Genomic DNA, 119,215 nt, shown 5'->3' with positions numbered 1-119,215 from the left:
ACGCACACATGCACGCACGCACCCTCTGCGGTAGTTGAAAGAAAGAGGTGCCAATAAAAAAAAATCAAAGGGAAGACATACAATTTACCACTGAAGGGAAGGAGGAGTGACATTAACCTGTTTGAACGAATGATAAAGTTAAATTGTAAAAAGACCTGGGACTAAAATAACAAATAAAATACAAAATACCAAGGCTGTTGCCAAATTGCATTTTATGATTTAGTAGGCTATAACTTTAAGACATTACATTTCAATTGACTTGAAGTGCTATTATGACCATCACTTCTTCATGCTAAAACATGACAGTTTGATGGTCCCCTGGCCCGCCATCTCCTTAATAAAAAGAATAAGTCCCAAGTTCTTGATGTTTATTAGAATAGTTATGGCTATTTGGGGTTTGTGTGTGTATATAAAAAAAAGTTTAAAAATGGACCGCAGGTGGGTGTCTATGATTTATAGCTACACAAGAACATGTGTTGATAAGCCTAATCAATGGAATGATTCATTATACCCTTGGCTATATTACAGCCTATAGAGACTTTTTCTTTTTTTTTTACTTAGGCCTATTGAAGTTAATCACCATATTTTGTAAAATATAAAATAAAACGAGTCGTTAGATGCACCTGGCTGCCTTAGATATTCCATTTATTATTGAAGTAGGCTTATACAAAAAATAATTTGTATTCTCTTATATCTTCATTAAGTTATATACTTTTTTTTATTGATACGTTTTCTTCATGAAGTTTTAAGTAGGCCTACAGCACATGCATAATATATAAATAATAATCAAGTTTTCAATCAATCAATCAATCAATCAATCAATGTGTTATAAATGCCACAGTCGACTCAGAATGATTGTTGTCCAGGGCACAATCTATCATCAAATTATTAGGATTTTTAAACTTGTATGTTATCTTGTCGGATTCTAAGGGACGTGTATTTCAATGATGTCGTTCTCAAAGTCAAGAAAACCACATGTTCATTAATTGATTCATCGCCCTCTCATGGTCTATTAATCAACAGTGTTTAAATGCAGACCGTTTGCCATGTTTTATTTAGATCTATGCGATGATGATGACGGTTTGAATTAGACCAGAGGAGTTTACTTAACAAGCGCAGTCAGATCTAAAGTCCCGATAAACATGGTCGAATGCCATGGCGTGCTATTGTACCTGTTGACTCTTCAAGTTGGGTTAAAGATTGACCACGTTGCGTGAGAGCGAAGTGATCGAGACCTCGCCTCCCTCATGATGCAGCTCTTTGAAGAAGATGGAGGAGGGGAGAGGCGGGGGGGGGGGGTCCAGGGCAGATGAGTTCATTACCTTGGCTTTTGGGGGGACCGTTCGTTATGCGTGCTATGCTTTCAGTGGTGGAAAAAATACTCACATGTTTTATTTAAGTAAAAGTATCAATGTAGAAATACTCTTTTACATGAAAAGTCCGAGATTCAAAATTAAGAGTAAAAGTATCAAAATGTACTTAAAGTAAAAAAAAAAAAAAAAAGTAAAAGTACTCATTATGCAGAATGTCCTATATTTCACAAGTTTTCAAATACATAAAATGAATAAAAATCTTTAGAAAATAGCAGATCTACAAGCTCACAATGCCTGCATCGTGGCTGTTTTCAAATGGCCGAAATGTATATGGCTGAAGAAGGTATATCTAGGCTATGTTTTGTTATAATAACCAAAATCTACAAAGCAACTAGTGACTAAAGTTTTAGAGTAAAAAGTAGCTATTTGCCTCTGAAATGTAGTGGAGTAGTAAAAGTATTGGAAATTGGAAATACTCTAGTTAAGTAAAAATACCTCACTTAAGTACAGTACTTGAGTAAATATACTTAGTTACCACTGAACATGCGTGACACGCTTTGTAACGAGAAGCTGCTCAATCAAGCGGACACACAGGGCTTTACTTTCCAGCTGAATTACAATGTAAACAAGCTGTTATCAAGACACAATCATGGAGATAATGACGCTTTGATCATTGCACTTGTACCAGTGTAATGATGTAATGATGATGTATAGCCTAATGATATCTCTAAGGCAGTGGTTCTAAAAAAAATTTCAAGTCAAGGGCCCCCCAGTTTGGTCTGTATTTGGCCGCGGACCCCCATCGCTTTAAAAAAATTAATATTCAAAGATTTGCACACATTTTCAAGAACCATATGTTATACAAAGTATAACATATGGTTAAAGTGGTTAAAATGATTGTAGGCTACTAACACATTTTGCTGGGGACCCCCTGGTAGGCTACCCCCTGGAGGTCTCCGGACCCCACTTTGAGAACCAGTGTGAGTGTGTGTGTGTGTGTGTGTGTGTGTGTGTGTGTGTGTGTGTGTGTGTGTGTGTGTGTGTGTGTGTGTGTGTGTGTGTGTGTGTGTGTGCGCACGCGCGCCTGCCTGCCTGCGTGCGTGCGTGCGTGCGTGCGTGCTTGCGTGTGTGTGTGTGTGTGTGTGTGTGTGTGTGTGTGTGTGTGTGTGTGTGTGTGTGTGTGTGTGTGTGTGTGTGTGTGTGTGTGTGTGTGTGTGTGTGTGTGTGTGTGTGTATGTGTAAGCCTATAGCTATGTATGTAGGGGATTTTACGCACGGCATTTTACGCACGAAAAGCACCATTCAATCCAGACAGCTAGGATACAGCTATAATACATTTGTGCTATAATTCATAATGCCTTTTGACGTGTCTATCATATAAAACGTAGCCAAGTCACCACAAGTAGGCTACAGTACAGTGACATGACAAAAACATATAGTAAAACCTTTGGCAAATCCACTCTGAAAAAAATGTAGGCCTATAACAAAATGTTAAACTATGTAGGCTATAGGCTATTCATTGGTAGACTATAGCTTCAGTAGTGTTATCCATGTCCATAACAGTAATCAGACTTGGGGTCTGAGCGATCATTTTGAATATTTTTTCACTTATATAGAACACATAGCCATGCATATTTGGCTCTCTCACCCATGAAGGATAAGTTAACGGATAATGAGTTAATTTTCAGGTAATGGAGATCCGGAATAAACCAAACTAACGTCTCAAAAGCCGCTCAAGGCTGAAGGCTCCCCTCCAGCGGTGCTGTGAGCGTGAGGAGTCTCCCGACCATGCGGTTATAGGGATCTTATTGTTTTATAAACCTAAGTGACATGTTGTCATGCAAGGGGCCCAAATCTGCAAAGAAACAGCTGAGGGCTGCTTTTAGTTAACTATATATGGGCTAGTGTATCTCACTATGGAGGCCAACAGTGTGATGTATATCACGCCAAGGTTGTAATAAGGTATATATGATCCAGAATTCTGCTAAAGTTGTGCAAAAGGCCGGTCATTATAAGCAATTAGCCTATTTGGTGTAACCTTTGTGTGTAGCCTATAGCCTGGCTGCCTATTAACCTAATTAATTTCACTTCTCGGACCGCCAAGAGATAGGCTATTAGAATTTATGAGGATAAAACAGGATATTTATATTCAAAATAATAAAACGTACCCAGCAATATTATTATGCATAGCCAATCAATTAATGCAATTAATGCACTGGCCATTGCTGCTTGTTAACGTGCATCGAATGATGATAGAATCATTGTCAGTCAGTAGTCAGATTCTTTTTTCCTGATCTGCATAGACGCCAAACCCAAACCTAAAGCTTTTTTATATTTTTTCACACACAGGATGGATGTGACATGTCCAAAACATACTGTTTACTTGATGAAATGATTATGAATATGACACTTGATTAAAAAAAAAAATGCAATAGCAACGCAAACTCCAGTTAAAGTTATGGCGTTTTCAACCAGCTCAGGTGATTGACAGCACATGTATTTGTTTATTTTGTGTATATAAATGTGCACCATTCAGTAGGCTAACAATGCCCAGTCGCTCTCTGTAGGCCAGTGGTTCCCAAACCTTTTAGCTCGGGACCTAAAAGAGAAATATTACATTTGCCCAATACCCAAACTAGTGAAAATAGCAGATCTACAAGCTCACAACAAGTGAGCTACTTATTAAACATAAAAAAATGTATCGAATTTCTTAGATTTGGGCGGGGTATTTATTTACCAAATTATTTTGAAAAATGGCTGAATTTGTTTTTAATTCATGAAAAGTTTAGATATTTTTGTGGGAAAAATAGAAAATATTTTTGAAATAATTAAAAACAAAATGGAAAAATAATGGGGATATTTACTGGCGACCCATAAAAATGGACCCGTGACCCACAAATGGGTCCCGACCCACTGTAGACTATTCATCCGAGTGGTCGGACGACTCTCCCGGACTCCTCGCCCTCGGTGCCCGCTCCACCGCTCGGGGCGCCGCGGAGCGCCTCAGCGGCGGCTCAGAGCGCTGCAGCTCGTGCAGTTCGCGTGAGAAAGTGTTGCTCCGCCACAGAGGGGTGGGCTAGCAGGGCTCTGAGGGCTGGCCACGGTCTTCACAGAGGGGTGGGCTCCGTTGGGCTCGGTCTTCGGGACAATCCTAAATCTGCTTGGTCAGTCACGCGAAGGCAACGGCTTCTGGAAAGACACAAGGGTCTTAAACTCGCAGAACAAAGAGAAGTGCAGGACGTGAGACCTTTTTTCTCTCGTTGGGCACGGTCCGCACGGAGGTGCATATTTTGCGCGCTATAGCTTCGGTAAATGCGAGGATCTCGAGCTTTTGAGTCATGCAATCTGCCACTCAGGCATCCTGAGTCCTGCGGGCATGCAAACCAACGGCTGAGCCTGGGTCGGCTGATGGTGAAAAAATCCACCCAATAAAGTAACAGTGATAATAATGCCACCCATGGAAGTGCTTGCGTGTTGAATGCAAAACAATTGTATTAAATCTTGAGCCTGTGAATGTGAACTTAACATGCAATCTTCGTTTGGACAACACTCATGCACGGACAGGGTCTTTATTCAGTAAACAGAAATTTCCACACATAAAGGTCTCAGTAAGTGGTTTAAGGAAACATTGGCTTTAAGTCTCAGTCTCACCACCACCAAATGCAACCCATCCAACAAACACACTTTTTAGTATTATAGTATTATATGTGATTGCTTTTGATGCAATATGGGTCTTTTTCTTCTCGCTCTTTTTTTAGGTATTAAAAAGGTCTTAAAAGTCCTTATAATTGTCACTTGGGGACCCCCACTTATAGGCATGTCTCTTATATTCAGATTATCCTCATGGCATCGCTGCTTTGCTGGATGGAAGTTGGAACAACTGAGAAAAGCAGGAAAGATAACTTAGATAAGCGAGGCGATGACATACACTGTGCGTGTATACATGAGCTGAATACAAAGTCATGGCATTGCAATTAGGTCTGTGGGCATGTGTGTGGTATATATGAGAATACTAGGCCAACAGTGTGCCCCTATGTATGGAATGCATGCTCTGTTGTCCAGCAGTATGCCTTGCACGGTCCCTTTGTGCAAGGCATACGTGACAAATGATGTCCTCCTCACCAATGGCACAAAATAAGTACATTCCTGATTATTGATTGTAGCTACAACGTGAGATTCTGAATGTGAAGCTTAAGAGCGTCGATGATTTCAAGGAGTTGTGAACAGGTTGAGGTGATGCCAGGTTAGTAGGCTACATCCTCCAAGCAATTTGATCAGCCTTGACATCAGAGGGGGGAGCAGCTTTCACAGAAAAAGGGTGACATTAACCACATGAAACCCTGTTGTCCAACATTTCGCGAGAACAGACAATCTACAAGCTCACAACGCGTCGCAATGCAACACATTTTGAGCTTGTAGATCTGCTATGTATAAATAAATGTAGAGCGAAAACAGGAGGAGGCCTAGTATAGAGCCCTGGGGAACTCCGGTAAGTAGGGTTTAAAGTGGTTAAACACTTAAGCCAGTGTTTCCCAAACATTGGCTCATGGACCTGTTTTTCTTTCTTTTTTTCCAACTCCCCTTTTCTCCCCAATTTAGTCATTATGCCAATTAAATCTAGCCTGGCATTGCCAGACTTAATCACATGGGATGGAGGAACTTGTGAGTGATACCACGTGATCAGTCTGGCAATGCCAGGCTAAATGACTTCCTCCCCACACACTGCTGTTGCATCCTATACATGGCTCACCTGCCACTGAGGAGCCCCCATCGGGAGGACGTAGAGCCTCCGTCCTACTCCTCCCGCCCCAACACTCCCTGCTGACAGGTGCCACCCAGCCTGTAGATGTATGTGCAGTGACAAATATCACCCTCCCCGTCCGGCTTCCCTGACCTGAACACGGGCCAATTGCGTTCGCATAGGCGCTCAACAAAGCCAGATGCACTACGATGGATATGAAGCCCCAGACTCCTTGGTGGTGGGCAGGTAGTTTACCACAGTACTGCACCACCCGAGCGTCCATGGACCAGTTTTTTTCAGCCTTTCCTAGGACTTTCAGAAATAACATTAAAAACAAATAAAGCATTCTTTAAAAAATAGTGAAAATAGCAGATCTACAAGCAGATTGACAATTAAATAGAGCTTAAAGGGGTAATTCACCCCCCAAATTACTTTTTTCTATCGATTAGTCAAACCATGGAGACTTGAATTCATGGATATTTTTTTGTTTTTGTCGCATTCCTAAGCCAATAATTTGATGACCGGCAGTGGTTCCGGTAGGAGACACAAATAGTCTCCTTTGTGTCTCCTACCGGAACCGCTGCCTACCGGTCCACTGGTCATAAAATTATTGGCTTAGGAATGCGACAAAAACAAAAAAATATCCATGAATTCAAGTCTCCATGGGGTGACTAATTGATAGATTTTTTTTTCTTTTGGGTGAACTATTTAAGTGATTAATTCATACACTGTAATATGTTTAGCATCCTGGAGAGACTCCAAATGTCTCTTTTGGGTCTTGAGCTCAAAAAAGGGGTTGAGAACCATTGACTTTTTTATATCTTGTCGATTGATGGTGTCACTGGAAAATAGCCGATCTATAAGCCCCCACACCGTGCGCTACGCTAAATAATTGTGTCCACTGAGAGTGAGATAAAGGTGAGTCTAATGAGTGGAGCTGTCAGATTCTACGCACGCAAACTCTTATACACGTACCTGTATTTAGTACCTGTATACCTGCAAAAAGGTGTGTTTATGAGTCTGCACATATTCATTGCACACACCTACTGCCTACTTATTCAGCTTACCTTCCGTGTGCACACGAAACCCTTTGTTAATGTATCTGTGTGTGTACGTGTGTGTACGTGTGTGTGTGTGTGTGCGCGCGCGCGCGCGTGTGTGTGTGTGTGTGTGTGTGTGTGTGTGTGTGTGTGTGTGTGTGTGTGTGTGTGTGTGTGTGTGTGTGTGTGAGAGCGAGCGAGCGAGCGAGCGTGCATGTGTACACGCGTGCGCACTTGTGTGTGTTATGTTATGGTGCATGTTTGATTGTGTATTTACTGTGAGGTCTGTTTTCAAAACCTTCCATATAATAATAATAGTAATAGTAATAATAATACTATATAGGAGATTGATGCCTTGATCAGTTGGACAGCAGTTAACTGACTCCTGGGCTTGCGTGTGCACTTATCGGGCCAAGCATAATAGGATTAAGCTGGGCTACAGGTCATGACACCCAACATGAATGTTGCCTGTAAGCTCAGGCAATCATGTCCCATTCATTTGTGGCCAAAATACTACAGGGGAAAGTGAACAAGTATCTACCAAAGTCCGTTGAGAATTTTTGCCAATCTTCATTATGCTCTAAAATAGAGATTTATAGATTGTGTTCATGAATATATCAAGTTCTAGAGATCTACTTAAAGTACTTACTGTCAAAGTGAATCGTGTGTAGTATAGTGCCGACTCCGAGCAGTGCTGTGCACAACTGCACAGCCAATTCTACAGTGTCAAAGGGCTTTACAGACCCACATTACATTTAGAAAACAAGAACGGGCGAGGAGAAACTCCCAAGAACAAACTCTTGGTGTGAAAATAACAGGAACACACATTGAGAAGAATCACAAAAGAGGACAATTCTTCTTCCAGGGAAGACAGTCTTGCAATAGTGCCAAGTGGACAATATCCAAATGCAAGACAGACAAAAGAATACAGGAATATGTATTTTCTGACAAAGTTGCAGATACACATGCACAACATATTCTGGGTTTGATTTAGATTGAAAAGTGAAAGTGGCCCCTAAACTTTAGGGGACACTGTGGTCAGTGCATGCAATCATACGAGATATTCGCTTTTAAGTAATGAATGGTTATCATTAAAGATGGGTCTTTAATTCCTTCAGCCATCAAATAATTTTCTGTAGGCCTACTTTTAGCTTTTTAATGGATGAAATTTCAAAATGTACCCATCATTTTCCAACGCTAATAAAGCAAGCCTGATAAAAGTATCAAACTACCAGAGCACAGGAAATTACATCTACTCTGTTAAAAAGTTTCTGGGGGGCTCTGGTCACTAATAATAATAAACTCCTTGATTCTCACAGTCGGATGTTGGCAGGCCTGATTCATGTTAATGTGTATTTAAACCCTGAATACTTAAACCTTTAGCTCTGTACTTGGTCTGGTCTTCCCCCCCCCCCCCCCTCTATATACCAAACCTCTTAACCGAAAATACACTTTGGGAAGCCCTATCTACAAACCTATTTCAGCAGGCAAACAGGGCAGTTATACACCAATAAAAATAATAATAATAATAATAATACATAGACCTTGATCACAAAGCACCAGCCCAAAAAAACAACCACAGTTGAGAGCAGATTAATGTCAATAGCATAATATAAAACTGTGCTGTTTGATATTGTGTGACATTTGATCAGTTCTAAATGTAAAGTTAATCTGTAACTAAACACCTTTGAATATGGCTTGGCACTGCCTGCACTAAATTATGCCAAGTCAATCCTTTCTCATCCAATTGAGATTGGGACAATATCCAGTGCTGAAATAGGCTAAAATATCTCAAACTCAGTAATTATGCACCCCAATTTAATGTTGTTGTTGTTGTTGTTGTTGTCATTATTATTATCAGCCTACTATTTATACCTCCTAGCACTTGCCTGGCCAATAAGAGCCTACATTTTAATCACAATCAAAGAAGCAACACTCCATTTATCTGGTGGAATAAAGAGAAGCGTCCTATTAGCGTCCTTGGGTCTCTTGAAAGGCACTATATAAGTTAAAGTCATTGTTAAGTTATTATTAAGAATAAAGAGTGTTGTTGATAGTCTAGAACATGAACATCCAGACAGATAGGTGATTGACTGGCTATAGCCTCTATCTATATAGATAGGTACCCAGGGCATTGCATGCGGTCAACTGTGTGCTCTCTAGATAGCGTGAGAATCAGTAGATAATAGATAGTCGTCAGGACCTGCTGAGCAGTTGTTTCTTGTTATCTTTCAGCAACACGCAACCCCCCCCATTGACCAATGACCCACTGGGTCGTTCATCCCTTCAGGAGGCCGCGATGGAGAGAATGCCACACTCGCCATGGGAGAGTGCCTTTGGAAGCATAGCTTAATATGTCAAGTTGGTATCAGGAAGAGAGGGCACTAAGGAAGACCATTAAATTGGCTGCTTTTTCCAAAATATTAAAAAATTAAAATGTTGTAAATGTTTTTAAGTAAAGTAAAGTATACATGATTAGAACATAATTTTGGGGCATAAACAAGTTGAAGGATAAAATTAAGTCTGCTGATGATGTAGGCCTACTTTACTAGTTTAGACAAAAAAAAAAAAAATTAGAAAAAAAGAATCAAAAACCTTGTGGACAAAATAGCCAATTTTACATCGAGGTGCCCACTCTTCCTTAGTGCCCACTCTTCTTGTATCCGTCAAGTTCACCATAAACAAGTTTGGTTTAAATAGCCTAGTTAACAGACGGATGCTGATGATGATGTCCCTCATTATAAAAAGCTTTCAGGCATTGCAAAAACAAAAACAAACACACAATGTGGAAAGACAGAGGGGTTGAGGGATGAATGGTTGGGGGCCAATTGTATCACCTTCCTCTCATGACCAGGTCAGGCGTGAATACCAGATTAGTAACTGACCTAACGGCCTACCCCCCCCCCCCCCCACACACACAAACACAGAGTCACAGACACACACGCAGTCACGCTCACAGACACGCAAAAGTCCTATAATGCAAGCCGCTTGCCCTCTGCATGCAATAACAATAGTTGCGTGCGGAAACATCTCGGTCATCCATCTTTCTGTCACTTTTCTCTCTCTCTCTCTCTCTCTCTCTCTCTCTCTCTCTCTCTCTCTCTCTGTGTGTCTGTCTGTCTCTCTCTATGTCTGTCTGTCTCTCTATGTCTGACTGTCTCTCTATATGTCTGTCTCTCTCTCTATGTCTGTCTCTCTCAATTCAATTCAATTCAATTCAAAGGAGCTTTATTGGCATGAGAAAACGTACGTTTACATTGCCACAGCAAAAGTGGAACAAAACAATCAAAACAAAACAAAACAATCATGTGAAGCGCCTGTTTACAGTAAGATACATTGAAATATGGACATAAGGTTGACACGCAAAACAAGGCATGCGTGAAACAAATTAACCTTGCTGCCCCCTCTTCCACTCGCTTTCATTCTCCAGTGTCAGTGTGTAGGCAGTGGTGGAAAGTAACTAAGTATACTTACTAAAGTACTGTACTTAAGTACAATTTTGAGGTATTCTTTTCTTTCTTTTTCAGTATTTAAAATGTTCAATACTTTTACTTCTACCCCACTACATCTCAGAGGAAAATATTGTACTTTTACTCCACTACAGTTATATTACATCTTTAGTTACTAGATACTTTGTAGATTTTGATTATTATTACAAAACATACATTAACCACTTCAGCCCTATATACATTTTGGCCATTTGAAAATAGCAGATCTAGGCTCACAATGCGTCGCATTATTGTGAGTTGTAGATTATACATTTTACTTTTTGAACATGTGAAATGGGACATTCTGCACAATGAGTACTTTTACTTATGGTACTTTAAGAATATTTTCGATACTTTTGTACCTTTACTCAAGTACATTTCTTTTGCCACTCACTATACTGAACTTGTACTTGTAACAGACTATTTCTACAACAGGGCGTTGATACTTTTACTTAAGTAAAAAAAATGTAGTACTTTTTCCACCACTGTGTGTAGGCTATACAGGCAGGCTGTGACCAGGACAGGACAGCCCATGTAGGGGTTAATAATCAGTGCTCAGCTTCAGCGGCCCCAGCATTGCGTGCAGACTGTGTTTGCTCAGGCCTGTGCCAAGGGTCGGTAGGTTGTGTACAGAGAGAGAGCCGAGGGAGGTATCGGTCACCCATTTTTATCAAAACAATCACTGCCCCTTCTCTTTTTTTAGGAAGCACGCTACGTTGTGTCAATACATGTTTGCACTGATTGCCCATATCGAAAATACATTGCACATAATAACCTATTGCTAGCCTACTGCCCATATATAATAATATAGCCAAGAAGAAATGGCCATAATTAGCCTACAGTAGGCCTATTTGAACATTGAAGGCTGGATATATTTTGGTCATAAAAAAAATAATTTATCTCATATACTAATGAAGGTTGCAGTAGCCTATCTAGTATCTACACAGACTTACAGAACCCATTAGCCTATATGTGTAGGCTACTGTATTATCAATGTATTTGCACTCATGAACCAACGTGACCAGTGTTGAACACCTGCACTATAGGACATTAACATTACTGCTGGCAACTTACAGCAGTCTATGCTGTTTCTGTTATTTTAACTTGTATTTCATTTTAATTAGCATACAGTATTCTGTAAGTTGAGCGCAACATATCATTCTCTTAATCAATTACTTATGATTTATGAATAATTATTAATTCATAAAGGCTACAATCAGTGTGGTTTTCTACACATCCTTCTACTCTTGATTCTCAAATTGTCTTTTCCACTGGCAATTATAGGCCCATATACAGACACTATACTTGACTGACTGAATGAATTGATTGAATGAATGCACTCATCACATTTCTCATTCTTTATTCACATTTTTCTACTTAAGAATTGTAGGCTATTTTTATGTCTTATTTCTAGACCACCCAAGTCAAATTTCTAGTATATGCATGAAGTCAATCAGCAAACTATCTGATTGTGATTTTGAAATGTATGTACCAACATGTCACATATTCAACCATTCAGTGTTAATGCCATAGTTTCTGAGGTTATACGTGTCTACAGAAACCTGTCCATACATCTTTTGTGGAAGCTGCAGTGATCCCCCATATTGTAGGTCAACCATCAACAACATTCTGCAAGCAACACTAATGAGCTATTCTGTCAGGGAAAGTGAACTAGTGAACTTCCTCCACAACCACTATTGACATGCCCTTGAGCAAGGCAATTAACTGCCAGGTTGCTGCAGTATGGAGCTGCAACAGTGACCAGCAGTTCAAGTCTGTGTGAGCAAACTGATGTTTCAGTTCTGTTTAGTTTATTTGTGCCATAACAAAACGATGCAGGAGGGGTTGCTGTATGCAGCCTCACCATAACTAGGGGGGAAATAAATCTATTCACAATATACCTGTAATATAAACATGCTCAAGTGTTTTGCAACGTGAGGCTGGGTGGTATTGAAAAGAAGCATGCATGGTCTGCATAAATGAAGCTCACAGTATATGGGATAATGTGCTTTGACAGCGCATTGTGTTGCTCATCCGTTGCAGGGGCTCTGGAGCCGTGCAACTCTGTGGTACGACGAAGAATAAGCCATGCTTCATGGGTTCCCTATCAACTGCATTTTGGAAGTGACAGACGAGTTTCTATGGGCAGGGATAGAATTGGCAAAATAATCCACACCAGTGGTTTTCAAGTCAGACTCCAGAACAACAGAATAATGTGTTGCCATGTACATATTTACTTTTTACTATGGAAAATAATGCTTTGACTGCAACTTTCTTTATTCTTTTTTTTAATTATTTTTCTTTATATGCCTTTGTTATTGATAGGACAACAGGCTGACAGGAAACGGGAAGGGATATGGGGAGTGCCGTCGGGATCGGGACTCGAACCTGCAACGTGCTGTCAGGCTACATTGTAGTCTAGGTGCCCGGACCGCTACGCCAGCTATCCGGGCCCTATTTTTCTATTTTGACTTGGACTTATTGAGACCTGGGGCAGGTGAATGAAGTCAACTGGTAGAATAGAAAGTTCAGAAGCAACAGTCTACATTGTCTTGCGTAGTACTTGAAGAAACACTGTGTATTTCCTCCATCATGCATTAGTGGTGTGATTGCGATTTACTGCTTTCCTGTTATGGCCTATAAAATTTCACAAAGCCCTGCGTGCCTCACAGTTTCTCTGCCTGGTTTGATATACCTTGAACCTGATCCAAAACCTTTTCCCATAAACACTTTAGTTTATGGTCCAGCGCTTCCGCACTTTAGCTGAGCCACGAGAGAGCAAAACAAAAGTGGAGTTTATAACTTTGACGGAACACCGTTTGTAAACAACTCCTGTCTATTCAACACATACACACTATTCAACCCCCCTTTCCAATTTGTTTTTCCCTTTCACCAACCCTAGTTTATGCAAGACAGACAGGTAGGGGTGTGAGAGAATCCAAACCCCAATGAAAGGCACACAGACATAAATAATTCCCTCGCGTGAGGAGGCAGTGCTGCTGCAGGTACACGTGTAGCACCAGGGCCATTGTGTGCCAAGCTTTATCTCCTTAATCAGGTCTCTTTGCCACTGGTTAATCATTTGTGCATGCCAGGGCTCAGACACATTGGATGCATTACACGCAGACAGACAAGACACAGGCACTGGGTGACGACATGACAGGCGATAATGCTGCTGACTGAGCCACTGGACACAGTGGTGTTGGTTACACAGCAATGCCCTCCCATCACAACACAAACAAACACATGCAAGCGCATGCACATACATCACAGAACACAGAATCACGTTTATTAAGAATTATTAAAAGAAATAACCGCAAATAACCACCAAAAAAAAAGCGCGCGCGCGAGGAGGGGGCGCGCACACGCGACTTCGCACCGGGCCCCGCATTTCTCCCAGACGGCTCTGCACGCAACTATGTATAGATCATGTTTAACTTTAATTCCAACCCCTAAACCTAAACTCCAATGTCTAATCTTAAACCTAACCCCAACCTGAATCTGTTTCTAATTGTAATGTGTGTCTCTTTTTTCAAATTTTCAACCATAAAACAACCATCATTCTTGTTGGGACTAGGAAAATGGTCCTCACGTGTCTATGTCTCATATTACTTGTGAGGTCATTTGGTCCTCACAAGTATAGTAATAACCCCCCCCCCCCCCCCCCCCCCCCACCCACACACACACACACACACACACACACACACACACACACACACACACACACACACACACACACACACACACACACACACACACACACACACACACACACACACACACACACACACACGCCCCTCTCTTATCTTCCATAGGGATTGGGTTTGATGGTGTACATAGTAAAGTGCCTCAACTGATCTGATATCTGATACCTCCGTTTTCCTTTCAACCTGCCTTTATGCAACACAGAGGGCGACACGCAGGCAAACAAGGCAGATAAAAGAGGAGGGTATAGAAAAAGACGTGTGTGAAGGATGGTCACAGATTGCTGAGTGCCGTGCTGGGATATATGTGATAAGAGACACAGTAATCCAATGGCCTGTGAGGCTGCAGGGGCCCTGCACACACACGCCACACACACACACACACACACACACACACACACACACACACACACACACACACACACACACACACACACACACACACACACACACACACACACACACACACACACACACACACACACACACACACACACACACACACACACACAGCCGGAGATTAAAGATATGGGTCGTGATAAAGAGCTACTACAAAGATGCAGGAGGTGTTTGGGATGTCTGTGGACTCTTTATTAGCAGGTCCTGTGTACTCAATTCATCGAAACATATGGCTGCTATGCCGTGCTGTGCCGTGCCTATGGAATACAGTGACATCCAGAGTCTCTGTCTAGATGTTGCTGATGCTCACGCGTTGCAAATCCCTTACGTGTGTGTTGCACTGTGCTGTTGTGTGCAAGAGACATCGGTTAGAGAGAGAGAGCGAGAGAGAGAGAGAGAGAGAGAGAGAGAGAGAGAGAGAGAGAGAGAGAGAGAGAGAGAGAGAGAGACTTGTGGCGTGAGAAAGGAGGGCCTTCCTTGTTAGTTGCCCATTGGGTGTAACCTGTCCTGAATAAACTCTGTTCCCCGCAGAGCAGCCCTGTTTCCCCCTCCATCCTCGTCCTGCTGCAGAAATCTCAAACACCACCATCACCATCACCTGCTCATCCTCACCCCTTGCTCTATCTCCCCTTAAATATTAAAGAGACATTATTGATCATTTATTGCCAAGTCAAGGTTGCTATAGGAATTTGACCTATACGATGACAGGGCAGTAAAATCCTCTGCTAGTTTATCCATTCGTAACTCCAATTTGACAAATGCAACCAAATGGAGCCTTATGGGTTCATTTGGTTACACTCTTTGAGTTAACACACCCATGTACATAACCCACACAACAAACACACAATACAGTATACATTATATGGCAGATCCGTGTGTATACATGTTGCAACAAACACAAATCAAAAGCTTGTACATTCCATGCTGCAACCTTCCCCCCGCCCAGCCTCGCTGTTTACAGAAACACAAGGAGGAAATGTTTGATTCTATAAACATTTGATTCATCCTGCTCGCTCCTCCTGTTCTGGCTCCGGCCCCACATCTCCGACAGCCGGCGGGCCTCCTGCACCCATATCAGAGCACGCTCATTCCAAACTGTGCTCCTCACCGGCATGCAGAGGAGAGTGGCAGCCTACCAAGCACCAAATGACTGCTTTGAAAAGTGTCAGCTGTGTTGTGTTGGTAATAATTGCAAAAAATAATGGTTAATTGAGGTTGAAAAATATAATGAGCATCCTTATGCTCATAAGGACGGATTCATTGCTGCCACAATTCCACAATGACAAAGGATCACACACACATGCACATGTGCGTGCATGCATGCATGCATGCGCACGCACGCACGCACGCACGCACGCACGCACGCACGCACGCACGCACACACACACACACACACACACACACACACACACACACACACACACACACACACACACACACACACACACACACACACACACACACACACACACACACACACACACACACACACACACACACACACACATTTTGGCCCTGCTGTTGCACATCAAAGCCAGTTACACATAAATGTGCCAGCAGATAATTTATCCTGGGTGTCAACAACTCATTCGCACTTGATCTCAAGCCAGTTCTCATCATCTAACTACCAATTAACATAAAGCCATAATTATAGCAAAATAAAGTAGCTACTGTTCTAGCCTCAGGTTATTTAAGCTTCACATTTTTTTTTCTTTCAGTAATTGTCTTTGATAGGCGTTGTGAGATAAATTATTAGAATTCAATTCTGATTATTCAAGTATTCTGGCACATAAAGTTAACTAAATCCTCAATCAACAGCTGAGATAGGCTCAATTCCAAATGATTAGAAACCTGAAAATGTGTTGGTGAAAGAAACTCTATGTCATTTTCTGTAGATTTTTGCAGTGTATGTGTTTTCTAGTTCTATAGTAATATTTAGAATAATCTCCATGTATGCTGAGGCATTTGTCACTGGGATATGATGATGCATTTAACCACATGAAAACTAACATCCCTATTTTTTACATATTTTTGTCATAGGTGAACATTTTGAGCTTGTCGATAGGCTATTTTCAGCGAAGAGATTTGGTACAGAGGGAAAAAAGGAGGGGACCTATTATAGACCCCGGTGGACCCCGGTGAACAAAGTTTAAATGGCTGAACAGCACAGGTTGTATAGGTACCCTGTGCACAGCACTTCTTTCCTCAGATGCAGGTTGACTAGTAATAATAATCTTTAACCATCAAAGCAATATGCCACTTAGTGGAAATCTTTCTAATGGCTACTGGAATGAACCTGATGAAGTCTAGCCAAATTAACTTGTTTGCTCTAGTATATTTAGGGCTAATTTTATCGCACGACCAACTGAACGGTATTTGATGGTAGCACATTTTGATGCAATATCAGAGACTGACAAGACGATCCTTAATCAGGTTAAGTTTTCAATGTACTGGGTGACATCCAAGTGGTGTAGAGGTAAAACAATCTCCCACCACAGAGACCCGGGTACGATTTTTGACAGGGGTGTGTCTGGCTTGGCCAGGCACCCCAACGAACACAGTTTACAAGACAAACAACAAATAACAAGAGTGTGTGACTGCGCACATGACAATATCAACCTTCCATCAGTTATTCTGTTCACAGCAGTGATTAAGGCAGGCAGCCAAAGAAGACAAGCGTGTGTAAGGTGTCTGGTAGACATCCAAGGACTGTGTGTTTTCTCTGCGGCAAGTGAGTAAATGTACAGGTATGCTTTTGTATACTGCATACCTAGTCTATATGAGTCATACGTGTATTTGAACAATTAAATAGAATGCCTGGTTGAGACTTGTAGATAACGCTTTAATATTACTGACACACGGTTAATGATAGAAGTGACAGACAGTGATAGCAACACAACCATCTCTGGCACTGCCAATTTGGTTAGCAGAGATGTGAGAGATAGCAGGCCGTCAGCACTCAGTGAGATAACATCTGCCTTGGATTTGAATGGAACAGCAGTGCGTGCGGCTATCTTGATTGTTTGGAAACCACTCACGGGATGTGAGGATTGTTAAAGTTACCTGTTGGTTTTATTGATAACATATTAACTTTATCCAGCTTTCATCTCACCAGATCACATTGGTATTGTGTGATCTGTAAGTGTTGGCAGCACCAAGAACAACATGATAGATGTGCAGCAAATTAAAGTGATTAAAAACAAACAAGACAGAATTGTCTGGTGAATTAAGATATCGGGGTCAAACCTTTATGGAACATAATGCATCAATGCAGGCATTCTAGGATCATACAATACTATACGATCATATAACATTAATGCAGAAATATCGTTATCATGATTTTGTGACCCTCAGGCACAAAATCTTTTCAAATGGTGCTTTGTGGCCAAACACATTTCAATTTGGCAGTCCTTGACATGAAAACGTTTGATAACCACTGCTTCAGGCCACCGCAGCCCCAAATATATAGTATTACGTCAATATCTATTATTATTACTGCATCCTCATGTATATTTACTGCTTTATCCTGTATTATTACTACAACAATACTGTATATTATTACTATATCATCATGCAAATTTACTGCTGTATCATATAATGTTACTACAACAACATATTATTACTACATCATCGCATAGTTTTACTACATCATCGTGTAACACCACTACAACGTAATGAAGGTTTCCTATTCCTTCCTGTGTGTTTGTCTTGTGAATCAGTAATAACAACTATAGCTGTAGGCTACTGTTCTTAACAAGGTTAAAAAGGTGCTGTGTGATATCGCATTACTGTGCAATTGAGTGGAGTCGTTGAACGCACGTCTTACTTTACTATGAGGCCCTACACTGTGTGACATGTACTTTAACAAGTAGCACAAAAACAACCTTCCAGACACTCCCACGCACACATGAATGAAAGGTTTTTGTGAATGACAACAGTTGCTAGACAAAGACATATCTCTCTCTCTCTCTCTCCCTCTCTTCTCTCTCTCTCTGTCTCTCTCTCATTCCCTCTTAAGACCCGGTTTAGCGAGGTGAGGCTGGGTGAAGAAGATGAGCTGTCTGTGGCAGCAGCAGTCAGGGTTAAGTCAAACTGTAGTGAGAAGAAGGGACAGGAAGGTACAGCTGGGAGTTGTGGTAACTCACACATGTCATGGTGTATGATGGTATGAAATGTTTTACTTAGATAGTGGTTGAACTATATAGCGGAGTCATCAAAACAGAGATACAATTGATGATGATGAAAGAACATAGAGAGAGATAATGACAAATTATCTGTATGTGCAGACGAAAAGGAAAAACCTGGGAGACTTGAAACAAACCGCCTTGTTCAAAGTCACATAACTTCACATTGGAAATCTGTGAAGCCTCAGGTTGGGGGAGATGTGAGAGGTTGTGGCCAGTACAGTATGACAGAGAGACAGGATGATCCACAGACTGAATCAAAAGAATTGCTGCATCTATTAAAAAAAGAAAATAGTGCTACCTTACATCACCTCTGTCTTTCTCATGTATGTGCGACCACGCGTGCGCGTGTGCGCGCACACAGACACATGCATGGCACGCACACATGTACGCTCACACGTTTGCACAACATTACCTGCTTTAGCTTGCCTCCAGTACACAAACCAGCTGTCATGAACAAGAATCCTAGAGAATCCTGGAGCAGCTTCTCACGCCAACCAGAGTTCCTGTCTATCACACACATAAACCTCAAAGGGCTGGAGAGCGCACGCAACAGAGGGAGAGACACATAGAATGCAGAGAGGGGGGTGGGGGTGGGCTGAGAGAAAGAGTGATAGGGAAAGAGATGGTTTTACAGAGAATCAAAGAGAAAAAAAATAAGAAACTTTGTGTTTACATCTGTGTGTTGTGAGTGTGTGTTGTGAGTGTGTGTGTGTGTGTGTGTGTGTGTGTGTGTGTGTGTGTGTGTGTGTGTGTGTGTGTGTGTGTGTGTGTGTGTGTGTGTGTGTGTGTGTGTGTGCGTGTGCATGCGTGTGTGAGTGTGTGTGTGCATGCGTGTGCATGCATGCCCACATGTGTTTGTGGGCATGCATGGATGCACGTTGTCTTATGTATTTATTTGTAGTTTTTTGACATTTTCACACGATCTTGCACTCTGATTCATTTCTGTTCCCTGAGTTGGTCTCATAGTAGAGTTGTGCCAAGACATATACAAGCAGACAGCATTGTCGCGGATGTTGACTGTGCATGACAAGGCACAGCGGTGGGATTGTCCTGATTTCTTAAGCACTTTGATGGATCGTCGTTTGACAAGTGGGGGTTTAAGGTCACCGGGTCATTGTCATACGTAATGAAACTTTTCAGTCACGCACGCACACACACACACACACACGCACACGCGCGCACGCACGCACGCACGCACGCACACACACACACACGTATGTATGTATGCTCCACAGAAGTGATGTTTGACTTGTGGGAAGTGTTGTGGTTCGGCTGGCCATAAAGTGTGTTGACCTAGATCGTGTAGTACAATCTGTGATGTTTGCAAGTACTTGCAAAAGCCACAGTCAATTGAATTGTGTGAGTGTAAGTGAGAATGCCTGTGTGTTTCTTTTAAATTGTGTTTGCTGCTGCATGTAATTACAGTATGTGTGTGTGTGTGTGTGTGTGTGTGTGTGTGTGTGTGTGTGTGTGTGTGTGTGTGTGTGTGTGTGTGTGTGTGTGTGTGTGTGTGTGTGTGTGTGTGTGTGTGCGCGTGTGCGTGCATGCGTGTGAGTGTGTGATTGAGGGGGTGTGTTTGCGTGTCTGACTCATTCTTATGCAACAGGGAAATGTGCACACAGAGAGGAATGTAATCTATATGATGAGAGATTTAATTCCAAGCCCTTTGAATCAACACACATGCTTTCACGAGCAGGGCAGGTGTTTGCATCGACACACATCCTTTCATGAGCAGGGCAGGTGTTTGCATCCACACACATCCTTTCATGAGCAGGGCAGGTGTTTGCATCCACACACATCCTTTCATGAGCAGGGCAGGTGTTTGCATCCACACACATCCTTTCATGAGCAGGGAAGGTGTTTGCATCCACACACAGCCTTTCACGAGCAGAGCAGGTTGTTTGTTGTGACTTTTGCCACAGTATAGGAGTGGTAGCTATAATCCTTCTGCATGGCTGTCAGACATATGTGTGCAAACGTGAGAGACAGAGAGAGTGAATGAATGAATGATTTTTTTTAAATTAAGACCCATCCCTTATGGGATAATAAGACACCAAAAATATAATTATACAAAGTTACATTCCCTATGTTGTACGTGCGTGCGTGCGTGCGTGCGTGCGTGCGTGCGTGCGTGCGTGCGTGTTTGTCACACTATACGCACATCCTCAAACATTTGTGGCAGTACTTAACCTCTCAGGCCCTATGTACCTTGTTGTACAACAAATACTGAAAATAACCGATGTACAAGCCCACAGCGCGTCACACGGAAGTTGTGATCTTATAGACCTGCTATTTTCGTTATTTTTCTAAATTAAAAAAAGGGAAAACATTTTGAATCACGGTGCAACATCTTGAAACAACATTTCTTCTGTTGTTGCAAAACCATTAAGAAGTGAGAACAGTGGCAGTTTGATGATGATGATGATGAGTGTATATTTACTCAGCAATTTGTTGTCCCGGAAGTTTAGAGGATCAAAATGCAGAGGAAGTGTCACTGTGGCCCCAGGGCGCGACGTAATCAAAGGCAGGCATGATGCAACGCCACCACAGGGCCTTTCATGCTGCCAGATTTCCATGATGGATTATAAATCAAAACCTCTTTTAACTGTCTTGAAAATATTTTTATAATGGGAAAGCCGTCCGCACCTGAGTCCCAACCTCTGGCAAGTCCCTACTACTGCCTCCAGCATGTCCACCTGGCCCCACAGAACACAAACACACGCACGCACACGCACGCACGCACGCGCGCACGCACACACGCACACACACACACACACACACACACACACACACACACACACACACACACACACACACACACACACACACACACACACACACACACACACACACACACACACACACACACACACACACACACCATTGCGTGCTGAAGCATAAATGAAACTTACACAGTTATTTCTTCCTCTGCAACTATAATGTTTATATTATATTTATGTTTATATAATTACAAAAGTGACCCTGCGATGCATGCCCGGTAAGAGGTTATTTGATTTACACATGTGTGCCGAAAATATCTGATCTACAGTAGAAGCTCACAACGCGATTTGAGCTTGTAGATCAGCTATTTTCAGCATGCCACGCTGCTCCTTTCGTACAAGTACAGAGGCCTAAACCAGGCATTTTGTCTGTTGCATGCATAGACTGTGAACAAAAATGGACAAAGGGAACGGTGACGTCACCCATTGGTTTCTACAGGCCTGTTTTGAAGCCTCTTTTTCTGCGAATTCAAATCCACCATCTTGGAACTTCCAGTCCCGAAGAGCAACCGGAAATGAATGCTATTGGCTGGAAGGGCAACGACTCGGGGGCGGGTCTTCACTCAGCCAGTAGAAGCTCTAGAAGCATACTCCATGGGTCTTCAACAGGGGGTCTGGGACCCCTAGGGAGTCCTCAGAGCTACTATAGGGGGTCCGCCAAATCTTTGTGTGAGAGGATTGTTTTTTTCACATTAACCACTTGAACCCTAGCATCCCTATTCTGAGGGGAACATTGGCCGAAAATAGCCGATCTACAAGCTCACAACGCCTCGCAGCACGAGGCGTTGTGAGCTTGTAGATCGGCTATTTTTGGCAAAGAGGTATACTGTAGGTGTAGAGGGAAAACATCTAAAACACAATTTTATACAATATAGAGGGGGTCCCTGCTTCATCTCTCTCAGCTAGGGGGTCCTTGGGCTGAAAACTTTGAAGACCCCTGCCCTATACTCTATCATCAATTTTTAACGCATTTTGTGGTAATTGAAAGAATACTTTAAAGTAGTGACAATGATTACTAAGGTAATAAAACCAAGTGTCAAATTCGGTCAAATTCCCCATTGTAATCAATGCCTTGGTAATTGTTCTGCAGCCAGCAGGGCGAGGGGGGGGGGGCATTAATGAAAACTGCAGGGAATTCTGCACTTCCTTAAATTGGCTTCATTTTAGAAACCGGATGCTTGGCACTGGCACGAGGAAACGTGTCAGCGCTGGTCTGACTGTGTCATGCGGTCAAGTTGTCATGTACAGCATGTACTGTAACAATGTAGCCATCATCAATCTATTTCTTCACAATGCGATTCATCATCGGTGTGATCCTGTTGTTCCGATTATGTCATAATAATAATCCGTGGCATGATGCTTAACGTTGGCAGCTCCATGCGTCTCGAGCATGGCTGTTCTCCACCACAACAAGCCCATTGGTTTACCTGGTGGTGGTTCTCAAGCATGCTCGATCGCTCATTCTGACATCCAGTTGTGGTTTGGCCCCGAAATATCAACAGTCCTTCAGTTTCACTCGACAGGTAATTGGACAGCAGGTATGAGATTTTGACTTGTCACTTTGATGCCCGCTGCACAAAGTGTGAACACATATTGACAGGACACGTTACAACTTGTGTTTGTTTTGAAGAATGTCAAGACTGCAGGAGCACACGCGTCACAAAAGCCCTTTTTTATATATATAGTGGAACTATTCAACAGTGTAAATGTTCCTATTGTTGCAATCTGGGAACCAAGAGTCACTATTGTTGTGGCTGGCAGCAGTGGCAGGAAAGCAAGTGAAGTTGGCTGTCATTGTGCAATTGAACACTTTGCACAAGAAAAGTGTCTTGTAAGGACACAATCAATTTGAAAGGTGCTGTATGTTTTTTTTTGTTAAAGCTCTATTCAGATTTGCAGGGCAGTGGTTCCCAAACAATGGGTCGGAACCCATTCTTGGGTCACATAACCATTTTTATGAGTTTTTTTTTTACGTTTCTAAAATATATTATAATAATTTCTAGAATTTTAATGTAAATATTTAAAAAATCCATAAATTAAATTAAACAAGCTCACAACATTGTTGTGAACTTAGATCGGCTATTTTCACAGTTTTTGAAAAAGGTCTTCATGCATCATGATGTTTTCTAAGTTCGGGTCCCGGGGAGACACCACATTTTCTTGAGCTGAAACGTTTGTTGAGTAACAGGGGTCTGTCCGTCTGTCCAGCACCTTAGTACACCAATTTATCAGCTTAAATTTTATCATGTTGAAGTTCACATTTTTGCTGCTCTCTCTGTTTTATCACATCCAATTTCACTTGTTTATCCTGTATATATGTATACTGTATGGGTTCTCTCAAACATTTGTTTTAACAACAAATTGTCACTTTATAGCACCTTTTATCAGCAGTGTTTAGGTGAAGGCAGAAGTCTGCATGCCAATCAGCTAGAGCAGTGGGCAATGTCACATTATAGGCTAATGTGATGACTTATATTTGTACAGTTTCCGAATAAAACAATCAGTCAGGATATTACTGTGTAGGAGGTTTAGTCTCAGTCTTGATCTAGGCCAGTGGTTCTCATACATCATCATGTTAAGGACCCCTAAATCAATATATATTTGGCCGCGGACTCCCATCTGAAAAGACTTGGGAGTACATCGGCTATTTTCAAATAGCTGAAAAACCCAGGGCCCCTGGGGATCCCCGGACCCCAAATTGAGAACTTGTGATCTATAGGCCACATGGATGGAAGTGGGGTGCATCTGTTAACGTGAATAATAATGCTCTATACACATACTCACAATGTCCTCAGTTCCATTACAACTGAGACTTGTGTTGCACATGTTCCCCTCTCTCTGTCACCGGCTGCCTGTCTAATATGCATATAAAGATGAAACTGCTTCAAAAAGAAACCAACCAACACAAAAAAAACGGCATTGGAGCACAAATGGAAACTGTGACATTTGAAATAATCAGTAACTAGCCAGTCTCATTCATCAAGTTCATAGGAACTTCAAAGGAACTATATAAGATATATCTTATCTTATCATCTTGTCTTATCTCAGAAACTCACGCAATGTTTCATTCATACAAGTTACTCTTACAAGTACTCTTTGCTTGTGACCCAGTGGTTGCGATGCTGTGGTAGTGGATTCATGTATTTCTTTATTCTTAGATTCTATTAGGATTATAGTGGCTCAGGGTAGGCCAGATGACATGGGGCTGCTGGTGCCTGGGTAGTTAAGGAGGGTTTAGGGATTATTAGGGGCTTTTTGACTCCTACTGTGGCCATCCGTGCAATAAACACATGCTCTCATGTTATTGAGTATGAAAGGCTTTGGATGAAAGCGACCTCCCCGACGGTACGTTTACGTTTTCACCTGTCACGGGTCGTTTGCATTAGCGGAGAAGAAGAAAAAAAGGTAAAGAAAAGAAAAAAGGCAAGTCATAAAGACGCCGCTGCCAGAGGCCAAGTCAGGAGGTCAGCAGGAGTGAAAAGATGAAGCATTTGTCCTCACGCAAGGCAACACGAGAGAGGGAGAGAGAGAGAGAGAGAGAGAGAGAGAGAGAGAGAGAGAGAGAGAGAGAGAGAGAGAGAGAGAGAGAGAGAGAGTGGAGCCAGACCGATATCTCGGTTTGGCCGATATCTCGGTCTCGGTTGTCGGTGTCTCGATTTTTATCGATGATATAGCATCCCTATTCTGAGCATGTCATTATCCGTAGGTGATTTCAAACATTTGCAAAAGTTGTCCAAAAGTTCTACACGTCTAATGACTTCATTAATCAAATGCAATCTACTAAATGTTTCATATTGATTAGAATTGATTTTGTACTTTTTGACAAATTATTGGTAAAATATATCCGCAATCAGTAGTCTTGGGCTCTCCAAAATCGGTATTGGCATCGGACCCAAAAAATCTGGCATCGGTCTGGGTAAGTGAGAGAGAGAGAGAAACGGCGACCTGCCTGTCCGGTTTTTCACACTCTTGGCTCTGCCGTGCATGCGAACAGCTTGTAAATGACAGAGGAAGCCGAGGTGTGGAGACAAAGTGCCCCGGGCCTAGGTAGTTTACACAGAGCCGCAGCATTAATCCACCATCAACCCTGCCATGCCAATAAAGCACAACCGCCCTGTGAAAATAGGTAATGGTGCTTTGGCAGCAACGTAGGTCTACATTTTAGATGACAGGATAGAGATGTAGGCTACTGTATTGCAGCTGTGTCATGCCTGCCAGCATGCAGGAGCTTATGTTGCGGCAAACACCTAATACTGTAGTGTAATGCATCATTTCTACATTAAAACAAAACATGAATGCTTTTTAACCACATTAACCCTGGTGTCCCTATTTTGGGCATGTCATTATAGCTGCAACGTCCCATTCCAGCTTTGCACTTTGCACATGTAGTCCATAAAGAGGCTGCAGCCGTACATGTGCTGCTAGCTTGTACCGCAAATGGGTTCGATATTTTACGTTAATTATTTGGAAGATTTTTGTTCAAAAAAATTGCCATCCAATCCATCGGATTGGGAGATACCACGCTTCTCGGCTTCAGGGAGGGCTACTCTGCTATCTTAACCCCCCTTTGACGACCCCTACCCCATAAGGTTATTCAGAGTGACACCATGGGACCAGAACACCTGTCCAGTTTTTCATACAGTAGTAAGTGCAAGTTCACAAAAGAAGATAAAACTGACTGTGATTGACTGTGAACCATGGCATCCTACTTTAGGCAAAGTTTCAAAGAATTTCAAAAAGAATGTCCAACATTTACAAATGTTTACATTTAAATGTTTTTTCCCCCGCAAAAACGAGCGGAAAATAGAAGCTCACAACGTGTCACAAGTTTTTAAATTGGCTATTTTCGCTAGTAACGTGACAAAGTATAGGGCTTGCCTTAAGTCATCAAAATATTAAGCCAATATTAAGCCATCCAGTTGTTATGTAAGGGATCAGCAGCATCTGAGGAGCCGTACGGTGCACATCTTGCAACCTGGCGCGGTGGCTGCTGTTGCTACACAGACAGACACCTGCAGGAGAACAGATAATACACGGCGTACCAGGGATCGGTGGCATGCTTTTGACACAGCTAATAAGGCCATTACTCATCAGCCGGGCTCAGATTCTCAGGCCTCTTAGCAGTTCTATTATCAACAGAGTGACAGAAGTCGGTCCACAATCGGAAGAGGGTGTGGCCGTGAGACAGGGAGGCTTGTGAAGGGGAACAGGCTTCAGAGAGTGAACTAGGGTGCTTCAGTCGCGGCCCCAGGCACGTAGCTCAGATTTAAGAATGAGTTAGCGTGTCAAGATAGCGTGTCTCGCTACAGACCACGCCCGCACCTGTCAGGTGTTGTGTGGCATGCCTGTGTGTTCCGTGCGGGAGCCTCCAGTCAGTGTGCGTGTTCCCGCCTCGCACTTGTGTGCGCACACACACGCAAGCGCACACATGTGTGCGTTCGCATGTTAGGCGAGATACTGGGGCAGCGCGCCTCCGTCGTATCCTCTCTTCTCACTCTTGTTGCACGCAGCTGCATACCCCGGTGATGATGGACACGTGATTTACTGAATACCTGGCTGCCTCGGCTTCAGAGCCCTAGAAACAACTAAATATTTACTGAGTCATGCAGGGGCTGAGCACATACATACACACATTCTGCGGAGCTGTCTCTCTTTGCTCTGCACTCAGGTCGAGGCTGTTTATGTAAACTGCACAGGGGTGGGTGTGGGGACATCTGTGTCACCTCCAAGGCATTTCTGCTTTCTATAGAAAGTTGACATGGGTAAAGAAACGGCTACCATGACACCCACTTACTAGAACCACTACAGTTAGCCTCCAGTCCAGACAAAACAGGTCAACGGACGAGGCCATTGCCCTCTCACACTCCACACTGCCCACTCTTCTACCTGGAACTGAGCAGCACACTAATGTGAGAACGCTGTTCATTGACTACATTCAACACCATTGTGCCATCCAAGATCCAAGCACGTCACCAAGCTCACAGATCTAGGACTCAAGTTAACACCACCTGGTGCAACTCGATCCTGGAATTCCTGACAAACAGACCCCCAGGTGGTGCAGATTGGCACTGGCACCTCCTCCACACTGATTCATATAGCATTGGCACCCCCCCAGGGCAGTTATTTGCTCAGCCCCCTCCTGTATTCCCTGTTCACTCACTGACTGTGTGGCCACAAACAGCTCAAACTCCATTCTAAGGTTTGCTGATGACACCACCGCCATTGGCCTGATTTACAGACAATGACGGCCCCCAGAGAGGAAGTGAGAGAAAGTGAGAGCCCTGACATTGTGGTGTCAGGATAACAGCCTCCATCTTAAAAACGTCAGCTAAACAAAGGACACGGTTGTGGACTACAGCAGGCTGCAGGGAGCACATGGCCCCATTCACATCAATGGGACTGCAGTGGAGTCACCTCGCATCACCAGACCTTCCACCACGGAGGAAAGCCTGGTATTCCTTCTAAACCGAGCCGCGTGATCCGGTTTAGAAAAGAAAAAGAAGAAATGGTGGTTCCGGTGGTTGGTTCCGGGTGGCGTCGCATTGTTTTTGTTCCCTATATAATGCGAATCAATTGGTTTATTCTCGCTAGTCACGCTACAAGTTAGAAAAAACGATTATTATACCAAAAGAAACGAAACGATTATAGCAATTTAAACCAATTTTAAACTAGGGGAATCATTTTGGAGGTGCACAGCACCGGTGGTTCCGGCAGTGGAGAGAGTGATGCCTTATATACTTAGTTGCGCCCTGGTATCCCGCACAGCTTGTGGATCAGCTATTGTCGGTGCAAGACACAACGTGTAAAGCGAGTATAAATCAGGCTTGAGCAGCTGTAGTGATTCTCAAACTGTGGGTCATGATTTGGGGAGGGGTCTCTCAAACCTACGTGTATACAGGGTATCTGCAAATTCCTAAAGTGACTATTCAAGAACTTTTAAGGCCTTTTTAATACCTCTAAAATAAAATAAAAGTAAGACCATTACTGTGTCAAAGGTAATCAACAAGCTATACTATAAAAATGGTCAAACATTGGCCAAATTCTCAAATATTACCTAAGAAATACGCAAACATTTTGGCAATATTCATCTGTGGAACAGAGTCAAACTAAATTGTATGGGCCGTATCTTGCACGCTGCCTTACCCCTTAATAAAATATGGCTAATAAGCAGTCTCAACTGCTACAATTCCAAGTGCTTGTCAGGGTGGAGGGTCCCCAGTTCAAATATGAGTGTTTTGGGGGGTCGCGGCCTGAAAAGTTTGAGAACCATTGCAGTAGATCAGTCCATAGGGCAGGAGGGACTTGGGGACGTTGGACTACACAAAGTATGACGTGTGGACTGGTAGCTGGAGAGGTGCCATTGAGCAAGGCACCAAACTGCTGCCGGGCGCTGCTCAGCGGCAGCTCATCTCTCCACATTGCATGTCTAATAAGCCCTGCGTGTGTATTTCGTGTGTGTGTGTGTGTGTGTGTGTGTGTGTGTGTGTGTGTGTGTGTGTGTGTGTGTGTGTGTGTGTGTGTGTGTGTAAAACTGAGGAGAAAAAAAGCATTACCCCAAGGGGATTAATAAAGGTAATCTTCTCAATATGGAACAAGCAGCAGATTGAAATTCAGTAACCAGAGAATTAAATGCGTGTGCGTGGGTGCTTGCGTGCGTGCGTGCGTGCGTGCGCACAAGTGTACAGTGATGTCAGTTTCAGCATGAGATGGGATGAGGGAAACATAAGCTGTTTACCAGAGCTACGTTCAGGGTGAGGAAAGCCCTTTTCTAGCCACTTGTAAACTGGCACGTAGCAGAACCCATATGAAAGCAAACCAGCACATGCTCAGCGGCTCACAAATGGACTGAAAATCACTGCCGTTCAACTGCAGCATGGTGGACAACAAAGGAAGAAATGCAGGCTGTTCCTGGAACTTACCCACAGCCCTCAGGTGAAGTCACCATAGAAATTACTTGTTTCCGAAGGGTTAATCAGCGACCTTGAATAGGTGTGCTTTAACAGATTTTAGGAGGCGAGGACTGAAGCCTGATTTCTTCTTCATCGTACGATGGTGTGTCGAACACCGAAAACAGCCGATCTGTGAGGTCACACCACGTCACAATACTGTCGTACAACGGAGCATAAGTTAAACATGAGTGGCTGACAAGTGTGATGGATTGAGTCGATTACTGTGGAAATTGATTAAACCCATTCCATATTGCACATGTAAACACCCCAAACTGCAGCTATCATTTCAACTAAGATATTGTTATATTGATGTAAGTGTTATTATAGGGCCAATAACATGTAAAGCTTTGATTAATGTTGTTTTATGGTACCATCTGCTTCTATGGTTAACTAGAGGTTAGATAGCTATGCCTACTTCACAATTGTGAAGAGTGACCAACGGAAACATTATAATCTTAATGATTTGTACACAGTGCTTTAATAGTGTTTTTTAACATCTAGTGTGCATATATATATATATATATACACACACACACACACACACACACACACACACACACACACACACACACACACACACACACACACACACACACACACACACACACACACACACACACACACGTATAGATTTACAGTTAAGAAATATCTTAGGAATAAATAAGTAAAATAGGAATTTAAATATGTTCTTGATAAAATTCGTAAAATTCTTCTTTAATAATTCAGACCCAGATTAAGATTACATGTCAAGGTGTGCGGTGGCTGTTTGAAGGTTTATGGAATACATAGCGCACTTTCCTGATTTACTGACAGCTGAGTCAGGATTCAAGATTTACTTTAATCCAAATAACTGTAAAAGGATACACAATGCAACAATACCGCACAATAAAACCCCATGGCAGTCAGTTGTTATCTGAGACAACTATCTAATGCCACAGGTGGCCCTGTGATTGATATCACTTCTACTATCAGCCAGTTAACAGCACCATCGGAGGGGTTGAGTTACCTCCGCTCAGGGGCATGGTGACAATAGCTGACGTAAAGGCCAGTCACCAGCAGTGTTTGTCACAGGCCAACCTGTTAAATGCCCTTAGTGCCTTGTCGGCGCATCCAGGTGCATGCCACATGGGTTCCTATCCAGCTGTCCTGTTTCCTGTGTCTCCATCTCTCAACTGAACTATGTAAGCGAAGCACACATGCCTTAATACATAACGATAATTGTGGTAATGGCGTGTCCTGAGATGAGCATGTCAAGTTATTTCTAAGTGAATACATGTGGTAGGCATGCTGTTTAATAAACGTCAATCTGCTTAAAAAACACACACACGGCAGATTATGGCAGAGATACCTGACTATACATGTACATAGACTACATACATACACGTGCAGAGAAATGCACTCACACACCATACAGAGGTCACTATTATTTGAAGTGACATCCTCTCAGAGTATCGTGCGGGAGATGTATTTTTGGACGACCACGGTTGTGTCAGTGAGGAAATTCCTTTCATATCTTCTGCTTACTAGAAAACATCTGGCACCGTTTTATCTGCTACATCTCCATTCTCATAGAGATGCAGCGAATACTTGAGCCTGGGTGGTGACAACACCCATCCTCACATCGTGGTAGAAGAAATGTTATTCTTTTTTTTTTTTTTTTACTTACTTAAAAGTCCTGCAATCAAAATGTAATTGAGGAAAAGTACAAAAGTATTGTCATCAAAATATACTTATACAGCACCAAAGTAAAAGTATACGGATTTTGCAGAATGGCCCTTTCACAAACATAGTAGAAGTCAGGTGAATCAGGAAATCAGGTGGAGCTGATTTTAATAACTTTATGTGCTACTTGATAGCTTAACCTACATCATAATACATCAAAATTGATCAGTTAATGTATGTCATGTATGAATAATCTAAATCGCATAGTATAGTGACTTCAACTGCCAAATAATGATAGTAGAGTAAAAAGTACAATATTTGCCTCTGAGATGCACGTACCTAACAAATTAAGTACTGTACTTGAGTAAAATTGTATTGTACTTAGTTATATACACTATTCAATGATAATGCTCCATGACATTTGACACAGCACACCAAAAACAAGGGTTACATAAGTGTGTGCTTATCAGTATCAGTTGCCTTAGCATAACTTGAATTTAACTAACTATTTGTATTTGCTCCATCATGCACCTTATATTTGACATTATGCAACATTGTGCATTGTTATTTTATTTCCTTTCACTTATTTCTTTCTCTATTCTCTATGCTTATGAATATGACTATGAGTATGTGTCAGGCCGACAGGCCAGGAGGAGATGATTACGTTTTCGCCCCTGTCCGTGTGTCCATGGCATGTAGTGTGCGCGGGTGTGTGTGTGTGTGTGTGTGTGTGTGTGTGTGTGTGTGTGTGTGTGTGTGTGTGTGTGTGTGTGTGTGTGTGTGTGTGTGTGCATGCATGCATGCATGCATGCATGCGTATATGTGTGACTGTGTGTATCCATCCTTCCATCTGTGTGCAGCTAATCTTGCACTGCACTGCTGGACTGAGTGGCGTCAAACTTTGCATGCACACTCCCAGTAGGCAAGGAAGACGCAAGCCATACCAGGCCGATTTCTGTTTTTATAACTTTAACTCTTGAACCATAATGTCGTACAATCAAATTCTCCCCTGGATTCCCTCCTGGATGCCTAACCTAAGATTTTTTATATTCCATTTCAGTTGGCTATGATTGCCTTCCAACGTTTGCAGAATATTTTTTCAAAATCATAAACACAGCATCCGATCTAAGCCAAATTTGAATCACACATTGAGGGGCCTCTAAAACAGGGGTCCCCAACCTGGGATGGGACCATCCGCAAATGATGATACAACTGATACCAAGGATTCGTCAGTGATGTCACTGTCATGCGGTTAGATTTTTTCGGATACTTTTTCTTCGCTGTGTGGAAAAGCCTGGTGACCTTCATAACCCTGAGAGTGTACAGTACTATTGGAACCAGACCATAAGTTACAGACCTGTAAGGGTCCATTTGGTTTCTAACTATCAATCGTTTAGCTCAATGGTTTTCAATCTTTTCAGGCCGTGATCCTGTGACCCCCCAAAATAATCCTATTTGAACTGGGGACCCCCCACCCCGACAAGCACTTGGAATTGTAGGTGTTGTTGAGGCATTCAATTTTGTTTGACTCGGTTCCACAGATAAATATTGTAAAAGCAATACTGTGAAAACAACAACGCCTCGCGTTGCAAAGCGTGTAGAGCTTGTAGATCTACTATTTTCACAATGTTTGCCTCTTTCTTACATAATTTGACAATTTGGCCAATGTTTGACAAGTTTTTATAGTAGGCCTATAGTCCCCCAAATCATATGGGGACCCCCCACAGGTTTAGCTGGGGACCGGACCCTCTGGAACCGCCTAAATGACCCCGGACCCCACTTTCAGAACCACCTCACCAGCCAGAACCACCAGAACCAGCATTTCAAACAGTTATATCATATAAAGACAGATATGATGGCAGGTAGCCTACTGTGTTGAATGGAATGGCCTGGTATGTAAACAACTTGAAGTGACTGCTGCAGGCAACCTAACTGTACTTTTTACAAATCTGATCTCTACCGCCCCCTACAGGCTACAGAGGACAGAGACAACACACAGGGTTGCATGAGAAGCAGTGAAGGAAATGAGATAATCCCCCCCCCCCTCTCTTTTCTTTCACTAACATGCTTCTTAAATTGTTTCATGTTGTCTTTCCTGATCCCGGTTGCCTGGCAACGTCTGTACTGCTGTCAGCGGTGGCCGCACGGCAGGGGGCGGAGCTGTTAGGTGAGAAGCCCTGTCAAGCACGCACGCACGTGCGCGCAGACACACACGCACATGCACACGCAAACACACACACACACACACACACACACACACACACACACACACACACACACACACACACACACACACACACACACACACACACACACACACACACACACACACACACACACACACACACACACACACACACACACACACACACACATACGCACGCACGCATGCATGCTAAATCTTGTATGCACAATGCACATGAACAAAACATAATGCATGGACGTGCTGCTGAACACAGCAGCCAGCAGCATAGGCCTACTGTAGGAGGACTGTTAGTCATCCATGTCGGATCAAAGACCACCAAGAAAGCAATAATGAGCCTAGGTATAAAATAGGGCTTAAATGGTTAATGTGTTTTATAATAATTCATATCTGCAAAGTAACTAATTAAGTAAAGTTTTCAAATAATTGCAGTGGAGTAAAAGTATAATATTTGCCTCTGAGATGTAGTGGAGTAGAAGTAAAAGTATAGACAATTGGCAATACACCACTGAAGTAAAAGTACCTCAAAATTGTACTTAAGTATAGTACTTGAGTGAATGTACTTAGTTACTTTACACCACTGGCGCTGGGCTGGGCTGCGAGTCCGGACAGGAGACCTGAGAGATCTGTAATTATCCCTACAGCTGTTTATTAACAGGCATTTGACCTCTGACCCGTGATACTTACACCTCTCATAATTACCCTCAGCCACGCTATGGTTTTACAGACACACCGCTCGTGTGTTTTAACGTTTTTTTGCACGTAAATGTCCCCAGTAATTTACTTCTTTTCCGCTAACTGGAATGTTAGAGTGTGAGTGAATAACTATGGATGGTAATTATATGAAGACAGAAGACATATTGGTGAGAAAAATTGCTTTTTACCTACATGTCTCCATCTGAAGTTAAGAGTTGATGAGCTTATTATTATGTAGAGTTCACTGCCCTCTGGTGGCAGTGGTGGAAAAAGTAGGCTACTCACATTTTTTACTTAAGTAAAAGTATCAATACTGCAACGTAGAAATACTCCGTTACAAGTAAAAGTCCGGTAATCAAAATGTACTTGAGTAAAAGTACAAACCAGGTTTTTGTACATAACAATTTATATGACCTCCCGGTTTAAATAATGAAGTGATAAAGAAAATCTCCATAATTAAGTGGCTGCAATCATACCCTGAGAAAAGAAGTATAGCCTAGCCTTTATTCCCTAACTGGCGTAAGCAACTGACCCCTCCTCACATGTCATTTGCATAGTTTCACCATAAGGAAGTTTAGATTTTTGAGTTTTGCATTTAATGATTTTTATTGTTTCTGATCTGCAGACATTGTTGTTTTTACTCGAGGGCTGAAATAGAGCTAGTTTCTGCATGTATACACATACGTAGTACCTGTACATAGGCAGCCTTATGTGTGCATAATACTCATAATACTCCCTGTTTACACTTGTCTTTTAATGCAACATTTGTCATCTGATCATGCCAGGACTGTCAGGTCTGTAGACTTAATGATTAGATCTTACTGCTATACCAGACCCCTTCACTAGATTGCCCGGCTCACAATGAGTTCAGAACTCACTTTGTTGATAGGTGTCCCCCAGGAATCTATACCCATTCCCCTTTTCCCTGTGCACCAATTTACAATTTAGGTATTTAGAAGAAGCTCTTATTGAGAGTGACACCAAATGTCTTTGCCGAAAATAGCCGATCTACAAGCTCACAGTGTGTCGTGTTGCGACTGATATGAAAGAAAAGAAAAGCTCTCTTACTCTTAAATTGCATTTATGCTAGAAGCACTGTGGAAATATCCCAGCACAAATCTGAACAGAAAGGTCACATTAAAGTCTTCTTCTTGTCATGTCCACTCACATTGAAGTGAACGCGGACACAAGTTTGCAAACACAGATTTAAACAGATTTATCCAGTATAAAATAGAAACTTTTTAAAAGCGTAATTATTCAGAACAGATGAAAAATAATGCTCCCTCTGTCGCTGGCTGTCTGTCAGCCACTCATGTTGTGAAACTGCCCAGAAGGAGTTTCAAATCACCAAATGAAACTCACGCTAATAAGGAATACGACACGGTATTTAAGAATGGATGATTGAAAATGCCTCAGAGTTGGCATGGCTCAAGGTGCTCAGGCTTTGGGGTTGTATAGACAGGTGCGGTGGGAAGCCTGGAGCCCACGGGTCCCCTTGTTCTTTTGTCTGTTCCAGGGGGGCCCTGGAGGCAGATTGTCAGCCGCAGCAGCAGAGCTTTCATGGACAGACGCAGGAACAGGAAGAGATGTAGACGATAAAGACATCCGTTTGAAGTGGTTGAGCACACAGAGACACGCGCGCGCGATGCGCTGCATCATCCCCCACACACACCCACCGTCCCACGTCCCTGCACGCAACATCCCTCATCCAGACCCATGGGCACATCAGGAAACGAGGTGGCGGGACCAGCGCTCGCTCGTATAGTAGTTGAGAATCTGTGCCTCTTGGTCTAATTCCCTGCCCTCTTCCTCTCACTTTCTCTCTTTCCTCTCTTTGTTTATCCTGACAATGGCAGCCTAGAGAGAGTTCAACAGGGTCTCCTCCTCGTCACACACCCCCCTCGTTCCAGTCAGAATGAAATTTTGGCATTTTTGAGGCAAACTGGTCACTGAGGACAAAAAGAGTGTTGTCTTTGCTCTGAACATGTGGATTAATTCTGTCTGGATCGAGTGACAGCCGCCACAGTTTGATTGACATTTGAGGGGGATAGTGAGGGTCAGGTATTGAGCTCGACATCCCCTTGTCCAGACCCCCAGTCCCCAAAGTCCGTCTCCCCGCTGGAGTAGGGCGGGTTATCCAGCGAGATGCCCCGCCTCTCCCCAAACACCTTCTCCTGCAGCTCGATGATGTCGTTACGGATGTCGGCCATCATGAGCAAGAGGAAGTCAAAGGAGCCGGGCGGTCCCTGGGGAGAGATGGGAAATGGAGTCATTATTAAGAAAGATCGCAGGGCGCGTCTGCCTCATTGTGCCAGACAATCAGTAAACCGTGTTTCCTTTAGGGCAGCATGCGTTTATTTAAAGCTGCATTCTATTGTTGGACCATGTCAGGGGACCAGCTTCTGGTGAATCCAGGTGAAAGTATTTTAGACTGCATTCCTATTGTTGGACCATGTCAGGGTCCAACAAGGTGAATCCAAGGGAAATTTATGATGCCTAATTTAAAAAAAAATCCATTTCAGTCATGAAAACGAGACAAGGAGAGAAGAATGTATAGTGGTCATCAGTCGGTCCAGACAATAACAGACTTACAGGATCACCTCTGGGACCAGGTGCTCCTCTGTCACCCTGTAGATAAAACATTGTCCAGTTAGTGACATTTATCACAAATATCACTTTTAAATGAATGAACAGAAACCGCTAGATATTGGAATCAAAACAGAACTTTTCTAAACTTACAAACCAAACTCATTATTATTTCAGAATATGTTTTATAATTATGTACTAAAGAAAACCTGACCATAGGGTCAGACACAGAACGGCACCACTTCAAACCCAAAGATACTTCAGGGGGTTAAATTACGTACACGGGCGCACGCACACACACACACACACACACACACACACACACACACACACACACACACACACACACACACACACACACACACACACACACACACACAGTAACTGAAAATATGAACTGTAATAATGACCTTCAGTCCGTCTCTTCCTGTTGACCCTTGTGGACCCTGAACAAATGACAGCAGTTTCATTAAGAATGCCATTCAGTTCATGAAAACCCCTGAGGAGATGATAGGTCAGTTCCATTTTAAATAGCACAGTAGAGAGCAACAGCTCAACAATACGTAAATAACACGCAACACATGACAATTTGTGTTTTATATATGTAACGGGTTGAGCCACCAATAGGCTCTATGCATAGCAGCCATATTGGAAAGAAATTGGGCCTCTTCCTTACCTCCTTCACAGGTGTTACCAATTATGCCAATTCATTAAGGTTGCGTTCCGTTCTGGTCAAACAGAGTCAGGTGGTGCTGATATTGTGCAACTGCATACTGGAAACACTCACCAGTGGGTCTCAAAGTGTGGTCCAGGTACCCTCATGGCTATGAGGTTATCGAGGTCCTTGAAATTAAAACGTTTGAGAACCACTGTGCTACACTAATTAATTCTTAATTAGTATAAGTGGTAAGACCTGTGAAGTAAGGAAGGGGCCCAATTTCTTTCCAATATGGCTGCTGTGCATACAACCATATCCCTCTCAGTTCAAGCTCTTAGCCAGACTAAAGTACATTTAAGGAGTGGGTATAGTGGTTTAGACCAAGGGGCAAGGCTTGGATATTTACGATGAGGCCAACACGGAAGCTTATGAATGGCCAGAGTGAGGCACTGTTTTACCCTGCGCCGACCTGCAGTGTCAGAATGAATTTATTTTAACGCAAGTGAATGGGTTTTTGACAAACTTTAGACTAGATTTTCTTACCGTAATAAAATTTGTCATAAATTCTATATGCTTCCAGTCGCTAGTTTAAAGTCTCCTTTCAATCATCATGATATGCGTTTTGCTAAATTATGGTCCCATTTATTCTAAAATTGACGATAAAGTAGGTTATGCTCCAGGAGGGGCGGGATGATTTGATTGACAACCTATACAACCAATAGCATTCATTCCCCGCCCCCGCTCTTGATTGACAAGCTACCCAACCAATAGCATTTTTGGGGGTTGTTTTCCGGTTCGCTGGTCACGTGTCTGGTCTCAACCAATAGCGTTTGAGTTCCGGCGTGGCCAACTGTATATATTAACGATGGAGGAATGCATGTTCCTGAACTATCGGCTTCATTTTCGTTCTGTAGAAAGCAGGGGAGTGGCATTGTCCATTCATTTATACAGTCTATGGTTTAGACTAGTGCTGTATTTCAAAGAAATAGGCTCAAAGTTGTGACCTCAAATGACACTGTTGTATGACCACTGTTACTCTTTTAAACATATTGGTCCCACTGGGGTTTGAACCCAGGACCTTTTGTGTGTATAAAGCAACATGTGTGTGTGTGAGAAGAACTACAACAACACTATTGCTTCTCACCACTGGTCCTCTGCGGCCCCTCTTGATGTGTGTCAGGTCTGGCTCAGGGCCCATTGGTCCCATATTTCCCCTCGGCCCCTGAGGACCTGGCAGACCACTCACTCCTGGCTGCCCCCTATCACCAGGTTCACCTGGGTGACCTGGAGGAGACAGGGATGGATGGATGGATGGATGGATGGACAGATGGATGGGTCGGTCGGTGGGTGGATGGGTGGGTGAGGTAGGTATAGGTATCTGATTATGCTTGTTTTTTATGACAGTATTTCTTTGCACTATTTATCTATTATTTGCTGTCTTTTATATAGGAGAAACATAATTTAGTTTATCTTCTGAAGCTGCTTGCATGGAAAACAAATGACAAATAAAGCAATCTTGAATCTTGAGGTAGGTAGGTTGGAAGATAATTTAGATCGATGTGTTCAAAATGTTACTTGAGTAAAAGTACAAAAGTATTGGCATCAAAATATACTTAAAGTACCAAAAGTAAAAGTACTAAAATGTTTGAAAATAGCAGATCTACAAGCTCACAACACATCGCAATGCGGCGCGTTGTGAGCTTGTAGATCGGCTATTTTCAAATAGCCTGTGTATAAAATCTGGCTGAAGGTGGTTCATTTATGTTTTATAATATAATGATTTATATCCGCAAAGTAACTAGTAACTAAAGTTGTCAAATAATTGTAGTGGAGTAAAAGTACAATATTTTCCTCAGATGTAGTGGAGTAGAAGGGTAAGTGATTTGCTTTGGTTAAAATAAGTGTTAAATAGCTCTATATTGTGATAGTACTCATTGCTATAGAGTGTTTGTTCAGTATTAGGAGTCTCCTTGTCTCTCCAGCTCTTTATTAAACAGAAAATGCATTTTCGTTTCAGTTTCAGTTTCATTTCCAATTTTATCCAACCAGGACAGAGAACTCAATCAGGATATAGATTAAACAAGTGAAATTGGAAGTGATGACACTAAGAAATGAGCAGACAAAATTGGAACTGGAACACTATACAAATTAAGCTTAAAAATGTGTACTTTCTCCTGATTGGCTGAGATTTTGACACCTACCGAAAAATGTATTTTCTGTTTATTAAAGAGCTGGAGAGACGGGGAGACTCCTGTTACTGAACAAACACTATAGCAATGATTACTATCAGAATATAGTATTTTAACCTTTTAACAAAATACTTTTTGTTTTAACCAAAAAATATAACTTACCCTACCTTAAAAGTACTAAAAATTGGCAATACTCCACTAAAGTAAAAATACCTCAAAATTGTACTTAAGTACAGTACTTGAGTAAATGTACTTAGTTACTTTACACCACTGCTGAGTGCCCCCTTTAAATAAAGACATTACCTGGGACCCCTGGGGCTCCGGGGGGGCCAGCTGGAGCAGAGAGTAAGGGGCTGTCGGGACCTTTCCCTGCTCGCCCTTGTGATGGTTTATCACTGCTGTTGGCCAGCCCAGGAATCTATGAGCACAATTATAGACATAATATACCAACCATTACAAAGCAACGGCATAGTAATACTGTATATATATCGTCTCTGTCGGGGTGGAATCCTCATTATGTCCAAAACTGTTACTTTTCAGGGTTCAAATAAAAAAACATCAAAAGTAGTAGATCTACAAGCTGAAAACGCGAGGTTTTGCGCCGCGTTTCCAGCTTGTGGATCTGCTACTTTTGATGCTTTTGTGTGACGCTGTAGAATGATCAAGTTGGGCTTTAATTTACGAAAAAACCCAAAGTTAGAATATGGAGATAAGAGGTTTCTGCTTGACAGCAATGATATGCAGTATATATACACACACACACACACTGAGGTGAAATCACGACCCTGGGTAGTCAAGTACTGCGAGGCTGGCAGACAGTGTGTACCTGGTTAGGAGTGTGTGTGCTTCCCAGTCTCAGTTTGAGCTGCAGCAGGCTGTTCTTCATGTCCACAAAGTCCTGACAGGTGAAGGAACAGGAACCGCCGCTCATCAGCGGGTCGGACTTCCCCGATGTACTCACTGCGAGACAAAACAAAAACACTCTCTAAAACGGGCTACAAACTGGCTTGCGACTGAGCGACTCTACTGTCCACACCCCGCACACATGCTCTATATCTGCACGCATAGTTTATGTTGTGCTGCTTGTCAGGGCCGGAGTGGGACTCCAAATCTGGCCGGGAGATACACGCCCACCCAGGCCACCCTGCGCGTGCGCAGCGTGCGTCGTTTTTTTTGGGGGGGCCCTTTTTTGGGGGGGCCTTATTTTTGGGGGGCCTTACAAAAGGGGGGCCTTTTTGGGGGTTAAAGGTAGGGGGGAGGCCCGCAGCTGCACTGAGCTGCAAGCAACACTGACTGCATTGAATTGAAATTGACTGTGGTTGGCCTGGCCTGAGCTTAGGAGAGATTTTTTTTTGCTGCATCACTTAAGCGCCGCGCTGGCTGTGGATGACTGGCCTGACCTGAAATTTTTTTTTGATGAAAAAAAAAAAAAAAAAAAAAAAAAAAAAAAATTCAGGCAGGCCACTAGAGGGCAGGCCACCGGGAATAGTCCCGGTCCTCCCGACGGCCAATCCGGGCCTGCTGCTTGTTGAATTCACAAAGCTATGGTGGGGATATGTAATAGATCATGGGTCTTCAACGTTTTGCAGGCCAAGGACTCCTTAGCTGAGATAGAGATGAAGCAGGGACCCCCCACTACATATTGGATTCATGTTAAACGTGTGTTTTCAGACATTTAGCGACTTAAACCCTCAATACTTTGTAAACTTGACCTTTGGCTCGGCACTTGGTCTGCTCTTTTTTCCCCTGTACAACAAACCTCTGTCGAACATAGCTGTTGTTATAGCTCACAACGAGTCGCAGACGCATTGTGAGCTTGTAGATCTGTTATTTTTGGCTAATGCCCCCCCCCCCAGAATAGGGATGCGAGTGTTCAAGTGGTTAATGTAAAAATGTAAAAATAAAGTCCCTATCACACAAAAATTTGGCGGCCCCCCTGCAGTATCTCTGAGGACCCCCTAGCGGTCCCGGACCCCCTGTTGAAGACTACTTTAATAGATACACAGAACGATGCTGACTTGAACAGTCCCATGGCGCCGTACACCACTCCAGGTGGCCGAGACTCGACCTACAGTAGACTATCCTCCTGCCTGGCCCCCGAGATGTGAGATGATTGCCCTCATTCATGTTTGGCATGTTGCTTGGAAATCTGTTATTTTCAGTCAGCCACAATGTACGCTGACGCCTAATAGGGGTGAAAGGTTAGCGAGATTGCAAGGGCTCTCGGTTCTACAGACTGTGTTGTTTAACCACATGAACCCTAGGCCTAAAGTCTTTATTCTGAGGCGAAAATTCAGTTATAGAACAACTATATAGTTGTGTGTGTGTGTGTGTGTGTGTGTGTGTGTGTGTGTGTGTGTGTGTGTGTGTGTGTGTGTGTGTGTGTGTGTGTGTGTGTATGTATATATATATATATATATATATATATATATATATATATATATATATATATATATATATACACACACACACACCGTATATCTAGGTGTGCCCTGGGATCTTTTGGCTAAGCCAGGTGTGCCTTGGCACAAAAAAGGTTGATAAACACTGGTATAGACCCCTGGGGGACGCCAGTCAATGAAGCGAACAATTAAAGTTACAAAGTTGTTTAAATTCTTACCCTATACCTTTTATTATTTTCTTTTTTTTTTTACCAGGTAATGCACTTTTTCCATTTTCTTTTTGTATTATGTGATGGAAGCTCTGCTTCTATGTTAGGTTACGGTCGGGTCAGCAATTGCTTTTTTTTGCATTGTTTGGTAGATGTTTAGGGACGAATTTAATTAATTTGATGATTTTGAAACTACAGATAAAGTTGCAACACATAGTACCTTTGAAAAAAGCATCAAGGGTACAAACCCAATAAAGATGAAAATGTCCATTGTAGTCCTCGTGGTAGAAGGGGTGGGGTTAGGGGGCAGTTGGCAGGCAGAAAACAGTTTAAACCAAATCAAAATGTTTGCAAACAAATGCCGGGTGGATATGCTGCATCTAGCCAGCTTGCCAGCAGTAAACAGGAAGCAACTTGAACAAAACATTGTTTTGTGTATGGGACTGTACAGTCAAATGCTCTGTACGTAACAAATTAGGCCTAGACTTTGAAAACACACACACACATGCGCGCACGCGCGCACGCACACACATTGGCACTCCATGTATTAATTGATTCCGTGTCATATCATGTAGGTTATAAACGCCACCAACCCTCTGAAAAATCTTACTTCATACCAGGAACTGAAAGAAAATGTGTTGCCTGTATGCACCCGGAGGTGCTGGTCGTCTTCATACATTAAATGACACAGACACACTATGGATAATACTGTCCCAGATGCACCGTTATACATCCGGAGGTAAGTTTGTTATTGAGCGGACGTCATGATGGTTTGGTCTGTATGGACACATAATAAGTCCGGGAGTCAAAGGGTGATTTTTGGCTGAACGTGGTTTCGTCGGTAAAAGTTTTTTTCTCAACTGATTCTTGCTGCTGGGGGTCCCCTCTTAAGGATTCAAGAGGGTGCCCAGTGAAATCCCTTGAGCATTTTTTATTATTAACCCCTTAATGCCCAAAACACTAAAAATTCACCCAAAATAGACTTCTATGGTATTTCATGCAAAATACTTGATCTAAATGCTTAAATTTGGTTTCTACAGTGTGTATCCATGTAAGTGGATGTGTACAGTGCATTAGATTTAATATTTATGCATGTTTTAATATTAACCCCTTCCTGCCCAGAACAACATAATCTTTAAACTGTGATATTGTACATGCACATAAATCAAATCAAATCAAATGCATTAGAACTGCTTTCAACAGTGGAACTTGTTTCCTTTTGGATGAATGCACATTAACCCTTTCAGGCCTTCCATATTGAGCATCCTGCACAAAAAATATCTACAGAACATATTCCCCTGGGGGGGAAAAAGAAAAGAAAAAAACATTAAAAATATATATATATATATATATTCCCCCAGCCCTAAGCCACCACTGCCTCAACTTATCCGCCCCAATAACCGCGCGAGCCACCTTCCGGATAACCTTGTCATTGGACAACCCGAGTAATGTGATGTGACAATAAAGTTTGATTCTGATTCTGATTCTGAGTCGGAAGGCTCGGCGGGCCTGGGCTGCAGAGACAACCGAGCGGAGCTGCAAGAGGCCGATGCCGCCATCGGAATTGCTTGAGTAGAGGATCCCGTTGCTAGACGATTGATGCAAGCGGAACCACTCCCTCACTCTGACCCGGATAGCCTTGTCTACATCCCTCAAGGGTGTGGGGGCGGTGCCTATGTGATCCGCGGCGTAAAGAACCCTCGGTAGGGCAAAGCGGTTCAACAGATCAAACTTCATTCGGGGATCGAGGGGTGCCCTGCCGATCCTGTCACTCCACGCGGAGATCGAGGCTTCGCAGGCCGGAGCCGAAAAACCGTCAAGCGGGCTCACTCTGAGGCCGAGATATTTCTCGTAACCAGCAGGATCGATCAGGTGCAACCGCTCACCGTCAAAGGCCCAATCGGTGTTAACATTGTAGGTCAGCCGGCCGCCCTTCTTTTCGATAAAGAACCCATGACACTTACTGGCGTTAACCCGCATGCCGGTAAGTTGTCAGAAAGCCCCCAGAATGTTCAAGTTTCTCCGCATGCCTTCCTTTGAGTCACTAAACAATGCTAGATCGTCAGCAAACGCCATCGCCACCACGGAGACATCCCCGAAGGAGAATCCCCGCCCTTCGCGTTCGATAGTGGTGATTAATGGATCAACCGCTAGATTGAAAAGTAGGGGAGACAAGGAAATAACCTTGTTTCACACCCACCTTCATTTCTGGTGATGTCCCTTCCCCACACCTGACCCTCGTCGTACATCCATCGTAGCCCGCAAAGATTACGTCCGCCATGTGCCGGTCGAGACCCCGCCCCTCCAGCACCGCCCGGAGGTGTTGATGCGAGACCGTATCGAGCGCTTTTTGGAAATCGATGAACACCACGCCCAAAGGTTTGCCCTGCCCCTTACTGTGCTTTAACGCTGACTCGAGTAACATCAAGTTCTCCGAGCAGCCAGACGAGGGAATGAACCCCCGCTGTCGAGGGTGTAAGGGGCAGGCGGCTCTCATTCGCCCGTCGAGGATACGGGAAAAGAGACCGATAATCACCGAGGCGATGGTAATGGGCCTCCAGTTGCCAAGTAGGACTAGCTTGGCGGGGTCATCACTTTTAGGGATAAGCGTCGTACGGCACCGCTTCAGGCACTGGGGGACATAGCCAGCGACCAACCACGATGAGTAGATGTGCGCGAGTTGCGAGCCGTCAGGGTCCCATAGTAGCAACTCAGAACGAGTGATACCGTCGGGACCGGCCGCTTTGCCATTCTGCATGCGCTGGAGACAAGAGTGAACCTCTTCACCCGAGATCAAATCGCCGAGGATAGTATTGTCAGCCCCACCGAAGGAACGGAAATGGCCCAGTCCAAGAAGCGGTCGCTCTAGCCCCCAAGCATTTTGGTAGAAACGATGTATTCCATGCATGGGTATCGGACACCCGATAACATTGTCCCCGTCTAGGACAGTTTTGGCTAACCGCTTCCTATCACAGTGGTACAGCCGCCTCAGAAACACCCGGCGGTGAAACATTTGCAGGCAACTGCCCCTTCTGCCAGGCACTTCTCCACTTATCTCTCTCTGGCGACGCAACTGTTTCGGCGGAGACCCCAGGCTACTAATTAGCCAGTTAGCTTTGGCTTCAATGGATCGCACCGAACACTCTTCAATCTTCAAAAAGAGGTCGGAGTCTTCCCCCAGTCTGACCCCATCAATACCCGCGTCTTCTACAAGACGTCGAAGCGCCTGTTTCATCAACGCGGGCTGTAACGGAATCGTGTCAGGACGAGTGTTTCATCATCCAGCACGACTGGGGGACGACCGCCTCTTGCACGGTCAGCCTTTTCAAGGCTACAAGCCTTACCCCTCACCTGCTCCTCCGTCCTCCCCCGCCCCAGGTCTTTAGCCACGGACTTCCACGACCAGGTATCTCTGGGACGGTTCATAAGAACTCGTAGCTCGTTGACCTCCTCCACGGTCCAACGCCGGTGCTTACGCCCCCGAACCTGCTGTCTCCCACGTCCCGGGTTCTCGCTTGGCATGTTCAGTTCTTTGTGTCTGCTTAGCATGTGATTGGTCCGGCCGGCACATGAGAGGGCCCTGAACGAACAGAGCCCACAGGAAAAGTTAACCAACGCCCGGCGCTGGTCCACGATAACCGGTTTGCACCGGGCAAAGTGGCACCGCACCGCACGCGGGTTAGAGCTCTCCCAGGTATCATTTACTGGATTTGTACCTTACCGTCAAATCATGGTGTCTGGACGCAAAAAGCGGAACCAGTGAAAGGACACCGGCGATAGGTACGCCACAAAGAACACACGGCCTATCAAACGGGATACGGATAGACAGGACACGGGGGAGTTGACCGGAGCCGGCCGCGGAATCTCGGAAGTATAGTCTCCCGGCGGCGTGCACTATGACGGTCACCACTTCCTCCTTTGCCCCCTAGCCAGGTCGACGGCATGTTACGGGGGATCGGCGCCCGTGGCCCGGTACGCAGCTGTTTGGTCGGTCGCCGGAGTACGCGACGCAAGCAGGGTTTGAGAAACGGAGTCTCCGGAGCGCGCCTTTGCGCCCCCGCCGCATACGGATCTCCTCGCCGAGCCGTGTGATGGGGCTTGAGGCGAGGCCGACAGCGGGGGCCCTCAGGCGGTCCGTGGCAGGGCAACTAGGTCAGACTGTGCGTCTCGGTCTCGCTAGGCCGGGGTCGGCCGCGGAGGACAGGCCACCGAGGCCTCTCCGCACGTGGTCCCTCCGCGCCTGGTCGGGCCCGCAGGCTGCAAGCAGCGTCCGTTGACGGGTATCTTCCACCAGCATGCGACCCAGTGAAGTTTGGATGGGAAAAAGACATAACTAACAGGTCACTGAGCCCAACCACTCTACCTGAAGGTTGCAAACCTGCCCCAGACTACATTTTGCAAATGATTAAATGTGGCTGCAAAACTGACAACCCATGCAATTCCAAAAAATGCAGCTGCAGAGTACATGGTTTGCCATGCACATTGTCCTGTCACTGTTATGTTGTAGGATGCTCAAGACAGTTTTAGATAGGATTCTTTCCTTTTTCTTTTATAAATTCCTTTAAACTTGGTTCTTGTCTCTGATTCTGGTGTCTCAGGAAAATGTGGTTAGTTGGTATCATTGGACCTTAATATGGGATATGCTGTATATGACCACTTCCACATAAACATTATTAATTTCTTATACAGCTAATTTGAAGCATTTGAATTGATTTACTGTGCATAACATGTCATAAATCAACATTTTTAATGGATTTTGGTGCTTCGGGTGTGAAGGAGTTAATATCTATGAAATGTTCTAATGTGAAATCAAAAAACAAAATTTTACACATCCACGTTCATTGATAAACACTGTAGAAATCAAATTTTATGCGCTAAATCAATATTTTTGCATAAAATGCCATAAAAAACGTTTTTTTGTTTTGGGCATTTAAGGGTTAATGACGGTTGGCCTCAAAGGGTTAATATGCATTCATCCAAAAGGAAACATGACCAGGTCCACTATTAGACTTAGTAGAAAGCAGATCTGATGCATTTGATTTGATTTCTGTACATGTTCTATTTCACAATATCACAGTTTAAAGATTAAGTTGTTCTGGGAATGAAGGGGTTAATATTTAAAAGTTTACAAATATTAAATCTAATGCACTGTACACATCCACTTACATGGATACACACTGTAGAAAGCAAATTTTAAGCAATTAGATCAAGTATTTTGCATGAAATACTATAGAAGTCTATTTTGGGTGAATTTTTAGTGTTTTGGGCATTAAGGGGTTAATAATAAAAAATGCTCAAGGGATTTCACCGGGCACCCTCTTGAATTCTTAAGAGGGGACCCCCAGCAGCAAGAATCAGTTGAGAAAAAAACTTTTACCGACGAAACCACGTTAAGCCCCATGACTCCCGGACTATAAGGCGCAACTATGCAGATACAGTACATTCTTTATTTTTTTTTACTTTCTTTATTTTTTTTTTTTCTTAGAGCAAGTTAGGTCATGTTGGGCATCACATATACATTAAATGAGTACATTTCTGGTATAGTTAACACTCTTATGTTACGGGCTATTCAGTCCTGATGAGATGAGAGGGATCCTTATTTGAAGTAACTTCAGTCCTTTTGTTGAGAGATCTCAGATAAAAAATAATAATAATGCAGATACATTCTATAGATTGTGCAATATCAGTTTGAGAAATCTTTCCAGGAATAACTACAGTTCCAAGTGCCTATACTCTTTTCTATTTTTGTATATTTTTTCCCCCTATCATGTCCTTGTTTATGGCTCTGACAGCCACTGGGAAGAAAGGACAACATGTTGACTGTATTATTGTAATGCAGTGATTCTCAAACGTTTACATTTCACGGACCCCCACCACAAAACTCTGAGAGTGTGCAAATGTACAAATGACTTGTACTCTCTCAGAGTTACAGACCTGTAAAGGTCTATTTGGTTAACTATCAATCATTTAGCTGGGGACCCCCTGGAAGCCCCTCAACGACCTCTGGTTTGAGAACCAGTGTTGTAAATGGAAGCTCCGTTATGTCATACACACACAACAGAGCTGTATGTTGTGTGTATGATGGCATACAGTATTTGGCAACGATTCTGCTGTAAACTTACAGTTGTGTCTGAGGATGCAGGAGCGTTGGTCCGGGGCCAGGATGTAGCCGCTGTGACAGAGACACTGGAAGCTGCCAATGGTGTTCACACACTCGTGGTCACACACACTGCTGCTGGACTGCTGCTCACACTCATCAATGTCTGTCCGTTTACAAGAGAAAAGAGAGATTGATTGATTGATTGAATACTTTATTTGTCAGAAATGTAAACAGCACGAGGTACATGACATTAAGGCTAAAAGGATAACACAAAAAAAAGTCCTGGGGACTTGTTTTCATTGTGGTCCTATGTATTCAATTAATCACTGTGTCACTCACTCACACAATGGATCATTCCCTATTCTAATGATAGCCACTGGCTATGGACTCCAACAAACATATCGTTGCTGTCGGGCAGAAACCTCTTATCTCCATATTTTAAATTCTTGTGTTTTTTCGGGAATTATACCTTACTTGAGCATACTACAGCGTCACACAAAAGCATCAAAAGTAGCAGATCCACAAGCTTTAAATGTGGTGCGAAGCCACATGTTTTGATCTATCTGCTGCTTTTGCTATTTTTAAATTTGAATCCTGAAAAGTAACAGTTTTGGACATAATGAGGTTTCCAAACGAAAGAGGCGATATGCAGCTCATATATAATCAATAAAGGTTTCCATAATTATGGAGTTGTCTGATGGAAAATGTCGTGGACTCAAAATTTACTTTATGCTATTAAGTCTCAACTCTTATCAAAGTTGCATGACCGTGTGAAAATGCTGTAGGACCCGGAATTTGGGTCGAGACCCACTAGTTGGGAAACAGCGGCAAAAAGAAAAAAAGGGCACACACAAAGGATAAAGATAATAAACGATGGAAATGGATATCAGAGAAAAACAAATTGTGCAGATTAGATAAAGCTTGTAAAACATCTCATATCACACACACACACACACACACACACACACACACACACACACACACACACACACACACACACACACACACCCGTGCAGTGTACAGATGAGTCTACTGATACAGTAGTGGCCGCACAGTATCGGCAGACTAATCTGCTGATACAGTATGGCCGGGACGGGAGACAAGCAGGAAGTGGACTGACCCAGACAGTAAGGAGACTTATGGCCGCGGTGTCTCTCACGGTCGAAGCGATAACCTGGGTAGCAGGTGCACACGACCCTTCCAAAGTTGTCCGTACACTGCTGCTCACAGGGCGAGCCAGCACACACATCTACACCTACAGAGAGAGAGAGAGAGAAATAATAACTTTATAAAATATAATAACTTTATTTATATTGCACTTTTTAAGCCATTAAGACCTGAAGCTGATTCTAGAAATGTCTTCTAAATCCCAACAGTATTCTGAAAAAACGTATGTTTCTAGTCAGTGTGGTGCTCAAACTTTTTCATGTCAAGGACCCTCAAAATTATATGTATTTGACCGCGGACCCCCATCTCAAAATATTTTGTTCCAGGGACCCCCCAGAAGCAAAGATTTGAGTTAAACATGTTTGCTTTAAAAGAATGTAAAGATTTGCACACATGTTCATGATTTTTCATAAATAGCAGATCTACAAGCTCATAGCGCGGCACTCGGTGCAGCGCTATGAGCTTGTATATCTGCTATTTTTGAATAGCCAAAGTGTAAAATAATGCGTTAAAACAACTTACAAAGTGCTGCACAAAAAACTGGGACAATTGGAGGAGGATGCTAAAAGAAAAGTCAAAATAAATAAGCTAATGCAATTTGAATTGAACTATGGATAACCACAGAAGGATGATGCACCAAAACACAGTATTATTTACATGAATGTTTTTTTGAAACATATATGTTTTTTGAAGTGATTTAAAATAGTGTCAGGCAGCTCGTGGAATAGCCTCGGGTTAGGGTGTTCCAAAGTGTAGGAGCTTGGACAGTGAGTGAGTGAGTGAGTGAGTGAGTGAGTGTGTTAATGAGTGAGTGAGTGAGGCCAGCACATTATGAAGGTGAGTATTTGAATATTCTGTGTAGATTTGCAGTAACAGACTGCTCCCTCTTGTGGACATTGTGGTCCACTGTCTAACTTTTCCACAGACTGAAAACTGAAGAATGAAACCACTTCAGTGAGAGAGAGAGATAGAGATAGAGATAGAGAAACTACTAGACATGAGAATTTAAAGAATAGACTGAGATGAAACAGATTGCATATTGAACTAGAGAGAACTCCACCAAGGCAGCCCAAATGTGTTTTGAAATCACCCAATAATCTTCACAATTTTAGACATCTCATTCCTTTACAAAAACACTTTCACACCTTCAACTCTCTCTGGGATCTTGCTCAGTGAGGTCTTTCTAATCTTTATTATAGCACACACAAAAATGCAGACAAGTGGGTGGAAATAGTTTCCAGTCTTTCCAAATTAATCAATAACAACAAAACAAATATATATGGTCACCTGTTTTGTTAGATGTGATGTGCTACCACTGCTACCCAATTTCACAAGTTTCCAAATATATAAAAATGCTTTCAGAGTAGCAGATCTACAAGCTCACGTGTAACAAAGAGACACGTTGTGAGCTTGTAGATCTGCTAAACCCTAAGTGTATATATAGGGCTGAAGTGGTTAATGCCTGTTATAAGTAACTACTAGTAAAAAAAAAAATCAAATAGTTATAGCAGAATAAAAAGTACAACATTTGCCTCTGAGATGTAGTGGAGTAGAAGTAAAAGTACTGAAAATTGGAAATACTCCAGTAAAGTAAAAATACTTCAAAGTTTCACTTGAGTACATGTACTTAGTTACTTTACACCACTGGGTACCACCTGGTGTACACTGCAGTCAACAGTCAAAGATTACACACCCCATCGACATATAGTGCTAATAGTCTTATTATGATAGCATAATATGGTAGTGATGATATATTATATTAGTGAAGTAATAAACCGTGTTATGCTGACCCAAAGGATGACTGCATTTTTCAACACCTGATTCCTGATTTGTAAAGACATTTTGAAAGACCAAAATAGTAAATTAGTTGGTTGGCCCAGACGGCTGGTGTAGCCGTCTGAGCATCTAAGCCTGACAGCGCGTCACGGGTTCGAATCCCAATACGACCTTTGGTGCGCGTCACCCCCCCCCATCTATCTCCATATTTCCTGTCAGTCTACAGTATATCTATCAATAAAGGGCAGAAAAAGGCCCAAAAATATCTTTAAAAATAAATAAATAATAATAATTAGTTACACTGCTGCATCAATCAGATAAACATGAAGAACCAAACAAAGGGAGATGTCATATATCTTACTGCAGCATGATGGAATGCGGAATGTGAGGAAGTTTGAGAATAAAGGATCCAGTCAGCCGTTTGGAAAACAAGATGTACCGGTAACTGTGTCCTTAAATAAAGGCACAACAGCCACACAGTGGTAGGTGTTTTTGTATTTATTTACTTCCTCATGCATTTCTGGTGACACAACATAGCCTACTCTACGTCTAACATCAAGTTAATGTTCAGTACAAAGGTATGAATGTACTTTAAGAATACTTCTATATTTATATCTTTGCTGTTTGTCTTTACCTTATGGCTACATGTTTTTTTTTTAAAGTACATTTTTTTCTTTTTTTTAAATGACAAAAAGATTCCTGACAGTGTGAGTGTGCAATTTTAAATTGTAGAGGCTTTTAGTGTTTAATATGAAAGGATATTTTTAATTACTGTATGTTTTAATTTGTCAGACTGTTTGTGTCGTGACAAAGTCAAGTCTTGTGATCACTGTGCAATATGCCAAAGCAATTTCATCGTAGAAACCTCAAGTTGTGTCCCCTTATTATATAGCGGTTGAATCTGTTGTTTTATTCAGTTGCTCTAAGTTTTACATTTTACAACTTTTCTTTTGATTTTATTGTCTCCGCCAGGCCGAAGGCGTGGCCGCGACTATGTTTTGCACCCTGTCTGTCCGTCCGTCTGTCCGTGTGTCCAGGGGCGGACTTACCGTTGGGCTAGGTTGGGCTGCAGCCCACGGGCCTCCAACTGGGGGGGCCTCCGATTTTTTGGATTCCAAAGTTTGCAGGAGTGGTCAGTTTTTAAAAAAATGCCTCGAATCATGAAGGCCAAGGAAAAACCACTGCCCTGCATTTTTCACATCAGCCTTTTATTGCGCCACCAGTAGGCCAAGTTTTGCAAAACGCATTTCTTGATATTACTCTTACAGATTTTGTCTAAACATCACGCAAATCAGTAAATATTATCTCTATAGTCATGTGATAAACACGGATCTGTACAATTTTTCGTATTCCTTCCTGATTGGCTAAGATTGGCATGTAAAGTTTGCAGGAGGGCTTGATTGGAACAAAATGCCTCAAATCATTAACGCAGCGTCCGATTACCATGGAACTTTGGGCGCACATTCCCACTAGGCAGAGGAAGACATGCCAACCTTTTCACATTGTCCTGTTATAACGCCACCAGGAGGACGATTTTTGCAATATATTTTTTATATTATTCCTACAGATTTTGTCCAAACATCACGCAAATCGGTACACAATATCTCTATAGTCATGTGATCAAGACTGGCCCACAATAACCTACTTGGAGACCTTTTTCTAGTAATTCTATTGTGGTTATGGTGTTCTTTTGGTTATCTGCCTCAATTGGAAAGAACTTTAAATGTGTTATACTGTATATGGTATTAAAGGTGACTGACTTGCAATTAGGGGTTTCTGATTTGGATACAAACCTTTTTTTCAACTTTTGATTGTTTCTGTTCATTTTACGATACACATGTGGTGTCATATGTGTTTCCGGTTCCGCCCTGCCGCCGAGCCAATCTAACAAAGCTATAGGAAAATGAACTGGAACAGGAAAGAGGTACGCCACCTTCTGAAAACCTGGGTCTACAGTTATGCAATATGCACAGAGTCAGAGTTAAGGCTTTACATTAGTTTTCCGAACTGTAACACTAACAACGTTTTCTGTGTAGATGATGGAGTCTGTCAGAGTTGACGTTGGATCAAAGGACATCGTCCCTCTGCCCCCCTCATGTGTCCCACCCGTCCCCCCTCCTCTGAGGGACGGTGAACATTACCATGTCTTCATCAGCTACAGCAGCACTGATGTGTGTTGGACCCACAACCTCATAGACGAGCTGGAGTCCTGCGGCTTGCAGGTTTGCTACCACGAGCGAGACTTTGTTCCTGGTTGCTCCGTGCTGGAAAACATGTCCGACTGCATTCAGAAGAGCCAGAAAGTTCTGCTGGTCCTCAGCTCAGAGTTTGTGAGGAGTCGCTGGTGTCTCCTGGAGGCCAACATGTCTCTGTTCAGAAACTGCCTGGAGCGCAAGCCCATCGTTCCCGTGCTGCTGGAGCAGGGAGTCAGCGTTCCTCTTCACCTCTGCCACCTCACCTACCTGGAGGCCAGGGACCCAGACTTTCTCATTAAGCTTCTCAAGGTGCTCTGCACATCCAACCATCAGCTGCAGGCCAACACGGTCGTACCCTTCCAGCCTCCATCCATCTACAACGGGAAGGTTCTGCAGCCTCTGACTGCTGTCAACGAAGAGACGGTCCACAAATGGGACGCTGGCCGGTTCAGTTACATGGAGGTCCCGGAACAGTTGCGCTTGGTCATCGAAGACCCAAACATATATCTAAGGGCTGTCAAGATAGTCAATAATGTTTCTGAGAGCAAAGTGTGGTTTCATTCACTTTGGTTGAGAATGCTGATGTACATTGCAGCTGCAATAGTTGGTTTCGGATTGGTGATGGTAATTATTCTGTCCATAGTCTTTCAGGGCGAGTTTGAATTTAAATTGAACATTTTCTATTGTTTTATTTTCCTGATCGTACCTTTGAGTATCTTTGTTCGTCTTTGTATGTGGAAGGTGGAAGATGAAAATTATATTATGGGGGAAATGCATAAAGCAGTTGGACAAGCAAACACACTGCTTTGTCAATACAAGGTTTTAATGGGCTGTTGTTCCAATTCCAAAATCGCTCTGGTCTGTGTTTCTCTGGATGGGTGCAGGGGTGAATTCACAAAAACATTTTCTGAGCATGCCTGCACCGAGGACTCCGAGGAGATGTTTGACAGAGCTCTGGTCTTCTTCTCATCAGGTTATGCCTGCTGCCTGGCCAAAAGGCACTTCCCCTTTCTCCAGCCTAGCTCCACTGGCCACATGGAGGGAGGAGTGTGTTTCTGCCAGTATGTCTCACAACAGCTGAGCAGGGGGAAATGGAAGTAGTGGTAATAGTATAATATAGTATAAATGCAAAGTGTATATTTTTTTCATAACCATATGGCTCTGGCATGATTATCCAGTTTATACCGTGGCCACTTACCAGTGATTCAAATTTAAATAATGCTCGCTAAAAATTTGGGGGCAATGTTATTTAAATAGACACTTTGTGTTTGCACTATGTTCTTAAATGTTGAAATAAACGTTACGTTACTCCAGCAAGTGTGAGAACTGAGAAGCCGTAGTAAGGAACAAGTACCAGTTGAGACAGCTGATAACAGTGACATATTTTACAGGATATCAAAACATACGTTTTATGTTCCCCAAAAGGATGAGTTAAGTTATATTGAAATCTATGTTTTTTTAAGGATAGCTTGTAGCAAATGTTAGCTAAAATAACCATTATACAGTAAAATACACAAACCAATGAAACCAACTCTGCATCGTCTATCATTTTTCTAAATCAGACACCTTGTCATGCACGCTTACATAAAGATTTAAACTTAGGTTTTTGCTGTGATATTGCAAACATTATAGGCCGACAGGGGCCCTAATAGGTGTCATGGTTTATAGATTGTATTGTTTAACCTAGAAAGGGGTGCTCCATAGAGCACATATTATCTCTGACAGGGGTGGCCTAGCCAGGGCTGCGTAAGTCGTGGGTTGAAGCCATCAGGACTTGAGGATCTCGCATTCATGATATATGATGTTTTTTTTAAGACATACTGTAGGCGCCTCCCACTAATTTTTATAGCCAATTAGAGGCAAACAGTATGGAATATCAAAACCATGTTTGATGCTCATATCAAAATGTCTCCTGAGATCATTTGTACCTAACTTGGTGAATAATGTTTCTGCAACCAATAGTGACATTTGTGGCATTTGTGGTGCTCTCTATGGATCCAAGTGAACTTACTTTTGGCTCTGCATTGTTTAGAGACCCCTCAATGTGCGATTAAAATTTGAGGTTGATTTCACAATGCATTCATGATTTTTGGCATTCATTTTAGATCAAATAGGCCTGTAAGAGTTGGCCGGATGGCCAAGGCATCAAGAACAGACAGAATACAATGAATGCTGGTTTTGTACATTTACCTCCAAAACCAATCTGTGCAGGATGACATGTAGAGTGTACCCCGAGCAAAAATAATAGCAAATGTAAGACTAGGCAAAAAAATTGGTTCATAAATATAGAAAATAAGAAATAAATACTTAAAGGGCTAGACCACTTTGTAGTTACCTTGCCATGATGTAACTCCATAGCTGGGCAAGCAAACGAAAATAGTTGCTCCATTGATTAGAAATTGATAACTGTGTCTTTAAATAAAGGCAGAACAGCCAGTGGTAGGTTTATGCTTTTTTAGTTTACTAACTTCCTCATGCATTTCTGGGGATGCGTCAACAGTACTATATGTCTAACATCAAGTTGATATACAGTACAAAGGTATGAATGCACTTTTAGAATACTTCTACATTTGTATCTATGTTGTTTATCTTTAACCAGAATACCTTATGGATACATGATTTTTTTTTTTTTTCATTTTATAATTCTATTGATTTTATTGTGGTTATTGTGTTCTTTTCATTTGGTCATCTGCCTCAATTGCAAAGATTTTGGGTCAACTCCTGTAATTCTTAAATGTGCTATACTGTAATAAAGGTGACTTGACTTGCAATTAGGGTTTCTGTTTTGCTAGATAACAAACTTAAAATTTTCACTTACTGAAAATATTATTCTGAAGACAACTTTCTACAACAATAGTATGACTCAATTGAAAAAAGAATCAGAAGTTGCTACTGTGGCCCCTATAAGGGATTATTTGGGTCAAAAGTAAAGTAAAGTATAAAAGTAAAACATTAAAACACAAAATACTACCCCCCCCCCATTTAAAACAGACAGACATTTATTAAATGCCAGGAGCAGCACAAAACTGTTTTGTGCCTGTGACAGTTAAAGGACAGCAGAGGGTGCAGTGAGGTTTAATGAGTAATCTCCCTGCTCTTACCTGAATCAGGAAATGCTATTCAAATCAGTCTAGTCAAGATTCAGTCAGATACTACTGAATGTAAACAGACACTATACTGAATGTGTATTTCAACAATGTTTCACAGGTAAGAGCTTCTATAAGGACAAGATGGGATAAAAGGGTCATATGCATAAATGAGGATCTGAAGGGGCAAGTGGGCAGAGATGTATATGAGTGTGTTGTTATGATGAGTGAGTTTACCCTGGTGTTTAGCATTAGTACTTAGCAGGCTAACACTACAACACAGAGACAGCCACTGTGAGCCACAGTGAGGACGTGAAATGTCTATACTATCACCAACATAACCTGTGCAGTTTGCTAATACAGAGTTGGTGTGTTTTGGAGGATATAAGAATATCTGGAGTTTGAAAATATGAATGTTGATGTTACATTTGCATTTAAAGCTATGTTTGTTCCTGATGTGTTTCTCAGCTAATGACTATAAGAAACAGGGGCAATTAGGCCATTTGGTTTATTGAATATTATTGTTAAGTTGAATGATCATTGCACTGAGAAGGTGTTTATTAGTGTGGTTGCCCGAATGGGCAACCAGACTATTGTTCTCTACCGACTTTATTATTATTCTAGATAAACTTTTTTTCTATTCGCTACTCCTCCCACAGTTTTTTTACCCCAATTTCGTGCCATATGTCAAAATGACCGGCTTCACCGGGAATACTGTGCTTGTACCTTGCTAAGAGATTGGTTGTATAGTTTTATTGATATTGATTTATTAGTGCATTAAATTTCCCCATCCACTTTAATGGAAAAGTGAAAAAACTCAAATTCAAGTATTTTTTTTCTCAGAAACCGTAAGAGCTAGAGTTACCAGATTTGGAGGGCAGGTTCATAGTTTATTGCCAAATTATTTAAACAATTATTACACCATTCGGCCTCATGGTGGCGCTATAACAGCCCACTTTACCTTTTGGCCTATAACTCTTGAACCGTAGGTCGTAAAATATAAATCTTTTCCCCCTAGATTCCTTGGGTCATTACGCATCTCCCCATATAGGCCACGCCCATTTCCGCCTGGATAGATTTTCCGCCATTTTGAATTTTCTTCAAAACACACTTTTAGCTGCTCCTCCCACCTATTTTCTCCAAATTTCACAAAAATCGGTACACTTGATCTCTGGACCCATGCGATAATCTGGACCGAAACAGAATTTTGATAGTCCTTACCGTTCGTCCGTAAATGGCTTCCAAAGTTAGTGGGAGGGGCCTGTTTTACCAAAAATGCCAAAAATCACGAACGAAACGTCCGGTCAATCCCAAATTTAAATTTCCACTTTGACCCATAGGGGGCGCCACAAATGCACAAAACGTAACCGTTTGATGCAAAAACATGATTTCTGGGGGGAACAATCCTCTCAAATTGTAATAAACTAGAAGTTCGGGCCGCTACGCGGCCCGAACGTCTAGCGTGACGCGTCGTTCACTTTGCGGTGCCACCTTACAGGCACCTCACAGTGTGAGAGAGAGTTTTGTGCTCTCCTAAATCCACGGCAGGCTTTGAAAGTACCCACTTCAGAAAGAGGTGACGTGCATCACCTCTCCAATGACCAAAACCCACTATGGAAGCCGTCGAACTGGTGCGATCTGTCGTGAGATTACGTCACACTGGCGTTGTGTCCATATTCGGGACGACCGTCTCATCGTGATGTCAGATTACGTCACACTGGCGTGATGTCAGATTACGTCACACTGGCCACATACAATGTTCGTACATACAGACAACCGACATGGCGCAGGATTCAAATTGTATATATACTAGAAGTTCGGGCCGCTACGCGGCCCGAACATCTAGCGTGACGCGTCGTTCACTTTGCAGTGCCACCTTACAGGCACCTCACAGTGTGAGAGAGAGTTTTGTGCTCTCCTAAATCCACGGCAGGCTTTGAAAGTACCCACTTCAGAAAGAGGTGACGTGCATCACCTCTCCAATGACCAAAACCCACTATGGAAGCCGTCGAACTGGTGCGATCTGACGGCATCCTAGAATTTATAGGTAGGATGTGATGTCATGCTGTCGTGAGATTACGTCACACTGGCGTTGTGTCCATATTCGGGACGACCGTCTCATCGTGATGTCAGATTACGTCACACTGGCGTGATGTCAGATTACGTCACACTGGCCACATACAACGTTCGTACATACTGACAACCGACATGGCGCAGGATTCAAATTGTATATATAGATAGAAGCGATATCAGGAGTGACGTGAAAATATGATTGGCCCGTTACATTTGTGGGAGGGGCCTATTTATTTAGTGGGAGGGGCCTATTTCCTAAAATCAAAACGGCACAGGTCACGAACGCGGGATGCGATCGGCACCGAATTCGAATCCCGCGGCCTCCGACGGTATTCCTCCAGGCGTATCCCTCGTGTCCCGGCGGCCGCGAGCCGCGACCGGCGTCGGCGCAACCACACTTTGCAATTGCCCTGAATTGCGACGCGTCTAGTTGAAAATATTCAACTATTCAACTATAATTCAATGTTATTTCTATGTCAAGGGGCATTTGGACAGGGAAAGAGTATATTGCTGTGGGCAGCTATGATAAATGTGTTTGCTTATGTACTGTTACTGTATTAAACGTGACAGAAAATGGTATTCAGATCAGTCTAGTCAAGATTCAGTCAGATACTACTGAATGTAAACAGACACTACTGAATGTGTATTTCAACTGTGTTTCACAGATACCCCCTACCCTGAAAACTAAATAAATCTGTTGCACCGGATTGAGGAACCTTCTTCTTTACATATGTGTAACACTACTGTATTGAGATTTTTAAAAATTGATATTTCCTGTGCCTGTTCATTTTCCTTATGTACTGTAAAGGTGTCATATGTGTTTCCGGTTCCACCCTGCTGCCGAGCCAATCTCACAAAGGCATGGGAAAAGTCGATTAAGGCTTTAATTAGTTTCCGAACTCTAACACTAACAACGTTTTCTGTGTAGATGATGGAATCTGTCAGAGTTGACGTTGGATCAAAGCACATCGTCCCTCTGCCCCCCTCATGTGTCCCACCAGTCCCCCCTCCACTGAGGGACGGTGAACATTACCATGTCTTCATCAGCTACAGCAGCACTGATGTGTGTTGGACCCACAACCTCATAGATGAGCTGGAGTCCTGCGGTTTGCAGGTCTGCTACCACGAGCGTGACTTTGTTCCCGGTCGCACTGTGCTGGAGAACATGTCCGACTGCATTCAGGAGAGCCAGAAAGTTCTGCTGGTCCTCAGCTCAGAGTTTGTGAGGAGTCGCTGGTGTCTCCTGGAGGCCAACATGTCTCTGTTCAGAAACTGCCTGGAGCGCAAGCCCATCGTTCCCGTGCTGCTGGAGCCGGGAGTCAGCGTTCCTCTTCACCTCTGCCACCTCACCTACCTGGAGGCCAGGGACCCAGACTTTCTCATTAAGCTTCTCAAGGTGCTCTGCACATCCAACCATCAGCTGCAAGCCAACACGGTCGTACCCTTCCAGCCTCCATCCATCTACAACGGGAAGGTTCTGCAGCCTCTGACTGCTTTCAACGAAGAGAAGCTCCACAAATGGGACGCCGGCCGGTTCAGTGACATGGAGGTCCCGGAGCAGTTGCGCTTGGTTATTGAAGACCCAAACATGTATCTAAGGGCTGTGAGGATAGTCAATAATGTTTCTGAGAGCAAAGTGTGGTTTCATTCACTTTGGTTGAGAATGCTGATGTACATTGCAGCTGCAATAGTTGGTTTCGGATTGGTGATGGTAATTATTCTGTCCATAGTCTTTCAGGGCGAGTTTGAATTTAAATTGAACATTTTCTATTGTTTTATTTTCCTGATCGTACCTTTGAGTATCTTTGTTCGTCTTTGTATGTGGAAGATGGAGGATGAAAATTATATTATGGGGGAAATGCATAAAGCAGTTGGACAAGCAAACACACTGCTTTGTCAATACAAGGTTTTAATGGGCTGTTGTTCCAATTCCAAAATCGCTCTGGTCTGTGTTTCTCTGGATGGGTGCAGGGGTGAATTCACAAAAACATTTTCTGAGCATGCCTGCACCGAGGACTCCGAGGAGATGTTTCACAGAGCTCTGGTCTTCTTCTCATCAGGTTATGCCTGCTGCCTGGCCAAAAGGCACTTCCCCTTTCTCCAGCTTAGCTCCACTGGCCACCTGGAGGGAGGAGTGTGTTTCTGCCAGTATGTCTCACAACAGCTGAGCAGGGGGAAATGGAAGTAGTGGTAATAGTATAATATAGTATAAATGCAAAGTGTATATTTTTTTCATAACCATATGGCTCTGGCATGATTATCCAGTTTATACCGTGGCCACTTACCAGTGATTCAAATTTAAATAATGCTCGCTAAAAATTTGGGGGCAATGTTATTTAAATAGACACTTTGTGTTTGCACTATGTTCTTAAATGTTGAAATAAACGTTACGTTACTCCAGCAAGTGTGAGAACTGAGAAGCCGTAGTAAGGAACAAGTACCAGTTGAGACAGTCAGCTGATAACAGTGACATATTTTACAGAACACAATATCAAAACATACGTTTTATGTTCCCCAAAAGGATGAAAGTTATATTGAAATCCATGTTTTTTTAAGGATAGCTTGTAGCAAATGTTAGCTAAAATAACCATTATACAGTAAAATACACAAACCAATGAAACCAACTCTGCATCGTCTATCATTTTTCTAAATCAGACACCTTGTCATGCACGCTTACATAAAGATTTAAACTTAGGTTTTTGCTGTGATATTGCAAACATTATAGGCCGACAGGGGCCCTAATAGGTGTCATGGTTTATAGATTGTATTGTTTAACCTAGAAAGGGGTGCTCCATAGAGCACATATTATCTCTGACAGGGGTGGCATGGGCTGTGTAAGTCGTGGGTTGAAGCCATCAGGACTTGAGGATCTCGCATTCATGATATATGATGTTTTTTTTAAAGACATAGGTGCCTCCCACTAATTTTAGTAGCCAATTAGAGGCAAACAGTATGTAATATGAAAACCCTGTTTGATGCTCATTATCAAAATGTCTCCTGAGATCATTTGTACCTAACTTGGTGAATAAATAATGTTTCTGCAACAAACAGTGACATTTGTGGTGCTCTCTATGGGTCTAAGTGATATTACTTTTGGCACTGCATTGTTTAGAGGCTCCTCAATGTGCGATTCAAATTTGAGGTTGATTAGACAATGCATTCATTGTTTTTGGCGTTTATTTTATAAAATAGGCCTGTAAGAGTTGGCCGGATGGTGAAGGCTTCAAGAACAGACAGAATCGAATGAATACAGGTTTTGTACAATTACCCCACCAATCTGTGCAGGATGAAATTTACAGTGTAACCTGAGCAAAAATAATAGCAAGTGTAAGACTAGCCAAAAAAATCCGGTTTACAAAAATAGAAAATGAATAAGAAATAAATACTTAAATGTCTACACCAGTTTGGTAGAGGTTTGAGTTTGTAGTTACCTTGCCTTGATGTAACTCCAAAGCAGGGCAAGAAATCGAAAATAGTTGCTCCATTGATTAGACATTGGTAACTGTGTCTTTAAATAAAGGCAGAACAGCCAGTGATAGGTTTATGCTTTTTTTTAGTATTTACTCACTTCCTCAGGCATTTCTGGGGATGTGTCAACAGTACTATATGTCTAACATCAAGTTGATATACAGTGCAAAGGTATGAATGCAGTTTTAGAATACTTCTACATTTGTATCTATGCTGTTTATCTTTAACCAGAATACCTTATGGCTACATGATTTTCAAAGGAACACGGTCGTACCCTTCCAGCCTCCATCCATCTACAACGGGAAGGTTCTGCAGCCTCTGACTGCTGTCAATGAAGAGAAGGTCCACAAATGGGATGCCGGCCGGTTCAGTGACATGGAGGTCCCGGAGCAGTTGCGCTTGGTCATTGAAGACCCAAACATGTATCTAAGGGCTGTGAGGATAGTCAATAATGTTTCTGAGAGCAAAGTGTGGTTTCGTTCTCTTTGGTTAAGAGTGCTGATGTACACTGCGGCTGCAATAGTTGGTGTCGGATTGATGTCGCTAATTCATATTGCCATCCTTGGCAATCTTGCTGGTGGATTTGAATTTGAATTTAATTTGAACATTTTCTATTGTTATATTTCCTTGATCGTGCCTTTGAGTATCTTAGTTCGTCTTTGTATGTGGAAGGTGGAAGATGAAAATTATATTATGGGGGAAATGCATAAAGCAGTTGGACAAGCAAACACACTGCTTTGTCAATACAAGGTTTTAATGGGCTGTTGTTCAAATTCCAAAATCGCTCTGGTCTATGTTTCTCTGGATGGGTGCAGGGGTGAATTTGCAGAAACATTTTCTGAGCATGCCTGCACCGAGGAGATGTTTGACAGAGCCCTGGTCTTCTTCTCATCAGGTTATGCCTGCTGCCTGGCCAAAAGGCACTTCCCCTTTCTCCAGCGTAGCTCCACTGGCCACCTGGAGGGAGGAGTGTGTTTCTGCCAGTATGTCTCACAACAGCTGAGCAGGGGGAAATGGAAGTAGTGCTAACAATGGCTATATAGTATAAATGCAAAGTGGGGATGCACCGATATATCGGCCACATATCGGTATCGGACGATATTTGCCGTTATCGGTCAATATCGGTATCAGCAAATAAAGCTGACATTCACCGATGGCAGTAGCCGATATTTTTCTGTTGTTGATAAGCATCCATTTTGCGCTGGCTATGTTGGTGTGTTGGTCATCTGCAGCCTACAAAGCTGTAATTCTGAACAGTTATTTCTTATAATGAGGTTTTATTTCTTTCCCTGGCACAAAAGGGGGAAATAATAACACCAAAAACGAAATAAACAAATATCGGTATCAGTATCGGCTATTGGCTAAATTGTTATTTTAAACATCGGTATCGGCCAAGAATTTCCATATCGGTGCATCCCTATAAGTGCATAATTATTTCATAACCACATGGCTCCGGCAATACCCAGTTTGTACCGTGGCCACTTAAATTTAAGTAATGTATGTTCACATTTTGGGGCAATACTATATAAATCGTTTGTAAAATGTTCTTACATTTTTAAATAAACGTTGTTCTTTTTTTTACTACTCCAGCAGGTGTGAGAAGCCGTATTAAGGAACCAGCTGATACAACCGGTGACATCTTTTACAGTATCACAATATCAAAACATATGTTTTATGTACCCCAAAAGGATGAAAATTATATTGAAATCCATGTTGTTTTAAGGATAGCTTGAAGCTAACTTTAGCTTAAATTAACCATTAATTAACCATTAATACAGTAAAAGACAGAAACCAATTAAACCAACTCTGCATCGTCTATCATTTTTCTACATCAGGACACCTTGTCATGCAGTATCGCTTACATAAAGATTAAAACTCAGGATTTTGCTGTGAGATTGCAAACATCCTGGGCATGACAGGGGCCCTCAAAGGTGTCATGGTTTATAGATTGTACTGTTTAACCTAGAAAGGGGTGCTCCACAGAGCACATATTATCTCTGACAGGCTGGGTGGCCTAGCCAGTGCTGTGTAAATCGTGGGGTGAAGTCATCGGAACTCGAGGATCTCACATTCATGATATATGATGTTTTTTTTGTAGGAAATAGGACCCTCCCAGTAATTTTAGAAACCAATTACAGGCAAACAGTATGGAATATCAAAACCCTGTTTGATGCTCATTATCAAAATGTCTCCTGAGATCATTTGTACCTAACTTGGTGAATAAATAATGTTTCTGCAACAAACAGTGGCATTTGAGGTGCTCTCTATGGATCCAAGTGAAATTACTTTTGGCTCGGCATTGTTTAGAGGCCCCTGAATGTGCGATTCAAATTTGAGGTTGATTAGACAATGCATTCATGATTTTTAGCATTTATTTTGAATAAAATAGGCCTGTAAGAGTTGGCCAGATGGTCAAGGCTTAAAGAACATGACAGAATCCAATGGATGCTGGTTTTGTATATTTACCTCCAAAACCAATATGTACAGTGTAATCCGGGCAAAAAAATAGCAAATGTAAGACTAGCCAAAAATCGGGTTTACAAAAATAGAAAGGGCTAGAGCACTTTGGTAGAGGTTTGGGTTTGTAGTTACCTTGCCATGATGTAACTCCAAAGCTGGGCAATAAATCAAAAATATTTGCTCCATTGATTAGAAGTTGATGTCTGTGTCTTTAAATAAAGGCAGAACATCCAGTATAGGTTTTTGCTTTTTTTGCATTTACTCACTTCCTCATGCATTTCTGGCAATACAACAGCAGTACTATACGTATAACATCAAGTTAATATACAGTATAAAGGTATGAATGTACTTTTGGAATACTTCCACATTTGTATCTATGCTGTTTATCTTTAACCAGAATACCTATGGATACATGATTTTCAAAGGAAATAAAATAAAAAAAAAGGTCATAAAGATTCATGAAAGCGTAAGTGTGCAATTTAAAACATTTTAGTGTTTTTTAGTGTTCAATATGAAAGGCTATTTTTCACATTTTTTTTCATTTAAAGATGACTGTATGTGTGTTAATTTGTCAGACTTTGTTTGTGTCGTGACAAAGTCAAGTCTTGTGATCACTGGGCAATATGCCAAAGCAATTTCACTGTAGAAACCTCTTGTTTCCCTTATTATATAGCGGTTTGATCTGTTGTTTTATTCAGTTGATCTAAGTTTTACATTTCATTACATTTCAGACCTTTATTTATGCTACTGTATTGAACAACATTTGTATTGATATTTCCTGTTCCTATTAATTTTCTGATACGTAAGTAAAGGTGTCAAATTATGTGTTTCTGGTTCCACCCTGCTGCCGAGTCAATTTAACAAAGCTATGGGAAAGTGAACTGGAACAGGATGGGTATGGGTACCTTCTGAAAACCTGGGATTACATTTATGAGTCAATTAAGGCTTTACATTTGTTTCCGAACTGTAACACTAACAACGTTTTCTGCGTAGATGATGCAGTCTGTCAGAGTTGACGTTGGGTCAAAGCACATCGTCCCTCTTCCCCCCTCATGTGTCCCACCCGTCCCCCCTCCGCTGAGGGACAGTGAACATTACCATGTCTTCATCAGCTACAGCAGCACTGATGTATGTTGGACCCACAACCTCATAGATGAGCTGGAGTCCTGCGGTTTGCAGGTCTGCTACCACGAGCGTGACTTTGTTCCCGGTCGCACTGTGCTGGAGAACATGTCCGACTGCATTCAGGAGAGCCAGAAAGTTCTGCTGGTCCTCAGCTCAGAGTTTGTGAGGAGTCGCTGGTGTCTCCTGGAGGCCAACATGTCTCTGTTCAGAAACTGCCTGGAGCGCAAGCCCATCGTTCCCGTGCTGCTGGAGCCGGGAGTCAGCGTTCCTCTTCACCTCTGCCACCTCACCTACCTGGAGGCCAGGGACCCAGACTTTCTCATTAAGCTTCTCAAGGTGCTCTGCACATCCAACCATCAGCTGCAGGCCAACACGGTCGTACCCTTCCAGCCTCCATCCATCTACAACGGGAAGGTTCTGCAGCCTCTGACTGCTGTCAACAAAGAGAAGCTCCACAAATGGGACGCTGGCCGGTTCAGTGACATGGAGGTCCCGGAGCAACTGCGCTTGGTTATTGAAGACCCAAACATTTATCTAAGGGCTGTGAGGATAGTCAATAATGTTTCTGAGAGCAAAGTGTGGTTTCGTTCTCTTTGGTTAAGAGTGCTGATGTACATTGCAGCTGTAATATTTAGTGTTGCATTGCCAGTGGGAACGTTAATGGCCATTGTCACTCGCCGCGGATTGTCTAAATTTGACGTGACTTTTTGTTTAATGTTTGTGATCGTGCCTTTGAGTATCTTTGTTCGTCTTTGTATGTGGAAGGTGGAAGATGAAAATTATATTATGGGGGAAATGCATAAAGCAGTTGGACAAGCAAACACACTGCTTTGTCAATACAAGGTTTTAATGGGCTGTCGGTCCAATTCAAAAATCGCTCTGGTCTATGTTTCTCTGGATGGGTGCAGGCGTGAATTCACAAAAATATTTTCTGAGCATGCCTGCACCGAGGAGATGTTTCACAGAGCTCTGGTCTTCTTCTCATCAGGTTATGCCTGCTGCCTGGCCAAAAGGCACTTCCCCTTTCTCCAGCGTAGCTCCACTGGCCACCTGGAGGGAGGAGTGTGTTTCTGCCAGTATGTTTCACAACAGCTGAGCAGGGGGAAATGGAAGTAGTGGTAATATTATAAATATGGTACAAATGCAAAGTGCATAACTTTTCATAACCATATGGCTCTGGCATGATTATCCAATTTATACAGTGGCCACTTACCAATGACTCAAATTTAAATAATGCTCGTTCACATTTTTGGGGCAATGTTATTTAAATAGAATTTTTGCACTATGTTCTTAAATGTTGAAATAAAAGTTACATTACTCGAGCGAGTGTGAGAACTGAGAAGCCGTAGTAAGAAACAAGTACCAGTTGAGACAGTCAGCTGATAACAGTGACATCTTTTACAGGACACAATATCAAAACATAAGTTTTATGTTCCCCAAAAGGATGAAAGTTATTGAAATCCATGTTTTTTTAAGGATAGCGTGTAGCTAATGTTAGCTTAAATAACCATTAATACAGTAAAATACACAAACCAATGAAACCAACTCTTCATCGTCTATCATTTTTCTAAATCAGGACACCTTGTCATGCATTATCGCTTAAATAAAGATTTAAACTTAGGATTTTGCTGTGATATTGCAAACATTATAGGCTGACAAGGGCCCTAATAGGTGTCATGGTTTATAGATTGTATTGTTTAACCTAGAAAGGGGTGCTCCACAGAGCATATATTATCTCTGACAGGGGTGGCCTAGCCAGGGCTGTGTAAATCCTGGGTTGAAGATTATATGATGTTTTAAAAAATAGGCGCCTCCCACTCATTTTAGTAGCCAATTAGAGGCAAACGGTATATCAAAACCCTGCTTGATGCTCATTATCAAAATGTCTCCGGAGATCATTTGTACCTAACTTGGTGAATAATGTTTCTGCAACTAATAGTGACATTTGTGGCATTTGTGGTTCTCTCTATGGATCCGAGTGAAATTACTTTTGGCTCTGCATTGTTTAGGGACCCCTCAATGTGCGATTAAAATTTGAGGTTGATTAGACATTGCATTCAGGCCTGTAAGAGTTGTAAGAGTTGGCCGGATGGTCAAGGCTTCAAGAACAGACAGAATACAATGAATGCTGGTTTTGTACATTTACCTCCAAAACCCATTTGTGTAGGATGACATGTAGAGTGTAACCCGGGCAAAAATAATAGCAAATGTAAGACTAGACAAAAAATCTGGTTTAGAAAAATAGAAAATAAGAAAAAAATACTTAAAGGGCGAGACTACTGTGCTAGAGGTTTGGGTTTGTAGTTACCTTGCCATGATGTAACTCCAAAGCTGGGTAAGAAATCGAAAATAGTTGCTCCATTGATTAGAAATTGATAACTGTGTCTTTAAATAAAGGCAGAAGAGCCAGTGGAAGGTTTTTGCTTTTTTTTCGTATTTACTCACTTCTTGCATTTCTGGCGATACAACAACAGTACTATACTTATAACATCAAGTTAATATACAGTATAAAGGTATGAATGTACTTTTAGAATACTTCTACATTTGTATCTATGCTGTTTATCTTTAACCAGAATACCTTAAGGCTACATGATTTTCAAAAAAAAAGGACAAAGATTCATGACAGTGTAAGTGTGAAATGTAAAACATTTGAGTGTTTTTTAGTGTTCAATATGAAAGGATATTTTTCACAATTTCCCCCCCAATTTTAAGATTACTGTAGGCCTATATGTGTTCATTTGTCAGACTTTGTTTGTGTCGTGACAAAGTTAAGTGTTGCGATCATTGCGCAATATGCCAAAGCAATTTCATTGTAGAAACCTCAAGTTGTTTCCCCTTATAGCGGTTTAATCTGTTTTTTTTATTCAGTTGATCTAAGTTTTACATTTTACTATTTTTCTTTTCATTTTATAATTCTATTGATTTTATTGTGGTTATTGTGTTCTTTTCATTTGGTCATCTGCCTCAATTGCAAAGATGTTGGGTCAACTCCTGTAATTTTTAAATGTGCTATACTGTAATAAAGGTGACTTGACTTGCAATTAGGGTTTCTGTTTTGCTAGATTACAAACTTAAAATGTTCACTTACTGAAAATATTATTCTGAAGACAACTTTCTACAACAATAGTATGACTCAATTGAAAAAATAATCAGAAGTTGCTACTGTGGCCCCTAAGGGATTATTTGGGTCAAAAGTAAAGTAAAGTATGAAAGTAAAGCTTTAAAACACAAATGACTAACCCCCCCCCCCCCCCCCCCCATTTGAAACAGACAGACATTTATTAAATGCCAGGAGCAGCACAAAACGGTGTTGTGCCTGTGGCAGTTAAAGGACAGCAGAGGGTGCAGTGAGGTTTAATGAGTGATCTCCCTGCTCTTACGTGAATCAGGAAATGCTATTCAAATCAGTCTAGTCAAGATTCAGTCAGGTACTACTGAATGTAAACAGACACTATACTGAATGTGTATTTCAACTGTGTTTCACAGGTAAGAGCTTCTATAAGGACAAGATGGGATAAAAGGGTCATACTGTATGCATAAATGGGGATCTGAAGGGGCAAGTGGGCAGAGATGTGTATGAGTGTGTTGTTATGATGAGTGAGTTTACCCTGGCCTGGTGTTTAGCATTAGTACTTAGCAAGCTAACACTACAACACAGAGACAGCCACTGTGAGCCACAGTGAGGACGTGAAATGTCTATACTATCACCAACATAATCTGTGCAGTTTGCTAATACAGAGTTGATGTGTTTTGGAGGATATACTGTAAGAATATCTGGAGTTTGAAAATATGAATGTTGATGTTACATTTGCATTTAAAGCTATGTTTGTTCCTGTTGTGTTTCTCAGCTAATGACTATAAGAAACAGGGGCAATTAGGCCATTTGGTTTATTGAATATTATTGTTAAGTTGAATGATCATTGCACTGAGAAGGTGTTTATTAGTGTGGTTGCCCGAATGGGCAACCAGACTATTGTTCTCTACCGACTTTATTATTATTCTAGATAAAAAAAAATTCTATTCGCTACTCCTCCCACAGTTTATTTTTCCCAATTTCGTGCCATATGTCAAAATGACCGGCTTCACCGGGAATACTGTGCTTGTACCTTGCTAAGAGATTGGTTGTATAGTTTTATTGATATTGATTTATTAGTGCATTAAATTTCCCCATCCACTTTAATGGAAAAGTGAAAAAACTCAAATTCAAGTATTTTTTTTCTCAGAAACCGTAAGAGCTAGAGTTACCAGATGTGGAGGGCAGGTTCATAGTTTATTGCCAAATAATTTAAACAATTATTACACCATTCGGCCTCATGGTGGCGCTATAACAGCCCACTTTACCTTTTGGCCTATAACTCTTGAACCGTAGGTCGTAAAATATAAATCTATAAATCTAGATTCCTTGGGTCATTACGCATCTCCCCATATAGGCCACGCCCATTTCCGCCTGGATAGATTTTCCGCCATTTTGAATTTTCTTCAAAACACACTTTTAGCTGCTCCTCCCACCTATTTTCTCCAAATTTCACAAAAATCGGTACACTTGATCTCTGGACCCATGCGATAATCTGGACCCAAACAGAATTTTGATAGTCCTTACCGTTCGTCCGTAAATGGCTTCCAAAGTTAGTGGGAGGGGCCTGTTTGACCAAAAATGCCAAAAATCACGAACGAAACGTCCGGTCAATCCCAAATTTAAATTTCCACTTTGACCCATAGGGGGCGCCACAAATGCACAAAACGTAACCGTTTGATGCAAAAACATGATTTCTGGGGGGAACAATCCTCTCAAATTGTAATAAAAGCGATATCAGGAGTGACGTGAAAATATGATTGGCCCGTTACATTTGTGGGAGGGGCCTATTTATTTAGTGGGAGGGGCCTATTTCCTAAAATCAAAACGGCACAGGTCACGAACGCGGGATGCGATCGGCACCGAATTCGAATCCCGCGGCCTCCGACGGTATTCCTCCAGGCGTATCCCTCGTGTCCCGGCGGCCGCGAGCCGCGACCGGCGTCGGCGCAACCACACTTTGCAATTGCCCTGAATTGCGACGCGTCTAGTTGAAAATATTCAACTATTCAACTATAATTCAATGTTATTTCTATGTCAAGGGGCATTTGGACAGGGAAAGAGTATATTGCTGTGGGCAGCTATGATAAATGTGTTTGCTTATGTACTGTTACTGTATTAAACGTGACAGAAAATGGTATTCAAATCAGTCTAGTCAAGATTCAGTCAGATACTACTGAATGTAAACAGACACTACTGAATGTGTATTTCAACTGTGTTTCACAGATACCCCCTACCCTGAAAACTAAATAAATCTGTTGCACCGGATTGAGGAACCTTCTTCTTTACATATGTGTAACACTACTGTATTGAGATTTTTTAAAATTGATATTTCCTGTGCCTGTTCATTTTCCTTATGTACTGTAAAGGTGTCATATGTGTTTCCGGTTCCACCCTGCTGCCGAGCCAATCTCACAAAGGCATGGGAAAAGTCGATTAAGGCTTTAATTAGTTTCCGAACTCTAACACTAACAACGTTTTCTGTGTAGATGATGGAATCTGTCAGAGTTGACGTTGGATCAAAGCACATCGTCCCTCTGCCCCCCTCATGTGTCCCACCAGTCCCCCCTCCACTGAGGGACGGTGAACATTACCATGTCTTCATCAGCTACAGCAGCACTGATGTGTGTTGGACCCACAACCTCATAGATGAGCTGGAGTCCTGCGGTTTGCAGGTCTGCTACCACGAGCGTGACTTTGTTCCCGGTCGCACTGTGCTGGAGAACATGTCCGGCTGCATTCAGGAGAGCCAGAAAGTTCTGCTGGTCCTCAGCTCAGAGTTTGTGAGGAGTCGCTGGTGTCTCCTGGAGGCCAACATGTCTCTGTTCAGAAACTGCCTGGAGCGCAAGCCCATCGTTCCCGTGCTGCTGGAGCCGGGAGTCAGCGTTCCTCTTCACCTCTGCCACCTCACCTACCTGGAGGCCAGGGACCCAGACTTTCTCATTAAGCTTCTCAAGGTGCTCTGCACATCCAACCATCAGCTGCAGGCCAACACGGTCGTACCCTTCCAGCCTCCATCCATCTACAACGGGAAGGTTCTGCAGCCTCTGACTGCTTTCAACGAAGAGAAGCTCCACAAATGGGACGCCGGCCGGTTCAGTGACATGGAGGTCCCGGAGCAGTTGCGCTTGGTTATTGAAGACCCAAACATGTATCTAAGGGCTGTGAGGATAGTCAATAATGTTTCTGAGAGCAAAGTGTGGTTTCGTTCTCTTTGGTTAAGAGTGCTGATGTACATTGCGGCTGCAATAGTTGGTGTCGGATTGTGGATTGCAATTTCTATTACCATAGTCAATCTGGGCAATTTATTTGAATTTAAATTGAACATTTACTATTGTTTTATTTTCATAATCGTACCTTTGAGTATCTTTGTTCGTCTTTGTATCTGGAAGGTGGAAGATGCAAATTATATTATGGGGGAAATGCATAAAGCAGTTGGACAAGCAAACACACTGCTTTGTCAATACAAGGTTTTAATGGGCTGTTGTTCCACTTCCAAAATCGCTCTGGTCTGTGTTTCTCTGGATGGGTGCAGGGGTGAATTTGCAGAAACATTTTCTGAGCATGCCTGCACCGAGGAGATGTTTGACAGAGCTCTGGTCTTCTTCTCATCAGGTTATGCCTGCTGCCTGGCCAAAAGGCACTTCCCCTTTCTCCAGCGTAGCTCCACTGGCCACCTGGAGGGAGGAGTGTGTTTCTGCCAGTATGTTTCACAACAGTTGAGCAGGGGGAAGTGGAAGTAGTGCTAACAATGGCTATATAGTTAGACCCTCCAGAAAAACGCCGGCAAAAATCCTTAATTATGCGGACTAAAATCCTTGATTATGCAGCCTAAAATCCTTGATTATGCAATTAAATATGCAGGTTTTTTATGTGATTTTATGCGGTGAAATTGCGGGAAGTTGCCTTTTTAAATAATCTGCGCCATTTTGCTAATTATGCGGTAAATTAATAATCTGCGCCATTTTGCTAATTATGCGGTAAATTATGCGATTGCAGAATCGCGTTTTTTTGGAGGGTGTATATAGTATAAATGCAAAGTGCATCCTTTTTTCATAACCACATGGCTCTGGCATGAATATACAGTTTATACTTTGGCCACTTACCAATGATTCTAATTTAAGTAACGTATGTTCACATTTTGGGGCAATGCTATTTAAATAGTTTGTAAAATGTTCTTAAATGTTGAAATAAACGTTTTTTTCTACTCCAGCAAGTGAGAGAAGCATGGTAAGGAACCAGCTGAGAAAAACGGTGACATCTTTTACAGTACCACAATATCAAAACATTCGTTGTATGTTCCCCAAAAGGATGAAAATCCTTGTTGTTTTAAGGATAGCGTGAGGCTAATGTTGGCTTAAATAACCATTCATACAGCAAAAGACAGAAACCAATTAAACCAACTCTGCATCGTCCATCATTTTTCTACATCAGGACACCTTGTCATGCATTATCACTTCCATAAAGACAGATTTTTCTGTGAGATTGCAAACATTCTGGGCTGACAGGGGCCCTCAAACGTGTCATAGTTTATAGATTGTATAGTTTAACCTAGAAAGGGTGCACCACAGAGCACATATATTATCTCTGACAGGCTTTAGAGAACCCTCAATGTACGATTCAAATTTGAGGTCGATCAGACAATGCATTCATTGGCCTGTCTTCTAAAATAGGGCCCTTCCACAAACTTTGGAACTTTATAGCCAATCAGAATGGATTATGAAAATCTGAACGATAAATCACATGACTCATAATTTGTAGAGATTTTAGTTAGTTTTGGAAAATTCTATTTGTTCTTTATTTTCATTTTTTTTTTTAGTTTTATTGTACAACCTGAAACTACACTCCAAAGTGCCCATTCACACACCCATGGCAGAGGAAATCATGCAAGGCACCAACCTGCTCACTAGAACATTTCAAACCCTCAGAAATAAATTCCCAGTACTACAAGACCTACATGAGGAAGACAACCAACAAAGCAAGTGGCAGAGGGGCAGTCTGGCTAGTTAGTGTTATGCTGGATGCAATGTTTTCTTTTGTATGATGGGGGCACTTGTTTTTTGCCTGAGTGCACCCATTACAGGCTCACCACGCCTAGCCATTCAGTGAATAATTTGTTACTTCCTTGCCTAATTTTGAAGTAAAGAGAAGTTGACAAATGTATGGGGTGCAATAGGAAGGAAAACAAGGTCACTTTTATTAATGGGTCTGCTCACTGTCATCCTACATAGAATAAATAAAACCCTTGATTAAACATAACTATGGATGACGTTTTGGAGCTGAAGTTGAGGAAATTAAAATTAAATAAACCATAAAAATATCCGGATGTAGGTGTCACCGGCCTCACCGCACAGCCTCATGAGATATCTCATAGATCATTTTCCGCTGTAGCGCCCAAACTGTGGAACGAACTTCCACCCCATGTTAGAGCGTCTCAAACCTTGCCTGTGTTTAAATCATGTTTGAAAACTCACTTGTACTCCTTTGGCTTTCGATTAGGCAATGTCTCTATGTGTTGCGCCCAAGGGGCCCTATCTTGCGCGTCGACTTACCCATTATCCCTAAACGTATTTGCCATATTTGACTATTTTTTTTAAAACATTTAAAAAAATAGTTCAACTAGCCGATCTACATAGACACGTTGTGAGCTTGTAGATTGGCTATGAGAACTATTTTAAAATGTGGCAAATGGCAAAGAAGTTTAGGGATAAGGGGTAAGGCTAAAGATAGGGCCCAAAGATATGGCCCAAATGTATTTTCCCCTGTTTATTGTTTTACTCATAGTATTTTTAGTATATATATGTATTTGTTTACTGAGTGTACAGCACTTTGGTTCAATGCTGTTGTTTTAAATGTGCTCTAAATAAAGTGGATTTGATGCAGCCGAGGAACCACTTGATTCTTCTTCAAACTTTTGCCCGACAAGGAACATACAGGTAGATGTACTGTACTGTACATATATGGTTCATACTGTATAGACACACTCTTCAGCTGACATTATGCTTTGTTTCATTTAGGTGTTTGTTGGTAGGTTATTATCCATGCAGGTACACATTAACACCTAAATGAAACAACCAGAATTGATATTCATGTTCATCCATCTAACTTAAGACGCATCAAAACGTCTCCTGTGAAAAAATGGATCTACAGTACACAGGAAGCTTCTTTCCAAACGAGACAGAGCCTTGACTTATGACAGGCAGACAGACACAAATGGACAAAAACATAACCTTGGTAATGAGTAGGTGCGTCAAATATATGAATTATTCAGGCTGATGTAGAGAATAGTTGTATTGTTTACCTACCTTCAGGTATGCACTGGCCCATGACAAATCTGAAGCCCTCACAGCACTTCCTCCTGCAAAACACAGACAGACAGACATCTCTGTGACTCACGTGACACATATCTGATGTATATGCCTCAATAAAAAAATAGTAGGAATGTAGGAATAGATCACTAGTAAAACATGGTATTTTCATTTTCTGTAGTAGTAATAGCAGGGACCCAGATAGCAAAGCATCCTGCTAGAATGGTTAAAGATAGGGGTCAGATCAAATGGATGTCCCCTGGTCCCCACAGGGGTGTCGGGTATGAAGCCAATGGCCTAACCCCCAAAACAAAACCTTGTTATGGACACGGTCAGTCTTACATTTCCACATTCAGGAGTAATGCTTAAGTTTGCTTAATTTCGTACACCGGTGTCACGTGTCTATAAGCTCACATCACGTCGTAGATGCGACTCGTTGTATGCTTATAGATCGGCTATTTTCGATGCACGAAACCACAAAAGAGTAAAATACAGAGCCGCCATGGTGCCTTTGAGTCAGCTCATTATAGTACCATTAGTATGTTTTTTTTATACAGGACATACATTAGGACAGATCATAAAGTATATTCAGACGGTAGACTAAACTAGACAGTAGGAACAAGGATCACAGCTTAATATTTAGATAGTAGGAGACATTAACAGAATATATTACAATCACAATGTGCAGGTGAGGAGCCAGTAGTGGATTCCAGGGGTGCAATGTACCATAAGAAGTCATGATAAATTACATTACATACTACAGTATATGATTGTGGGTTTAGTGAGCACACACTTGCCAAGGTATTGCAATCACGAGAACAGTGAGACTTTGTAGATAGAGTAGAGTACGCTACACAGAGTTGCAGAAGTAGCCAGTACTAATATACAGTAGGGCTTTCACGACTAGAGATTTTTACAGGTCGACTAATTTGACCCAGTGGTAGTCGACTAGTCGACTAGTCGAAATTTAAATAAAAAAAAAAAAATTACAAAAACAAAAACAAAAAAAAGATTTTTTTTTTTTTTTTTGGGTGGCACTGTTTTAATACCATCCTACTACTATATTACTATTATTATTATCCTCCTGCCCTTATTTTTATGGCGTTTTAAGGGAAGCGCTTCTGGCACAGCAGCACAGCACCACAGCAGCGTCTCCAAGGATCCCCATTGCCCAATAATAGGCTTTTATTGGGCATGCTTTTGACCCCCTTTTGATAAAAAAATAAAGTCAGGAGGATAATAATAATAGTTAGATGGGCCATTACTATAGCATTAAAAATTAAATTATTATTATTATTATTTTTTTCAACTATTCGACTAGTACCAACAAGGTCGACTAGTGGTTATACTAGTCGACTAGTCGACTTGTTGGTGAAAGCCCTAATATACAGTGTACATGCAATAAGAAGAACAGAGGTGGGTAGAGTAGCCAAAAACTGTACTGTACTCACGTAGAACTATTGTTATGTTAATATAATAATGACTCCAATAGAAGTGAAAGTCATACAAATAATTACTTTTGTAAGAGAAAGAGAGTATCTAGGATCTATCTACTTTATGCTATCTGATTCATTGTTCAAATAATTACTACATAACTGAAATGTTTCAAATATAAAATTATGAGACATTGTCCAATAGAAATAAACAAAAGTCTAGAGAATAAAACAAACAGAATGTGCATTTAATAACAAATGGGTAATTTATTTTAGTAACAAGCGAAATGCCGTATTATTTGGAAATTTTTACTTTTATGCTACTCCTTTATATTTGGTACAAATTTAAAGGAGTAAAAGTAACATTTCTTTCTTCACAGATATACTCGAGTGAAAGTGCATGGGGGAAAAAAACTAGCGCAATTTATTCAAAAGGTTACTTAAGTAAATGTAACTGTGTAAATGTAACGTTACTACATACCTCATCATTACTATAAAAATTGATTACTAATACGGTAACAGTAATGATCACATAATTTAATACATTAAGACCGGGAACGCATCTCTGTCATTTTAAGATTTCTTTGGCCATTCAAAAATAGCAGATATACAAGCTCATAGCACGGCACCGAATGCCGCGCTATGAGCTTGTAGATCTGCAATTTTTTGGAAAGAAAAATCGTGAAAATGTGTGCAAATCTTTGAATATATAGGCCTATATATTTTCAAAGCGAGCATTTGTAATCTTTGCTTCTGGTGTGTGGGGGGGGGGGGGGGGGTGGGGGGGCTGGCTGTAACAACATATTTTGAGATGGGGGTCCGCGGCCAAATAAATATAATTTTGGGTGGTCCTCGTCATGAAAAAGTTTGGGCACCACTAATATTATATAGCAACATACGTTTTTCAGAAACAAGTTAGGATTTAGAAGACATTTATAGATGTGTTCCCGGATTGAATGGGATAGAATAAGGCATGAGAATGAACATGTGCATGCTGAGTCATGGATGCAATACAGGCCTCACACAACTGTCATACACAGCCCATATTGCATCAACATTCGTTGATGAGAATCAAACCAAGGTTCTTGGCAGTCTGTTTGAGAATCACATCGTTCTGTCAGTACAGCAGTGATGGAGATGTATTATAAAGTGTGGGATTTGCCAGGGGAAAAAAAGAGAAGCTTTAACATGTTGAGACTGAACTTGAAGCAGTGGTCAGAAATCCAGCTGAAGCGAGAAGCACACAGCATGGAGCCACCATGTTTTTTTTTATAGTTCATATTGTTGAATATACAGTATATTGAGGGTTCAGTGTGCTATGTTCTCATGGAGTCCAGAATTACAAGTAGCTCACCTGCTTGTCTCCCTCTACTTGTCAATGCAGGGCCACGCTGATTATTTTTATTTCACTACAAAATCAGATATCTACCATCTGGGAAATTCAACACCTACTTGGACAAATTCAATGAGCATTAAACTGACCATGAACTATGAACCAACCTAACTTCCAACAAAAAAAAAACCTTTGCTCGCAAAGCAGGCTGCTAATAATTTCCCATAAGCAGTCATCTGAATTTTTGCCATATTGTGCAATGAATATCAGGTAACGTTTTTTCTTCCCCGGAATGGATTTATAGTGTTTTGCAGTAAAACGCTTTGGATCCTCACACAACAATCCACCACATGCTACAAAGATTAGGGCAGGAGGACCAGAGAGGAAACTGGAACTACTACAGAGCCCTACAGCGTTAAAAATAACAAGCAGACATACACATGCTATGTACACACACGCAAGCACAAACAAACGCATGCATGGATGGATGCATGCTTACCACACAAAACACATTAAGACATAGACACACGTACACACCAAGCATGGATGAGGAAGAGCAACATTGTGCCTAGTTCATGCTCTGTTGGACGAGGTCGTCACGCGCCGAAAATAGCAGACCTGATGCGTCCGTGATGCGTTGTGTTGTGAGCTTGCAGGTCGGCTATTTTTGGCGCGCCATGCCGTCATGCGACAAAGTATAAGTCGGGATTTACGTAGGAAGACTCCTGTCCTGAACGCGGCATGCTCTTGGTGGAGGGAATTTAGCATGCTACCTCATTCATGGCCCCTCTAGATGACAATTTGCTTTTATTCTCCTCCAAAACTCCATGCAAAAGAACTCTAAATCACTCCGAGCCCCCCCCCCCCCCCCCCCCACACACACACCCCACACCACCCCTCCTCTCTCCTCTGAATGAAAAATAACCTATAAAACGGCGACGCTAGCCCGAGCTTGATGAAATCCAGATGAGAGCAGCCTCGGTCTGCAGGCTGAGGAGATGGAGGAGATGGAGGCTGCAGGAGATAGGCGCTGAGGTGGAAATGGGATAGGGAATACAACGGGGGTCCTGCAGGGGTCCTTGGGTCAATAAAGACTTTTATATTCATCACAACGTCAGAGCATTGATCTGTCAGATGCTCCGTTTTGTCATGCACGTTTTCCCAACTTCTCGTCTGAGTTTCTAAAGAGGAAAACAGGATGCGCTGTTGCTGTGTTACTATAGTTACAAGTACGTTTAATGTATTAAGACATGTTCCGGCTCATTCCGACTCTGATGTGGAATTAATGGGAATGTTTCAGCATCCCTTGTCTCTCGGCACAACAGACTTTCCCCAACGTATTTTGGGCACAGACAAGATTATTTCTTTTGGACGGGGGCTGTAAAATAGACAAGCCGAAGCCTCCCTGCTCCCCCTACAAACATCAACAGACAGCCTGTCTGTCAGTCATTCTGTTGATGGGAAACGGGGGTTAAGGGTGATTTGAGGGATGAGACAATATACTCAGGGGTCTTTGTGTGTCTGGCTGAGCGGATGGGGCCATGTGGGAGATGTAAACCATGTGGTTTTGTAATGTGTATGGAGGTGCAAGGGCAATGCTGATCATCATTTGTAAGCTCTTGCGAGTTACAAATAGATAAATGGAGCCTGAGGATTGTACTACGCACCACACAGTGCATTTTGTCTTGTGATTTGCACAATTCTTTTTTGAATACAATATTGTTGCTGCTTATCCTTTTGTATATATTTTCAAGCATTATACTCTTATCCGTTGCCTAATGAAGGTGATAACATAATCATACCCCATTTGAAAAGGGTCATGCAATCACTTTTCCTGGATTATCTTTATTGCAGAAAGCATAACCCAATTAACACAGGTCGTTTTAAGCTAGTGTTAGTGCTACTTCCTCGTCCCCTGAACTGAGTGGGGTATAGGGGAAATTGTCCAAAACATCTATCAATTAGTCAATCAATCAATCAATCAATATATAAACGATTAGCCGATGGCTTCTAAAATTGGTGGGCATACGTAAATGTGATGTTAAGTGAGCAAGCAACATTTTATGTTAACTAACTGAAGGGTGTCTCAATAAAACAATGGTGCGTGCGTGCGTGCATGTGTGTGTGCGCGCAGCCGCGCATGTGTGTGTGCTGTGTGTGCGTGTGCGTGTGCGTGTGTGTGTGTGTGTGTGTGGCCTCAATACTCTCCTTCACTTTTTCGATCCCTCTGTGCACTTCTTATGTGCTTTATGTACTTTTAAAAGACTGTGATTTGAAACCTATTGATTTATATTCATGTTGCTCTCTCTCTCTGCCTCTCTCTCTCTCTCTAATGTACCGCTTCACTCTGACAGATTGTTGGCCTCTTATTGCTGGTCTTCAGTGATAAGGTGTCCATCTTCTCCGTATCAGTTTCATTCTGGAGAAGATTATCCCGTCCTCAGGAGACTTCCTGAGAAGAGGGAATCTATCTACAGGCTGTCAATCATCCAAGGCCAGCTCAAAGCCTTCAAAAAAACAATTTCAACTATTAATTTTGTGGCATTTTTCAGTTGTTATTGGAACGGCGGATAATACCAATGTACTTTCTTTGTTAGATAGTACAGCCAAGAGAGATGGGGTAAAAAAAACAGGATAGAGAGGAGCGATCACATGCAACAACTCTTGATAGGAGCCAGATACAACCGTAGGATGATGTTTGGTTTGTGTTCATGTGGTGTATACACTTTCACCCACGGCAGGCCTAATGTAGAGAGATTAGCATCAAAGATACTATTTGAACAGCCAACCCACTATGTGGGTAAGAAATGACAGTTTAATTCCTCTATTTTGACCACATGAACTCTAAGCGTCCCTATTCTAGACATGTCATTATAGGCGAACATTCTGTGAAAATAGCAGATCGTGAGCTTGTACATCAGCTATTTTCAATGAAGAGATTTGGTGTAGAGGGGAAAGGGGGGGGGGGTGGGGCGGGGCGGGGGTCCAAGTATAGAGCCCTGGGGGACTCAGGTCAATGAAGTATTGGGTTTAAGTGGTTAAACCAAGGTACCAAGTACCTTACTTTTATATAAGGCTGTATACAATAAGTACACTCTGACAGGCCCTGTTTGACGCTGTGGCATGACCAGTTATTACCCCACCATGAAATCTGACTGATTGACCACCCCACGGTGCCACTTCAGAAACACAGAGTTGTGATTGGCCCGCGGTCATGGGGATTTTGGACCGTGTTAGTGTAAGAAAATCTCTTTTGGACAACTTGTAGTCGAATGTTATTTCACACCTCCAATATTCCATGTGGGCCACCCTTCCCAAAAAGACTGGCGTCTGTCTCTGGTGGCCCAGCTTGGCCAGCCCATTCAAAGCTGCTGTGGTCTCACCACTGCTTTGACCTGCTAATCTGGGCCTGAACAACATGCCTTCTTCTCCCCCTGGTGTTTGGCACCGGCGGCAGTGGTGTAAAGTAACTAAGTACATGTATTCAAGTACTGTACTTATGTACAATTTTGAGATACTTTTACTTTACTGGAGTATTTCCAATTGTCTATACTTTTACTTCTACTCCACTACATCTCAGAGGCAAATATTGTACTTTTACTCCACTACAATTATTTGAAAACTTTAGTGACTAGTTACTTTGTAGATTTTTTTTAGATCATTATTATAAAACATACATTAACCACTTCAACGTGATATACATTTCGGCCATTTTAAAATAGTCAATCTACAAGCTCACAATGCGTCGCGATGCGACGCATTGTGAGCTTGCAGATCTGCCATTTTCAAAAGATTTTGAAAACTGAAATGGGACATTCTGCATAATGAGCACTTTTACTTTTGGTACTTTAAGTACATTTTGAATTCCAGACTTTTACATGTAACAGAGTATTTCTATATTGCAGTACTGATACTTTTACTTAAGTAAAGATTTGGAGTCCTTTTTCCACCACTGCTAGTCTGGGCCTGAACAACAGTCCTCTCCCCCGGTGTTTGGCACCAGTGGTGGTGGTGGTGGCTGACCCAGCAGCTATAGCTGCTCAATGAGGGGTGTTGGAGGGTCCACGCGCACACGCGCACACACACACACACACACACACACACACACACACACACACACACACACACACACACACACACACACACACACACACACACACACACACACACACACACACACACACACACACACACACACACACACACACACACACACACACACACAGTGCCCCGGGGCTGCTTCCCTTTGCTGCCAAGATCAGCATGACATTGACTGGGAGAAACAGCAAGACAGGATCCAGAGGTAGACCCTCGCCTGGATCACTTTACACTGCAGATTATGTACTTTAGTACGACCCCCCGTCCTGGGGGGGGGGGGTGCTCGCTGTTATTGTTTCCCTGTCTAAGGTTGGCGTGATTTATTTGTGCATTCACGTCGGGAGCGCACTACAAAGGCGGCGTATACGTTACCACCACCCCCCAATGCACACACACACACACACACACACACACACACACACACACACACACATGTACATAGGTACACACACACAAACGCACAAGCTTCCTCCTCCAGCCCTCCCGCAGCAGACTGTGACCCCAGACAGCGGAGGGGTCCTGAGACAAGGCCTGGGTATAAGGGATGATGCTGTCCACAAACATGCCTGTAAGTCACTTGGCATTACGCATCCCATCCACATGGTGAGAGTGCTTGTTCTCCTGTTGTGAGGGAGATAAGGACAGCAGGCCAATAAGATCAGCCTGGTCTGATGTTCCTGTCGGTGAGGCTCCCAGCTCTCACCTCCTCAACCTCCAAAACCTGCTCCTGACTCCTCAACCCCTAAAACCCCCTCACTGACTCCTCAGTGAGGAGTCAGGGGAGTCGTAAGATGACCAGTGGTGGAAAAAGTACTAAAATTCTTCACTTAAGTAAAAGTATCAATACTGCAATGTAGAAGTACTCTGTTACAAGTAAAAGTCCAGAATTCTAAATTTACTTGATTAAAAGTACAAAAGTATTGGCATCAAAATGTACTTAAAGTACCAAAAGTAAAAGTACTAAACTGTTTGAAAATAGCAGATCTACAAGATCAACGCGTCGCGATGCGACGCGTTGATCTGAGCTTGTAGATCGGCAAAAAAATAGGGCTAAAGTGGTTAATGTGTGTCTCATAATATCATAATTTATATCTGAAAAGTAACTAGTAACTAGTAAGTTTTCAAATAATTGTAGTGGAGTAAAAGTATGATATTTGCCTGTGGAGTAGAAGTAAAAGTGTTGGAAAATAGAAATACTCAAGTAAAGTAAAAATACCTCAAAATTGTACTTAAGTTAAGTACTTGAGTAAATGTACTTAGTTACTTTACACCACTGAAGATGACTGAGGAGGAAACGTGAGGTACTCATCTGTGTGTGTGTGTGTGTGTGTGTGTATGTGTGTGTGTGTGTACACAGTGTGTGCGCGCGCACCTGTTTATGTATGTGTACGTACGCACATGAAGTTGTGTGAGATTGTGAAGCAGTGTGTAGTATAGATGGGGGGGTTAGGGGGTACCAGCAGAATAAGGACGAGGGAAGGTTGAGGAAGAGGAAGAGGATGGTGAGCTATGGAGATGAAGGCTGCTGTCAGTTGAGGGTTGTTGCTCCACAACGAGCAACACAGGAAGTGAACCTCATCCTGGGTCAACGGCCTCTTGACACCCCAGGACAGGAGATTGACGGTATGTGCGCGCGAGCATGTGTGTGTGTGTGTGTGTGTCTGTGTGTGTGCGCGCGCACTTGTGTGCGTGCGTGTGTGTGTGTGCGTGTCACAAGTGCACACATGTATGTTTGTGTGTTTAAGTGTAAGACAATTTGTTATCTCTGGATTATGAACCTTTCTTCAAGCATAGCACAATCACTATAGTGCAAACTGCTGAGTGTTAACTGAGAGGGTAAGGCTCCATTTCTAGCTCTCAGAGTTAAATGAACAGAGATGATTCTAAGTGATATTCCTTCCTGTGCCGCAGAGTTTAGTTTGCCTTTATTTGTTATTTTACTAGCTCTGTTTAATTTGCCAAGATGTGTGCCTTATATCCTACTATCCTACTATACATTTTATAAAAGAATTCTCGCTGTCTCTCAAGAATTCTCCCCAATGGGTTTGGCCATTCACTCAATCTGAAACTGCACATTGAGCATTGGAATGAGCGGGGACTGACAAAGCAGATTTCCCACATTTGAGCTGTTTATGAACGTATTGGCAATTCTGCGTGGATTTGGTTGTTGTCTGCGAATTCACGTAGTTGGGGCACATGCACGCATCCCTGAGTATGTACTAGTTTATTATAATTATTCGAACACTATACTACATAAATAATACAACATTGTACATGTTTACTTTACTGTAGGTTTCCCATTCTACATGTGTTCACTTTCTCTTAGCAAGGTGCCAGTTCCTCTGCCTTGATCTTCTACGCAAAAGTGTGAAGGTGTTGAACAAAGCTGCGTGTGTGTGTGTGTGTGTGTGTGTGTGTGTGTGTGTGTGTGTGTGTGTGTGTGTGCGCACATATGTGGGGCAGTAGCATGTGTGCGCATGCATGTGTGCATGTTTTCATGTGTGTGCGCGCGCGAGTGTTTACGTATGTGTGTGTTCCTCTTGGCTTCATATGAGCACACACATGTGGAGGTGTTAGTGTGGGGAGCGTGAGCGTCTCCTCTGTGTGTTTATTTACACTGCCAGTCTACTTCCAGGGCCCGGGGCCCCCGGGGGACACATCACAGCCCTGGCTAACAGTGAAGCCTTTAACCGGCAGCTCTGGAGGAGGTCTGCTTCACTTCCACCAGCCCATGTAGCCATTATACTCCTTCACCTCCCTTCTCCTCCGTCCTCCCTCCATCTTCCCTCCAATTCCTCTCACTATCTTACCCTCGTGTGTCTCCTCAAGACTCTCCCCCCTCATCTGTCTGTCATCTCCTCTTCTTCTCTTAAAATAACTACTTTCGCATGAAGCTACAACTCGAAATAACTAAATATCCTTCAACCTTCTCACCCTGGCTCATATAGTATCTCCATTTACCATGTGTGGACTACTTTCTGGGTGATGTGGCTTTGACCTTGGCACGGCTCCTGTCCAACTGTTGGTTGTTACAAGGGATAGCGATGAAAACTGGATTTAAAGGGTAAATATAAGGACATCTACCTCGTCAACATTCGTCAACAGACTCTGAGCCCCGAAACAACCAGCTGATGAGATGAACACAATCTGATGCAAATTATTACTATTAAACAATTTAAGGTTATTCCGCTGTCATACAGTATCTATCTATCTATCTATCTATCTATCTATCTATCTATCTCTACTGAATAACAGAAGACAAATGCAAGTAGAGTGAGCATCAACTCCCCTGTTTATTGTTTTTAACCCATTAAAGCCATGAAAGCTAATATATTAGGGTCTTTATTATTATCATCAAAGTATTGGCTCAGGAATGTGACAAAAAAAAAATCTCCATGAATTCAATGCTTCATGGGGTGTGTAATTGATAGAAAATACGTAATGTTTTGGGTGAACTACTCCTTTAATGGGTTAATCACACATTAGGAAATCAACGAGAAAGAGGACATAGACTACTAGGATAACACAGTACACACGAAGGAAGGAGGAAGGCCCCCAAGTGTGAGTTCCTCATTGGCCAGCAGGGGTAGATGTCTTTCCAGAGGGGAATATTGAACAACTATGATATTGAAATTGAAACATGCTGGGCACAAGCAGCTTCATGTTGTGGCATTCAGGCAGCACCTTTCTCTTTATTTCACCATCTCTTTCTCAAAACCCCTTCACACAAAAGTTTCCCAAAAACAAGTGCCAATATTTGTAAGTTATGCAGATTGTTCAGCTTGTTCAAGATAATATCACTCAATTCCAGAAGATGTTGTAACAGCTTCCCTCGCGTTGGAAAGGAGTGATATGATCTCACTTCAATGGCAGTTTCGTTTCCCTCGTTCCAAGTATTAAGCTGGAATACAAGGCTTGAATGACTTAACAGGAAATTCGACATAAGACATTTTTGTTGCTATCCTGCAGGTCCCGGGCCAAGGGGGGGGGGGGGACTGGGAGGTGGTTGGATGGTCTCCGGGGGGGGGGGGGGGGGGGGGGGGGGCTGTGACCCTGTGAGCCCTGCCAGACTCAGTGTCACTGGTGGAATGTGGAATCGCTGACCCCTCTGAGCTCACAGTGACAGACACACATGTGACCTAGTCTGCCGGAGACTGTCGGAGTCTACTGGATTCTGCTAGAGTGGCCCTGAAGTCTTATATGTGTTTTACTGGGGCCCATTGAAGTGTGTCAGAATGTCAGTGGTGTAAAGTAACTAAGTACATGTACTCAAGTACTGTACTTAAGTACAATTTTGAGGTATTTTTTACTTTACTGGAGTACTTCCAATTTTCAATAATTTTACTTCTACTCCCAGTCTCCCACTACATCTCAAAGGCAAATATTGTACTTTTTACTCCACTATAATTATTTGAAAACTTTAGTTACCATGCAGTTACTTTGACTATTATTACGAAACCAATTCAGAGCTATATATTCTTTGACAATTTGAAAATAGCCGATCTTCAAGCTCACAACGCGTCGCTTTGAAATGCATTATGAGCTTGTAGATCGGCTATTTTCAAAGGATTTTTATACATTTTATACATTTGAAAACGTGTTAAATGGGACCATCTGCATACTGAGTACTTTTACTTTTGGTACTTCAAGTATATTTTGAAGCCAATACTTTTGTACTTTTACTTAAATTATTTACGTAAATTTTGAATACCGAACAGACTATTTCTACAAAAGGGTATTGATACTTTTACTTAGCCTAAGTAAAAAAATTACAGGGGTCCGCGGCCAAATAAATATCAATTTGACATGCAGTTTGAGAACCACGGATGTAGCTGAGTTTACTGGGGTCGACTATAGTGTACACGGTTCTGCTGAGGTCTCGCCGATTCTACCTGAGATAACTGAAGTCAGCTGGAGTGTGTTGTGGTCTAGATTGAACTGAAGGCTCCTCCTGAGGTCTATTAAAATCTATCTCCAGACTCCAGAAGTCTACTTAACTCTTCTGGAGTTTGCTGGAGTTTACATGAGTCTATTACAGTGTGGAGAGGTCAACTGCGTCTTGAACAGGGGATCCGGGACCCCTAGGGGGTCCTCAGAGTTACTACAGGGGGGCCACCAAATCTTTGTGTGATAGGACTTTTTTTTTTTTTTTTACATTAACGACTTCAACCCAAGCATCCCTATTTTGAGAACTTTAGCCAAAAATAGCCGATCTACAAGCGAGCTTGTAGATTGGCTATTTTCGGCAAAGACATTTGGTATAGAGGGAAAAAAGAGCAAACTAAGTACAGAGTGAAAGATCAAGTTTACTAATTATTGACGGTTTAAGTGGTTAAATGTCTGAAAATACACATTAACATGAATCCAACACAACACTGATAATGACAGCTGCTGTCAAACAAGTCTATGAAGCTGAATCTGATCTGTGAAAAAGTTTAATCTTCAACACAATTTTATACAATATGTAGTAGGGGGGTCCCTGCTTCTTCCCTCTCTCAGCTAGGGGGTCCTTGGCCTGAAAAACTCAAACTCTAGTAACTAAAGTTTGAGTTAACGGAGGTTCATCTGGGAGTAAAGAGAGGTGGGCAACCGGGGGAGGAAAAAGGGGAGGGGGGGGGGACTGTAAGAGAGTGAAAGAAAAAGGATGACAAGACACAGAAACCGAAGGAATAAATGGGAGGGGGGTCAAACAGAGGCCACAGCGGCATAGGTAAGGGCCAGATAAGGTTGAGTGAGAGAAGCTAAGCAGGCAGCGAGACAGCCAGGGTGAGCTAATGACTGTACCCTCGTAATGATGTGTCTCTGAGAGGACTCATGCGGGGAAACACGCTCAATCTGACAGCGATTCAGACAGGAAACCAGGGCAGAAAACCACAGTTTTAAGGGAGGTTTTACAGTAAGGAGCCCCAGTAAAGGCTTAAACCATGGCTCAAGGTAATGGGCTGATAAGACCTGAAGGTCGTCCCAAACCACCAGAGTGGCCTTGTAACGGCCTTGATGCACCACAACTCCCCAAGGCGTCCAGAGATTTACAAACATTGTTTGCAGATGTGACTCCTCATCGGTAATGCCCCCCCAAACCTTTTCTTTGTTCTCAACTTTCAATTCTGTTAAATAAAAAGTAATAAATATACAATCGTGTACACACAGCTGGGGTATTTATGGACTTGAAGCAATGGTGCTGACAATAATGCCCAGGGTGCAACTGGCAGCTGATCTGGAGGTGGTATTAATACGTAATGACAGCGTCGCCATCAAAGAGCAAGAGACCAGCTAACCTGGAGCAGATTGAACATGGAACGTGAGGGAAAAACAGGCGCCGTGTTTTTCTAAAGGGTCGTTCAGGTGGTTGCTAATCGAAAAAAGATGGCTAAAAATATATATAATGATTACATGAGTTTCTGGGGAGGTCCGAGAAAAAAAAACAGCACGGCTCTACGAAAACTATTATACCTCCATTAAATACAGGAAGCGTAACTCGAAAGGCCCTCGTAAAATGAGCTTACTCCGAGAAAATGAAGAGAACAGAGAGCTGACAGCGGTGGGTAGCTCCTCGAGGTAATTAGACAACATTACGGCGCAACTCGAAGCAGCGTTACTTCATGGAGGGAGTCTTGTGTCAACTCCAAGTGTGAGAAACACGAACAGGTTCCCTTTTCCCACGGCTTAGGACAGCGGTTCATAAACGGTGTGTCGAGGCAGACTGGCGTGCCGTGAGCGTACCTTGGGAATTTGTGACAACCACAAATTATTATTGCAATATAGTTGCAATACCGTTGTACCCGTTGTCAGAGTACTCGACAGTACTATGACATCGTATTGATGATATCAGGGATCTCTATACAGTATGCATTAAAGGGACACAGACAGACAGACAGACAGACAGACAGGCAGACAGGCAGACAGTGCATTTATGGATAGATGTATGAAAGTATGTTTCAACTTCTTAATCGGCATTAGTAAATAATTTGTTTTTACAGAGCTAGTGATAACACGTTATAGAGGCTATTTTAGGTGGATCAGAATACAGGTGTGCCTTGAGAATTTGACTTGACCTTTGGGTGTGCCTCGGGCACAGAAAGTTTCAGAACCACTCAATTAGACAACATTACGGCGCAACTCAAAGCAGTGTTACTTTGTGGAGGGAGTCTTATGTCAACTCCAAGTGTGAGAAAAACGGTACAGGTTCCCTTTTCCCACGGCTTAGGATGTGTTGATTGCCTTCCAAAACACACTGAGAGAAGATGCCAAAGGGGTGAAAGAAACGAGCAATAGCTTGAAAAGGACACCCCAGCGGACGTCTGGGTGCAATGCAAACAGTCTGTGAAGGATCGCCTGGTCCAGGGTGGTGAATGAGCTAGAGGCTCACAGGGAAAGGCGATGATTTGCGTTTGTTTTGGGCGGGATAGAGATGTCCCCGAGTCTTAAAATGATGCAAGTTTACAAAGTGGTCGGAGAATACGATTTTCTCCGCCGTCGCACGGATCCTGTGAGGATGAAGGTGACGGCGATGATGAAGAAGATTTGGCTGAAAACAGCCCTGTCAGAGCCTTGGCTGAAATGTCCTCTGGGTAATTGCAGCAGCCTAGACTTGAGTGGAAACTCACTCAACGCAACTCATAGGCGCGTGTGAGCGATTACACCCATGCAGACAATATAACAGTCAAATGCATTCAGGAACATTGTACTTAATTGTCAAACAACAAAAATATATCACATGCACACACACACATACAGTACATGCATGCTCCAATATGTACACAAACACACACAGACATGCATGCACACGCATGCACAAATACATGCGCGCGCACACACACACACACACACACACACACACACACACACACACACACACACACACACACACACACACACAGATGCTTTCACATCAGCACCCATTTATTGTATGGACACACACACAGAGTAACATCTGTTCCTCGTTACCTCCGTAGAGCCTGCTGCTTGAGTCCTATATCAAACCACCCCTGTCTGTTTTTCACCGGGGGTTTCCTGCTGCCTGACATGATCGGTTTTAGCACCTAATTTCTCCCTTTATTGTTTATCGATTTGCTTTATTCCAGTCCTTCCTATAGCCTAGGCTGACAGGCAGACGGGGCTTTTACCAAAGACATAGTGTATGATGTGCATTATATCATAATATAGATTATACCGTGTGTCCACGTAAAGTATGTTTTTCTTTTTCTTTTTAATATAGAGACGGAGGTTTATAGGGCCAAGACATCACTCAGCAACACACACAGCACATATAAGACCAGGTGCTTTCAGGTGCATGAATGATGCCCAATGACAATGAAAAAGTCCGACAACAATGGAAAAGAGAGCTTTGGCTCGGTTTGCATGGTTTGTCAGTCACAGCAGTGGTATAGTGGCTGGTTTTATGGCGTGTAAAGCAGGGGAAGTAACCAAGTATATTTACTCAAGAGCTGTGCAATTTTGAGATACTTTTACTTGAGTATTTCTAGTTTTCAATACTTTTACTCCACTGCAATTATTTGAAAACTTGAGTTACTAGTTACTTTGTTGATTTTTATTATTATTTCAAAACATATGTTAACCACTTCGGCCCATACAATTCGGCCATTTGAAAATAGCCGATCTAAAAGCTCACAACACGTCGTATCACGACGTGTTGTGAGCTTGTAGATCTGCTATTTTCAAAAGATTTTAGACATTTTTAGACATTTGAAGAGTTGTAAAATGGGACATTCTGCATATTGAGTACTTTTACTTTTGGTTCCTTAAGTATATTTTGATGCCAGTACTTTTGTACTTTTAATCAAGTACATTTTGAATACCGGACTTTTACTTGTAACAAGAGTATTTCTACATTGCAGTATTGATACTTTTACTTAAGTAACACATGTGAGTACTTCTTCCATCACTGGTTTCATGGCATGTAAAGCAGGGGACCTCTCGGTGGCCCATGCATGCCGGCTGCAGATCATGGGATGTGAGTAGAGTTCAGACGTACACAACCACCCAGACAGACATTAATGCTCCTCTAACCACAAACCACACACTGCATATTGTCACTGTCGGGGGGGAAACCTTTTATACGTCTAAAACCAAAACCGTTACTTTTCAGGAAATGAAAGAAAAAAAGAACCTGTGCTCCAATGGATCCAATGTAGTTATTATTTAGTTCCAAGGTCTTGTTAACACTTTCCCGTTGGTTAAATATTTATAAAACCCACAGACAGAGTTAAGCACTTTCAACCTGGCATTCCTATTTTGATAAATGTCATGATATAGACAAAGAAAATGTCAAAAATAGAGAAAACTGTGTAGATCGGCTATTTTCGTTGCTTGTGTGCAGCAGTGTCATATTATATAACCAAGTATAAATTAGGGCAAATGAAAAAACATAAACAAATGAAATGGAAAAAAAAAAGTGGAGATACTGTACAATGTTTCTGCCCGACACAGCGACGGTATGCACACAATTCCGTGCATATACATGCCCACACATACAGTACACACACACGCATGCTTGCATATTATTCCTCCATACACAAACACAAACACACAGGCTGTGTCACGTACAAATTCACCCGCTCACACATGCGCGCGCGCACACCCCCCCCCCCCCCCCCCCCCCCACACACACACACACACACACAGGCAGAGGCCTGCTTCTTCTCACCTGCCACATAAATCACCTCTTATTACAAATACAGATTTTTCTCCCCCCAGTTTTTACTATCTGTGTCCCCGTCTCACTCTCTCTGTCTCTGTGAGTCTCAGTCTACCCCTCTCTGTCTTTTTCTCTCTCTTATCGACCGTGAATTGTCTGTCTGACATCTGACTGAAACAGGCAGTCTCTTTCTATCCATCCCTCATGCCTCTGTTTATGCGTCACTTTCACACTTTGTTTACTTTTGAATCAGCATGTTAGAGAGACTGGCCTGTCGGTCTACCGTTCCTCTATCTGTCCCTCTATCTGTCTGTCTCTCTGTCTGTCTGTCTGTCTCTCTGTCTGTGTGTCTGTCTGTCCCTCTGTCTGTGTGCGTACTGTAGGGGGCCATGGAAGAGGAGTGAACATCCTGTCTGTGTGTTTTCCAGACGTACACAAGGCAGCCAGGTGGACCGAATACCACTACAGATGGGGAAAGATTCTGTGAGTGTAGCGTACGCGTGCGCGCGCGCGCGTGCGTGCGTGCGTGCGTGCGTGCGTGCGTGCGTGCGTGCGTGCGTGCGTGCGTGCGTGCGTGCGTGCGTGCGTGTGTGTGTGTGTGTGTGTATGTGCGTGCGGTGTGAGAAAGGGGGTGGGGGTGGGGGGTTGCAGTGGAAAGGGCTGTATTTTTTCCTGGACTCATCTTGTCCATGGACTCACCAGGACAAATTCCTTACAAAAGGCTCTTGGCAAAGTAAAATGAATGATAACTGATTCAGAGGAAACATAACTAAGAGAGAGAGAGACAGACAGACAGACAGACAGACAGACAGACAGACAGACAGACAGACAGACAGACAGACAGACAGACAGGATGGAGGAATCCATGGGGGTCATGAGAGATAGAGAAAACTGCAACGGACAAGGATGAGTCCATAAGCATTTTGCAGATGAGTAAAAAATTCCACACACTCACTCACTTTACATAAAGGTCCATTGGATGAAGACTGAAGAGATGATAACAGGAGAGGGGGAGGGGGAGTGATAGAGGTGAGAAGGAAGAGACAGGGGAGGGAGAGATGATAGTTGTGGTGGATCTTGCCTCAATACAACTGTACTGTAACAAATATACAGACTCTTGATTCTTGGTGAGAGAGAGGGGTTGGAGAGAGACAGAGAGAGAGATAGAGAGAGATGGTTGAAAGGTGAAAGTGGTGATATCAGTATATTATGTTATGGGCCATATTTATTCAGTGGTGCCCACTACTTTCACACATTCACTCATGGTCATGGGAATGCCAATGACAACAGAGAACACACAATATAAAGCCAGGGAATCTGACCTGTCCCGTACAACTTCCTTCTAACTTCCTCTTCCTGGGTTTTAAATACAAGTTGACACACTTTTCCAGGAGGAACATATGTCCCCCCCCCCCCGTGGAGAAGACCATATGGTGTGCCAGCAGCACCCACCTTTATTTCATTTAGGATGAAAAATAAATAACCTCCTCTTCAGGTTTCTCTGCCCTTGTTCATGCTGTCCTTTAGTTACGCCAACATACAGTTCAGTATCTACATGTGTTTTAAGGTTTTGCTTTTGCTTTTCTTTAGAATTAGGTTTTTATCTTAACATTCGGTGTCTTGGAACGCTATTGATGACATCACAATTTGACCTAGAGACTGTGCGTGTACCATTGAGGACCCCGAGGTGAGGTGAGAGCCAAGGCTAATGCAGTTAAATCCATAAGAAAACAAATAAAGCCTGAGAGATGAGAAAAGACTCATGACTCCTGGGGTTGTGCTGCTACTGTACATCTCTGGGCGCACACACACACACACACACGCGTTTGTATTACTATACTTGTGAGGACATCAACACTTTAGGACAGCCATTTTGCCATTTTTAACCGTAAGCCTAAAAACAGCAGATCTACAAGCCCACAACGCGTCGCGCTGCGACGCGTTGTGAGCTTATAGATCAGCTATTTTTTGGTGCATGACACTGGCACGCAACTAAGTATAAATCATGTTTAACGCTAATTCCAATTTACTATTTAACAACACTTGTGAGGACCAGAAAAACGGTCCTCACAATGTATATTTCTTCAAATTCTACTATACTAGGTCCTCACAAGTATGGCAATACACACACACACACACAGGCCCGCTGATACGAAAACACTTCACTTAGTAGTATCTGTCAGCCAGCCAGCCAAACAGTCAGTCAGTCAGTCAAACAGACAGACCGTGAGAACGGTAATTGTGAGTGTTGGTGTAGCTCACCCTGCAGCCACAGACTGTGTGTCTCTCTACTACAGTATGTGTTATTTCAGAGCTCATGGATCTCGACACATCCTCCTCTCTCAGAGGAACAACAATGACACCCGAGATGCTCTCCCTTCAGTGGCCTCGTGTTACCCCGGCCCCCTGGGGGAGACCCCATGGGTCCCAGGAGGAGAATTAAGGACCTGTTCAGGCTTTCTGCAAATCGTCCTGACCTGAGAGTTTGGTGCAAACTCCAAAACTACCCGGGGAGGGGAATTAGTTACAGTACGTAACTATGGTGCCGACGCTGTGTGTGTGTGTGTGTGTGTGTGTGTGTGTGTGTGTGTGTGTGTGTGTGTGTGTGTGTGTGTGTGTGTGTTTGTGTGTGTGCTGTTTCTAAACAATGTCTGAGGAAACCATCAGGGAAGGTTTCAGAAAGAACACACATAGAGATGAAAGAATGACCAAAGTGAGGTGTGGAAGGTTGAGAAAGTTGCACAAAAAAAAAGCTTGATTGCAAGGTACAGATGAGATAAACAGAAGGGAGGATGTAGTGAGTGGGGAATTAACCACATGAACCCTAGTGCAGGGGTCTTCAACGTTTTCAGGCCAAGGACCCCCTAGCTGAGAGAGAGATGGAGCAGGGACCCCCTCTATATTGTATAAAATTGTGTTTCAGATAAACTTTTTCAGCTCTTTTTCCCTCTACACCTATAACTTTTTGCCAAAAATAGCCGATCTACAAGTTCACAACGCCTCGCGGCGCGAGGCGTTGTGAGCTTGTAGATCTGCTATTTTTGGCAAAAGTTCTCCTCAGAAAAGAGATGCTAGGGTTCAAGTGGTTAAGGTAAAAAAAAAATCACATCACACAAAGATTTAGCGGACCCCCTGTAGTAACTCTGAGGACCCCCTAGGGGTCCTCAGAGTTACTACAGGTGGTTCGCTAAATCTGTTGAAGATCTGTTGAAGACCCCTGCCCTAGCGTAACTTTTCTGGGCAAGTCATAATAGGCGAACATTAGGCAAAAATAGCCAATCTATTGTACTTTATCAAAGAGATTTAGCCTGGTAAACCATCTCGGTGCATGTGAATTCACATCATCATGTGTCTTCATGCAGACCGGTCTGGCGCCAAGCGCTGGGTTAGGCATTTTGCAGAAACCAAAAAGTGGAAGAGCCGATAAGCATCTGCGCTCAGGGCCATGTGATTGGCCCTGTGATCCACTTTTTGGTTTCAGCAAAACGCAAGATTTGGTGTAAAGGGGGAAAAGGAGGGGGAAAGTATATGGACATCTGGGGGAACCGGGTCAAGGATGTATAAGTGGTTGAACCGAGGAAGTTAGAGTGGGTCTGTGCCTACAGTAAGTCTGTGTGGGATGCACTCTCTCCAGTTTAGCCACCAGGACAGCCTTGTCAGTAACCTGAGATTGATGCTGACAGAGACTGGAGGAGACTAAAGGTTTATTGTGAATGCTGAATAAACATGCAGCTCATGCATGTTTTGAGAGTGCTGGCTATATAGTTGGGAAAGTGGGATTCAAAACCAGTTTCAGGGGGATAGATTTACATCTATGTTTTAAGCATTTATCTGATGCTCTTGTCCAAAGCAACCACCATGGAGAGGGTTGGCTGGGTCTTTGTTTTGATGAGAGATAGCTGGGTCTTTGTTTTGATGAGAGATAGCTGTGTGTGGTTTACTTCTACCCAACACCACAAACCCCCTGTGTGGTGGTTCCCCCACGAGAGAGACTTCTACGTACATGTATATCTGAGGCTTTGTTCAGCTCTCATCCAGAACAGCTTATGTTCAGAGTGTGTTACAGTCAGAGCAAAAGTAAACTAAGTTGAAAGCCCCTCGGAAGACCAACGTGCATGCATTGTAATGCCATATGAAGGTGTACTGTATTATGCATTATTGATACTGTATGAATCAAGAGGGGTTTATTTGTCACTCACTCATATAGGCACAAGCAGCGAAATGTTGGAGGGACAAGTTCCGCAAAGACTGTGCACAAAGACGCAATTTAACAGGATAATAATCTATATACAATTATTGTTTTTTCAGCAAATACACTAAAATAAAAAGACAAAACAGAAAAACACAACAGGAAAGAAAAACAAATAGGACAATTCGGCAGACATACTAAGCAACTGGATAATAATCTATATTACAATTTAAGGAATTGCTGTGTGTATATGACGCAAATTTTGTCGCCGGAATAACCCAGACAGCCGTTCGGCTCTGCACACCTCGAGGTCATATGGGACAGGGACACACACACCATATTTGGTTGGTTATGCCGGTGACAAAATCCGGGTCACATACACACAGCAATTCCTTAAATAATAATATACTAGTCCATACCCGTCGGGGGATATGGATTCGACGCATGCGCAGTTTGATCATTCATCCCATAGGTCGCGGGGCCATCCCACAGCTGGGGAGCCGTAACCATGGCGACCTTTTACATAAAACCGCTAATTAACAGCTGAAATTTGGGGAAAGCGAAAAACGGGCTTCGCTGTTCCGTGCACATGGTAATGGTCAATGTCTGTGTGCAAATGCAGACCAATTGCTCCAGCCACTGAGGAGAACCGGGCAGAAGAGATTTTGGCCTCACCACGATTTTGGGCTCACCACCCACACAGAGCTTTGTAGAATTATAGGAGGATAGATATATTTTTAGGCTTTATTTCAGATAGGAGAGTGATAAGGATCTGAAAAGGGGGACGCAAACGCAGAACCCGGATGGGAGCGGTTTTGAGGTTTTGCTGACTGGCAGACAGAATTTGGCAAAGCGATAGATTATTCAGCTACTAGACAACTGTGAATCTTTGAATCACAGTATGTAAGCCAAGCTATGAAAACAGTCAGGATAATAAACACTATAACAACATCAACAAACGATCCGAGCAAAACAGTCAGCCAAATACTTAAACTGGCCAGGAGCTTAGGTCATTATTGCATCATTCTTAACAGGAGAGTAAAGAGACATGAAGAGCAGAGAGAGGGGAGACTGAGAGACATGCAGATGCAAGATAAGACAGCAGTCATATTCGAACCTGGGACTTCACGCTCACAAGGAACAAATCGCAGCTGTCAGGCAGAAACCTTGTATCTCCGTAATGAATCTGTTTATGTTTTTGTCATAAATTGATGGCGTATTTTAAACGAAAATAGCCGATTACACATTGTGAGCTTGTAATGTAGATCACAACGCGTCTGTGGATCACAATTTATTAATATTTAACCAATGAAAAGTATTAACATGAACTAAATAATAACAATGGATCCATTGGTACATAGATGTTTTTTTCTACTTCCTAAAAAGTAGCGGTTGTGGACATACAAGGTTCCTGCCCCGTCAGAGACAAAATGGTCTGTGCACTAACTGGCTATAAGCGACCAAGGCTCTCCTCTCAGCACATTACTTTGACAAGCACTCCAGCTTCCCAAGCAGCTTGCACACCACCACCCTCTTCTTCTTCTTCCAATAACACCTCAAGTACGGTAGACCTGTGCAGCGGTAAATTGTATTTGAACTGACCTCAATCCTGATGTGCAAACCCAGGCTACTAGAATGGCCTGGATTCTATCTCTTTCGAGAGGAAAGAGATAGAGTGAGACAGAACAAACACAGAGGGAGAAAGAGAGAGAGAGACAGTGGAGAATGAGGTGGAGAATGAAGATGTTATGCAGGCCTGGGGTTGAGTCAGCCTTGGTAAGGACCAGAGACCACTTTAAACACTTCTGCTGAACACACATGGGTAAAGGCTCCACAGTATGACGACAGCTCAGGAAGAAAAGGAGGAATTGCTGTATTCCACCACTCCTTTCATCCCAAAGCCAGTGCACACTTTGTGCCGCAGTGTAACAAGTATATAATCACCTTCTCATGGAGGGAGAAAATGCCAACTACAATTTTCCTATCACCGCTAAATCCTTACGGGGTCCATTTTATAATACTCTCTGGGTACAACAATCATCCACATACCTCCCGACCTGATTGGGTATCGCGGGAGTGGAGCCACACCGCCAACCAACTACAATGCAATATCACTGCAATAAATGCTTTTCATCTTGACCAGAGTCTGACTGAAGTGTGTGTTTGTATGTTTGTTTGTGGGAGAGTGAGTGTGTGTGTATTCATTTTGTGTTAATGTGTGTGCATGTGATTGCCTACTATAGCTGCTGCAGTGTGAAGTATATGCTTGTGTGAGTGTGTGTGTGTGTGTGTGTATTCATTTTGTGTTAATGTGTGTGCATGTGATTGCCGACTATAGCTGCTGCAGTGTGAGTCTATGCTTGTGTGCGTGTGCGTGTGCGTGTGTGTGTGGACGCTCGTGTTTCCATGTATGCATGCAGAGTTCAGGCCAGGCCATGCCAGAGCCCAACAGCCCCCACCCCCCCACCCACACACACACACACATACAGTTCTTGGAAGGCAGCAACGGTGAATAGTCAAAAGCGAAAAGCGAAACATGTCTTTGGGGGCGCCAGCATAGTGATGGTATCACTGACCCCAGAAGAGAGAAAGTTCAGAGATGTCTGAGTCAAGACAAGCACAGTGCGTGTGACTCAGCCCAGAGATTCCTGTTGGCTAAGTTGAGAAACACTGCCGGTAAAATCCCCTCACACATACAACCTGGCTTGTACCAACGACTGCAGTACTGTATGTGGGGGAAAGTGTATGTGTGTGTGTGTGTGTGTGTGTGTGTGTGCGTGTGTGCGTGTGTGCGTGTGTGCGTGCGTGTGTGCGTGTGTGTGTGTGTGTGTGTGCAACGTGCGTGAGTGCCTGCGTTCGTGCGTGCAGGTGTGTGCTTGCGTGTGTGTGTAGGCTACTTGTGTTACCATTACAAATTTTCCTGGTTCTCACAAGAGAAATGGTTGTTTTTATAGTAAAAAAAAGATTTGGGGAGCATAGGGTTGGTGGGTTATGGATTGTGAACCCATACACTTCCTCCGCAAGGGGCAATATATTATGTATAGGAATATATCCCCATAATATTCATATTATTTACGCAATCCGCATTGACGAGAAACGCATTCTGGCTACCATACATTCTACCTGGAAGCAACAGTGATTTCATTCACCTTGTTTACAAAAATGGGGAAACAAATGTAATAAGGAGCTAAAAAACATAATGAGATGTATACAATAGCTATCCGTGAAACAGCTGCAAAGTGTGCATATTTAAGAAAGTATTTTAAAACAGTGAAACCTACCAAGGAAAAAAAAAAGAAAGTGATGAGGGCGTAATCAAACAAGACTCCAGTTCAAACTATCTTTGGTTATCAACCAAGATTGAAGAGGAGGAGGCGGAGAATGTCGGAGTTCAAGAGGGATTTAGCTGTAGCAGCAGTCATTCTGATAATGACACCTTTACCGGTGATTAGGGGGACCAGGCAACCCTACGACCAGGCAAGTGTTTCCAATTGGCCTTCACCGAACCCTATCAATCAGATCCAAAGTTAGGCTAGGTCATTTTTGCGACCAAGCGATGTATTATGCACATAATGAAGTTGACCAAAGTTTCTCAGCTGCATTTAAAATACCCTTTTGTTATTATATTAAGCCTTTAAAGATGGAGTACCATGATATTTTTCAACCCTAAAACCTGATCATAAGGTATTATTATTATGTAAGGATTTTTTTCAAAAAAAAAAAGTGTACAGAAATTGTTAAAAAAAATGTTTTTATGTGGACACGCCTCCAGTTCATTAAGTATGCCTGGTTCTCACCTTAGCACCTCCTCCACCACCTTAGCACCACCCACCTGTCCTAGTCCCTCCTCCTCCTCATGCCCACACCTGTTGTGTTATGATAATGAGGGGGAGGGTATGTTTTTTGGGGGCTCTGTGATGTCACTATGCCCCTGTTTTTGGATTGGCACGTTTGACCCTCAAGGTTTCAGCCTCCAGGAAAAAACTCCAAATAGTCAGAGAAGACATGAAACACCATAAAACCACCAGCGGGGGCCTTAATGAAGTTCTATCAACCTCATAGACACATGAAAAACAGAAAAAGTGCAAAACCATGGCACCACCTCTTTAAATGTCTTATTGGTCTTATAGATCAAACATCCCACTGAGCATTTTTTCAGGCTATTAGACGTCTAAAATACGTCTAAGGGCTAGGCTAAAACAGGGTTATAATTGGTCTAACAGTGAAAGTTTTTTAGCGGTCTAGGCTTAGCCTAGACGTTGATTAGCTGTTTTTAAGCGTCTATTTATAGACCGTCTATATTATAGACCGTCTATATTATAGCCATTGAAATGACGTCTATAATATAGATGCCTATATACAGATGCTTAAAAAACAGCTAATCAACGTCTAGGCTAAGCCTAGACCGCTAAAAAACTTTCACTGTTAGACCAATTATAACCCGGTTTTAGACGGAGGCCTAATAGCCGACTATGGCTCAGTGGGATGTGCACTGTTGTGGCTGTTTTCTGAGTGTTGTGACTAGTATCTTAGTCGGTTACACGTTACATACTGTAAATGTTGTTTAAACCAGTGAAATGAGTTGCTGCATAATTGTGATACATCCATATCAGGGGCACCGTTGATATAAAAACCCACGGGAGAAAAGCTACGCCCCTGGGAGTTACGGTTAGGATTACGCATTTAGAGGTTTGTTTTAGGGGTTGGGAGTTATGCCTAATTTATACTTAATTGTTGTTCTGTGTAGTGTGCGTACGTACGCGTGTGCATGCGTGTGTGCGTGTGCGTGTGTGTGTGCGTGTGCGTGTGCGTGTGCGTGCGTGCGTTTAGGGTTGGGGCGCTCTAGAAAGAAAGAAAGAAATCAAAACCAAGAGATAGAGCTATAGAGGAGTTGAGTCTCTTGGTCTTATCTGTAGATATCAGCCTGGCCACTGAACACAGCGGTGAAGTGAAACCAGACTCAGAAATCAAGGCTGAGCGTCAACCTGCAACTCCCCGCTCCTCTAGTCTACAGTATCTGTGCAGCATCTCTCCATACACTCAGCCACGGCACTCTCCTTTTTTCCTACATCTGTTTCGTTGGTGTACCATAGTATGTATATGGTTTATACGGCCGCTGGCTATTCTAGTAAGCAGCACCGCTGTAACCGCGATACTTTTGAATGAACACTCGTATCCAGTCCAACAGCTGCAAAACATCAGTGGCAGTATTTCAATTATACGTTTTCACCAAGGGGCTCTACTGCCCAATATCAAACATGCACACAAAACATAACCAAGGACAAGGACATATTTACAGCAACTGCCTGTTGAATTGTATCAGATTAAAGTCTATTGCCAGTACATTTCCTTGAAGGAGGCTGGTACACATATAAACAGCACACACTAGACTAGAAGTTAGCTACAATTCATGCTCAGGGGCACTTGAGAAGTATTGCGCTCTGTTCTGGGATTGGAGCCAGCCACCTTTCATCTATGAGGCAACACCCCAAACAAACCTGATGGATTCATTTTCATGATTCATGAAGAAGGGCTCACAACTATGTGTTTAATGTGTTTTTTAAAGTGTATTCTGATCACGGTCAGAGTCACAAAGTCCTGCCTTGGTGACTCTGACTGTGGACAGTTTGAATAAACTTTTTTGGGAAGTATTAAGTATTACTTCCTAAATTAAGAGGTGTGAGCCCTTCTTCATTGATTGAACTCATTGTGCTTCACAGTTTGGCTCAGCACCAAAGAAAGGGGAATGTGCGTTAAATCAATCACAAACTTCATTTTCATGATTAATATCCATTTTCATGATTTGTTATGATATTTCTGTGTATTTAGTGTGTTAAAGTGGAAAGAGACAAGAAGGACATGCTGCAACTCAGGTTCTAGGATGGATTTCAATACAGGATGTTGTGTTTATGAGGTGCAGTACGTGCACTAACTGGTCTATAGCTACTCTACTCAGGATCACGTTAAAACTTTTTTCTCTTAAAATTTCAAACAAAAACCTCAAACGTATATGACTTATTCAGACAGATTGCTATTTAATCATGTTTCCAGAACATTTCTCATCTGTCACCACTTTATTTAATTTATAGAGCAGGTTGAGTGCCGTGCCCAAGATTCAAATACCGTGGTGCACTGTTTATGTTTGCCCTCCGCCATGGCAATGAGCCATGTGGCGTATTTAAACCAGAAAAATATGCTAATGTAAATTGAAGGCATTTATTGGCGTATCGAGCTCATCAGGTCCAGATGATAGTTATTAGGAGGGTAGAGTTTGGAGGAGGGAGGCAAAAGATCCCTCCTCATCATCACAAACCTGCAGCCTCAGGCAGCAAAGACAAGCCTAGTCAAAACTAAGATTAATTTATGTTCTGTATACAGACACACGTGTATAAACACACACATGCAGGCACACACATGCACACGCATTGCCTCTTTACCTTATCATCCGTACTTTGATCCTGTGCCTTGTTTTTACTTGTTAATAGTTATGATTATCATCTTTCCAGCTGTGACTGTTAATGAACCTTGTAAACCGCTCTATTAAAGTGTTATACAAATTCTTATTCTTAGTGTTATTATTATATTGTTACGCACGCACGCACGCACGATACACACCACACATCATTCAGAATCTGGGTAAAAACCGTGTATGTTTGCCTTGGCATCGATCAAACATGACCTCCGGCAAAGACAGAGAGAGAGAGAGAGAGTGAGACACAGATTGAGGGAGAGAGAGTGAACAATAGAAATTGGTCTGATTTAACCTCAGTGTCGTGCAAACCACCGCAGAGTGGGGCGAAGACGTACGGCTGGCTGGGGTTTTTGTTTTGATGTAGAGAGCTGTGGGGGTTTATTTATGTCCCACACCACAAAACCAATGCCCCTGCAGAGGTCCCTCCATGAAAGAGACAGTTTTTACATTTACATTTGAGGCTTCATTCGGCTGACACTGGTACCCAGGGCAGTTTATCATGTAGTATGCAACAACAACATGATCACTGGCAACAGAGGAACCAATAGTGCACAAAGCCTGAACAACAGATGTACGTAATCGATAATATTTAAAAAATCATCTTGCCTGAAACATTGTTCTATCAAACTTTCTTTGTTAGAGCATTTTCTCAAGAGAACTGTGGTTTGTGAAAATATAATTTGCTGACAGACTGTTAAGGGTTTCCAGTGAGCTAACTTGTTGGATTGAGTGGTACTTTTTGGGTCTTTTGGGTTTTGTAGTTTTGGACAGCATTTTCCCAAAGGAACCAAATATGATTCTGTTAATATTATGTAAATAGTGTTGATACTGTAGCAGTGTTGTCACTTGTAGCAATAAATTGTATCTTATTATACACCCATATCTCTGGGGTGTTTGTGTGCAACAGAGATGTTTTGGGTAATAAAAAATAAATGAGAGAGAGGAAGGATGGGACATTTCCACAGACTGCTGCTGCTCTGCAAGAGCTCTGGGTGATCGAGCAACAGTTAAGACCAAGCATCCGAGCCAAGTCATTCTCGTGCACAGACTTCTCTAAAACTTTTTCTTTTTAACAACTGAAAGCAGCTTCAGTAGCCTGAGGCACTCTGTACACCGAACCAGATTTGGGTGGTTGGGTGGAAACAATTCTTAGCATTTGTTTTAACCTGTTAAGATTACCAGATGGGTGATTTCTTTTTTTCCCTTTCTTTCTTTTTTAACCACATCAGGAGAATTCAGGCATCATCAGGTACAGTGCATTGACGTAAGTGTACCACAATGAGTTTCAATTACTCCCCGGCAATTTGTCCACACCTGTGGCTTTCAACTGGTTTCACTGAATATTGCATTCAACCAGGACGCTTTATATTAAAAAAACACAATATTTCTATACTGAAGTAGTTTGGGAACCCCCTGGATGTCTTGCCACCCTCTTTTCCAGTCCCAGCCCTCTGGCTGAGAAACCCTGGCCTGAATTCACAGTGCATTGTCTTGTGTGCCAAACCACAGCCATCTGACAAACCATAAAAAAAGCATTTTGCAAATATTATTATGTGAATCTTTGACACAAGTTTTTGCTGAACTAGAAACATGACAGGGAAAACACACTTGAACCCTCAAAGCCCCCCCCCCCAACCCACGACCGCCACCCCACCCGCCCTATACTCCAGCTCCATACATCTAATGTAGAGCCAGGAATCACACGAGCCATAAAACATATTTCTGCAGTAACTTTGATAGTTAACAGAGCAGACCCTCTGGCCTCCAACCAGACCCCCATTTATAAAAGGTTCTTAACACACAGATTTTGTGCCAACAGCCAAATCCGAGCCAAAGTTGTGATTCATAAAACCGTCCTGCACGTCAAATCATCGGGTTTACATGGATTTTTATCTTCCTCGGGTTGTCTGTGATATACTGTATCAAACGTTATCAACAAATATCAAGATAAATGTGTATCATTACTATAGGTTGATGACTACTGCAGCTACAGTACATATATATTCCTTATCACATCTTTAGTCATGCTTGTGTGATGGAATGTTAGATAAAGTCAAAGAAAATGGTTACAAATTAGCCCCCAAAACATTGCGCGCACTGTTGAGGTCATGTGCACACACAGACGAACGAGAGTTAGAATGACGAAGAGTCAGATTGAACTGTTTGTGTCTTTCTCTGCATGTCATTTTCCATTTTAAACACTTAAACCCTATACACTTCATTGACCGGAGTCCCCCAGGGGTCTATCTATCTATACTACTGTAGGCCCCCTCCTTTTTTCCCTCTACACCAAATCTCTTAGCTGAAAATAGCCAATCTACATGCTCACAACGTATCAGGCTGCGATGCGTTGTGAGCTTCTAGATCTGGGATGGTTCAGTCCAGAAATGGGACGCAAGGGTTCAAGAGGTTAAGGATTTTTTTTCCTACAGTGCTTACCCAGAGCTACTTAATAGTTAGTACGCAATAATTCAGTGCCTTGCACTCTACCACCTCTACCATCTCTCACCCTTTGCTCAAGGACACATTGGCTGTACTGTCACTCAAGCCTGCCACTTTCCCATTACAGGAAATTGTCTCTAACCAACTATAGGCGACCCTGGTGGTCCCAAATGAATAATGTCATAAAAATAGCTGAATGCATTCAGTTTTTTGGGAGCCTGGAACACTTCTACTTTTAAAGGTAGGGTTTAGTGCAGGCACACTACAGCCCATCATGGGAGGTCACTTTTTTATGACTGGCAGTAACCAAATTGGGTTGTAATAAAAATTGGCAGTGGCTTCTGAGAAAGAAAAAAAAAGAAGGAAGGAAAAGAGAAACATGTGAAAAGCGAGAGTATTTAAAAGAAAAAACAATGAATAATGCAGTTTTTGTGGTGAAAACATATGGCTCTTGCTTTAAACACTTTTCACTCTCAACTTATTGCATGTTTAATCCTCTTGTTTTCCAAAGAGCACCTGCTTATGGCATTAGCAAATGTACAGTGTTTTAAAACTGACGTCATGTGGCGACCTGGATATATATATATATTTTTTAACCCTAGTTTCTCCGTTGTTGGTACAATTAATTCCTCCCCACACATTCCTGGGTTGCTATTGTACCCTACCTGCCTCTGTCCTACAGTACTCCTCCCATCCAACACCCCTCACTGACAAGTGCCACAGAAATATGTAGGAGTATGCGCAGCAACAAATATCACCCAGCTCCCCTACCATAACACGGGACAATTGTGTTTGTATGAATCGTATATAGACCAAATCATGAGAGACAGCGAGATCCGAAATCGACGTTTGGCGGTAGCCATGGCTAGTCCTGGAAATCGTGGTGGATTTGAACGCCTAGACCAGGGGTCTTCAACAGGGGGTCCTCAGAGTTACAACAGGGGGTCCACCAAATCTTTGTGGGATAGGATTATTTTTTTTATATTAACCACTTCAACCCTACCATCCCTATTCTAAGGAGAACTTTGGCCAAAAATAGCAGATCTACAAGCTCACACCGCCTCGCAGACTAAGTACAGAGTGAAAGGTCAAGTTTACTAAGTATTGAGGGTTTAAGACAAGTGGTTAAATGTCTGAAAATACACATTAACATCCAACACTGATGACCCAATGTTATACAATATGTAGTGGGGTCCCTGCTTCATCTCTCTGTCAGCTAAGGGGTCCTTAGCCTGAAAAACTTTGAAGACCCCTGGCCTAGACTCCACAGTGGTGGACAGGTTGCACCAGCCCAGTGACCAGAGCAGGACAGGTTGTTGTACTGTTGTGAGAGAGAGGAAACTGTCTTACCTGAAACAGGTGCTGTTCTTCCCTCCTGCTCTGAGGCACGGATACTCCAAGGTAAGAATTTTATTCTCTGGACATTCTTTCCTGTAAGATCAAAGAGAGGAGGTATCACATACAGTACAAGGAGATTTGTTTACTGTATATATCTCTCTTTAAGTCTCTCATAATTTGCTTATATGGGGAAGTTGAATATAGCGCATTGCACACTTTTTGTGTTTGAGAAATGTGTAAGGCCGGTTTCAATTTACCGGTATTCATCCACTTAAAGATGGCTTATTGCGTTTTTAGTTTTCTGTGCCACCATGGTCTTCTACTATTGGTAAATGGTGCATCTATATAGCGCTTTTATCAAAGGGTTTTACATAAATTGAGCATTACATTCACCCATTCACACACACATTCATACACCGATGGCGGAGGAAACCATGCATGCAAGGCACCAACCTGCTCGTTGGGAGCAATTAGGGGTTCAGCGTCTTGCTCAAGGATACTTCGACACTAACTCTGGGGGAGCCCAGGATCTAACTATTCCACAAAGCAACTTCACCAGAGAATCTGGGGGCTTATCAGGGGCCGAGTTGGTCGCAAAGAGAGACACAGGGAGACAGACTTTGGTGTTTGTTTAAAATAATGTTATTTTTTCCCTTTATTTTTCTGTATTTTCCTTTTTCTGTCAATGTATTTTTAGTTTTACAAAAAACAACATTTAGAGCCCAAAACAACATAACTGAACTTAACAGCACGACTGACCTAAGCAAAATGAGACATGAGGGGAAGTGGAACATATATAGTGGGTGATCAGTCCACTCAGTCCACTTCAAAGGACACAAAGGAGAATAAACTAAGACATAACATTTAAACAGACTACAAATAACTACAACATCAACCACTACAGCACTAACTCATATTAACTTATGAAATTACAATGCAACTGAAATATCAGAAACACATTTATTCAAAAACCGAATCGGAAATGCAAACTAACAAACCCCTGCCCCTCCCCATAATCAAAGGGAACATGGTGCAGTCCAATTAACCCATCAGCTCGTTATAAGCAGATCTGAAGCAGCTGGTCCCCCTTACCTTGGCCAGCCATATCAACTCCAGCACTCATCAGAACTGATAACTCAAAGAAAACTTAAATGCAAATTAAATGACTCCTGGTAAAGCAACTTGACCCTAACAAGGGTTAACTAAATGCATGTGCACTCCAATCAGTAACCTTTCCTTGCAATAAACAGTATGTAATTTAGCCGGTTCTGTGTGTAGTCAATTTTTTTATGTCTGTATTCTGTATCTAAACTAAATTGATAAACAAAAATGTCAAGTTTCCACCATGTGTGGTTGCTGATGTGACCATCACAGGGCTACATTTCTCCACTGGTAATTTCCCTGGTGATTCTAGAATGGATATGTTGATTCTACTGAAACAAATTCATTCATTCATTCATTCATTCATTCCATTCATTTATCTTTTTTTTCTTCTTTCTTTCAATGACACTACACTAGATATCTTTTAACTATCTAAATCTAATGATTATATTGTGTACAGTAGTACCACTAACCTGTAGTGTTGTAATACAAAAGCACAAATTAATGATCAGCAGTTGCAATTCAATGTATTCAGAAATTCCCATTCCCAATGATCACAGGCAGAAAGCGCCAAACTAACGTCCTGGATGTTAGGTTGTTGACATAATCATGTGTTGAGGAAAGATTTTCCAGTAATGACCAGATCAGCCACTTCACCACCCGCCCACAAACACACAAGCAATGACAGTGATCAGTGAGCTAATCATAAAAATGCTGATGTCTGGACCTCTATACCCTCAATGCAATAGTGCTGAGAATTTGTTTACGGAATGCTGTACCAACAAACATCTCTAGCCCATTAAGACCTGAGGCAATTCTTAAAAATGTTTTCTAAATCCTAACAGTTTTTTGGAAAAAAAAAAAAAAAAAAAAAAAAAAAAGTTTCAAGATTTTTGAATAGCCAAAGAAATCTAAAGTGACACAGATGTGTTCCAGGTATTAATGGGCTAGATTGTGACCTTGACATTTGACCGTTTTGATCTCTTCAGGGCAGCCTACTGACCATTCCCACCAAATTTTAATCCATCCATCCGTTCTCAATCTTGACCTTCTTTTGTGACTGTGACCCTTGACCTTTTCCACCTAAAGAGTAATGACCTCTTCAGGACAGCCTACTGGTCATGCCCTCTAAGTTGCATACAAATCTTCCCCACAGTTCTCAGGTTCTCTTGCTAACAAGCAAGCAAACAAACAAACAATCTGACAGGAATGATTACTATAAACTGCCATGCATTCACGCAGATAAATACATAAATTAACCACATGAAGCCTGGCCTGCAGATCTACAATCTTGCGGCGCGTTGTGAGCTTAGACAGGATGTTTTCTGCAAAGTGATTTGGTGTTTAGTTAGTGTCAACTAAGTGTATTGTTTATAAGTGACACTGATTGTCAGGCCAACACTTAAAACCTTTTGGTAGCAGGACAATGAAACAAGACCTCCCCCTGTCAACGATGCATCTTCAGCATGAAGCAAACCTGGAACAGTTCCATGCATCTCATATCTCTATAAGACACAGCTTTGATTGGGGATATCCCGACCCGGTGGCTCTGTTTTCGAAGCTGCTGGCCATGTGCTCACAATGTCATGTGTTAACCCATTAAGACCTGAGGCCGATTCTACAAATGTCTTCTAAATCCTAAAACCTATGTTGCTATATCAGTGATGCACAAACTTTTTCATGTCAAGGACCCCTGAAAGGAAATGTATTTACACGGACCCCCATCTCAAAATATTTGTTCCAGGGAACCCCAGAAGCAAAGATTTGAGTTCAAATGTTTGCTTTAAATTAGATTTTCCAAAAATAGCATCCCTACAAGCTCAGCCATGAGCTTGTAGGTTTGCTAGAAATAGTGCTAGAAATAGTGCCCTATTTTTGAATAGCCACAGTATAAAATAATGGTTAAAGTGGTTAAAATCTAAAATGAGACAGATGCTTTCCCGGTTTTCATGGGTTAAAATGTTATTTCTTTTGACACATGTCATCCATCCCCTCTCTTCCCTTCCCCACTCTTCCACTTGTCTGTCAATCTCCAGTGTGTACCAGTCCCATAAAAGAGAAATCTCATGTAAATATATTTCAAACAAATGTCTTTGATTGTCAAGACTGGAAGCGGTTAGTTGACATCAGTCAAAAAGTTGAAAAGGAAAAAGGAATGCACAGACAGAGCCCACTAAGCCTGATTTCATCAATGTCAACTCAATTCCACAGGGAGTCCAGTGTTTTTTAGCCATGCATGCAAAATCAGGATTTGCTCATGCTTTGTCTAAACTCAAACACAAAAATCTATTTTGACATAATATTCAGAAATGTATCTGTGTAATCAGGTTGGTCTTTGGTCACAGTAGCAGTTCCCCATCCCAGTAAAACTCAGTGTGGGGAGGAAGACATTCAATATAGTTTGAAAGCATAATGGATTTAACTTTGTCATGAACTAATGCTGGCATGCTTAGACTTGTCAGAAAGTACAATAAGGGAGGGATCCCTTATTGACTAGGATTAGTCTATTGGCAAACAACTGAAAAATGACAGTATATCAACCCATGTTATTTCTATCGTTGAAACAACAATAATTAAATTCATGTTAGTTTCTGTTTTTATTGTACCGCAGCAATTCAGTTAGACAAAGTAATTTGTAAACTATTAGGCTATTGTTTTGACCTATTTTCTTCCTTTGGACTGGGATAAATAGGTTCTCGCAGGCTCTGGAGGAGAAAAAGCTGGGAGTTCCCCCTTAACTGGTCACCCAATTCGAGCTACAGTATACAGTATGCTGCTGTCAGTGGTGGAAAAAGTACTCACATTTTTTGCTTGAGTAAAAGTATCAATACTGCAATGTAGAAATACTCCGTGGTAGTAAAAGTCCGGAATTCAATACTTGAGTAAAAGTACAAAAGCATTGGTATCAAAATGTACTTATTATGCAGAAGGTCCCATTTCACAAGTTTTCAAATGTGTCCTGCATCAATGTGTTGCATGGTGACCACTGAGCTTGTATAGGGGCTATTTTCAAATATTCAAAGTATATATAGGGCTGAAATGTTTAATGCATGTTTTGTTTTGTAATAATAATAAAGTAGTGGAGTAAAAGGTACAATATTTGCCTCTGAGATGTAGTGGAGTAGAAGTAAAGGTACTGAAAATTGGAAGTAGTACTCCAGGAAAGTAAAAGTACCTCAAAATTGTACTTAAGTACAGTACTTGAGTACATGTACTTAGTTACTTTATACCACTGGCTGCTGTCGCCAACTGAAACCTGCTCTTTATGATTGCACTTGTTCTATGGCTGTAGAGAGAGTCACATAACTATAGCCTGCTCTTCACATTATTGAGAGCATGTGCTCCTCTCCTCACCTCACCTGCACCTTAATAATAACATCTGTCATGTTTTGTCTGTGCGCAAATAACATTACCTTCCTGCACCGAGACCAATTACAACCATTTGTCGTTTGTGTATAGCTATTATTACCTTGAAAACCACATTAGATCAGTAGTCCGGACAACCATGTCATTTAAGAATGATAATAGGGGGCTAGTAATAAAATGTTCTTATAAACAACATAATGTATTTACACTTAGCTTAATAGATTAATGGCATAGCACTACAAATATCCCCATATAATATAGGAAACTCAATTCAAGTATAACTGTATTTCTATAATGTAATTTGTCACATATTCTTGTGATGCAAGCCTGCCACAGTAGAGAAAAGAAAACATATCACATACTAAATATTCTTTCATAAATAGGCTAAGTGTTTCTCAAACCTTTACATTTCAAGGTTCTCCCCTTAACTCTGACAGTGTACAAATGGAACAATGGAACCAAATGGACCCTAACGGGTCCATTTGGTTCCATTTGTACACTGTCAGAGTTACAGACTTGTAAGGGTCAATTTAGAACCCCCTAAAGGAACCCAGAGAGTCCCTAGAATCCACTGCTCTATCTGTTCTTCTTAAGTAGCCTATTAGCGTCACTCTAGTTAACTTGAAGAGGTGTCCAGTGCAACAGTGCAGTGGTCCTGATAGAGCTACAGTATAAGCATTATTAATGTCACTCCTAACTTACCCAGAAGAGGTGTCCAGTGCAACAGTGGTCCTAATAGAGCTATAAGCATTATTAATGTCACTCCTATAACTTACCCAGAAGAGGTGTCCAGTCCAACAGTGGTCCTGATAGAGCTGCCACTGCAGGCTCCCCAGAGGAACAGGACGCACAGAGCGCACAGCGAGAAGAGCGCGCGGCGGCGGAGGAGCGGCTGACCCATGATGTCCCTCTTGACCCCCCCTGGCTCTGGAGTGACAGATGACCCTGTTTATTCACTGATGTCTCCACACAAAGACACTAAAACGTCCCTAAAACACAACTCCTGTCAGTCAGTGCACGTGTGCAGAATCTGCAGATCTATGTGTGAAGTCAGCATCAGATAATAGCAGGCAACCCAGGGAGGTTAATCACTGGAGAGAGAGCTGATGGAGTTAACAGTCCAGTGGCGCACCGCACCGCTGTGCGTCTGTTGGAGAGCTGCTGCCGCTGCTGCGTCCTGACTGCTGCGCACTGAACCAGACCCCCTGGAGCAGCCGTTACGCCGAGATTGGTGACTTGTTGAATGTTGTGTCTTCAGAGGTCGCTTGCTGCCACTGAGCGCTGTTGCGTTTATTACTTTGATTGATTGATTGAATACTTTGTTTAGAAGTTTGCAGGGGGAAAAAAGCACATGAAAGTACAGTTCAAAATACAAGGTCAAATTGGATTGAAAAGCTCCAAAAGCCACTGGCTTGTTTCAATTGGGGTCCTCGCGTACTCAATTCATTGAGCCACTAATGACAGACAGATACACTAGGCTACTATTCACCTGTTTCCTAAGCTGTGTTTTCCATTCCTGTCGATTTCATTGGATATCATTGGTCATCTGACCAGTTTCATTGGATTTCATTGGATCAAATCGTCAGGAAGTGGAACACACACAGCCTAGGAAACAGGTTAATACTTCATGATGAGCTAATAAATGGGACGAAAAAAGCCTAGAGATAGTTGGTTGTTGGTAGGCTATTTGGTTGTTTATTGATTATATCTCAGTCAGGTAAACTAAGCCTAGTAGGCTAATGTCAGGTTATGAAGTTAATGTTGAGGAAAGATTTTATTGAATAACAACAGGCAATTATAAAAGCACTTTTTGTTTTTACCTGACCCGGACACTAGACATTTATTTTTGGGTGACTTTCTTTCAACTGCACACAGTCACACTTAGCATGTTAAAGCATGAATGCGCTGTCTTTTTCCCAACCGGCGATTCCACATAATTCGACAAGTCACCAATTTCGGTGTAACAGGTGACGGGTTTATAGCCATGTCTTTCTGGCTAATCCCCGGTGGAATTACATTCCTGCTCTTAAGAACAGACTTCACAAAGAGGAAAGAAACTCCACATAGTAAGCCTTACCACGGTGACCAGAGAGTTCCATCTTTCATATTATTATCTGTTCCTTTGAAAACTTAGCAGTGGTAGGCTTAGGCTACTAATGTTTTTTTTAGCCTACTTAAGTAAAAGTATTAATACTGCAATGTAGAAATACTCTCAAATCACAAGTAAAAGTCCGGAATTCAAAATAAACTTGAGTTAAAGTACAAAAGTATTGGCATCCAAATGTACTTAAAGTAGAAAGTAGACTTCTCATTATGCAGAATGTCCCATTTCACAAGTTTTCAAATGTGTAATTTTTTGTTGTTGTTGAAAATAGCAGATCTACAAGCTCACAATGCCATTGCAACCATTGTGAGCTTGTAGATTGGCTATTTTCAAATGGCTGAAATGTAGGGCTGAAGTGGTTATGTATTGTAATGATAATCAAAATCTACAAAGTAGTTTTCAAATAATTGTAGTGGAGTAAAAGTATAATATTTGCCTCTGGGACAGTGGAGTAGAAGTAAAAGTACTGAAAATGGAAATACTCCAGTAAAGTGAAAATACCTCAACAGTACTTGAGTAAGGCTACTTAGTTACTTTACACCACTGAAACTTAGGCCTACTAGACTATTAAAGTTGGTCGAGCACGATCGAGGACATTGCTGGGGTCAAAAGGAAATAATGTAGTTTCAGCTTGTATAAATATATAGAGGTCAGCTTTTAGGGAATCATTATTCTTTCATTAATAGCCTGTTTCTGTAATTTGGCCTAATGTCTGACAGTTGGTTTTCTGTGGGACACTCATAGGCTTAATTGGCCAATTTATTATTTGATTAAAGCCATATCCTATTGGGGATTTACCTAGGCTATTACTTATAACCATGATGACTTGCAGCAGATATTATCCACATGCAGATAAAGAACCATTATTCACATTTTTAAATCGGCTAACTATAGGAATAAAGCGTCTGTTTAGCTATATCATAAACCTATCAAGAAATTGCATAGATACATGATTTCCCCTAGAAAATACAATCTTGTTTCAGATTTCACTTTTAAATCTCTGACTTCTTGACAGTCAGTCAAGTTTAGTGAGATTTGACAGCTCTTAGTTGCAGACTGCAGCAATGTCATTTTTCACACTTCTACTTTTATTAGTGACTGTTTTTATTATTTTTTATTTCAGAGACAAAGTTGTATCCCTCTGAGAGAGAAAGGGAGAAACTCCTCTGGTGTGACAGATTTGACCAGCAACCAACAGACTGGCAATCAGCTTATATCGATTATAACAATTAAAACAAAACATTAAAATTGTTTTGCATTAACTACTAGATTTTAAAAAATGACAGAATAATTGCTAAAGAAAATAATCGATATGTGCAGCTCTAGTGGTAACACTGCTCTGTTCGGTTGTCTCTTCCCTCCGTTTATTCCCTGTGGTGGGTTTTTTGGCCAGCCTTCAATAGCAACAGCTGGTTTTATTCACCACAAATGAATCACGCTGCGTACGTAGGACATCTACACACATGCAATGCACACACACACACGCACGCACGCACGCACGCACGCACGCACGCACGCACGCACGCACGCACGCACGCACGCACACGCACACGCACACACACACACACACACACACACACACACATACGTGTGTGCACACACTACAGAGAACATGGTGAATTAAACCGCTTCCTCAGGCTCCTTTAGTTACATCCCCTCCAGAATCAAATAATTCATAAGATATATAAAGAAACATTATTAAAGAACCACAAAGAGAGGCAGTTGTTGAGATGGCAGACTCTGGTTCGTTACTACGACCACACAACCCATGGCTTCTCCCGTTCCCACGGAGTTGAGCCTCCTCTGTTGGTTTTAGTTTGGTTGAGTTTTTTTTTCTTCGTATTTGGTGTTTGTCTATCTGCATACAGAAAAACCAGCAGAAATGTGTTTTTCATTGAGGGCTGGAGCCTATTGTCATTCCTTGGGATGAAACTGCCCCAATCCTTAAACACATAAAGACAAAAACATTTATAGCGTATCCCCAAAAATTCCCAACAAAAATTACGGGATTGTGAAACTGTTGCACAAAACGTCACTGGGTTACTGACTCACTACAATCAGCTGCTGTGGGTTTTGTGATATTGTTTTTTTTTTTTCTAGATATATATAAGTCTTTTTCTGCCTTTATTAGTGAAGATGGACAGGAAACAGGGAGAGAGAGAGATGGGGAGAGACATGCAGTAAAGATTGTCGGGAACGGGACTCGAACCCGCAATGCACTGTCAGGCTACACTATAGGTGCCCGGACGGACCGCAAGGGCACCAGCGGCTAGTGATATTGTTTGACAAAGTCCACTTGAAATAGCTGATTTGGGGCTGGTTCGCCAGCGGCCAATCAGTGTCTTGTTCCAGCCAGGCAATATGCGAAAAAAACACTTAAACTTCCACATTATCCTGAATCAAGCAAACAAACAATCAACACAAGTTTGTAAACGATTATGACCACCTGTCTATCTCAGCATATGGTCCTTACAGTCCACTATGCAGTTCTCATATTCCACTGGTCAATGCTGAGGGCATAATTGCACTCACAATTTCCCAGTGGATTCATTTATACTGTTCAGTGTTCAGACGTTTAAGCTGGTAATCTGATCCAGAAAGACTTCAGTGAGCAGCCAGTGGTTCAGAGTCCTGTTTGAGAACACTTTGACAGGGTGGACACAGTCTATTGGCCGGGATTGACCTTTGACCTTCTTGCCCCCCTGCTTCCCTCCCACATTGCTCTTTATAATGCCTCAAAACGTTCCCAAAGTGTCATCATCCATACAAGAAAGACAGCCTTCATCACTGTGCCCATTATGTACTGTGAAGACAAACAGCTTTCCACAGCCCCGCTGTATGTGTGTCGACTCATTAACTTTTGATTTATTCTTATTTACTGCATCCCATTAGCACTACTATAGCAACAATCCTATCTGAAAACTATTAGATGAAATGCAGGCGCAGCCGCGCAGAGATGTCTTCCTTCTGGATTTGCGGCTGTGTTTCCAAGTCTGTCGTTATTGTAGCTCTGTTACTTGGAAACCGAGATTCTTTTTTTTTAATGGCCGCGGCTTGACTCTAGTTGTGGCAGTAAACACCTGACTGTTCCAGCTAAATAGCCCAGAGGTCATTCGTCAGTGTCACAATCTGCTCAGAGCGGAACCCATCTCTCCAACTATTTCAGGCTACGTTGCACAACTCAAGTATTTTAGTTGTTTAATGATTACTGGGGGAAGAAGCTCTACGATTGACTTTTGAATGACCTCGAATGTTGTTCATGTTTTTCTATTCTGGTCATCTGTTGCGCCTCTGATAATAAACATGTAACCAGTGGTGGAAAGTAACAAAAAATACATTAAAGCAATACAAGGCAGGTCCAAAAATAACGATTTTTAGCAACCTCTGCTGGTCACCACCGTCATTGTAATTATTTAGCGCAGTCCTGCATTACCCAGAATTAGTTTTCACCGCAAGACGGAAGCGTTTCGAAAAGCGTTCTTTCAATTGTTTTATACTATCTGCGGATCGTTTCTCTTAGCCAGTGGAGCTTTAGTTACAGTGAGCTGTGTTTTCTTTTGCTGTTGTTTTTCCATCTTCAAATCCTATAATGTCTTAAAAACAGCGTGAGATTCCTTTTTGTTATTAGCGCGGTAGTTCCTGGCCAAACAGGAAACCGGTGCGGTAGTTCCTGGCCAAACAGGAAACCGGTGCATTTCCGTTTCTGTTTCCCGGCCGCATGACGTCATTTTCGCGGGAAGGACACCCCGTAACCGTTTCAATAGAAAATATTTTTATAAAAGGCTTTCGGGGGTGAAATTCATGGAGTGGGTGTTGTGAAAGATACGCCACTCACAAAAGATATACAATTTAACTTTAGTTTTTTTGTAAAAATTACCTAGTATAGCTTTAACCACTTCAGCCCTATATGCATTTTGGCCATTTCAAATGATTTTCAAAATCTTGTGAAATGGGACATTCTGCATAATTAGTACCTTTACTTTTGGTACTTTAAGTACATTTTGATACCAATACTTTTGTACTTTTACGCAAGTAAATTTGAATTCCGGACTTTTACTAAACAGAGTATTTTCTACATTGCAGTATTGATACTTTCACTTAAGTAAAAAATGAGAATACTTTTTCCACCACTGCATGTAACAGAGGCACAGGGTTCTGTGTCCATCCAAGCTCTTTCTCTTACCAGCCTACCGATTTTTCCTTCTTAAGTGTTTCTTTATTGGGCCCCATTGTTACATTTAAGTATAGGAGGTGAGGTCAGAGGATCACACAGTACATGGTAGTTATTCCACAATCTCAAACCAGCACAGACCTGGGGCCTTGCAGCACTTCGACAAGGCACAGACTCTTAAAATACAGGCCTATCACCTCTAATCGTTTTGTGAAATTCAAACTGGGGACATTTTTGTTTGGTTTCTAGGTATAATGATCTCCAGAGATGTGCTGTGGGCAGTGTAACTCATTTCTCTGTTCCTTTTGTCACAGTAAAATCCTGAGTGTTCATGTAATTTAACTCTGACAGTGTACAAATGGACCACCAATGGTCCATTTGTACACTGTAAAATCCTACAGCTGCTCAGCTCATGGCTCCCAGATGGAGACACCCTTCTTTTTCACATGTTCAGTTATGGAACATGTTGTAAAGAACACAAAAATGACACTTGCAACAAGTGAAGTCAGTTTTATTTATACAAGATTTTCAGGCCGCTACGACCTTCAAATCTAGTCCTATATTGTGCTGATCAGAGCAATGTTATGGCCATTTGGAAGTATTAAACATTGCTGTAACACTGCTGTATAGTGCCCCATATGTGTGCAATTTAGTTTTTTTCGGTGTGGCTATTCTGATGCCAACCCCTTGAACAGTGTTTGTGCCAGGTTTGGAGCGGATCAGAGCAATGGTGCGCCTGTGGCCCCCGGGGGCCCCTGACATGGCCCCTGGTGTGACTATTGTCATGGCAGACCCCTGACCCCATCTATCTATCTATCTATCCAAGATGGTAGTAGAAGGTGTTGATGGTAGAGGAGTTGATAGCACTTAAGCAACTCTTAACCGGCCTCCTTAATTCTTACGCAATTCATTGGAGTGCCATGCTGTCACCTACACTATACACAGTGAAGTGATCGGGTTAATTTATCCACTTGTAACTCATAATGAACAAATGCAACCAAATGGACCCATAGGGGTCCATTTCCCCCTTTTAGCCGATACATGTTCCATGTGATCTTTTGTCATGTCGGAGACTGTTCAGGCTTCGGGGAGGCTTTTTGAAGTGCAGAGAGTTTCTTTGCTCGTACGATACAGGTGCACCCAGCAGTCAGCAGCTGAGAACACACAGACGCTTGACACAAGTCAGACCGTAACACCGGGAGGCCCGGGCCCTGGACAGCACTCTGCTCTGGGCTGTAGTGTAATGCCTAATTTTTGCTCCGTCGATACGACGACGGCTGCATCACAGGCTGAAAACAGGCATGTGACACCGTGGTACTCTGAGGTATAACTCAGGCTTAAAAGAAAGTGGAGCGTGATGGATGTCTCAGTGTGGACCAGAAGCTGAGGTGATAAGGTACACCAGGATTAGGCTGATGAGGCTGGTGACAGAAATACAGCCAGACTCATCAGTCAGTCGGACTGATTGGGTTACATTAGGAGACTACCTTTTCTGCTCAATTCTTTTTCGGTTTTGCAAATTGTTTTGTGGTGTATTTAATATTATATTTAATGAATCATTATGTGTACTGTTTATGATTATATTTCTACTCATTAAAAGCTGTAAAGAAATGAGTCTGACTATGCCTCTATGAATGTAGTTTTATATCATTCATCAAACTTTAGCAGTTTGCAGGGGTGACCAGATACCCTGCAGTGATATTGTGACACAGCCCCCAGTGTGTGTGCGTGCATGTGTGGACACATGTGTGATGCGTATGTTTGTGTGCACGATCCTGTGTGCGTGTGCGCGTGTGTGCGTGTGCGTGTGCGTGTGTGTGTGTGTGTGTGTGAGAGCGTGCGTGTGTGCATGCGTGCATGTGTGTGTGTGCAGTCACCAGTGAAGCATTAATGGGGCCCAAGACTATGTGAGGAATGTCACTTCACTACGGCTATGACCTGCTGGGACAGAGAGATTACAAGACAGCGTGGGAGAGAGAGACATCCAGAGAGAGAGAGAGAAAGAGAGAGAGAGAAAGGCAGGGGGTACATCAAGAAAGAGAGAGAGAGAGAGAGAGAGAGAGAGAAGGGAGTGAGGTCGGGAGGGAGATAGAGAGAGAGATCTGGACAGAGGGGGACATCCACATAGAGACAGAGCGGAGAAAGGGAGATGGGGAGAGAGAGAGAGAGAGAGAGAAACAGAAGTTCAATATCTCAGGTCTGCCCTGGAAATGAACATTTAACCCATGCTAAGGACCTTGTGTGCGTGCGCGCGTGTGGTGTGCACGGGCGTGTGCGCGTGAGCGTGCGCGCGTGTGTGTGTGTGTGTGTGTGTGTCCTACAGTACAATGAGTTCACACAAGTTTTGTTATGGGTGGCTGCCGTGGGAATCAAGCCCCCATCACTTTAATGCTGCACAGGGGGGACTGCAAACCACCGCATGCACACATATAGACGCACAACCTCCAGATAACAGAGCAGACGTTTCTGGAAC

General features: G+C 42.4%; 4 protein-coding genes across 6 annotated transcripts; 3 read left to right on the top strand and 1 right to left on the bottom strand.

Moving 5' to 3' along the window:
* Positions 1–35,226: 35,226 nt before the first annotated feature.
* LOC311050673 (collagen and calcium-binding EGF domain-containing protein 1-like) lies at positions 35,227–111,528 on the bottom strand. Its single transcript, XM_084064759.1, has 11 exons — positions 111,244–111,528; positions 106,013–106,093; positions 75,035–75,087; positions 49,427–49,561; positions 48,329–48,469; positions 40,422–40,555; positions 39,899–40,013; positions 38,551–38,690; positions 37,159–37,194; positions 36,755–36,790; positions 35,227–36,408 (listed from the first exon to the last, which is right to left on the bottom strand). Exons 1-11 carry the CDS (start codon positions 111,366–111,368, stop codon positions 36,220–36,222), a joined length of 1,185 nt encoding a protein of 394 aa, XP_083920885.1. The 5' UTR covers positions 111,369–111,528; the 3' UTR covers positions 35,227–36,219.
* Positions 51,763–55,689, top strand: LOC311050648 (uncharacterized protein). Its single transcript, XM_084064734.1, has 2 exons — positions 51,763–51,827; positions 53,286–55,689. The coding sequence occupies exons 1-2, from the start codon at positions 51,813–51,815 to the stop codon at positions 54,543–54,545; spliced, it is 1,275 nt and encodes a 424-aa protein (XP_083920860.1). The 5' UTR covers positions 51,763–51,812; the 3' UTR covers positions 54,546–55,689.
* LOC311050659 (uncharacterized protein) lies at positions 56,552–67,393 on the top strand. Of its 2 annotated transcripts, XR_014601314.1 has the most exons (3): positions 56,552–56,651; positions 59,532–61,176; positions 67,145–67,393. XR_014601314.1 is itself a non-coding variant. In XM_084064745.1 (2 exons), the coding sequence occupies exon 2, from the start codon at positions 59,532–59,534 to the stop codon at positions 60,789–60,791; it is 1,260 nt and encodes a 419-aa protein (XP_083920871.1). In that variant the 5' UTR covers positions 56,552–56,651; the 3' UTR covers positions 60,792–61,266. The 2 variants fall into 2 exon arrangements, 1 of the variants encoding a protein (XP_083920871.1); XM_084064745.1 differs by lacking the exon at positions 67,145–67,393 and having other exon boundaries at positions 59,532–61,266.
* On the top strand, positions 68,060–73,248 carry LOC311050631 (uncharacterized protein). Of its 2 annotated transcripts, none has more exons than XM_084064716.1 (3): positions 68,060–68,283; positions 71,219–72,491; positions 72,758–73,248. In XM_084064716.1, exons 1-2 carry the CDS (start codon positions 68,209–68,211, stop codon positions 72,470–72,472), a joined length of 1,329 nt encoding a protein of 442 aa, XP_083920842.1. In that variant the 5' UTR covers positions 68,060–68,208; the 3' UTR covers positions 72,473–72,491; positions 72,758–73,248. The 2 variants fall into 2 exon arrangements, with proteins under 2 accessions (XP_083920842.1, XP_083920843.1); XM_084064717.1 differs by lacking the exon at positions 68,060–68,283 and adding an exon at positions 69,050–69,142.
* Positions 111,529–119,215: the final 7,687 nt, after the last annotated feature.

Source organism: Gymnoscopelus microlampas (genome assembly GCF_963454915.1).
Source record: "Gymnoscopelus microlampas genome assembly, chromosome: 1".
Classification (NCBI taxonomy): Eukaryota; Metazoa; Chordata; class Actinopteri; order Myctophiformes; family Myctophidae; genus Gymnoscopelus; species Gymnoscopelus microlampas.
Note: the sequence above shows the minus strand (reverse complement) of the source record. Positions and strands in the feature narration are given on the sequence as shown.

Bases quoted from the DNA above. Each gene is read 5' to 3' on its own strand.
- LOC311050659 (XM_084064745.1), top strand. From the start codon at position 59,532: ATGATGGAATCTGTCAGAGTTGACGTTGGATCAAAGCACATCGTCCCT.
- LOC311050673 (XM_084064759.1), bottom strand. From the start codon at position 111,368: ATGGGTCAGCCGCTCCTCCGCCGCCGCGCGCTCTTCTCGCTGTGCGCT. The intron at 40,556-48,328 runs GTAAGTTTACAG...TTTGTCTCGCAG, and splicing joins CTGCATCCTCAGACACAACT to TGAGTACATCGGGGAAGTCC. The intron at 37,195-38,550 runs GTGAGAAGCAAT...TCATTTGTTCAG, and splicing joins GGGGCCGCAGAGGACCAGTG to GGTCCACAAGGGTCAACAGG.
- LOC311050631 (XM_084064716.1), top strand. From the start codon at position 68,209: ATGCTGTTTATCTTTAACCAGAATACCTTAAGGCTACATGATTTTCAA. The intron at 68,284-71,218 runs GTAAGTGTGAAA...TTTTCTGTGTAG, and splicing joins GGACAAAGATTCATGACAGT to ATGATGGAATCTGTCAGAGT.